Source organism: Callospermophilus lateralis, chromosome 8 (genome assembly GCF_048772815.1).
Source record: "Callospermophilus lateralis isolate mCalLat2 chromosome 8, mCalLat2.hap1, whole genome shotgun sequence".
NCBI lineage: Eukaryota > Metazoa > Chordata > Mammalia > Rodentia > Sciuridae > Callospermophilus > Callospermophilus lateralis.
In genome coordinates, this window is record NC_135312.1 from 68,697,997 (window position 1) to 68,825,690 (window position 127,694).

The 127,694-nt window shown below is 43.0% G+C and overlaps 2 protein-coding genes across 2 annotated transcripts; both read right to left on the bottom strand.

Moving 5' to 3' along the window:
* Positions 1-8,357: 8,357 nt before the first annotated feature.
* LOC143642052 (broad substrate specificity ATP-binding cassette transporter ABCG2-like) lies at positions 8,358-106,039 on the bottom strand. Its single transcript, XM_077110150.1, has 12 exons — positions 105,571-106,039; positions 103,595-103,800; positions 54,635-54,825; positions 50,147-50,206; positions 49,298-49,412; positions 48,597-48,749; positions 35,193-35,329; positions 30,901-31,052; positions 29,397-29,486; positions 28,844-29,091; positions 22,310-22,392; positions 8,358-8,451 (listed from the first exon to the last, which is right to left on the bottom strand). Exons 1-12 carry the CDS (start codon positions 106,037-106,039, stop codon positions 8,358-8,360), a joined length of 1,998 nt encoding a protein of 665 aa, XP_076966265.1.
* Positions 106,040-114,997: 8,958 nt separating this feature from the next.
* Positions 114,998-117,626, bottom strand: LOC143642053 (PRAME family member 12-like). Its single transcript, XM_077110151.1, has 3 exons — positions 117,340-117,626; positions 116,381-116,962; positions 114,998-115,478 (listed from the first exon to the last, which is right to left on the bottom strand). Exons 1-3 carry the CDS (start codon positions 117,624-117,626, stop codon positions 114,998-115,000), a joined length of 1,350 nt encoding a protein of 449 aa, XP_076966266.1.
* Between the last annotated feature and the right edge of the window lie 10,068 nt (positions 117,627-127,694).

Here is a 127,694-nt window from a genome sequence, read left to right on the forward strand (position 1 = left end):
AGAAAACTCTATTCATAGAGGTTTCACCTGTCAGTAATTCAAAATAGGAACTTGTCTGATTATTACAAATTATTCTACGTTATTTGAACATTCAAAAGGGATTCAGGACATCAGCATTCTCTTTTCTCTCATTAATAGGCACCTGGCCTATTAGCAGCAATAATAGAAAAGTAAAATATTAAAATATAAAACAAGGTCTTTAAATTTTTAAACCCCTGCATTTCTGTTTTAAGGACATGATGCAGAAATGATATTTACTTCTCAATTGGCTGAAATATGTGTTTCTTTCATTGAAAAACACAGCCACTGTGAGAGAATATTCCATTTCAGAACACATACACACACAAATACACACACACACACACACACACACACACACTCACACATGCACTACATGGCCTTGGATTTTATGTGTCTTCCAATGGCCTGAGCAAAAGGAAGGGCCAAAATCTTGGGGAACAATGTTCACTTCATGTATACTATGGCTGCCCTGAAACTTCTTACTAACATAAGCTCAGCTGACATGTAGCACAGAACCCTTACACTGAGAAATTAAAACCTTTGCTAAACTGTCAGAACAACCCATTTTCAACTTAAATGGTCTGAAAATTGAGAACTCAAAATTACTCAAAACTCAACGGTAAATTAAAAAGTCAACATGATCATTTGAAAGGGCCCAAACATTTCTCCACAATAAGTACAATTTTCACTGTAGCAGAATATAGCATGTTCATATTGATTAGTGCACAATGACTCAATTTATGAGGGAGAAAATATAGGCTCAGAATGTTTGTTGACCTTGAAAGTTTTCATACCAGCTATAAGCCCAGGGAACTTGCTGTATCTCATTAGAGTATTATGTAAACCCCTGATGACACTGGACACAAACTCACATTACATAGTCAGGACACTTATTGCTGGTTGTTGTATTGAGTTCTGGACAGAAGTTTCCTCCCAAAAACTCATTATGCTGCAAAGCCTATGTGACACAAAGAATAAGATATGATGATTTTAAATTTCAAAAACTTCCTAAAGAATTATCACAATGAAATCCTCAAGCTTAATCTTTACTAGTATTTTTTATTTCTTCTTTTTAGTTATATATGACAGTAGAATGTATTTTGATATATTATAAATACATGGAGTATGACTTATTCTAATTAGCATCCTATTCTTGTGATTGTACATGATGCAGAGTTACACTGGTCATGTACTCAAATACAAGGCTAGAGAAGTTATGTCCAATTAATTCTATTGTCCTTCCTATCCCCTCTCCCTCTCTTCTCTTAGCTTCCCTTTGTCTAATCCAACGGACTACTATTCTTCCCCTCCCCACTCTCCCTTGTGGGTTAGCATCCACATATCAGACAGAACATTCAGCTTTTGGTTTGGGGGGATTGGCTTATTGAGCTAAACATGATATTTAAAAGACAAACCAAGCTTCATATTCACAGTCTGTCATGGCAAAGTGATTAAAGTTATGAATCAAGAGGTCCAGAGTTGGGATGATGTTTTCAATTAACCAAGAAGAAAGACCTCTTGTTAGATGACCCCATAGCCTCTTCCATCTTCTCTCCCTGTGACCTCTACAGTTTTATAAGTAAAATGATACATTGTTGGTCATTGAAAACTGAAGACTTATTTTAATGACACTTCTTCTTTTCAATAAAAGCATTTACAATGAATGATAGGTGGTAGAATCTTGGTTACACTGTATTAAGACACTGTTTTCTTTGGAGTTGGTTAGCTTGCTAGAGCCAATAGGGCTGAGTGTTATATAACCTTTGTTCCTCTTATAATTTCCCTTTGAACATGATCTACTATTCTAGTCTCCCATCTTCTTATTTCCTTATTAAATGCAAACAATGTTTCACATCATTATTTCTACTTTACTATGAGATTTATTCTCCCCACCCTTCCTCACCCTCAAACAACAGGCTGATAGAAGGAAACCACAGATGATGTCCTGACCTTGTGCTAATGAAGGCTATTAGAAAATCCTCATTCACTGCTCCTGAAAGGACATTCCTGGGTGGGAGGTGTCCACAGGTCATAGCAGGGAAGGCTGGGTTTTATTTTCACTGTTCCCATCTTGGAGAAACACTCACAGGTGTAGTAAGGACAGCTTACCATAAAGCCATAATATGGAATGCTGAAGTACTGAAGCCAGGGGAACTGAGATCTTCTGGTTCCAAAATACAAAGACACACCTGAAAGAATCTGCACAGAACAAAAGTATGAATTAGAAGAGTCCAGAGATTTCAGGAGATGCCTTTTGATATCTCTACAAACTTCTCCACATTACTGCTGGGAAGAGCTCTTGAAATCCTTTGCACTTATTCTAAACATTAATCTTCCTTTACATGTGTACACCTCTGCCTGGCAAAGGATGTTCATGGTTTTAAGTTAATAAAAATATATAATCATCTATATTATATATTCCATTTATTTGAAATATCCATATTGTCAATACTTTGTCCTTAACTTCCTCTGCACCAATACACAATGGAAGATTAAGAAATACACTTTTCTCTTGGTATGTAAGAGAGATCAACTCCAGGACACATGCATACAGATACCTAAATCTGCAGATACTCAAGGCCCTTTATTTCACAATAGCATAGTATTTGTGTGTAATCCCAAGTAAATTCTTCATATTTAAATGTATATATATATATATATATATATATATATATATATATATATATATCCTTTGATTTTAAATTTGTTCCATATTTCTTATAATACCTAGTTGCATAGAAATACTATGTATGTATTTTATACCATAGATATATAACTTATACATACTAAATAGTTTAGAGAATAATGAATAAAAAACAAAAATTGTGCAGACACAGTACTTGTTTTGTATGTTTTGTTTGTAGTCAATTGCATCTTATAATCCATAAAGTATGTATTTGAAGGGCTGACTGCACTCACTATTCTAATTATATCTCTACCATGTGTTACCCCTAAAAATCTTAGAAATCTAGAAACATATACAGAACATTCCTGAGCAACACATATCCCTCTTTACTTCCATTCATCAATAAGTGTTGTTATTTACAAAGTTTGCATGTTGTATCCATGATGTTAATAATAATTTGGGCCTCATAATTGCAGGTTTCAGGTTACCCAAAGCCTAGAGCTGAGAAACAGCAGAATGCAGTGTAGTACAGCAGAATACATAGTGAATCTCTTCATTTAAAGCTATAAAAAAGCAGCATTGTAATGCTGACTCAGGAAGGAATGCTGGAGATGAACTAGAGGGACTGCTAAGGAATCCACATAATATTTGTCCTAATTTGTACAGGGTATGTTGGGCTATGCATAGCAATGATAATGTTGGTGTACCTGTGTATATCAGAATTGATTTAACAAGTGCCTGATGCATAACATGGCAATCCTGAGTGAAATGCAATTTCATGACTAGCTTTTAAAATTCTACATGGAAACCTTTAAGTAAAAAAATCAATCAAGTATCAAATAAAACAAAACATCTTATTTTATTGAAGTACATTTTTGTTACAGTAGATGATATAAAAACAAGACATCACTTTTTTAATGATATTCATATTCATATTCATCTCCAAATTCAGAAACAGAAGAACTCAACTTTGGCAATAGTATGTGTTCAGCTATGTTGGAATGGTTAAACCCAAATGAACCCCAATATTATGGATAACTATAACTCAATAATAAACGATTCTTAATAAGAATATGTGCTCCATAAATGTCATTGAAAGACATCTTTTCCTTCTGTAGGTTGAGCATGTCTGCATCACTGACATAATAGTGGAGGGAATGTGATAATTTGTTCAGTTTATCTGTTGATTCATCTAAGTGAGGGCAAGATTTAGGAGCATGATAGATTAAGCAACTTTTTTTAAAGCATAAAACAGAAATATATTAATGTAAGAGATTCTCAGTAACCCACACAACAGGTGACCTAATACTATGGACTTTAGAATTTTCCAATAAATTTTAAAGCATTTTCAAAATGCAAGAGGCATCTGGCTAGACCCCCCTAATACACTTCTCAGGGAGCTTGACTTTCACCTTGGGGAGTAGTGAATCCAACCAAACCACCTCTGCTGCTTACACAGCTGGCAGTTCTCTAATACCAGCATGAAAGGCAGGCAGAGAGCTATGTTTTTTGTGAGGGAATCAGCCAATTTTTCTGGGTTTTGAAGTCCCAACCTATGAAGGTTTTATATGTCACCAAGAAGTCCCTTTTAAAAGCTCATTATTGCAAATTAAAACCACCCTAAGATACCATCTCACTCCAGTAAGATTGGCAGCCATTATGAAGTCAAACAACAAGTGCTGGCGAGGATGTGGGGAAAAGGGTACTCTTGTACATTGCTGGTGGAACTGCAAATTGGTGCGGCCAATATGGAAAGCAGTATGGAGATTCCCGGGAAAGCTAGGAATGGAACAACCATTTGACCCAGCTATTGCCCTTCTCGGACTATTCCCTGAAGACCTTAAAAGAGCGTACTACAGGGATACTGCCACATCGATGTTGATGTTCATAGCCGCACAGTTCACAATAGCTAGACTGTGGAACCAACCCAGATGCCCCTCAATAGATGAATGGATAAAAAAAATGTGGCATTTATACACAATGGAGTACTATGCAGCACTAAGAAATGACAAAATCATGGAATTTGCAGGGAAATGGATGGCATTAGAGCAGATTATGCTAAGTGAAGCTAGCCAATCCCTAAAAAACAAATGCCAAATGTCTTCTTTGATATAATGAGAGCAACTAAGAACAGAGCAGGGAGGAAGAGCAGGAGGAAAAGATTAACATAAAACAGAGTCATGAGGTTGGAGGGAAAGGGAGAGAAAAGGGAAATTGCATGGAAATGGAAGGAGACCCTCATTGTTATACAAAATTACATATAAGAGGTTGTGAGGGGAATGGGAAAAAAATAAGGAGAGAAATGAATTACAGTAGATGGGGTAGAGAGAGAAGATGGGAGGGGAGGGGAGGGGGGATAGTAGAGAATAGGAAAAGTAGCAGAATACAACAGTTACTATTATGGCATTATGTAAAAATGTGGATGTGTAACCGATGTGATTCTGCAATCTTTGTAATGTTTTGAATAACCAATAAAAAAAAATAAATAAAAGCTCATTAGTAAGTACATGGGGCCAAAGTTAAGTAACTACATTAGAAGCTAGCAAAAAAGACTGGATAAGAGGAAGAAGAAAAGTTGCACATTCTCTAATGTAAACTGTATTTCAATATATAACCTCCTTGAATCTTCAGAGACCCACCCACAATCCTCAAAGCTGGTTTTACATGACAGAAGGTGAAGGGACAAACAAGGGGAAAAATTCTGTCCCAGAGAAGCACAGTTCACACTCACCAGCATAAAAGTAAAATAGGTGTCCACAACATTTCCTTGTATAGAGACTTTGCTATAGCCTGCTGCTAGAGCCAGGGTCATGGAAATGGATGAAAAACCAAAGACAAGGAGGGTAAAGGTCATGACAAAGAAAGTCTCCGTCCGTGGCTTTGATCCTTAAAGAAAAGAAGGGATGAGTCCAGCTGGTGTAGCTCCCTGTGTACTTGTAAATATTTATTGTGCAAATATCAGTATAATATTAAGCAACAGTAAGAGAACAAAAATAATCATCCTCTGTCCTAACACCCTGGGTCACCAATTTCATTATTTCCCTCCATATAACTGAGAGGGGGTATCACTAAGTCCTCATAGACAAATTGCCACATGGCTCTGTGATTGCGAATAGGGCTGTTAAGTTCTTAAAGTAGTTTATAATTATCATGAGCTAATGCTTTGTGTCATATGATCTGAAGATTGGGAACAACTGCAAAAACACTGATAAGAGTTCAGGGCTCCAGATTCCATGAATAATTCTTATCACATACATATATTTCGAAAATGGAAAATTTAAGCTCTATCAATGATTCAAACTCTATAGTGGGTTGTTAAAGAAACTTTTGTTGTGTGTGAATGTACGTGTTTATGTGTGTGTTTGTATGTGTGTATCAGTGAAAATTATGGAAACGATAACTCAGTGAGTCTGGGGTAAACCCAGAGTATAATTCACAAATGATATTGTCCACTTCATCAAACAAGTAATTTCATTAAATCAATAAACCCCAAAGTCATCATCTTTATCTAATTAGAAAAGTAAACAGGAAGAGAATATATGAGTATAATGATTTCTTATCTCTCTATATATGTCTCTACAGATATTAGAGGTAACACTTCCTATTGATATTTTATCTCTATATTGAAATATATACAGAGAGAGAGAGAAAAAATGTAGAAAAAGGCAATAAATATCCTGGCTCCTAACACAGTTTCAAATAATTTTATAAATTTGGACCATATTTGTGTAAAACACACAGCATATGTATAGTTTTATAAGTGGGGATAGGTAAATTACCATTTTATAAGAAGTTTTAATAGTTCAGTTGGGAAAAGTCTAGAAAAGAATGTCCACATTAACCAGCTATTTATAGAGTACCCAATAGACACATGCTTTCTCTCTTATAGATTGCTTTGCCATTTGGGGAACAAAATACATGTTTGCAAACAGAAGTTAACTTCTCCACATATCCAAAAGTAAAGACACATTCTCTTTGTCTTGTTACTTACCGGCCATGAAGTATAGTGTATAAATAAATATAAAACTTGTCAATATCATCTCGAGTAGTAAATCAAGCAAAAGACTTCCAAAGAAATAAGATGACACTCTGTAATACCCACTGATGGACTCGTGTCTATAGAATAAAAACATACACCACACAGGCCAGTTTAGTTTAAAAAGGCACAGCCCCAGATAAGATGCTGTTCAGATTCCTGCTGCCACCAGGTCTAACCCTGCAGCTGCCCACAAGCTCTGTGCTCATCCCCCAATGTCTTTCCCCATCTTAGGTGCATCCTCTCTGGGACATCAGCCCCATATTATAAACCTCTCTCATGGAAGCACCCTTTCTGCTTCCATCCCCTCTGGCCCCCCATCACGCCTCCAGAAACACAGTCTGCATTTCCTCACTCTCCTCTGAGCCTCTGCTTTTCCTCTGAGGCTAGCTGACTGGAAAGAGCTAATCTCAGTGGTAAAAGAGGCTTGGTAAAAGAGGCTTTTCTGACTTGGCTTGGCCCTCTGGTGCAAGCCTGTAATCCCAAAGGCCCTCGAGGCTGAGACAGGAGGATTGCAAGTTTAAAGCCACCCTCAGCAAAAGAGAGGTGCTAAGCAACTCAGTGAGACTCTGTCTCTAAATAAAACACAAAATAGGCATGGGGATGTGGCTCAATGGTCAAAAGCCTCTCAATGCAATCCCCAGTACCCCTCCCCTCCAAAAAAGAAGCTTTTCTTCTTCCCATCAGTGAATATGAAGGTGAACTTGTTTTACTCATGACAAAGAGAATCTCCATCCATAGCTTCGATCCTTAAAGAAAAGAAGGGATGAGTACAGCTGGTGTAGCTCCCTGTGTACTTGTGAATATTAATTGTGCCAATATCAGTATAATATTAAGCAAACAGTAAGAGAACAAAAAAATCATCCTCTATCCAACATAGATGAAGATCCCAAAACCTCTTTTCAAATCTATTCTGATGTTGAAGCAAGAAAATGATCATGCCTTTCAACAAGATACCCTTGTCAGATACCAAACCTTAATCTTTGCTATTCCTAATGCCTCTCTTTCCAAATTGCAAACTCTTTCACCACTACCTTCATTCCTTCCCTCTGTGGTGATCCCACTCCTGGGCATGTAGGCATGGGCAAATCTCCTCCATCTTTGAAAACTACAATGAACAAAACCATCCTGCTTTTTCCTGTAAGCCTGCCCTCTGGCTCTCTCCATTCTTTGATCCACTCAGGGCTGCGCTTGGCCACATACTTTGTAAACTCCATATCCCATCTCCAATTTGTTACTTAACACTTAAATATCTACCAAAGCTCCTGAATTTTTCTTGAGAGGGGCTTTATGACCTATTACTTTCTCAAAACCAAAGACAATTCTCAACCCTTTTATTCCTCACTTTCTCTGCAAAATGGGGACTTGCTGACCACACCCAAACCTTGATATTTTTTTCCCTTAGTAGAAGACCTCATGTGCTCTTGGTTACCACTCCATTGAAGACTGCTTTTCTCAAATAATGTTGGTAAACTATATATACTTTAAAAGCTTTTGTTGTACAAGATAAATAGACACAATTTAAATATGACAATTTTAAACATAAGATATGGGAAAGAAATGAGAAGAAAATAAATTTTCCAGTTATCCCCATTATGAAATCCTTGGCCCAATTCTGGATGTGAGCAGTTTGCCCACCAGGCTGCAATGCCCCTTCCCTAAACAGAGTCCAACTCACACAAACCGCTTCTTCTGGATCGTGAAGAGATCCACTGCCAATGTTCTTCTGCGACACAGGTAGACCATCAGAAAGAAGAGCATCAGTGCTCTGTCAAGAGAAAATGGGAATAAAAGCAGCTCAGTCAAATCAGAGCTCTTAGGGTGGTTTCGTCCCTCAGAACTCCTTCCAGAATTAATGTAAAATCAAAGACATTTTTTAAAAAAGTGGAACTTTTCCATTTAAACAGACAGGAAAGCATCAGCCCATCAGGGCTCTCCCTGAGTGTCCTCAGTGGTGCCCTGGTTACTCCACAGTATAGTACATATTGAAATTTCTGTGTCGACTGCTGTGCACTGACTTGTATTCACTAAAATTCATATGATAAAGAAATAACCTCCAATGCAATAGTACCGAGAGGTACATTTTTAAATTTTATTTATTTATTTATTTTGTAAGGAAATGACAGTGGAATGCATTACAATTCATATTACACATATAGACCACAATTTTCATACCTCTGGTTGTATATAAAGTATGTTCACACCAACCCGTATCTTCATACATGTACTTTGGATAATGATGTCCATCACATTCACCATCATTTCTAACCCTATGTCCCCTCCCTTCTCCTCCCACCCCTCTGCCCTATCTAGAGTTCATCTATTCCTCCCATTCTCCCATCCCTACCCCACTATGAGTCAGTTACCTTATGTCAAAGAAAACATTTGGCACTTGTTTTTTTTTTGAGATTGGTAACTTAAGTAATGAGGTTTAGGCAAGGTCATGAGAGTGGAATCCCCATGATGGGACCAGTGCTCTAGTAAGAGCAAGAAACCCCAGAAACTCTATGCCATGAGAGATCAGGATGAAGGTGCCATCTATAGGCAGAGCGGGACCCTCCCAGGAGCCTACTGCTGGAAGGGAGCTCTGAACCCAAACTCCCAGACTCTACAACTGAAACAAAACAAAGCTTTGTCCTGTAAGTTCCCAAGTCTGGTGCATTGCTATGACAGCCTGTGCTAACACTTAGGTTATAAAATACTTTCACCTTGAATTTAACTCACAAAAATCCCAAATATCATTCCTAATGTACGAAGAGAAACTTTAAATTAAATAGAGCTCCAAAGGGTTAAGGTATTCAATTCAATTTGGTTTTGAAGTGAAGTAACAAAAGAGTAAAGGCATGTGGAAAGAAAATGCCAGAACTACACAACACCACCAGAAAGCCTGGACACCATCCTTGATTTGGAACAACCACCTTCCTATGGGGTTTCCAAAGTGATAAAAAAATCAAACTGATGTTTATTCATAATAAAAATCAATTTGATCACCTGTGTGAAGACTGTTAATATGTATATCAGTAAAATAATTGAGGGTTAGCAAGGAAAGTGTTCGGCTAGTTTATATTTCAAGTGAAATAAGGATTTCATGGGAGTTTGCCAACATGCTTAAAACATGGGCTTCCCTGCCTAATCAGACACCTAAACTGATATTACTATAAACATGTAAAGAGAGGATATATGTACATCATTTAAATTACTTAAAAACAAGAGAAAGTTTTTCAAATGTAAACACAAGTGAACAATTCCAACTGCCTTAAAGAGTTTATAGGGGGATCCAACATGGCGGCCGGCGAGGAAGCTGCACTTTCAATATCTCCACATTAACGGGATCAGAAACACCAATTAAAACAGCTACATTCTACCTACTGAGGATCTTCTAGCAAAATTCAGTTGAAAGGAGACCTGCCGAGAATTAGTAAGTTTATTAGACGTGACAGTTTGCCCCAGACAAGTGAAACTTGACCGGCAGCGCGGGCTCAGAGTCCAATCCCGCGGCCACCCGCCGCTTCTGCAAGCGGCAGGCGGCCCAGAGCAGCGCGGCAGAAGGGTCCCCGCCCAGCCAGCAGACAGCTCCCGCCATCCCGGCTACCCTGGCGGCCCTGCTTTCGCTCGGCGAACAACCACCCCACCCGGCTGGTTCTTAGCCACGCGGCTGCAGTCACCCGGCTTTACAAGCGGCCCCCGGCGGCCCTGCTCGGCGAGAAGGGTCCCCGCCCGGCCGGCAGACAGCTCCCGCCATTCCACTCTTGTTCTGCAAACAGCCACCCCGCCCGCTTGGTTCTTAGCCATGCTGCTGCAGCCACCCGGCTTTACAAGCACCCCGGCGGCCCTGCTCGGCGAGAAGGGTCCCCGCCCTGCTGGCAGACAGCTCCCGCCATTCCGCTCCTGTTCTGCAAACAGCCACCCCGCCCGCCTGGTTCTTAGCCATGAGGCTGCAGCCGCCCGGCTTTACAAGCGCCCCCGGCGGCCCTGCTCGTCGAGAAGGGTCCCTGCCCGGCCGACAGACAGCTTCCGCCATCCCGGCTACCCTGGCGGTCCCGCTCTTGCCCTGCAAACAGCCACCCCGCCCGCCTGGGTCTTAGCCACGCGGCTGCAGCCACCCGGCTTTACAAGCGCCCCCGGCGTCCCTGCTCGGCGAGAAGGGTCCACGCCAGGCCGGCAGACAGCTCCAGCCATCCCGCTCTTGCTCTGCAAACAGCCACCCCGCCCGCCTGGTTCTTAGCCACGAGGCTGCAGCCGCCCGGCTTTACAAGCACCCCCGGCGGCCCTGCTCGTCGAGAAGGGTCCCTGCCTGGCCGACAGACAGTTTCCACCATCCCGGCTACCTTGGCGGCCCCGCTCTCGCCCTGCAAACAGCCACCCCGCCCGCCTGGGTCTTAGCCACGTGGCTGCAGCCACCTGGCTTTGCAAGCGCCCCCGGCGGCCCTGCTCCGCGAGAAGGGTCCCCGCCCTGCCGGCAGACAGCTCCCGCCATTCCGCTCTTGCTCTGCAAACAGCCACCCCGCCCGCCTGGTTCTTAGCCACGAGGCTGCAGCCGCCCGGCTTTACAAGTGCCCCCGGCGGCCCTGCTCAGTGAGAAGGGTCCCTGCCCGGCCAACAGACAGTTTCCGCCATCCCGGCTACCCTGGCGGTCCCGCTCTTGCCCTGCAAACTGCCACCCCACCCGCCTGGGTCTTAGCCACGCGGCTGCAGCCACCTGGCTTTACAAGCGCCCCCGGCGGCCCTGCTCTGCGAGAAGGGTCCCCGCCCTGCCGGCAGACAGCTCCAGCCATTCCACTCTTGCTCTGCAAACAGCCACCCCGCCCGCCTGGTTCTTAGCCACGAGGCTGCAGCCGCCCGGCTTTACAAGCGCCCCCAGCGGCCCTGCTCGTCGAGCAGGGTCCCTGCCCGGCCGGCAGACAGCTCCCACCATCCCGGCACTCCTGGCGGCCCGCCCGCTCTGCGAAGGGTCACCCCGCCCGGCTCTTAGCCACGCGGGCACCATCTGCCTGGCTCTGTGGGCGCCCCCGGCGGCCCAGCGCAGCCAGAAGGGTCCCCGCCTGGCCCGACAGAAGGCACGTGCCCTTCCGGCTCTGCTAACGGCCCTGCCCACCCGGGAAAGGGCTCCCCACCTTGAGAGGATGGGAAGGAAATCTAACCAAGCCTCTATGAATTAGCGAACTGGGATCTAAAACCAGAGATTGTGTCAGACCAGAGACAAGCCAGTTCCACCTCTCCCTTCGGTCACTCCTGCAAGGAGCCAGGGGCCCGCCATAGCAGAGAGGGGAAGTCACCAAAGATCGGCCAAAGAGATTCCTTCCCAGCGGATTCTAAATTAGCAGGAGCGGCGAGGGAGCCGGCCGGAGCTGGCGGGAACCGCGGCAGCGGCACGGGAACCGGCGGGAGCTGAGGCGGCGCTGACGCAGGAGCCGGCGGGAGCCGCGCGGCGCGGGTCTCCCAGCTACAGCTCCCACCAGTGCTGACAACTGAGGTCTCTTGCACCAGATAAGGGGGCGTGGCTACCAGAAGGTAAGCAAATTTGCTGGGGGTTCTCAGCCCCAAGCTCTACAAACTTAGGGCCTGAGGGAGGCAAACAAGGAGAGTGTGCCCAGGCACTAATGAAACAGCTGCTCCACGCGTATGCAAGGTAGGCGGAACCGTGACCACTGACAAAACAGGCCCAGTGGCCCGCCAGATACATCGCCCCGGTCGGGGGAGGGGCAGAGCCGCCACCAGCGCCTTTTAGGTAGACAGATCTGCAACCGACAGACAGAACAGGCCTAGTGGCCAGCGGAGGGGCAAAGCCGCTGCTCACGCCTGCAAGGTAGGCGGACCTGTGACCACCGAAAGAACAGGCCCATCGAAAGTACAGGTACAGCGGCCTCCTGGCGTGGAAGGCACATTGCCTCAATTGGAGGAGGGGCAGAGCCACCGCCAAAGCCTGTGAGGGAGACTTTGCAGCTATACAAGAGCAATATAAATATATAGGGGGGAAAATCAATAACACAACAGTTTCACCAAGCAGAAAGAAACGCGATCAGTATGAAAAGACAAGGAAAGAAAGGACCACAAGCAATGCAGGTCAACTCAACTTTAGAAGAGGTAATATCTGCAGCAGATGGAATGTCAGATAAAGAATTCAGGATATACATGCTTCAGATGATCTGGAGTCTCAAAGAAGACATTAGACAGCAAAATCAGACAATGAAAGACCACTTCGACCACTTCGACAATAAATTACATAAACAAATCCAAGAAGCAAAAGATCAATTATACAGGGAGATAGAGGTTATAAAAAACAAACAAACAGAAATCCTGGAAATGCAGGAAAAAATAAACCAACTTAAAAACTCAATTGAGAATACTACCAGCAGAGTAGAACACTTAGAAGATAGAACATCAGACAATGAAGACAAAGTATTTCAACTGGAGAAGAACATAGACAGCTCAGCAAAGCTGTTAAGAAACCATGAGCAGAACATTCAAGAAATATGGGATAACATAAAGAGACCCAACTTAAGGGTCATGGGGATACAGGAAGGTATTGAGGTCCAAACCAAAGGAATGAGCAATCTATTCAACGAAATAATACGAGGAGAAAACTTCCCAGACTTGAAGAATGAGACAGAATCCCAAATCCTAGAAGCCTACAGGATGCCGAATGTGCAAAATCATAAGAGATCCACACCTAGACACATTATAATGAAGATGCCCAACATACAGAATAAGGAGAGAATTTTAAAAGCTACAAGAGAAAGGAAGCAGATTACATTTAGGGGTAAACCAATCAGGATAACAGCTGATCTTTCAACACAGACTCTGAAAGCTAGAAGATCCTGGAATAACATATTTCAAACACTGAAAGAAAAGGGGTTCCAACCAAGAATTGTGTATCCCGCGAAATTAAGCTTCAGGATGGAAGATGAAATTAAAACCTTCCATGATAAACAAAAGTTAAAAGAATTTGCAGCTAGAAAACCAGCTCTTCAAAACATCCTCGGCAAAATATTACAGGAAGAGGAAATGGAAAATATCAATGAAAACCAACAGCGGGAGGTAGTACAGTAAAGGTGGGGGGGAATAATCAAAGAGGAAAACAAACCATGTTTAGTAACATAAATAAACAAATATGGCTGGAAGAACAACCCATATCTCAATAATAACTCTAAATGTTAATGGCTTAAACTCACCAATTAAGAGACACAGGCTAGCAGAATGGATCACTAAACAAGACCCAACAATATGCTGCCTTCAGGAGACGCATTTGATAGGAAAAGACATACATAGACTGAAGGTGAAAGGTTGGGAAAAATCATATCACTCATATGGACTTCGGAAACAAGCAGGAGTGTCCATACTCATTTCAAATAAAATAGATTTCAAGCCAAAGTTAATCAAAAGGGATGAAGAGGGACACTACATACTTCTCAAGGGAACCATACACCAACAAGACATAACAATCATAAATATATATGCCCCAAACAATGGTGCAGCTATGTTCATCAAACAAACTCTTCTCAAGTTCAAGAGTCTAATAGACCACCATACAATAATCATGGGAGACTTCAACACACCTCTCTCACCACTGGACAGATCTTCCAAACAAAAGTTGAATAAGGAAACTATAGAGCTCAATAACACAATTAATAACCTAGACTTAATTGACATATATAGAATATACCACCCAACATCAAGCAGTTACACTTTTTTCTCAGCAGCACATGGATCCTTCTCAAAAATAGATCATATATTATGTCACAGGGCAACTCTTAGACAATATAAAGGAGTAGAGATAATACCATGCATCTTATCTGACCATAATGGAATGAAAATGAAAATCAACGATAAAAGAAGTAAGGAAAAATCATGCATCACTTGGAGAATGAACAATAGATTACTGAATGATCAATGGGTTATAGAAGACATCAAGGAGGAAATTAAAAAATTCTTAGAGATAAATGAAAACACAGACACAACATATCGGAATCTATGGGACACATTGAAAGCAGTTCTAAGAGGAAAATTTATTGCTTGGAGTTCATTCCTTAAAAAAAGAAAAAACCAACAAATAAATGATCTAATACTTCAACTCAAAATCCTAGAAAAAGAAGAGCAAAACAACAGCAAAAGAAGTAGAAGACAAGAAATAATTAAAATCAGAGCTGAAATTAATGAAATCGAAACGAAAGAAACAATTGAAAAAATTGACAAAACTAAAAGTTGGTTCTTTGAAAAAATAAATAAAATCGACAGACCCTTAGCCACGCTAACAAAGAGAAGAAGAGAGAGAACTCAAATTACCAGCATACGGGATGAAAAAGGCAATATCACAACAGACACTTCAGAAATACAGAAGATTATCAGAAATTATTTTGAATCCTTATACTCCAATAAAATAGAAGATAGTGAAGGCATCGATAAATTTCTTAAGTCATATGATTTGCCCAGATTGAGTCAGGAGGATATTGACAACCTAAACAGACCAATATCAATTGAGGAAATAGAAGATACCATCAAAAGACTACCAACTAAGAAAAGCCCAGGACCGGATGGGTATACAGCAGAGTTTTTCAAAACCTTTAAAGAGGAATTAACACCAATACTTTTCAAGCTATTTCAGGAAATAGAAAAAGAGGGAGAACTTCCAAATTCATTCTATGAGGCCAACATCACCCTGATTCCTAAACCAGACAAAGACACTTCAAAGAAAGAAAACTACAGACCAATATCTCTAATGAACCTAGATGCAAAAATCCTCAATAAACTTCTGGCGAACCGGATACAAAAACATATCAAAAAAATTGTGCACCATGATCAGGTAGGATTTATCCCTGGGATGCAAGGCTGGTTCAATATATGGAAATCAATAAATGTTATTCACCACATCAACAGGCTTAAAAATAAGAACCATATGGTCATCTCGATAGATGCGGAAAAAGCATTCGACAAAGTACAGCATCCCTTTATGTTCAAAACTCTAGAAAAACTAGGGATAACAGGAACATACCTCAACATTGTAAAAGCAATCTATGCTAAGCCTCAGGCTAGCATCATTCTGAATGGAGAAAAACTGAAGGCATTCCCTCTAAAATCTGGAACAAGACAGGGATGCCCTCTCTCACCACTTCTGTTCAACATAGTTCTCGAATCACTGGCCAGAGCAATTAGACAGACGAAAGAAATTAAAGGCATAAAAATAGGAAAAGAAGAACTCAAATTATCACTATTTGCAGATGACATGATTCTATACCTAGCAGACCCAAAAGGGTCTACAAAGAAACTATTAGAGCTAATAAATGAATTCAGCAAAGTGGCAGGCTATAAAATCAACACGCATAAATCAAAGGCATTCCTGTATATCAGCACCAAATCCTCTGAAATGGAAATGAGGACAACCACCCCATTCACAATATCCTCAAAGAAAATAAAATACTTGGGAATCAACCTAACAAAAGAGGTGAAAGACTTATACAATGAAAACTACAGAACCCTAAAGAGAGAAATAGAAGAAGATCTTAGAAGATGGAAAAATATACCCTGTTCATGGATAGGTAGAAGTAACATCATCAAAATGGCGATATTACCAAAAGTTCTCTATAGGTTTAATGCAATGCCAATCAAAATCCCAACGGCATTTCTTGTAGAAATAGAGAAAGCAATCATGAAATTCATATGGAAAAATAAAAGACCCAGAATAGCAAAAACAATTCTAAGCAGGAAATGTGAATCAGGCGGTATAGCTATACCAGACTTCAAACTATACTACAGAGCAATAGTAACAAAAACAGCATGGTACTGGTACCAAAACAGGCAGGTGGACCAATGGTACAGAATAGAGGACACAGAAACCAATCCACAAAACTACAACTATCTTATATTCGATAAAGGGGCTAAAAGCATGCAATGGAAGAAGGATAGCATCTTCAACAAATGGTGTTGGGAAAACTGGAAATCCATATGCAACAAAATGAAACTGAATCCCTTTCTCTCGCCATGCACAAAAGTTAACTCAAAGTGGATCAAGGAACTTGATATCAAATCAGAGACATGGCGTCTGATAGAAGAAAAAGTTGGCTATGATCTACATACTGTGGGGTCGGGCTCCAAATTCCTCAATAGGACACCCATAGCACAACAGTTAATAACTAGAATCAACAAATGGGACTTACTCAAACTAAAAAGTTTTTTCTCAGCAAAAGAAACAATAAGAGAGGTAAATAGGGAGCCTACGTCCTGGGAACAAATCTTTACTCCTCACACTTCAGACAGAGCCCTAATATCCAGAATATACAAAGAACTAAAAAAATTAGACAATGAGATAACGAATAACCCAATCAACAAATGGGCCAAGGACCTGAACAGAAATTTCTCAGAGGAGGACATACAATCAATCAACAAGTATATGAAAAAATGCTCACCATCTCTAGCACTCAGAGAAATGCAAATCAAAACCACCCTAAGATACCATCTCACTCCAGTAAGATTGGCAGCCATTAGGAAGTCAAACAGCAACAAGTGCTGGCGAGGATGTGGGGAAAAGGGTACTCTTGTACATTGCTGGTGGGACTGCAAATTGGTGCGGCCAATTTGGAAAGCAGTATGGAGATTTCTTGGAAAGCTCGGAATGGAACCACCATTTGATCCAGCTATTCCACTACTCGGTCTATTCCCTAAAGACCTAAAAAGAGCACACTATAGGGACACTGCTACATCCATGTTCATAGCAGCACAATTCACAATAGCAAGACTGTGGAACCAACCTAGATGCCCTTCAATAGACGAATGGATAAAAAAAATGTGGCATTTATACACAATGGAGTATTACTCTGCATTAAGAAATGACAAAATCATAGAATTTGGAGGGAAATGGATGGCATTAGAGCAGATTATGCTAAGTGAAGCTAGCCAATCCCTTAAAAACAAATGCCAAATGTCTTCTTTGATATAAGGAGAGTAACTAAGAACAGAGTAGGGAAGAAGAGCATGAGAAGAAGATTAACATTAAACAGGGATGAGAGGTGGGAGGGAAAGGGAGAGAGAAGGGAAATTGCATGTAAATGGAAGGAGACCCTCAGGGGTATACAAAATTACATACAAGAGGAAGTGAGGGGAAAGGAGGGAAAATATAAGGGGGAGAAATGAATTACAGTAGAGGGGGTAGAGAGAGAAGAGGGGAGGGGAGGGGGGAGGGGGGATAGTAGAGGATAGGAAAGGCAGCAGAATACAACAGACTCCAGAATGGCAATATGTAAATCAATGGTTGTGCAACTGAAGTGATTCTGCAATCTGTATATGGGGTAAAAATGGGAGTTCATATCCCACTTGAATCAAAGTATGAAATATGATATATCAAGAACTATGTAATGTTTTGAACAACCTACAATAAAAATTAATTTAAAAAAAAAGAGTTTATAGAAAACTTTTTATTCATGCACATGAGAAGGTTTATTTGAAACCTATACATCATCACGCTTTCCCAGCCTATATCCATGTTATAAAACAGTTATCCTCCCTACAAGCAGTAAGTACACTTTACTTCATTCAGATGTGTGTGTGAATGTGTATTTTCAATTTAAATAAACACTCTACATCACCTCAAATCACCCACTTAAGTCCATCCTTTTCCACAACAGCCTCTCATCAACAGAAAATTATGGTGCAGCCTGGCTTCTCTCGACAGACATTTATCGCACCTAAGAAATGAATAACTAAGAGGGCAGGCTGTTTTAAATATGAAAGTTCATCAATAATTAAAAAGGATGGAAGAGACAAACAGCCAAATAAGTTTTAGTACCTAGTAAACCTAGTATCAAGCTAAAGGTCCATGGGGAAACAATGGAATAGAAGAAAAATTCAATTAAATTTTTTTCCTCACATTTAACAATACAGTAATATTCATAATTCTTAAAAAAGGAAACAGTAAAATCACTTCTAAGACAGAAGATGATTTACTTCATAATAAACAGGTTTTTATTATGGAAAATGTTTAATGCACTCAATGCTTTTTAAGGGGGCAATTCATATGCCATGTATAAATACAGATTAGATTTATTTTTATTTATAAATTGACAAACTATACTCAAACATTTGTGGAGCACAAAGTGAAGTTATCCTTCAAGAATTCAATGCTAGTTGGGTATGGTGGCTCATATCTGTATTCTCAGGCACTCAGGAGGCTGCATCAGAAGGATTACAAGTTCAAGGCCAACCTCAGCTATTTAGGGAGGCCCAAATCAACTTAATGAGAATGTCTGAAAAAATGAAAAGAACTGGGCTAGGGATGTGGCTCAAGCGGTAGCATGCTCGCCTGGCATGCATGTGGCCCGGGTTTGATCCTCAGCACCACATACAAACAAAGATGTTGTGTCTGCCTAAAACTAAAAAATAAATATTAAAAAATTCTCTCTCTCACTCTCTCTTTAAAAAAAAATGAAAAGGACTGAGAAAAAAAATCCCTAGAGAGTAAAATGTCAAAGAATAATAAAATTAGTCTATTATGGAGATCCATTACTTTTAAAGTTCATATACTTTAATTTTCATCATTTTTATGGTGAGAACATTTGGAGTTTATGCTCAGCAATTTTGAATTCTACACTATTATGTACTGCATTCACCACCCTGTTCAATGTATCTCAATAGAAAGAAGATCCTATTCTTCCTGCCTTCCTGAGATTTGTACCTTTGACCTTCACATACACCATTCTGGCATACACCATTCTACTCTGTCTTTAAAAGACTAAAAGTGTCAGAATTTACATATAAGCAAGAACATGTGGCTTTTGTCTTTCTCAGTCTGGATCACTTTACTTAGCATAACGTTCTCAATTTCATCTATGGTGTCACAAATGGTAAAACTCCTTTCCTGTGGCTGAACAGCATTCCCTGGGGCATTCACCCATTTTCCTTATCTGTTTGTTAGCTGACAGACACTTAGATTGATATCCAAATTGACTGTTGTGCACAGGGCTACAATGAACACGGGAGCGCAGATTCCTCTTCAACTGATTGACTTCAAATATTTTGTGTGAACACCCTGAAGTGGGATTAATAGAACCAATTTTTTTTTAAAAAAAAAACACATCATTTTCCTAATTTGTTTAGCTGTCACAACAACACATTAAGGCTATAAAGTCAAAGTAGCTCACGCTCTACACAGGATTCAAACCCAGTTCCTCAGTTACATAGGTAAGAGGAATTGCTAAGACACCATTTGATTCCAAGAAAAGTCCTAAACCACTGGCCTTCACAGCAATGTCAAATGAAGGATGGATATTCCTGCCCCAAGAAAGTTCTAACCCTGTGGCTCCAGAGAAGAAGCTGAGACTTCATTTTCTTACCCAAACAGTCATCACTAATCACCTGATCATCCAAAGCAGAGGTAGATGAACCACACACATAGAGGGCTACTCTCACATAGTCCAAATATTCTTAAAAAAAGTAGATAATGATAGTCAAAAATGCAAATTAAAATAAGGTTAGTGTCCAATTTCTCCAGAAAACATCTGAAGAAACGATTACACTCATGAATTTCTCTGAAGTTTTTGACAAAAAGCTGTGGTGGTCAGCTTTTCACTTCTTTCAAACTGCAGTTGATGACAGATTCTTCAACACAGTCTTCTTGCTGCACAGTATACATGTTTCATGGCCTCAAAACCCTGTGATTCTGCTGAGCTTTGTTAAGAAGTAGCCTGTACACAGGACACAGACACTAACAGTTGTAAAAAACAAATCCAGAGATCTCTTCCTGAAGAAGGTAAAAAAGTGACTTAACTCTGGAAAACAGCTATAATAGTCATCTTTTTGTAAGAAAACACCATCTACTTCAACAAAAAGGAAAATTCACTTTAATAAATAAATTTAAATAGAGAATTTTCTGGTTATTTTTCATTCAAAAACAATTTGCCTGTATCCAGAGTTCACTTCAGGCTTTTGGTATGCATCTTGCTGCTCAAACACAGGAGGCTTTTTAAAAAACTGACATGTCTTCCTCTTCTTTTCCTTAGTCTTTTCCGTTCCTCCTTCCCTACCTGTGGGGATCAAGATTAACACTGTTTCTCCCCCAGGACGGTTGTCATGTCCTTCAATTCTTAGGTTTAATTCCCAGTACAAAAACAAAAACAAAACAAAACAACAAACAAAACACCATCTCATTATTTGGATCAGGATCATCATCTGGGACAAAGATCAAGCTCCACTGTTCTCAACAGTAAAATGGGGATGAGACCACTCACTCCTCTGGCCCTTGGGAGTTAACATTAGCCATAGCTGTCAAACATGAAGCTCAGTGCCTAGTGAGAAGTGCTTCTGTATACATGAATTGTGATGAGAACCATGAATTCTGGAATGTTGAGAATCTATGTTAGAACATGAGCCAGCTGTTTAAAATGACACCTAGGAATAAGAGTTTTAAGGACACATTATGACTGAAACTAGAAAGGAGCAGGACAGTAATGTAAGTGCTTTCCATGCAGAGTTAGGAACAACTGACTCCCATCCAAACATCTTACACTCCCAAGTCATGCAAACACCAAAACTGAGGAAACTCACAAACCACCAAAGAAAACAGAGCAAAAGAATATATGAAAATCAAAAACATCTCAGCATAAAAGGCATTATGTGAACTGAGTGCAAAAAACCCCACAAAATGGAATAAAATATTTGTAAATCATATATCTGAAAATGAATGAATAACCCATAACTATAAAGAATTCCAATCATCATCAACAACAAAACACCCCAAAACCAAAGAATGCAACTTAAAAATTGGCAAAGGACTAAAAACAAACATCTCTCCAAAGATCATGTGGATCTCTGTTATTTGAAAACAAAGTAAGTTTTTGTGAGAATGAGAAGATATTGTAACTTTATATGTTGCTGTTAAGAATGTAAAATGCAGTAGGAGAGGCTTTGGCAGGTATTCAAAGAATTACCATATGACCCAGCAATTCCACTGCTGGGTATCTGCTTCAAATGACTGTTGAAAGAAAGATTCAGACAAGTGTGTGCCCACCCATAGAAACATGACTACAATAGTTCAAAGGTGTAAGCAACCCTGATTTTCAGCAATGGATGAGTGGATAAATAAAATATAGTTTCTACACATATATTATTTGGCTTTTAAAAAAAGAATATAACACATGCTACAACTGGAAGAAACTTAAGGACTTCATGCTGCGGAAAATAAGGCAGTCATGAAAAGACAAGTATTGTATGACTTCACATTGATAAGTTTCCTAGAATGGCCACATTCAGAGACAGAAAGTTGCAGATGGTTGCAGAGGTGGCAATGATGAGTATGGGTAGTTACTCTAAGGTGGGTTGAAGATTGCACCTGAGAAGATAAAGAAATGGTCGGCAGTTGGATGGTGTTGACAGGTGACAACATAAATGGACATTTTGGCACTAAACTGTGCACTTCAAAATGGTTAGGATATATCCGTGATGTGTAATTTACACACATACATACATATGTGAAACTGAAAATTAACTCTTCCATTCACATTTCAATACACTATCTGATCCTACCCCATAATAAAACAGCAATGTTTACCCTGTATTGTCATAAATTCAAATTCTGAATGGATTTTCATTAGTTTCATCAAAGTAAGAGCATTTTCACAAAATTGAGATTCAAATTTACTTACCTATTTCGGATTTCAGTACAATCATCTCTCAGCAAAAGGATAATGGTGCCTGTAACCAGTCCCAAAACCAATGTGACAATTATCTTTTCAAAGAGAAAAATGAAAGTTAGAAAGAAAAAATTTCAATTACAAATAAAACTTTTTATTACCTAATCAAATCTCTCACTGAAATACACACTTTAAATGGATTGGCCAGAGTCACTGGGGAATTATCAGACAGTGGTTATTATTAGAACATTTTCTAAATTAAATTCAGAATGTCAGGATTCTGTGTTTTGGGTACTGACAGGACAAGAGAGCAGATGACCTGATGAGATAAGTTTCTTCCCTGTGTCTACCAATCTCTGTCCATAGATACCATACAGGGTTGCTGTGTGAGGAAGGCATATGAGGGAGATGTTTTGGGAACAAAATAAGAATGCTGACTTAAACTGAATTTTCAACTTTCATGCCAGTGAATGTGCGCAGCTTTAAACTTCAAGAGATTCAAATTAAAACAAGATGACTTCACTCTAATTGTGAGAAATAAAGGAAATTTGAGGGCTGTGGATGTAGCTAAGCAATAGACTGTTGCCTACCATGTGCCAGACCTGGGGTTTGATCCCCATCACTGCAATGGAAAGAAATACATAAAATTTTAAATGTATCAAATTCTAAGAAAGGAATTTTGAATGATAAGGAAGAAGTGGACTGCACCTAGCTAACATGTGGGGAATCCCCACCTGCACAGGAAAAAATGCATTGTCACTGTCACCAAAGTACTTGGCCAGATGGGGTTACCCAAATCCTCCCATTACCATCTCCACTCATATTTCTTGTCTTTCATTCCCAGCCAATGAGGCTTACAGATAACTTGACACACCTGAGCTGCCAATTCTTTGCCTTTCCCACCCATATTCACCTTCTCAGTCTATACACCTCCCAAAGAAAATGGAACAATATTACCTTTCCTCTTAGAATAAAAACTCTCTTAAAGGTGCTTCAGTTAGCAAAAGATCAGGGTTACATTAGAACATATTTTTTGTAAGGAATTCTTATAATTATATGTGAGCTAAATATAATAATACAGAAGATAGGAATGTAAAGAAAACTAAATACCTACCAATTATCTTGCAATAATCAAAGTTAAAAAAATATCTCAATATTAGAACAGTATCAAGCCGTGAACTAATTGGTAATGGATACTTGGCAAAAATGCAGGCATCATGCAAAGAAAAGAACAATTAATTGTAAAGAATAATTTGTAAAGACCAGACTCTGGAAAGAAGATTAGTGAAAGGTTTCACCTATGAAATGTCCTTTGCTAATAATACAGAAATTTGGGGTGGGGGGTAGGAATCCATTCCCCTGCTATATCCACCAAGACCCTCAGAATTTGTTCTTTATTACAACGAATCAAGTTTCCAAAATCTATGCTAATGGCTGTACCAACATGCAGCATGCACATCTGTGCAAGAGTCTATGCTTTCCCATTGTATAACTGTCAAGATATTCAGCCTTCAAATTAGACACTCTGTATCCTTCATTTCTCTTGCATTCACACTTCATTTCTTTCACTGACAGAATATTATCATTTGGATATTCCTTAGTTATTTTTAGCCAATTTTCAAATATATTGACAAAATGATGAATCCATGATCATGCCATGCTTTTACGAAGTTCACATGTATTGTATCTTCTTGCATGAAGAAAAACAAAGCCATTGAGTAAACTGAACATTTCACAACAGAGTAGATGAACCTAACTATGAGCTTTTTGTATATGTACAAATAGTCTCTGTTCAAAACAGATTAAGATGAGAAATTCTCCAACTATTCTCTCTTTTTCCAGTGTTGTATTAGGCCCCAACTTTCTTAATAAGACTCCTATACCACAAGAATTAAAACCAAGAATCAACAAATGGGATAGATTCAAGCTAAAAAGCTTCTTCTCAGCAAAAGAAACAATCAGTGAGGTGAATAGAGAGCCTACACAATCAGAGCAAATCTTTACCACAAGCACATCAGATAGAACACTAACACTAGGATATATAAAGCACTCAAAAACCTTAACACCAAAAAATAAATAAATAATCCAATCAATAAATGAGCCAAATACCTGAACAGACACTTCTCAAAAGAGGATATACAATCAATCAACAAATATATGAAAAAAATATTCATCATCACTAGCAATTAGAAAAATGCAAATCAAAACTACTCTAAGATTTCCACTCACTCCAGTTGGAATGGCAGCTATTAAGAATACAAACAACAGTAAGTCTTGGTGAGGATGTGGGGAAAAAGGCACACTCATACATTGGGACCGCAAATTTATGCAGCCAATATGGAAAGCAGTATAGAGACTCCTTGGAAAACTTGGATTGGAACCATCATTTGACCCAGCTATTTCACTCTTCCGTTTATACCCTAAGGACCTAGAAACAGCATACTACAGGGACATAGCCACATCAATGTTTATAGCACCACAATTCATAATAGCTAAATTGTGGAGCCAACCCAGATGCCCTTCAGGAGATGAATGGATAGGGAAACTTTGGTATATATACACAGTGGAACATTATTCAGCACTAAAAGAGAATAAAATCATGGCCTTTGTAGGTAAATGGAAGGAGTCAGAGAATATAATGCTAAGTGAAGTAAGCCAATCCCCAAAACCCAAAAGCCAAATGTTTCCTTTGATATTAGGATGCTGACTCATAATGGCAATGGAGGTCAGAGCATGGGAGGAATGAAGGAACTTTAGATAGGGAATGGGGCAGGAGAGGAAGGGAGGGGATTTAGGGATAGGAAAGATGGTGGAATGAGTTAGACATCATTACTCTAAGTACATGTATGAAGACACGAATGGTGTGAAAATATTTGGGTACAACCAGAGACTTTAAAAATTGTGTTCTATATATGTAATATGAAATGAATTGCATTATGCTATCATATATAACAAATTGGAATAAATAAATAATTTAATAAAAAATGGAATGCATAGTCAAATATTTAGTATGCAAATATAGACAATGAATCTCAGAGAGATTAATGAGAATGTTGTCAAAGTAGACTTAAATGAACAATAAACTTTTTTTTTTCAAATAATCCATTTATTCCTTTACCTTCCCAACATATCTGGTTAAATGTCAAGTCTGAATCATGTCAACAAATAACTAGTTTACAACAAAATCCAAAAATCAGGCAATAAATTAAGGAATGTCACCAGGAAAGCATTAGTTGTGATTTGAATTTTCTAATTGCTAGCAATAATGAACATTTTTTCATATATTTGTTGATTCATTGTATATCTTCTACATTTAAATAACTCCATTTCACAAAACTTACAAAAATAAAAATCATACAAGATTAAGGACTCGATGTCAGAGCCAGGCATGGTGGCACATGCCTGTACTCCTGATGAATTGAGAGGCTAAGACAGGAGGATGGCAAATTTAAAGCCAGTCTCAGAAATTTACCAAGGCCCTAATACACATAGCATCACCCTGTCTTAAAAAAATGTGAAAAGGCGTGGGAATATGTCTCAGTGGTACAGCTTGGGAGGTAAAAGGTCAAGAATAATATTCCTTTCAATATGAATTTCAAAATTCAGTGTCCTTAAATTAAGTGTATTGGAATGCTGCAATGTTCATTTGCTCATATGTTGGCTGTGGCTGCTTTAATCATGAAATGGCAGAGTAGACTTTGTGAAACAAATGACATATATGGCCATGAAAGTCTAAAACGATTAACTTCTGAGGTTTTACCTAAAAGGGTTTGCCTGCTCCTGAGCTAACATTTCAGCATTTAAAATCCTGAACAAGAGTTGTTTCACTGAGCTCAGGGTTCTACAAGGTTCTTCCCTTCCTGTAGAGACTCTTGCTGCCCTGAAAATTACTGGAATTGCTTTTGGAGAACCGAGTTCAATGATGAGACAAGTAGGCTGAATGTGCTACCTGGAGGCTCTGAGCCTGCTGTTTGACTCTTAAGGAAGCCAAGGCTCAAAACATTCATAATCCTGATGTAAAAACACCTGTGTTCTAATAACATCTTGCCCAGGATACCATATGTTTCTTCGATAAGACACTTAAAAATCAGTTTTAGAGACATGTAAGAAAAGCCTAATGAATAAATCACTCTGAAAAATCAGCTTATTATATTGCATCTTCCTGTTGAACAATGGGCTGCCAAAGTTAATGCATCTAATTGGCCTGACATTTTTCCAAATGATGTCAAATCGATTATCTAAGAATAAAATATTGTCCTTAAACAATGGGACACAAAAGTGCTTGAGAGAAATGCCAAATCACATGGACTAAAGAAGCCTAAAACAATGAACACATCACTGAAATGGGGATGCAGGCCCTCAGGTATACCTGGAGAGCAACAATACTTACATATGAAAATGTGGTGCTTATGCTGAGAAGTCAATTAATTAAGCCAACAACATGCCATATCTTAATACACAGAAATGCAATGATTGACAATGAAAATATCAATAAAATAATAATCAGCTAAATTGATTTCCCTACAAATGTTGGACAATAAAAGCCAGCTAAACTGATTTCCCTATAAATGTTGGACAAATTAACTGAAGGAATCAGTGTTTTGTGTGACATAGGTATTAAGATTAACTAATAAATAGGCCAGAGATATAGCCCCATAGCAGAGCACTGCCCTAACATGTGTGAAGTTCTGAGTCCAATCCTCAGTATTGCAACAAACAAACAAAATAAAATAAAAACCTGGAGGACTGAAAACACCTACCACAAAGTAGATCGAAAGGAGAAAAGAACACCATCATATCTTATTTAAGGCAATTAACCCCACTATGAATATTCTTGTTGTATCTGGTTACTTCCTGTGCGTAAACCATAAAACTTTGAGTTATCTATTGCTTTGCCAATATTAAAATCTCTCAATGATGAGGGTAAATCCTAAGGAAGAGCATTCTGCCTACAGTCTCCTCCCTCAGACAGTGGACAGAACAAACTACCTTCAGGAATATAAATGACACTGGGTTCCTTCAACGCCTGATTTCATTGGCAAATCAATCCTCTTCTCCCCATTTCAAGCCTTCTCTCTTCTTCATTTCTACAATTTCTCTCTTTCCTTCTGCATAGTTCATCCTACCATCTGACATACTCTGTATTTTCTTTATTCATCTATCATTTCCCTTCCCTCATATGGAAAAAAGATCTACACAAGCAGAGATTTTTATTTTTACTCATTTCATTCACGAGTGTAGTAGAGTCTCCAAATGGAACACATGATATTTCAATGTATCTTTGGAATGAGTCAATAAATGACAATGGACAGCTCTCAGCAAATTCCATATGTGGTTGATATTATTTGTCTAAACATTTTTAACAAATAAAATTTTGACTAACATTATCCATTATAGTGTATATATATATATCATCAACATTTTTGAGTTATATAGTACAGACGCCACTTAAAGAGCTTTACATGAGTAAAAACTCAATTGCTTTTTACCTGTTGTGTTTCTCAACTTTTATCACTGTGACAAAAATAAAAATTTAAAATACCAAGAAAGAACAAGTTATGGTTGGACATTAGGTGTCCCCCAAAAGCTCCTATGATAATACAGGAAAATTCACAGGTGAATGACTGAATTGTGTAATCTAATTTGTTTGTTCTAGTTTGAATGGACTGACTGGGCAGTAACTGCAGGCAGGTGGGCTGTGGCTAAAAGAGACGAGTCACTGGGAGTAAAGCAGCAGGTGCCCTGAATGCATTGTTGTTCCTGCAGCCCTGCTCCCTCTCTCTGCTTCTTGACCCCATCATGAGCTGGACAGCATTTTATGCTGAGCCCTTCCTCCATGATGTGCTGCCTCATCATGGGCCCAGAACAATGCAATCGCTTCTCTATGAATTGAAACTTCTGAAGCCATGATCCCCAAATAAATGTTTTGTTTTTTTCCCTCTAAGTTGTTTTTGTCAGGATACTGGTCACAGCAACATGAAAACCAAGTAAGACAGAAATTTTATTTTGACTCACAGTTTTAGACATGTCAGTTCACATTCTGTGGTTTAAGAGTAAGATGGGGCAGAACTTCAAGGCATGAGGGTGTGGAAGCTGAAACTGCTCATCTCATGGCAGTCAGGAAACAGAGCAAGGAAGGTGTCAGGGATGACATAACCCTTTCAAGGCAGGCAACCTTGACCTACTTCCTCTCACTAGATCCTGATTGGTACAGTTTACATCACCTCCTATAATGTCATCAAATTATGAATCCATCAAAGGATTAGTCCGTTGATAATGTCAAATGATACAGCCATTTCCAAAGAGCCCTACCTCTGAATATTGTTCCTTTGGAGACCAGCCTTCAACCATGAGTTTTGGGGGATCATTCATATCAAAGATAATACACTAGATTGATTGGCTGTTTCTAAATTTCAAACGGAGGGGGCGTGACAAATAAATGGAAGGATGGGTAGAAGAAATAATAATCCTGCATAAATCCATATTAGAAACAAATAGCTCTCACATGGGTATTTCACAGCATAATTGGAAGAATTTGTCACTTACCTCATTTATCCAGTGCTGGGGATTACCCGCAAAGCTTTGGAATGAACGCTTGGTGAGGCTAATAAACTGATGACCAAAGGAGGTGACATAGGGAATCTCCTTCCTGACCCAGCACCTCTTATTCTCATCCCTTTTGAATTCATGCAGTTCAGTTTTTATGTCTTTGTAGAAAGTGGACTTGGCAAAATTATTAGCTAATTCTTTTATCTGTGAATCATCTGTCTTTGAAGGCATTTCAGTCTTGTTAGCTTTGGAATGGAAGAGGATAACAGGTCACAGATTACTGCATAGAGCACTAACTCATTATAAACAAATTACTCCTGATTTCACAAGTTTTCTCTTAACCTTTTATTTGTACAACTCCTGTATTTTGAAGCTTGAGTACAAAAAGGAATTAGCATGTACATTCATAAATAAAAATGCCCACAGCACTCACCAACAATGTCTATTTGTTCATCCCATTAACATGTAAATTCACAAGGTCATGTTCTCATGAATAACCTCTTTGCTAAACCTCGGGCATAAACTGTGAAAATGTGAAAGGTTCACATACCTTCATGTTCTTCTGACTCTCTCTTTATTACACCATGAAAGAAGTCCAGGAATATTTCTGCAGGATTAGTGTAGAATTCACAGGGAAAACCTACAAAATAAGATACCCCAAGAACTCAAGCTTATAGTCTTGGAAGGTAAAGAAGACTCACATGCAGAGGATGCTGGAGGTGAGGGGTAGGGAAGGCAGACTGAACAACTTTTTCCTCATCTTCTTGCTCTTTTCTGCCCTCTCTAATGTATCCTTTCCTTTTCTTTATTCAATCACATAACATTTCAACAACTGTCTCTCTCAGGCAAAATAAATAAATAAATAAAACAAAAAAAAAATGTATTCCAAACTATTCTTGGACTCTTCAGAACATCTTACATTAGTGCTTACCTCTCATAAAAATTCAAAATCCAAGCAGCTATCAATATGCTCTACTGTTTATTAGTACTTCTTCAAAAATCTAAATGTAGATCCTAGAAAGGGATATTAAGTTTCTGGTAAACTGTGCTCTCTGAGTTCACCTAGAGAATGCTGGAACAGCAGTAGGTAGGTTAGCAGATGTTGCTTTGCAACCTACTAAATTTGGATTTCCAAATGATCATCTCTCAAGCTGCCATAATTCCAAATAGACAACAAATTCCCAGAGAAGCATTATCGAGAGAACATGACCAGCACAGCACACCTGACCTCTCACCTCAATATCTAAATTTGGCCTGAGCTCTGACTCTTTAGTTCCTATTCCCTGAATTCCCAACTCACATGTGTTTGATGTTTTTTAAGTGACAGATATTTAATAAAAACAAATTAAGAAGGAATGCTTATTTACAACTTCATTTGAGGTCATGGATAAACATCTCTAATAGTATCCACAAACCTCTGAAGTGAAGCAGATAGGTAAACCATTAAAGAAATCAGAGTACTCAGTCTGAAATAGAAAGAACCAGTCAGACCAGAAATTTTGGCCCATTATATCAGTTTCAGAGCCAACCATTCAAGACTTAAATATTCAATTTAATGTTTCTAAGAAACATTTCCACAAGCCCTGAAGAAGGCAGAGCAAGATTATGTGTCAGGGGAAACACTGCAATATCACAATCTGTTACATGTTTTAAAAGGCAATGGTTTGGAACTTTTCAAAAAAGTTCAACTGACAGAATACTAAGTGTGAGTCCAACATGTTAATTACTGAACTTTCAGGGAAAGGTCAACATAACTGAAAAGGAGAAAAAAAGTCCCATGAAACACACACACACACACACACACACACACACACACACACACACCATGCATAGTCAAATAAGACAGGAAAAGGGGAGAGACCTGAAAAACAAGCAAATGCTGCAAAATGAAAAAGAATTCTGGCATTGAACTGACCAAAGATGTTTTAGAGTGGAGTCACCCCAGTTAAGTCTATGCAAGATCAAAGAGCATTCCTGTAGCACTCCTGGGGACTCCTCTGCTCTGCCAGGAGTCTATGAATGAAGGATCTAGGGTTTAAAATGTTTAATCGCACCTGCAGACTCAAAGTACTCTAAAGTCCTTTGGGCAGGACCGTGATACATTAGTTCTCCTGAGGCCAGTATGGTGAGGCTGTCAAACAGCTGGAAGATGGAATAGCGAGGCAGATGGATGGAGAAGATGATCGTGCGTCCCTGCTCAGAAATCCTAAGTGAAAAAGGAAAATAATAAATCATTAATTATCTGAATCTTGCTGGTAAAGTGGTGCATGACTATAATCCTAGTGGCTCAGGCGGCTGAGGCAGGAGGATCAAAGTTCAAAGCCAGCTACAGAAAAAGCAGGCACTATACACTCAGTGAGACCCTGTCTCTAAATAAAATACAACATAGGGCTGGTGTAGTGGCTCAGTGGTCAAGTGTCCCTGAGTTTAATCCCTAGTATCCCCCATCCAAAATATCTGAACCTTGCAATATTTTGTAAAATAGTTATGTCTGCCAGAAGAGCGTTTTCTCTCAGTTCAACTTGATTTTCTCTTACAAATTTCTCATCAACTCATTCCATACATGGTAGTTGAGAATATTTAAATTCAATGCTTTTATTAAAAGACTAAAGAATCTTAAAGTTTATTGCTTTAGCAGTCTAGAATTGACTAGAAATTGGTGAAAATGCAGTTTTCTAGAGAGTTTTTCAAATCAGTGAATTCAGGGAAATTGGTATACAATCTCTGGTGGTTGGAATAGAGAGTCCATATTATTAACAAGTATCTTAGATTACTTTGAGTATACTCACTTTTGAAACTAGTTACCAATGAAGTATTAGAAGGACGGTCATATACAAATTTTCATTGATCATTTAAGTATCCTGGCTCTTTAGTAATTGGTTTTCATCTTACCTTAGTAATACACTAATACTATTAAGCACTTTGAATGTTATTTAGCACTTAGCTGTATGTTTTAGAGATAAACTGAATTTCCACAATGTTTTCACAAGGTTATTATAATATTAGTATTTTCTTCTTTTGACATATAAAGTTTAAAGGTCAAGTAACTAACCAATGGCTCACAGTTACTAAATGGCAAGGCTGGAATCTGAGTCTGGTTTGATTTTACGGTAGAAACATTTCTCACCTACCTGTTATAGGAATTATTACTTATGGGTATAAGAACCAAAGGCAAAAAAAAAACTTTCCCAAACTGTTTTGTAAATATTTTATGAGGAGAATCACTTCAATTTAAGAATTTGATAAGCACCTAGTATATCTAATATATCCAAAGATGATCTTCCTCAAAGAGAAACAAGAGATAAGACCTATAATTTCAATATGATTGGATTTGAAGAAGTTAATGGCTCCTTGTAAACAAAAAAGGGAAAGTGATAACCCATTCTGGAGGTAATAAAAGTAGAATATCCAAATTCCCAATGATAGTGAGCTAAGAAAAGAGATACAAGGTGAACAAAGTGTGAAGGGAACAGGTCTAAAATTCAGAACTATAAGAAGAGTTTCTGTGTAACACAACAAGCAGTGTCTATGTGTGTGCTTGTGTTGCTGTTGTTTTGGGTGAAGAAGATAACTAATAGAGAGGACCAAACAGGACCATGTTGAACCCTTCCAAAAGAAACTGTAAATTAAGTCAACACAATAAGAAGCTGAAAAAGGACTGGAAGATGGACATGGGATACCTGAGAGTTCTAACACTCAAAGTGGGGCCTGAGGACTGAATCAGTGTCAGTAATTCCTTAAAACTACTGTAGAGAACTTTGATTACTTCCAGGAACCTAGAGAAACAGGATCTGCATTTCAACAAGTCCCCAGGTGATGAGTATGCTCAGCAGTGCTCGGGAAGGACTGACCAAAGCTCTGGGCATGAGGAAAGAGGACTGTGTGCTAAGCAGAGCAATCCACAAAGAAAATGTCTGTGAATAAAAATATCCTACATATGTTCTGTAATGGGGCCTGAACTCCAGACCCATATCTTTGCATCTTCACTTATATGTGTAAATGACATCTTAAACTTAAGAACTTTAAATCCATACATATCTTCAATTCTTGTTGTTTCCTCTCTTGTAGCATAGAGACTTGCTCAAAGAGTCATGGGTATCAGAGGAAGCAAGGTTGTGACAGAAGGGAGGCCATGAAAGTAGTGTGATTGGCAGCTTAAAACAATGGGGCAGAGGAGTTTCTAGAGGTGCTGGACAAAGGGAGAGACCATAGCTACTGGGAGACTGGGTTCCTTAAACAAATAAATTACTACATAAGAAAGTAAGTACATATTTTGAGATAATGGGAGTTGAATATCTCCAAGTCTGAAGTCACTTACAAATGTGAAAATAGCAAAGACTAAAAGTGAGACAGAGGTGTCAGATTGGCATCAGAAATGTTGTTATGAATTCCTGGGCTTTTCAATGTATTCAATAACAGAAATAGCAATAAATATAGATATATCTCTGCTCATGCATGTATTTTTAGGAAGCATCTATGTATACATATATGTGTACCACACTTAGATGATAAAGGCTCTGTAGGTTGCATGCCCAGGTGTGTTTCACTGAGAACTCAGCATCCTATCATGCCTGAGTCAGCTCATACAACATGCACTGGGATTAACCCTGCAGAGTGCCACACCATGAACTTTTCAAATTGAAAAAAGACAGGAATAATATATTTCTGTAGAGGATCCCAAAAAGGCAGGAAACAGAGACAGTAGGGAGAACTGGGGAAATCTGAGTAGCCCTAATTGGATACTGGCAAAGCAATATCTGTGGCGTGAACTGTGGAGTGCAGATGATGGCATGTCCTCCCTGATTGGAGGTTGCAGTAGCACATGATGGCAGAAAAGTCTATGTGGGAAACAGCAGAGAAGAAAGCAGGGGCTGCATATGGAATGACATGTAACACAGGGGAATCCAGGTGAGAAGAGTAGGATTTCATCTGTATTATTCTTAGATACTTTCTGTCAGTTTGAAATATGTTTATATTTTTAAAGATGATGTATAAATCTCAACTATCGAAAATTTTCCTATAAACATCCCTTCCCACCTTCCTTCCTTCCTTCTTTCCTTTCTTTTTTTTTTGGGGGGGAGGAGGGGGCAGGGATTGAGAATAGGGGCACTCAACCACTGAGCCACATCCCCAGCCCTATTTTGTATTTTATTTAGAGACAAGATCTCACTGAGTTCTTGGAGTCTTGCTTTTGCTGATGCTGGATTTTAATGTCTGATTCTCCTGCCTCAGCCTCCAGAGCCGCTGGAGGCACCCCACATGGCCATTTTTCTTTCTTGATAAAGGAAATCCCATTTATTTAATTTCATTCTTCCACTTCTTTAAGCCCTAAATCTCAGCAGTCATTGTCTTAATCCTCCCATCCCAGGTGCAAATCCTGACCTGATCCTATTGGTTCCCTTGAAAACAGAAACCACCTTCTGCTCACCAGGACCATTCTGGTTGAAGCTCAGCAGCTCCTTCACTGGGTCTTCTCTCATCCTTGCCTAACTGCACAGTCTTCCCTACAGCCAATGCTGTGCTCTAAAACTCTCAAAATATCACTATGTCCCCTAGTGACAGGAGAAGCCATACTTCTTTGATACTCTATGAGATCCATGAAATCTGCCATCAGCCCAACTTCACCTCACATGATAAACACATTTCGTTGGCTGAACTTTGTCTTCCCCAAACTCAGATGTTGAAGTCCTATTCCCCAGTGCCTCAGAATGTAACCACATTGGACCTAGCACCATCAAGGAGGTCTTTAAGTTTAAATGAGATCATCAGGGGGTCCTCATCTGACTACGTCCAGTTAGGAGGAGATTAGGACACAGACACACAAGGGAGAAGGTGCCATTTACAAACTAATGAAGAAATGACCAGAAGACACAGTAGTTTCAACTTTCTGTCTCCAGAGATAATAAGAAAACTTTTTGTTGTTGAGTCCCCAATCTGCAGCATTGTTGTGACAGTTCATCAGGCAACTTCCACTCCCCTTAGTCTCTGGGTCTGTCCTTCTGGCCTTGCTGATATTCCACACACATAAGACATGCTCTATCTCAGGGCCACTGGCTGCTTCTTCCATCCAGAACACTCTTCTGATTTATAGCACATCTCACTCTCTCCCAACTCAGGCGTAACATGCTTGTGGTCTTCTCTGACCTTCCTGTTTAAAACAGCTCCCTGCCCTCACCATAATCTTACTTCCCTATGTGTTTTTTTCATCATTCTTGATATACTTCTTGTTTATTGACTGTAACTTGCTAAAAAAGAAGGAACACTATTTTTTTTAGCTTCTGAATACCGGTAACTGGAAGTGATCAGATAGTAAACAGATGAAATGTACTGTTGCCATAGCATTTACCTTTTTAGGAGTCTGATGACATCATTAGCTGTTCTCCCATCTAAGCCAGTTGTGGGCCTATCCAGGAACAAGATGAGGGGATCAAGTATCAGCTCCATTCCTATACTGGTCCTTTTTCTTTCTCCTTTAGATTTTACCTAAAACACAAATTATTATCATTTTCATCATCACTATCTTTTGGTGAATTAACCACCAGCAGTCCTGCCAGAGACACTTTACCTAATTTTCCTCATTATTCTGAACAGCAAGTAAATGACACCTAGGAGAAGGGAGAGGTTTCACTCTAACCACATGTGGAAGCTGAGCCCCAGTGCAAGGTTCTCAAGTGATTACACCTGATATGAAGCTCATTCTTTCAATAGTCCTGTGAATTCCTCACCAAATAGTTAGTTTTAAGAGAGTAAGTTAAACACTAAAAAAGAAAGATAAGAAAAGCCTATAAAATGGGGAAATGACTACTAAGATAAAAGAAGAGCTGTTCTCAGTGGAGCATGCCTGCAATCACAGTACTTTGGGAGGCTGAAGCAGGAATTCATGAATACAAAGCCAGCCTGAGCAACTTAGTGAGGATTTAAGCAACTTAGAGAGGCCCTAAGCAACTTAGTGAGACCCTGTCTCTAAACAGAATATCAAAAAAGGGCTGGAGATATAGCTCAATGTTTAAGTACCCTTGGGTTCAATCCCTGGTACCAAAAATAAACAAACAAATAAAATAGGAGGAAATATAAAGGACACTACCTATAATGATCTTTTAGAGTGTTGTGACCACTTCCTACAGACATATCATCTCCACAAAGGATTCCAATTGGATTGAAAAAAAGAGAATCACCTTGGAGCAAGAAACATATACTACCCATCATTCCATATTCACATATTTTCAATTTCATATTTTTTTCACAATAATTATTTCTACAGGTTAACATACCTCAGAATTGATCATTCAACTTTTCAGAAAATCCCAGAAGAGGGGATATTTCACAGGGCAACTGGCCCAATATTTTCACCAGTATATGTGTGGAAAGGGAATAAAGAATCTCTGGGGGAGGTAGGAAGTAGCAAACACATCTAGAATTTGAGCCTCTAAACAGATCATTATCGAATGCTCCTTATGGCCCTTGATTGGTTTCCATCAACAATTGTACTATAAAAGACATTTGTGTACCTAGTTCAAAGTATTATATAAATGTCTAAATATACCACAATGAAATCTATTATTCTTTATAATTATTATAAACCAATAAATAAGACCTTTTATCACTAATATAGTGGCATTAATACTTTAATTATTAGGTAATTGTTCATATCATTAGAGTAACCAAACTATTTTTTTTTTACATTTCTGTTATGTTCAGATCATAAAGAACTAAAAAATAAATTTTTTCAATCAGTGAGACTTTATGTTTGTAAGAAGCCAACAACGTTGTACATTTCCCCTGGGAATCTAAGCAAACAACTAACAGAAGTGCCGGCTTGCAGCTAAATAAGAGAGTAAAGAAAGTGCTTTCTTAAAAGACAAAGTCAGTTAAAAAATAGCAGCCCCAAAGTAAACCTGACTCAATCACTCAGCAAACAAAAATAACTGGTGAAAGGTGGCTTCTACACCACTGTTACTCAGGAGAGATCCACAGCCAAGGAACGATGTTCATCTGCTACAGGTCCAAACCCCTCTGAAATCCAAACCAAGATTCAGCAACATTGTTCTTTACCTTGGCATGGTTTACTATAAATAACTCTAACATCAACTTTGATAATTTACAGAATTCGTTAACATGAATGAGAGCAGTGACCCCAATAGCCAACACTGTACCTTCAACCCATTTGAATGTATTTTATCTAATGGTTTAAAGTACTATTTGGTGTCAATCTTCCTATCTTTGTTTTCATTTCTCTGGTTTATACTTGTTTTTCATATCCCTGATTCATTCTCTAGCATTGTTTAATACTACCTTATATACTCATCATCCATCTATTTTGCCTTTGTATCTGGGTGTGAATTATATTTTATATCTTTTTTCTCTCCCTTTCTTTTTACATTCTATCTTTTCTCAAATTCTTTTTGGCCTATCTTTCTCCCCTGCCCTGATCCCTCTTTTAAGGTTACAGTAATTGTACTAAATTTAATAACTATTAACTATTTTTCAAGCTATTCCAGAACTCTATTACAGGTTTACATGTATATATGGGGAACTGTGGGAAAAAATAGCAAAAAGTTTTTATTTCTTATAAGGTTGAATAGTATGAAACATGGCTCTGAAAAGATTATGGTAAATAGGATTCACTGGCATTTTAAAAAGTGGTGCTGATATTAGAAGAAGCAGAAGTGACACACTGAAAAAGTAAATAAATATTTGGATATTCTATCAATCCAGGGGTCTTAAGAGAAAGAAGCTCACAAGTAGTTCCTCCATTAATGAAGAAGTGAGAACTATACCAATAGATGGGTAGTCATAGAAATGGTATGAAAAAGCAAGAGAACAAATCAACCCCAAACCAATAATGCTTCAACAACCAACTTCATGGACACTACCATGGAGGATATGTAGAAAAATAATTTAGGAATTTTATAGATAAAATGTTCTATTACCTAAAAAGATGTAAAAAGCAAAATTGGAGGTAAAATACAGGAAGTGAAAGATCACTTCAGTAAAGATAAAGAAATTCTAAAAAGGATATTCAAGAAATCTGGGATATCATTAAAACACCAAACTTAAGATTCATTGAGATAGATAAAGAATAAAGAGATTCATGATCTTTTCAACGAATAATATAAAAAATTTCCAAACCTTAAGAATGAGATAGAAATTCAAATAAAAGAGACAAAAGGACTCAAATTATACAAAAATCACAATGTATCCATACCTATAAACATTATTAAAAAATGCACAACCTATAGAATAAGGATAGAATTGTAAAAACTTCAAGGGAAAAAGGATTGGTCACATTCAAAACTAAACCAAGGAGCAAAGATGGTGGAGTAGAGGAGATACCGCTTCTGGTGGCTCTGCACATGAATCCGAGAAAACAGTCAAAAGGCTTCTCCACAGGGTCCTGCCTCAATGAAAAACTACATCTCAGAGCATGTGACAGGATACCATACAGGGAATCTTTTGCAGATTCCACTGGAGTGGTGACCATGACACAGAATGCAGAGGCTTTGCTTGCTGGTAAGACTCCAAACTCTGGCCCCAAAGCCCACAGTCTGAACACACATGCAACCACAAGCAGCACTTCTATAGAACTGTAGATCACCAGACTATGCTGGAAAGGAAACAGATTACATAGAGGGGGAAACCAACTAGGTTTATGGCTGATCTTTACACACAGATCCTGAAAGCTAGAAGATCCTGGAACAACATATTTCAAAGACTGAAAGATAATGGGTTTCAACCAAGAATCTTGTATCCAGCAAAATTAGGCTTCAGGTATGAAGATGAAATAAAAACCTTCCACGATAAACAAAAGTTAAAAGAATTTGCAAATAGAAAAACAGTGCTTCAAAACATTCTTGGCAAAACATTTCATGAAGAAGAAATGAAAAATAACAATAAAAACCAACAGTGGGTGGTAGAAGACTAAAGGAAGTAACTAATCAAGAGGAAAATCAAGTCAAGTTAAATAACAAAAATAAACAAATATGGCTGGAAATACAAACCATATCTCATAGTAATTCTAAATGTTAATGGCTTAAACTCACCATTCAAAAGACATAGGCTACTAGATTGGCTTAAAAAATATCCAACAATATGGTGCCTATAGGAGACTCATTTGATAGGAAAAGACATACACAGACTGAAGGTGAAACTTTGGGAAAAATCATGCCACTCACATGGACCTTGTAAGCAAGCAGGGGAATCCATACTCATATCAAATAAAGTAGACTTCAAGCCAAAGTTAATCAAAAGGGATAAAGAAGGACACTACATACTGCTCAAGGGAACCATACACCAACAATACATAACAATTATTAATATATATGCCTCAAACAATGGTGCAGCTATGTTCATCAAACAAACACTTCCCAAGTTCAAGAGACAGATAGACTACAACACAATAATCATGGGTGACTTTAACACACCTCTCTCACCACGAGATAGATCTTCCAAACACAAGTTGAATAAAGAAACTATAGAACTCAATAACACAATTAATAACTTAGACTTAATTGACATATATAGAAAATATCATCCAACATCAAGCAATACAATTTTTTTTTCTCAGCAGCACATGGATCCTTCTCAAAAATAGACCATATATTGTGCCACAGGGCAACTCTTAGCAAATACAAAAGAGAAGAGATACTACCATGCATTTTATCTGATCATAGTGGAATTAAATTGGAAGTCAACAATAAAATAAGGAAGAAAAATTCCTACATCACATGGAGAATGAACAATATGCTAATCAATGAAGAATGGGTTAGTGAAGACATCAAGGAGGAAATTAAAAAATTCTTTGAGGTAAATGAGAACACAGACACAACATATAGAAATTGGGGTAAAAATGGGAGTTCATAATCCACTTGAATCTAATTATGAAATATGATATGTCAAGAGATTTGTAATATTTTGAACAACCAATAAAAAAATTGTAAAAAAATCCCTAACTATAGAAAAAAAAAGAAATCTATGGGACACTATGAAAGCAGTACTAAGAGGAAAATTTATTGCATGGAGTTCATTCCTTAAAAGAAGAAAAAGCCAACAAATAAATGACCTCACAATACATCTCAAAGCCTAGAAAAAGAAGAACAAACCAGCAGCAAAAGCAGTAGAAGGCAAGAAATAATTAAAAGTAGAGCTGAGATCAATGAAATTGAAACAAAAGACACAATTGAAAAAAATTGACAAAACTAAAAGTTGGTTCTTTGAAAAAATAAATAAGATTGACACACCCTTAGCCATGCTAACAAAGAGAAGAAGAGAGAAAACCCAAATTACTAGCATATGTGATGAAAAAGGCAATATCACAACAGACACTACAGAAATACAGAAGATAATTAGAAATTATTTTTAAACCTTATACTTCAATAAAATAGAAGATAGTGAAGGCATCAATAAATTCCTAAAGTCATATGATCTGCTCACATTGAGTCAGGAGGATATACACAACCTGAACAGACCAATATCAAGTGAGGAAATAGAAAAAGCCATCAAAATATTACAAAACAAGAAAAGCCCAGAACTGAACAGATATACAGCCAAGTTTTACAAGACCTTTAAAAAAGAACTAATACCAGTTCTCTACAATCTATTTCAGGAAATAGAAAAAGAGGTAGTACTTCCAAATTCATTCTACAAGGTCAATATCACCCTGATTCCAAAACCAGACAAAGACACCTCAAAGAAAGAAAACTTCAGACCAATATCTCTAATGAATATACATGCAAAAATCCTCAAAAAAATTCTGGCAAATTGGATACAAAAACATATCAAAAAGATCATGCACCATAATCAAGTTGGATTCATCCCCAGGATGCAAGGTTGTTCCAACATACAGAAATCAATAAATGTAATTCATCACATCAATAGACTTAAAGATACGAACCATATGATCATCTCAATAGATGCGGAAAAAGCATTTGACAAAATACAGCATCCCTTTATGTTCAAAACACTAGAAAAACCAGGGATAACAGGAACTTATCTCAACATTGTAAAGGCTATCTATGCTAAGCCTCAGACCAACATCATTCTAAACCGAGAAAAACTGAAGGCATTCCCTCTAAAATCTGCAACAACACAGGGATGCCCTCTCTCACCACTTCTATTCAACATAGTTCTTGAAACACTGGCCAGAGCAATTAGACAGACAAAAGAAATTAAAGGAAAAACTGTAGGAAAGAAGAACTTAAAGTAGCACTATTTGCTGACAATATGATTCTATACTTAGAAGACCCAAAAAATTCCACCAGGAAACTTCTAGAACTAGTGAATGTAGTCAGCAAAGTGGCAGGATATAAAATCAACACCCATAAATCAAAGGCATTTCTGTATATCAGTGAAAAATCCTCTGAAAAGGAAATGAGAAAAACTACCCCATTCACAATATCCTCAAAAAATAAAAATAAAATACTTGGGAATCAACTTAACAAAAGAGGTAAAAGATCTATACAATAAAAACTACAGGGGCTGGGGATGTGGCTCAAGTGGTAGCGCGCTCGCCTGGCATGCGTGCGGCCCGGGTTCGATTCTCAGCACCACATACAAAGATGTTGTGTTCGCCGAGAACTAAAAAATAAATATTAAAAAATTCTCTCTCTCTCTCTCTCCATCTCTCACTCTCTCTTAAAAAAAACAAACTACAGAACCCTAAAGAGAGAAATAGAAGAAGACCTTAGAAGATAGAAAGATCTACCTTGCTCATGGATAGGCAGAATTAATATTATTAAAATGAACGTACTACCAAAAGCATTATAAAGGTTCAATGCAATTCCAATCAAAATCCTGATAACATTCCTCATAGAAATAGAAAAACAATCATGAAATTCATCTGGAAAATAAGAGACCCAGAATAGATAAAGCAATTCTAAGCAGAAAGAGTGAAACAGGTGGTATCGCTATACCAGACCTTAAACTATACTGCAGACAATAGTAACAAAAACAGCATGGTACTGGCACCAAAACAGGCTGGTAGACCAATGGTACAGAATAGAGGACACAGAGACTAACCCACAAAATTACAACTATCTTATATTGGACAAAGATGCCAAAAGCACGCATTGGAGAAAGGATAGCATCTTTAACAAATGGTGCTGGGAAACTAGAAATGCATATGCAACAAAACAAGATTGAATCCCTATCTCTCACCATGCACAAAACTTAACTCAAAATGGATCAAGGATCTAGGAATTAAGCCAGAGATTCTGTGTGTAATAGAAAAAAAAGTAGGCCCTAATCTTTATCACGTGGGCCTAGGCCCCAACTTCCTTAAGAAGATGCCTATAGCACAAGAATTAAAACCAAGAATCAATAAATGGGATGGATTCAAACTAAGAAGTTTTCTTCTCAGCAAAAGAAATAATCTGTGAGGTGAACAGGGAGCCTACATCCTGGGAACAAATTTTTATGCCTCACACATCAAATAGAGCTCTAATCTCTAGGGTATATAAAGAGTTCAACAAGATATGCACCAAAAAAAAATAAAATAAAATAACAATAATCCAATCAATAAATGGGCCAGGTACCTGAACAGACTCTTCTCAGAAGACAATATACAATCAATCAACAAATATAGGAAAAAAGCTCACCATCTCTAGCAATCAGAGAAATGCAAATCAAAACTACTGTAAAATACCATCTCACGTCAGTAAGAATGGCAGTCATTATGAAGACAAACAACAACAAGTGATGGCGATGATGCAGTGGAAAAGATACACTCATACATTGCTGGTGGGATTGCAAATTAGTGCAGTCAATTTGGAAAGCAGTATGTAGATTCCTTAGAAAGCTGGGAATGGAACCACCATTTGACCCAGTTATTGCTCTTTTCGAACTATACCCAAAGGACCTAAAAACAGCATACTACAGGGACAAGCCACATCAATGTTTATAGCAGCACAATTCACAATAGCTAAACTGTGGAGCCAATCTAGGTGTCTTTCAGTGGATGAATGGATTAAAAAATGTGGCATTTACACACAATGGAATATTACTCAGCACTAAAAAAGAATAAGATCATGGCATTTTCAGGGAAATGATGGCATTAGAAAAGATTATACTGAGTGAAGTTAGCCAACCCCCCAAAAAAATATGTCAAATGTTTTTTTCTGATATAAGGAGGGTGACTCAAAGTGGGGTAGGGAGGGAGAGCATGGGAGGAAGATGACTTCTATACAGGGAATAGGTGTAGGAGGGAAAGGGAGAGAGAAGGGGAATAACAAGGGTGGTGGAAGGAGACAGTGATCATTATACAAAATACATGTATAAAGATGTGAAAAAAAACTAAACCAAAACAGATTTCAATTGATTTCTCAAGCTAGACCCTAAAAGCTAGAAGTACTTGGAATAATGTATCAACTTCTGAAAGAAAATGGATGTCAACCAAGAATTTCTACATCCAGCATAATTAGGCTTCAAAATTGAAAATTAAAAAAAATTTCATAAAAAAGAAATCCAAATTAATTCATAACTAATAAGCATGCACTACAAGACATACACAATGAAAGTTTTCATGAAGAAGAAATGACGAATGAAAATGAAAAGCACCATAGGAATGAAGTGCTCAAGAAGAATAGTCAATCAAAGAGGAATCAAGTCTTCTTTAAACATTAGAAATAATTCAAATGTTTAGAAATATAAACCATCTCTAAATAACAATATTGAATGTAAATAGTCTAAAATCATCAAATAAAAGACATAGGATAGAAGACCAGAATAAAGAACAACATCCAACTGTATGTTGTCTGCAAAAGACTTACCTCACAGGCAAAGATATCCTTAGACTCAAGGTGAAAGGAGGGGAAAAGATATACCATTAAAGTAGGACTCATGAACAATCAAGTGTAACTACTGTCATATTAGATAAAGTACATTTCAAGCCAAAATTAATCAGAAGAGAGAAAGAAAGGCACTTCATACTGCTAAAGGAAATCATATAGCAACAAGATAATGATGGCAAAGATTAATGCCTCAACCAACAGATCATCTATGTACATAAAACAAAACCTTATCAATATTAAGAATAAAATGGACCACAATACATTGATACTGGGTGACTTTAAATTTTCTCCCTCAACACTGGATAGATTAACCAAATAAAAACTAAGTAAAGATTCTACATAAAAATAAGTTAAATTAATTCATAGACCTAAGAGACATTTATAGAATACTTCATTCATCAATGCCTAAATTCACTTTCCTCTCAATAGCACATGGAACATTTTCTGAAACAAACCATATTTTCAGTCACAAAACAAAAAACTGCAAATATAGGAAAACAGAGATAATATCTTGAATTTTATCATAAAATACAGGAATGAGATTGGAAATCAACAATAAGATAAAAAACAAAAAAGCACTGTACAGATTTAATGCAATTCCAATTAAAATCTCAATGGCATTCCTCATATAAATAGAAAAGGCAGTCATGAAATTCATCTGGAAAAATAAGAGACCCAGAATAGCTAAAGCAATCCTGGCAGGAACAGTGAAGCCAGTGGCATCACTATACCAGGCCTTAAACTATACTACAGAGCATAGTAACAAAAACAGCATGGTATTGGCACCAAAACAGACCGGTAGACCAATGGTACTAAATGGAGGACACAGAGACTAACCCACAAAATTACAATTATCTTATATTAGACAAAGGCACTCAAAACATGCATTGGAGAAAAGATAGCCTCTTCAACAAATGGTGCTGGGAAAACTGGAAATCCATATGCAACAAAATGAAATTAAACCCCTATCTCTCACCATGCAAAAAACTTAACTCACAGTGGATCAAGGACCTAGGAATTAAACCAGAGACTCTGCTCCTAATAGAAGAAAAAGTAGGTCCTAATCTCCATCATGTGGGATTAGGCCCCAACTTCCTTAATAAGACTCCTATAGTGCAAGAATTAAAACCAAGAATCAATAAATTAAATGGAATCAAACTAAAAAGTTTCTTCTCAGAAAAAGAAACAATCTGTGAGGTGAACAGACAACCTATATCCTGGGAGCAAATATTTATCCCTCACACATCAGATAGAGCACTAATCTCTAGGGTATATAAAGAACTCAAAAAACTAAGCACAAAAAAAACCCCAAATAACCCCATCAACAAATGGGCCAAGGACCTGAACAGACACTACTCAGAAGAGGATATACAATCAATCCAATCAACAAATATATGAAAAAACGTTCATCATCGTTGGCAATTTGAGAAGTGCAAATTCAAACTACTCTAATATTTCATCTCACTCGAGTTAATATGGCAGCTATTATGAAGACAAACAATAATAAGTGTTGGTGAGGATGTAGAGAAAAAGGTACACTCATATATTGCTGGTGGGACTGCAAATTGGTGCAGCCAATATGGAAAGCAATACGGAGATTCCTTGGATAATTGGGAATGAAACCACCAACTGACCCAGCTATCTCTATCCTCGGTCTATACCTAAAGGACTTAAAAACAGCATACTACAGGGACACAGCCACATCAATGTTTAGAGCAGCATAATTCACAATAGCTAAACTGTGGAACCAATCTAGATGCCCTTCTGTAGATGAATGGATAAAAAAAAATGTGGCATTTATACACAATGGAATATTACTCACCAATAAAAGAGAATAACATCATGGCATTTTCAGGTAAATGAATGGAGTTGGAGGATATAATTTTGCTAAGTGAAGTTAGCCAATCCCAAAAAACTAAAAGCTGAATGTTTTTTTCTGATATAATGAGGCTTATTCACTGTGGGGTAGGGAGAAGAGCATGGGAGGAATAGACGAACTCTAGATAGGGCAGAGGGGTAGGAAAGAAATGGAGGGGTGTGAGGGAAAGGGAGGGGGCTTGGGGTTAGAAATGATGGTGGAATGTGATGAACATTATTATCCAAAGTACATGTATAAAGACATGAATTGGTGTGAATACACTTTGTATACAACCAGAGATATAAAAAATTGTGCTCTATATGTATAATATGAATTGTAAGGTATTCCACTGTCATATATAAATTAAAAAAATAATAATAAAAAATTAAAAAGTAAATGAAAATTTAAATTAAATATAAAAAAACAGAAATCACTCTAACACCAGCAGATTAAATAATACTCTTCTGAAGGTGAATGGATAGCAGAAGAAATAAGGGGAGAAATAAAAAAAATTAAAAATAAATGAGAATAGTGATAGAACATATCAAAATCTCTGGGACAGTATGAAGACAGCTCTAAGAGGAAAGTTTGTAACATTGAGGTAGTGAAACAAGTAAGTAATCTAAAATTACATCTCAAGGCCCTAAGAAACAAGAACAAACCAACACCAAAATCAATGAAAGATAGGAAATAATCAACATCAGAACAGAAAACAATGAAATTGAGAATGAAAAAAAGATCCAAAGATCAATGAAAAAAAGTGAGTTTTTTGAAAGGTAAACAAAATAGATAAACTCTTAGCCAAACTAACTAAAAGAAAGAGATAAAAAAAAAACAAAATTTAAGATGAAAAATGAAATCTCACTACAAGAAATTAGAAAGACTATCTTACTCACAATAGCCTAAAAAACCCTTATAATAAATCTATCAAAGGAAGTGAAACATCACCTACAATGAAAATAATGGAACACTAAAAAATAATTGAAGGAGACTTCAGAAGACGAAAAGACATCTCTTGTTCTTGGATAGACAGAATTAATATTGTCAAAATGGCCATTCTACCAAAAGCAATGTACAGATTCACTGCTAGTGAAAAGCAGGAGGCATCACAATATTGAACCTCAAATTATACTACAGAGCTATAGAAAGAAAAACAGCATGGTACTGGTACCAATACAGATATGAAGTCTAATGGAATGGAATAGAATACACAGAGACAAAGTCCCATAAATACAATTACCTCATACTGGAAAAAGATGCCAAAATCATGTTGAAAAAAAAGACAGCTTCTCCAACAAATAGTGCTGGGATGACTGGAAATCCATATGGAGTATAATGACATTTAGGTTCTATCTCTCAGACTGAACAAAGCTCAACTTAAAATGGATCAAAGACCTAGAAATTAGAAACACTGCATCTGCTAGAAGACAATATTGGCCCAACACTCCAACATGATGGCACAGAAAACCACTTTCTTAACAAGATTCCTAAAACACAAGAAATATAAATAAAAACACCAATGAGTGGGATGGCATCAAACTCAAAAATGTTGGCACAGTAAAGAAAAGAACCAAGAGTGAAGAGAAATCTTCAGAATGGGAGAAATATTTCCTACCTGCTCCTCACAAAGGGCATGAATTTCCAAAAATACAAGTTAACTCAAAAACTATAACACCAATTTTAAAAAATGAACCAACCAGAAAATGGGCAAAAGAATTAAACAGACACTTCTCAAATGAAGAAAGACAAATAGAAAACAAGTACATGAAAAAATGTTCAATATCAGTAGCACTTAGGGAAATATATATTAAAACTACATGGAGATTTCATCTCACTCTAGTCAGAAAGGTGACTTTCAAGAATACAAATAACAATAATTGTTGGTGAGAATGTGGGGGGAAAGGTATGCTCATACATTGTTGGTGGGATGAGACTGCAAATTTGTGCAAACACTATGGAGTATGAAGATTCCTCAAAAGCCTAAAGTGAAACCACCATATAAACCAGCTATCCCACTGTTTGGTATATAACCAGGAAAATTTAAATCAGCATACTACAATGATGCACAGCAGTGTTTATAGTAGCAAAATTCACAACAGCCAAGCTAGATAAGCAAACTAAGTACTCTTCAACAGACAAAGAAAATGTGCTATATATACACAAAGGAGTATTGCTCAGCAATAAAGAAGAATTACACTGTGGCATTTGCCAGTAATGGAGGGAACTGCAGACTATCATACTAAGTGAAATAAGCCAATACCAAAAAAAGGCAAAGTTTGAATGTTTTCTCTGATATGTGGAAGCTAATTCAAGCTAAGGGGAGAGAGATTTTTAAAAAATTTAAAAAAACAGTTGAGTGGAGTAAATAAAGGGAAATGAAGGGAAGGTAATAGGAATGAAATAAGAAAAGAGGGCGGAATGAATCTGACCAAACTTTCCTATGTACGTTTATAAATATACCAAAGTGGATCTTACCATCCTATACATACACAAGGCACTAAGTTTAAAAAAAAAAAAAAAACTGTCAGTAAACAGAAGATCAGTAGAGGAGGAAAGGAAAAGGCGAAGTACAGGAATAAGCTGGAACAAATTATATTCCATGCTTTTATAATTATGTCAAAATGAATCCCAGGGTTATGTATAACTAAAAAGAACCAATTTTAAAAAAGGAATCCTTGGATTCTTTTGATTTATCACATCCACATGTAAACCTCAAAACAAAACAAGACAAAATAATGTAACAATGTTCCCTGGAGAAGGAAATGGAGAAAGGCAGCTAAAAGAGGAAAAAAGAAAAACAAGAATAAAACTCAATGCAAAGAATCAAATGATCTGTGTCTTGAACAATGGGGGTGGGAGGATCATGGAAAAGGCTGGGTGAGAGGCTCTCTCCACATAGACCTACTCCATCTCCAGGACAAGACAGAGTTAAGATTGTTTCTTCACATAATTTCCCTCTTCTTAGTATGTAAATAATCACTTTTCTCATCACTAAAGAAAACCACCAATTTTGACGACACAAACTTTGGGAAACTTCTGATTAAGGTCACATTGCCCACGTGGGAGCCCCTCCTTCCTGGTTATGATTCTATCAGGTTTCTTACATTACCTTGGAATCTGCCACTTCCTCCAGATCTAATTCTTTAATGACCTTGTTGATCCTCTCATTTTTTTCCTGTTTTGACATAGTTGTTGGAAGCCGAAGAGCCGCTGAGAACCATATATTTTCTCTCACTGACAGGGTGTCCGTCACAACATCATCCTGAAGGCAAATGCGATTTCCTTGAGAAACAGTTCGTCTTTTCTAAGACTATCAATTCAGTGTATGAAATTTAATATATGAAAATAACAAACCCAAAGGAAAGTTCTAGCTACTGTGAACATTCTACTTTAAGGATTTCAGTAACTCTACACACACAGCTTCAGAGCCCAAGGAAAGCATTTTCACTCCCTATTTGCATACCCAGGTGGAGCACACAAAATTATGCCTTCTAGACACTTACAAACCTTTCAATGAGGAATTGCTAAAGTCATCCTTTAGGAGAAGAAGAGAGGTGAATGAAGGGCAAAAAGGACAACAATAGATCCTTTTGGAAATGATAGGAGAGCTAGAATTGATACCACTGCCTAAAAGTTAATATTCCAGGTTCTTTCTATCTCTCCTTTTGACTCCTCCCTCAATTTTTATAAATGTGGTGTAAATAAAGTTGGTTCTGAGCATGTTCAATTGGAAGCACACTAAACTATAAGCCAAGGCTCTTGCCTTACAGGAACAGGGTAAACCTAAAAGGCAAAATCACTAATACTTACCTGTACCACATAACCTGTATTATGTGGGAAATTGGAATCCTCAGGTACTCCATGTACCCAGACATCTCCAGATAAACCACTTGGGTCTTTCCTTGCAGCTAAGATATCTAACAACCTATAAAAGGACACATATATTGTGAGATTTTTCCTTCCTACAAAGGCTACAACTCTCACATACTCAGTATCCAAATTTTGTTCATGTTAAAAATGACCTTGTTGATCCTCTCATTTTTTTCCTGTTTTGACATAGTTGTTGGAAGCCGTTGGAATCAAAAAATTCCAACATAGTTGTTGGAATCAAAAATTTATATGGTTTAACATAGGGTCTGTACACACACATACACACACACTCTCTCTACCTCTCTCTCTCACACACATACACACACACACACACACACACACACACAGAAATTTTTACCTTTCTTTTCATCATGTACTATACAAAATCCCAAACACATTAAAGCAAGAGATCATTGGCTTATCCAGTACAGAGTCCCAATGACCCTTACCTTGATGATCCCAACCCAGGTAGTAGGACCTTTTATCTCAGATGCATGTGCTCATTGAGAACTTCAGCTCCTTCTCTCCATTTTAATAGTATTCCCTTATCTTCCTTCCTCATTTGCTGATAACATGGTCAGCTGCTATGACTTATCACCTTATCATGTTGTGTTACTCATACTGAATTTTAATAAAACTTTCTGGTCCTATGATTAAAACCACAAGCTAGTCTAAAAGCAAGTGATACTTAGGACCAGACCAGGAATGCCCATCAAATGTCTGTGATTTTTCAAAGAACATTGAAACAGCACCAAAAGGGCTTTGAATTCTACTTTCTATTGTACTCACAAAGTTTTGCCTCCACCTGAGGGTCCCATGATAGCATTAAGGCCAGGTTTCATGATCCCACTGTAAACACAAAAATATACTGATTTAGTATTTCAGTTTTTAAAGTGTTCTATAGTTTTAGGGGCTGCATTGAATATGTTAGTTGATGAAATTCCAGACAGATAACAAGCACTGAAACTTAAAGAAAATAAGTCATTCTTAATAGAAGTCTAGCATACATAGGATATCATCCAATAGTCAGGAATTAAGAAAAATCCCTCACATTCCCAAAATATCTTGAAACCATTAATGCTGTTTGGGAAATGACATATTTCCATTTGTGTTCACAGATCACAAAATGAATAGTAAATTCTTGTCAATTATCTGTATTACTCTTACCCCTCTTAAAACAACTTCTGAATAATGTTTGATGATTAGCCTCTTCAAATCCCCTCACCTGCTTCTCAGTCAAGTCAGACACAATGAATGAACCACTGATTTGGAGACTTATAAGCAGCAGTGTTCTCACTTTTAGAATCTCATCAGAACAAAAATTAATGTGTCTTCAGTAGAAATTCAAGAGTGGAATAAAGCACTCCAAAATATAAGAAACCATTTTCTCTCAGAAAATGGATGCAACTATGATTCAATCAAATCAAGTATATGGCTGAGGGCAGTGAAAAATCAGATAGTGTAGAAGGGGTAATTATGGCACTATTGACTGTGCTATGGCCCAAGAAGTCAAATAGGCTCAATGCTGTCCTAAATATAAGAGGTGAAACTATTAAGAAGAATGAAATGGAGGAAGAGAACTAAGGGCAGGGCTACTGCAGGGGCACAGGAGTGCACACAGCAGTCTGGCTTCATACATTCAGAACTGTGGTGTCTATGCCAGTCTCTCTTTAGAATTGCTAGGCTCATCAACATGTGTTCTACTGTGGAATCAGTATCTATTCCAAGTGTAGGATCAAAGCCAACAGCTATGTGTCCTCACATACTGATACCCTATGAGTGTACAGCTGTTATAAAATATGAAAGTCCCCACATAACTGCCCCACAGCTCTTACATCCAGAATGATCTCACCTTTCTTGCCCTGTAGCACCTGATCTATCACAATGAAACTAGGGTTTCTAGTGGCTAGAGTGAAATGTACCTTTCACTTTGTTCATTGACTGAAGAAACTCTAAATCACTGGACTAGTATAATGAGAGTGTGGTAAAGCAAGAGCCAGCTGTGACTCAGAAAACTCTTAATTCATTTGATATCCTTCCTCCCCCAGTGTAAAGTCACACAAATGACTGGGTAGGTCTGGGGGTATAGGTCAGTGCTAGTATGGGTGTTTAGCATTCATGAAGTCTTGAGTTCAATCATTAGCCATCCCCCAAATGCAAAATGTCTGGGTAAATTCTCAAAGCTCATTTCTCTACAGTTCTTAATATATCTCCCTTATTAATATCTACCTAGCAAATGCTTCTAAAATGACCAGGAAAACCTTATTCCCTAAGTCTTCATTACTTGAAAAACTTCCCAAGTTTTAACATACTTTCCTCAAGGAATGACCAAGCCATTCTGAATGATTCAACCAGGAACAAAATGTGAATGTTAAGGCAAAGAATTTCACAGATCCTGCTATTTGGCTTTCTCTGACACTAAACCCCAGTGTGACAGAAAACAGCAGTACTGTAGAATTGCAAATCCAACCGTTCCTATGTGGAGCAGTGACTGTTCCACAATTCATCAGGCAATACAATTATGACGTGTCTACTATGTGTGTACAACATACTCTTCTAGGAGATGGGACACAAATGAGAACAAATAAAGTAGATAACCAAATGGGAAAACAAATTCCTAGCGCCCTGGAGTTCACATTCTAGCCCTATAGCTGGTGACTTATTTTCTATTTTTACAAACACTGTGATTTGACAGAGTCCTGCTCATTGGTTTAAGTAGAGTCTAGAGCTACTTTCATTCCATCAAGACAGTTATGTCCATCAACTATGGTCCTCTATTTCCTGGTTTCCCCACCCTCCCTCCACCATTCTCTGACCCCTCACAAGCCATTCCCCCTTAATTTTCCACTTTATAGCATGTGTCTGCAGAGGCCCTCTTTTTTCATACTGTACAATCTTCACGACCAGCCTGTGTCTTACTGTAACCACTTCTCCCTCCTTCCTTTCCCTATTACCCACCGCACACTGAATCCCGAGTAGTGAGTACAAAAGAAGAAAATCACCTGAAGGATTTCTGTTGGTTCTATTGCACTTTAGTAGATAATGGTACAACCTTTGGTCTTGTTCTCTTTATGGGCAAAGGATCTAAATGTCATTCTTGGGGCATGGTCAACCTCCCCCCTAATACACACACTTATTACAAATTCAATCTCCGCACACCTGACCCTCAATTCAGGGTGAGGAGCTTTTGTCTGTCTTTGAATACTTCTGTCAATCACCACAAGAATGAGGGAAAATGCTCTAGTTTTCTGATTCATCCATCAGACTAAAGAGGATTTATCTCTGTCACCAGCATCTTGTACAACATCAGACACCTACTAGAAACCCATATTTTTTTGAATAAGTGAATCTCCACTTTAGTGGAGATTGAATTGAATCCCTAGTCGATTAGCTGGAAAGGATAAGTGAGGTAAATGAACCCCTATGCAATTTATGCATATTATATATATATATATATATATATATATATATATATATATATATATATATATATATATTTTCAACCTGCACATATTCAAAGCATGGTACTTTCTACCTCTTTCATCACAAAATATGTAAGGACAACAATTTCTTAATTATTGTGTATTTCACAAAAGACTTGTTAGCTTTTCATAAGTCAAATCTATATAATCATGTAGCAAAAAATCAAAGCCTTCCATTCATCATTCCTTTCCTTATTCTCCTAGTCAGGATTTCTTAACCAACAGAAGAGAGAGAAGAAGTAGGCAAGGAAGCAGGTTTTGATGCATGGACAGAATTCCAATCCACACAGAAGCTCTGGCCTCAGCCCAGTAGCCCTCAGTTCTTTGCTATTTCTCTTCTGCCTGTGCCTCAACATTTCTATGCCTCTTGTCACTTTTTTGATTTCTAGTGGGAGTTGGCTAGCATTAACGGAAAAGTAGAGAGTTGCTTGAAAAATATCAAGGAAATACAACAAACAACAAATTCTTTATAGATCTTCAGCCACACTCAGTCAAAAGATTCTTTTATAACCACTCTCCAGCCTTGGAGAACCAGGAGAAGGTGCTTGTTTTTTCTAGGAATGATTATTTCCCTTATTACACAAACAGAACTCATAGGTCATAGTATCTGAGCAAAGCCAAATTACATTGTGACACCATCAAAAGGAAAAAGAGAGACTCACAAAATATCAGAAAAACACTGACACTCCTAATGCCCAGAATCTGTGAACTCATGGAGGTACCTCTTAGTGATAGGTTCTAAAGAAACACTCATCTCCCTTCCACTCTAGATCCCACTTTAACACCAAACTTTGAATTCTGATTTTGTTGCTGGATGAAAAGAATAAAAATAAAATCACAATTATTGGGTATTTTGAAAATTAGGTAACTTCAATTAAATTGTAGGGATCTTATTTTTAAATATGTTCTACCTGTTTTTATTAGAGTGAGTAATGAGTAAATTGTTATAGACTGTGAACAACTATAAATAGACCATTCATTTAAAACAGGTCTATTTGAAAAGAAAAGTACTTTCACAATATACTATCATTTCAATCTCTTTACTTCTAGAACATAAAAAGGACATATACTGCAAAGGTACCCAAAACTAAAACTTGTCTGTTTCAGAAAACATGTTCAAGTAGTGAAATTGAAAAACATTCTGTTTTAGAGTTTGGAAAGATCAATTATATACCCACAACCAAAAAGCAATAAAGTAGCCACTGGGGTGGCACATGCCTGTAATCCCATCAGTCCAGGAGGGTGTAACAGGAGGATCATGAGTTCAAGGTTAGCCTCAGCAACTTAGTAAGGCCCTAAGCAAGACAGGGAGAACTGTCTCTAAATAAATCATAATAAAGGGCTGATAGAAGATGTGGCATAGCGGTTAAGTGCCATAGGTTCAATGCTGGTATGAAAAAGAAAGAAGAAAAGAAAGAGGGGGGGGGAGAGAGGGAGGGAGGAAGGAAGGAAGAAAGAAAGAAAGAAATGAATGACACCGCCAGGCCTATTTCCGCCATGTGGCATACATAAGGGAAACTAAATTGCACATTAATTGTTCATTTTCTCAAAGACTGATGTACATGATACAATCACTTTAATGAATGGATTTTAGTTCAGTTCCATTCAAAGTTAAACATACACTTAACAAGTGATCCAATCATTTCAGTCCTAATTTAGCAAAAAAAGAAAAATGCTCAATATGTCTAATTAGAGATTTGAACACAAATATTCATAGCAGTTTATTGATAATAGCTAAAACCTGAAGTTCATTGTAAGTCAATAAAGTGATAATTTTGAAGCTTTATGCACCTACTTGATATCTGATAGTTTCTTTTTCTCAGTTGTTTTTCGATTAAATAGAAAGCCTCTCTTCTCTTTTACATGATAACAGATGTTGTGAAAACTTAGCACAGGCCCTTTCTGGTCCCTGGAGGTTGTCCCAGGGAGGACATCAGAGTTTAAAATTGGGTCATTGTTGGAAGACATTTGGAAAGTTCTGTTTTTCTGTAGAGGAAAAAGCAATAGTAAGTTGACAGTCCAGGTAAATGAAATTTTTAAACACGAGATAACAAAACATGAACACATTTAAACCAATCTTTTTTTAAACTGTGCTGCAATGAGTAGGTTCCTTTCCAAAGAACAGCCCACATTACTGTGATAAGAACAACTTGAAAACCTAGAATGAAAGGTGGATACAAATTAAAACACCTGCACTCCAATTAGATGTCATATTTCCAAATTAAGGGGTCCTAAAAAGGGACAACCAAACAGAGGATTTCTAAATGTTCTTTATGAACTTCTTCCAAAACACCCCAGAGTCCTGCCTCTCCCAACCAATGGCCAATCGGGAGAATAAAAAGAGTACAATACATAATAATGGTTGACAATATACCCCTTTGAAACTAGAGAAGAACTCATGTAAATTTAAGAGAGATTCTACTGAGAAACTCCTGTGAATTTAAATAAGAGAAGTAGGTAACAAGTCTTGGGGGAGGGGTGTCTGTGGGAGTGAGGGGGGCAACACTGCCAGATGAGAAGTCCTTACCCTTTGTCTCTGCATCAAGCTGACCCCACCCTACTGACATCCCATTTAGACCTTCTGTGAGAGGGTAGGTAAACTTGGCACCTCTCAATGGTGCTTTGTACAACTTTATAAAACTCACCTCCAGTGGCTTCAGGCAAAGATCACAGACTTGTTACCTTCTAGAAAAGTAAATATATAATGACATAAATTGATGTGAACATACTTTATACAGAGATATGAAAAATTGTGTTCTATATGTGTAATAAGGATTGTATGTATTCCACTGTTGTTGTGGATTTAAAACAATTAAATTTTTTTTTTTTTAAAGAAACTTCAATTTCACCCTCTGGATAAATTGAAGTGGATTTCCTAATGCTAGCTGGACCTAAGAACTAAATTCCAGCAAGACCATGCTCTAAATAGCAACAAGGCCTTTCCAGTCACAAACAAAAGATATTAAGGTAGCGATCAATATAGGAATATTGGTTCAGCAGGGTCTCCAGCCAAGTACAGAGTTGATTTTCTTCTTCTGAAAACAAACTTATTCATAGACACCAGGATGGGAACAGAAGGTTGGATAGCAACTTTTCTCTGTATTTATCACCCATTCCTCTCTTAAACAACTGCTACCCTACTGACTTTAAATAAGATGACACTGAATATTTTCTCTATGTAAATCAACTAAATGAATGACTTAAATGAGGTATTCACTCTTCTCAGCTTCCTAGTGAATAGGGAGAATGATTACTCATCAGTATGGATTTTGTGGGATCATGATGCATGAATAGCTTTGAATATATATTAATATTAATGTCAATATATATTGATAACCACAGAAGTGTACTTTAAGTAGCAGAGATATATGGTATGAGAATGAAATTATACAATACATTATTGAAAAGGAAAAAAGTTATGAGGACCAAATCAACTAGAATATCAACTTTTGGTTCACATTCTGATGTGAACTCAGCATTGATTATTTTAAAGAACATATGAGGTTCTCATAGGTCTATAGAACCTATAGATACAGGTAAGGAGGCCATTTGGGCTGTTTAATTTTCATTAAAACATTTCAATCCTAACTACCTACCCCACAGTATATGATTCATTCTTAACACTGTGTAAACCTTCCTCCTTGGTAATGTCTTCAACTGCTACCAAACTCATATCAAAAAGTGTCAGCACAATGTCTGAGGTGACAGATAAACAATTACCCTCCTCTGATCATTGCACATTGTAGATGTATAAGGAAATGATGCACCAAACACTTACCTATGTTAAATTAGTGTGTGTCCATTGAAAAACATATACATATATTTTTAAAACAAAGGACAATATATTTACATGTTATTTAAAGAACATGAGGGTGACCTATGCCTCTATAAAATGTAGGTTTATCCCCAATTAAGCTCCAGCCATCAACAGTAGCATATGAGACTACAGGGTCTTGGTGACCAAGTGTGTCTTGTTACAGCTAAAACAATCTTCCTTAGGAAGTACACTTAGACCATGCACTACTGCATGCATATGGGCAGCACTGAGGGTGCTCTCCATTGCCATTCCTCAATCTCTTCTGCATCCTCATGTGACACACACAAAAAACATATTCCTCAAAAATAACGGCCATGAAAATAGACACATGGACCAATGGTATGAATAGGAGACTCATAGACAAAATCATTTAGGAATACTCGTCTGATCATCTTTGACAAAGGCACCAAAAACACACATGGGAGAAAGGACAGTCTGTTGAAAAATGGTGCTTGGCAAACAGGTTATTCATTTAGAGAAGAATGAACATAGAATGAAAATACAGAAGAATGAACATAGAAGCATGAAAATGTATCAACAATTCCTGTTGTTATATACAACTAAAATACACCAAAAACATAGGAAATAAAACAAAAAGTTTAAAATTAAAAAAAAAAAAGCCAGGCAAAGCTTCTGTGAAGAACCAGCTGGAAAGGAAATTATTGATCATTTTCTTTCTACTATGGCCTCCAGGATACAATTTTTTTTTAAGTGCAAAGGGCTTTCAGTTCATCTGTGTCCATTCCAACGCGCTCTCTCTGGCAATGATCCACTCTAGTTGGAATTTTATTTCATTTTTCTTATGCTCACTTCAAATGCTTCATGGATGCCTAATGATAATAAATGCAGAAATGGCTTTGCAGGCTCCTGTGTGTATTTTAATACAACTTAAGAAAAATAATGTGTTCCATAAGAGAACTCCTGAATAATGCCCAGGGCCCTGGAACAAATAAGCCCAATAAACATTTGTTATTATGAATCAGTATTATTTTCTGAAACTGGAGTGAGCATTTACAATTCATATATATATATAATATATATACAATTTATATTATTACATATTATACATATATAATACATAATATATTATATATTAATATATAATTAATACATTATGTTAGTATATATTACATAGTATATTAATATACATCATATATTAATATGTATATTTACAATTCATATATAATACATGAATATATAATATGCTCTCTTCTTATACATGGACTTTTTAAAAGCTGATTTGTAATCTAGTTTTGGGTCTGAGTTTTGTGGACTACTTGAATGTTTTCAATATTATTTTAATAAGTGTTGTAAATAGTTGGTTAATTTTTAAATTTAACTATCAAAACCAAAATACTCACAGAAAAACTCTACAAAAGAGCTCAAAAACTCTAGAAAACTACCCAAACTTGTGAGCAAACAATGTCCTGGGAATAAGAAAAATAATTATTTGTCCAATCCTTTTAAAATATTAATGCAAACAAATATTTGCTCCACCAGCAGTAATTCTCATGTTCAGTAAGTTTCCATCCATCAATATTAACTTTCATTATCTTTACATATTTAGGTTCAGGCAAGAGTTCCATCTTAATTGGCCTGTGCAGGACACCCACTAGACCTGGAATCAGTTGCACACCAAGATAGTTTTCTGAGAAAACATTCTGAATGGACAGTTTTTATTTCCTACTCTCAAATTAAACTGCCAAGGGTACAAAGTCAGTCATCTCATTTCAGCAGTGTGCTCTTTTCTAACAAAATATGCACCCAATAACTACCCACCTTTCCTGTTACACAAACTTGCCCACTTAATAGTAGTCCAAGTGACCAAGGGCTCCAGTCTCAGGACGCATGTGCTCCGAGGCAGAGCATAAAATTTGGGATATAAAGCACAGATACGGAAGTTGAAAGGAGTCAGCATGAACTTCCAGACAGGCCCTGTAACAACAGCTTCCACAAGGCCACCAAGCTTCTGTGCTGGTGTGACAATCCTGATACACTTTCCGCAGGTCACCTGGTTCCTTTTCCCTACCTCTTTCTTCCTGCCCCTCCCTCCTCAGTGGAGGACTGAATGCCTCCCCTTCCCTTTAGCTCTCTAGGGACAAGGTCTGCAGGGAGCCAGGACACTGCCTACAGCCTCCACAGAGTCCTTCCCAGGATGGAGACAACCCCATGGCGCCAGATGCCCTGAGGTGGAGCACTCACCACAGGTAGCTGCCTGAGAAGGTGCTAGCAGCACAGCTGAGGGCTATGGGCACCAGCTGGACCACTAGGAGAGAGCCTGAATGGGACTTCTCTATGTAAGGCTCAGGCTGCAGGGCCAGAATACCAAGAGCTTCCCAGACTCTGGAGTCAGGCTAGCCCAGAACAGGGTGGGGACAAGAAGGCAAAAGGCATGGTGCAGCCTGAAAGACTTTGATAACCTCCTGTGCTCAGGGCACCCAATGTCCAGGACCACCACCTTCCTGCGGAGTCATGTCACAGAGAACACTTTCTCTGACCACAAAGGGACAAAAAAAAAAAAAAACAAAAAAACCCAGCATCTGGTGCTTTTTCTAAATGAACAGAAGCAATTTATGTCTGGTATCAGTGGGGACTTCCTGGGCTGATGGACACCTCTTGTGGCTCTGCGGCTATCCTTGGCCCTGAGCACTGGAGACTCTGATATCTAGGCTTTTCCTCTCACACTTCACCCATCCCAAGGGCAATAGGCAATTTCTGGTCAATGAGTTTGGGACAAATTAGATGGTTGCCCCAGGGCCAAGTACATCAGGAAATGAATCTAAGGGGGTGGAGGATTAGAATGAAAGTATTCTTGTAGCAGATTTCAATATCTTCACACTGATGAAATAATTACTTCTCTGCAAGAGTTTGAGACTGTGAAAACCCCAGAAGACAGTGTTGTTCAGGAGAAGGGCTGGTGGCCAGACTCTGTGAGTGAGCACTGCCATTCCAGCATTTACCCCGGCCTCTACCCTCAGAAAGTAGTACCTGTATGGAGAAATCCTTCTATCTGCAGCTTACAAAGAAAACCACACAGGTATTATGTTGTTGACTCTGAAAATTATTGTTAATATTTTGTCACATTCAGGAATACTAAGGCATGAATAGAAGAAAAGAAAATGGACAGTACATTAATTTTTAGAATATTGAAGATACTGTATTGTAAACTTAAAGAGCATCAAGTATATGTTATTATTTTAGCATTTATTCTGTCAATAATAATAAAGACACTGGGAAGGCTCATATACAAATACATTTTATGAGATGGAAGCCTCGGCCATTGCACGGCGCTCGCTCAGCGCAAATGGAAGATGGCGCAGAACAGAGTCTTTGCGTGGACCAAGCTCTGGACAAAGCACAAGGTCTCCCCAGCACCCCCCACCTCACCAAAAACCCAATGTGAGTAACAGACTGAATCCATCTTGGAAAACCTTACTCACCATCTATCGGTGGGCATGGCTACCAGCGCAGTTCTGCAGCTGATCAGGTACCCAGTTTCCAACGCCCCCACCCCCAGTTGTGATAACTCAAAATTTTTCCCATAAGCTTTTGGGGGCATAGCTATTAACGCGGAACAGCAACTGTATAGGCACCTGGTTTCCAACTCAGAGACTAAGAGTAGGGAGGCTCCAGGTAGAAGCTCAAGCCCTCTCACCCTGGCTACCTCTACCACCCTGAATGCAGAGATTCAAGCCAGGAATAGACAACTCCACCTACTGGAAGAAAAGAAAACAGAGTTCTGAGACTTTTTTTTTCTTCTTTTCTCGCTCTTCTCATCCAATCTCCTCTACCCTTCCCCCTCTGGTCCTCACATATGTGAATCCAAGAACTTTGCATGAAATTGGACTTTAAGAACTGAATCACCAGAATAATATAATATACAGGAATTGCATAGGCCCCACCTCACCCCACCCCTTTATTTTTTTCTTTTCTTTCTCCCTCTCTTTCTTTCTTTCCTTGTTATTTTTTTTCCTCTTTTCTTCTTTTTTCTTCCTCTTTCTATCCCACTTTCAACCTTGTAACTTTTACTATTTATATGTAGGGTAATTTTCTAAATACAGATAAGGAGTTTGAATTTATACATTCTTCCGTAAATTACCCCTGTCTATTCATTAGAGTTCTCCTCACCATGCGCAAAAGTTAACTCAAAATGGATCAAGGATCTAGGAATCAAACCAGAGACTCTGTGTCTAATAGAAGAAAAAGTAGGCCCTAATCTCCATCTGTGGGTTTAGGCCCCAAGTTCCTGAATAAGATGCCTATAGCACAAGAATTAAAACCAAAAATCAACAAATGGGATGAATTCAAACTAAAAAGTTTTTTCTCAGCAAGAGAAATAATATGTGAAGTGAAAAGGGAGCCTACATTCTGGGAACAGAACATACTTCTCACACATCAGATAAAGGATACACAAAGAACTCAAAAAGTTAAACAACAAAAAACAAATAGCCCAATCAAAAATGGGCCAAGGACCTGAACAGACACTTCTCAGAAGAGGATATACAATCAATCAACAAATACACGAAAAAATGCTCATCATCACTAGCAATCAGAGAAATGCAAATTAAAATTACTCTAAGATATCATCTCATTCCAATAAGAATAGCAAACAACAACAAGTACTGGGTAGGATGTGGGGAAAAAGGTACACTCATGCATTGCTGGTGGGACTGCAAATTGGTGCACCCAATTTGGAAAGCAGTATGGAGATTCCTTGGAAAACGAATGGAACCACCATTAGACCCAGCTATTCCTCTTCTCGGACTATACTCAAAAGACCTAAAAATGGCACACTACAGGGACACAGCCACATCAATGTTTATAGCAGCACAATTCACAATAGCTAGACTGTGGAGCCAACCTAGATGCCCTTCAAAGGATGAATGGATACAAAAAAAAATGTGGCATTCATAAACAATGGAATATTACTCAGCACTAAAAAAATAATAAGATTATGGCATTTGCAGGGAAAGGAATGGCATTAGAGCAGATTATGCTAAGTGAAGTTAGCCAATCCCCCCCAAAAAATGCTGAATGTCTTCTCTGATATAAGCGAGGTGACTCAAAATGGAGTAGGGAGGAAGAGCATGAGAAGAAAATTACCTCTAGATAGGGAAGAGAGGTGGGAGGGAAAGAGAGAGAGAATGGGAATTACATGGAAGAGGGAAGGAGACTCCCTTTGTCATACAGAATACAGGTATGACGATGTGAGGGGAAATAAAAAAGAAGTGGGACACATTAGATTGGTTAGAGAGAAGTGATGGCAGGGGAGGGGAGGGTAAGGGGGGAATGGAAGGACAGCAGAATAAAATAGATATTACTATTGTTGTGGGTATAAACGTGACTGCATGACCAATGTGATTCTGCAGCCTGTACACTCAGAAAAATGAGAAATTATATTCCATCTGATTCAAATGTATGATATGTCAAGATCATGTACTGTCATGTGTAACTAATTAAAACAAATTTAAAAAAAGAAATATATTTTATTCAGATTTCATTTTAAACCAAAATTATGATACATTGTGGATGATCAGATCTTAATGAATATTGTGGTATCAACATTTTCTGAAAGTAGTTCAAAGAAAGTATCTATAAAAAAGAGAAAGAAAATATGATATTGATATAAAGTATAAATAAAAAAACAGAATGATAGGTTTATATAGTATGTTGGGATTATATAAATAAAAGGAATTAGAATGCTGGGGATGAAGCTCAATGATACAGGGCTTGCAGCCTGAATGTATCCCCTAGACACATGTAAAGAGGTAAATAAATAAATCCAAACATATACCAAAATTCTCTGTGTAAAAAATAGTTGGTTGAAAATACAATTCTAGTGTAATTTTTTTACAGTTGACCTAATGCAAATATACAATTTTTATAATGAGAAAATCATTGTTTTTAAAGGTAAGATCCATTGATAAAATGAACATATAAAGAGACACAATTCTTAGAATCACACCTTCACTCAAAAAACAGGGCCAAACAAGAGTATCAAAAAGTTTTCACTTTATTTTTCATTTAATTCATAAAATGGCATTTCTTGTAGAAATAGAGAAAGCAATCATGAAATTCATATGGAAAAATAAAAGACCCAGAATAGCAAAAACAATGCTAAGCAGGAAGTGTGAATCAGGCGGTATAGCTATACCAGACTTCAAACTATACTACAGAGCAATAGTAACAAAAACAGCATGGTACTGGTACCAAAACAGGCAGGTGGACCAATGGTACAGAATAGAGGACACAGAAAACAATCCACAAAACTACAACTATCTTATATTTGATAAAGGGGCTAAAAGCATGCAATGGAGGAAGGATAGCATCTTCAACAAATGGTATTGGGAAAACTAGAAATCCATATGCAACAAAATGAAACTGAATCCCTTTCTCTCACCATGCACAAAAGTTAACTCAAAGTGGATCAAGGAACTTGATATCAAATCAGAGCGTCTGATAGAAGAAAAAGTTGGCTATGATCTACATACTGTGGGGTCGGGCTCCAAATTCCTCAATAGGACACCCATAGCACAAGTGTTAATAACTAGAATCAACAAATGGGACTTACTCAAACTAAAAAGTTTTTTTCTCAGCAAAAGAAACAATAAGAGAGGTAAATAGGGAGCCTACATCCTGAGAACAAATCTTTACTCCTCACACTTCAGACAGAGCCCTAATATCCAGAATATACAAAGAACTAAAAAAATTAGACAACAAGATAACAAATAACCCAATCAACAAATGGGCCAAGGACCTGAACAGACATATCTCAGAGGAGGACATACAATCAATCAACAAGTACATGAAAAAATGCTCACCATCTCTAGCAGCCAGAGAAATGCAAATCAAAACCACCCTACGGTACCATCTCACTCCAGTAAGATTGGCAGCCATTAGGAAGTCAAACAACAACAAGTGCTGGCGAGGATGTGGGGAAAAGGGTACTCTTGTACATTGCTGGTGGGACTGCAAATTGGTGCGGCCAATTTGGAAAGCAGTATGGAGATTTCTTGGAAAGCTCGGAATGGAACCACCATTTGATCCAGCTATTCCCCTACTCGGTCTATTCCCTAAAGACCTAAAAAGAGCACACTATAGGGACACTGCTACATCCATGTTCATAGCAGCACAATTCACAATAGCAAGACTGTGGAACCAACCTAGATGCCCTTCAATAGACGAATGGATAAAAAAAAAAAATGTGGCATTTATACACAATGGAGTATTACTCTGCATTAAAAAATGACAAAATCATAGAATTTGGAGGGAAATGAATGGATGGCATTAGAGAAGATTATGCTAAGTGAAGCTAGCCAATCCCTTAAAAACAAATGCCAAATGTCTTCTTTGATATAAGGAGAGTAACTAAGAACAGAGTAGGGACGAAGAGCATGAGAAGAAGATTAACATTAAACAGGGATGAGAGGTGGGAGGGAAAGGGAGAGAGAAGGGAAATTGCATGTAAATGGAAGGAGACCCTCAGGGGTATACAAAATTACATAAAAGAGGAAGTGAGGGGAAAGGGAAAAATAATACAAGGGGGAGAAATGAATTACAGTAGAGGGGGTAGAGAGACAAGAGGGGAGGGGAGGGGGGAGGGGGGATAGTAGAGGATAGGAAAGGAAGCAGAATACAACAGACACCAGAATGGCAATATGTAAATCAATGGTTGTGCAACTGATGTGATTCTGCAATCTGTATACGGGGTAAAAATGGGAGTTCATATCCCACTTGAATCAAAGTGTGAAATATGATATATTATGAACTATGTAATGTTTTGAACAACCAACAATAAAAATTAATTAAAAAAAAGCCAGCTTAAAATTGCTCACAACATCATTTCAAGAGATCATCTTGTGCAATCTTTTTCAGATGAGGAGACTGAATCCCAAAGGCGAGAAGTGATATTTTCAAAGTTGTACAAAGTGTTAAAATTCAACTAACTGAAATTGCTTTCCACTATCTCATCAGTAGCACTGACCACCTGCAAGTTTTGCAAGTTCCTGTACTGGGATGGCGCCCTTCATCCACACATGGCCATTTTTTGGCTGATGGTGTTAAAGGTGACTTGAGGAAGGACTTTTTCTAATTTGTCCTAGGACATTCATTTATTAAACTAGGAGCAGCATTGCCCATATTTTTCAGCTAGTGTCTAACTATTTTAAAAGATCAAAGCCCATGTCCAATTATTTTTTAAAGGAAAGAAAACTTGCCCTGGATTTATAGTGCAGTAAGTAACAACACATTTTCTTTATGTACATGGATAATACCTAGTAATTGTTTAGTAATATGCCAGGAGTAGCCTATTTAGTGGGCTTATATTTGGAAATTCTCAGGAAAAATGCAAGAAACTAAGTGTAAATCTCTCTTTTCCCATTAAACAGCAAGTACTTTAATAAATAAATAAATAAATAAATAAATAAATAAATAAACAAATAAATATTTATGGGCCAGTTATTCCACACCTCAGTGTAGTGGCCTTCTTAGAGTCACAAGCTCCTGCCTTGTGTGTTAAGGAACTAGGTGAAAGAACTTCTGCTTCCAGAAATTCTTATACCACCCTATAATCATCTCTGTGCTGTCTTTTGTGGTTTGGATCCTTAGTGTCCCAGGAAAAGCTCATGTGTTAATCCAGGAGTGTTCAGAGTGAAGTCATTAGATCATGAGAGCAGTAATATTGTTAGTAGATTAATCGTTTTGAAGGAATAATAATTTGAATAGACTGTTGGGTGACAATAGTAGGCAGGTGGGACATGGCCAGAAAAAGTAGTTCATTATGTAATTGTCCTTGGCACTTGTATCTTGTCCTTGGCTGTCCTCCTTTCCTGTTTCAGGAGTAATGAAGGATTGTGACAAGACTTATCAAAATCATATTCTTTTATCTCCTTCTCTCCTCTTCTCTCCTCTCCTCCTCTTCCACTGGGCCCTTGTATTCCAAGAGCTCGCCAACTTTCCTCCACCATGTCTTTCCTTTCTGCCTCACATAGAACTCTAAGAAAGAGAGTTAGCTAACTATGAGCTGAATATCTGAAACTGTAAGCCCAATATAAACTTTTACTCCTCTAAGTATTCTTATCAGGTATTTTGGTCATTGTTATAGCAAGCTACCAAACCTTGGTTCGAAAAACTGCACCTGTATGTGGAAATCTCAAGTTTTGGACTCTCCAAAGGCAGCTCTATTAGCTCAGGATGGCAGGAATAAACTTGTTTAATAAGTGGATATGATCATGAATGGGTTCTTTAGCAATAGTGGGAAACACAGTGGCTGGATGTGAGTCTATCCTGAATTCAGGGTGATATTAAGATTGCTTAGTAATATAGTTTGAACGTTGTCTCATTGGCCCAGGTAAGTCAATGATGTCCGTTTGTTGCTGCAAAGGGAGTAGGTACAATGAAAACCTGGCTGGTGTTCAACTTCTGATTCTTGAAGCAAATCACAGTGGGTGCTACAACACTCGGACATATGGGCATCCTTAGTGATTATATCCAGGTTTTTGAAAGACAGGCAACAGTCATCTTCTATCCCCTAAATTTCTTATTTAGAAATTACCCAGATAGTTTATCATATTCAGAATAAGAGAACTTTAGGACTTCAAGCTGCATGAGAAATACATTTATAAAAATTTATCTCATTTCTATTTACCGAGTCTATCTTTGACAGTTATACCTGCATTACTGAGACATCAGACAAGCATTTTAAGTTTTTTCTTTGTCAAAGAAAACCCTTATAAGTTAACTTGATGTTCTTGATACACATGATGCACAGGAGTGATAATGCAATATGAATTTACCAGTTTATTAAAGGACAGATCAATCCAAATTATATTTGTGACAAAATAGAAGAAGCCAAGGTAACCTTATTTCATTCACATAAATTTTAAGATATTCCTTTGCAGTCTTATGAAGTCTATGGACCAAATTTTTTAGGTACAGGAGATCTTATAGCAACCTGATTTTTTAAAAAGACTGTGACCTTTCTTCTTCTTCCTCCTCCTCCTCTTCCTCCTCCTCCTCCTCCCCCTTTTCCTCTTGACTCTTCTCTTCATTTATTTCCTCTTCCTCCATCTTCTTTTTCATTTTTCTCATTTGTAAATCAATATACAAGTTAACTCTTAGCTGTTTGCATTCATGTACGACTGTGAAATAAGCCTGCAAGTGGCCTTGATGAACAGTTATCCTTAGAAAAAGAAAAAAATCAGCAGAAGAAAAATAGAAAGCTAACATGTACAAAGTGACTCTATAATTGCAGTTTAGGATTCATTTTAAAGGTATTCTCAAAAATATTTTAAATTAGGCATGCTCAAATAAACAAAATATTAAATTAGGCATGTAGAATACAAAAGCAAATTCACCAGAAAAGGCCACAAGATGTTACTGTGAGTCAGTTGTGTTAAAAAGTGAAGGAGAAACCCCTGCAAAAGAGCAGAGTGACCCCAAGAATGCCTGCTAAAACTATTCCTTGGAATTAAGAGGACAGTTTGTCTTCACAGGTTTAAGTTAAAATCTTCCAAATGCTGTCTCCATGACCTATTTTGAGGCTAATACTATCCTTATTTGAAGGGTGAAGATAAGGCAGAATTAAGTATCAAATAATTTTTTTTCCTTTTCATAGATTCATAGCTACAAGTGACCCAATTGGAAAGTGCCAACACATGGGCAACATGTGGAGATGTAATTATTATTTCCCATTGTTTCAGAACTGTATCAAAACATGTCAAAATTATATTCTTTCATTACTTACACTGCAGTTAGAACCAGACCTGAGGACACTTACAATGAAGGCCAAACCAGGTTATCACCAGGTTTCTGCCATCAAATGTGGGCCATCTCTAACCAGAACCAGACCAAATGAGAGAGAAACCAAAGGGAACATCTGTAGACAGAGAATCTTTAATTCCCTCTGAGGGGGAACCACATTCACCCGATGAAGGTCAATCCAGAGCTTCCTTTCAAATGTCAAATCTTGTCTGTCCATATCCAACCCCCTCACAAGAAAAGCCAAATGAGAGGGAAAGAGAAATACAAATCTGATCACTTGAACCAAAGGGACTCACAGGCCAGGATATCTTCAACCAGGAGAGCAAAATGAAACTATGTATTGAAGGTCCCCAGTGCTGAACCAGGGAAAGTCCCAAGAATGGTCTATAGGACAAGTGACTTGGACACTTTTTAACTTGTCCAAAGGTCTCTTTAGCAGCAAGGGGCTGACAAGCCATAGTAAATATTCTTCTGGATGTTATTTTCGGCTGTCTCATCAAATTGCTACCAAATAAAGTCCATTTTGCACACGAAGTAGTATGCCAGTCATGGCAAGGACAAGTTTTGTAAAAGAGAAAAAGTATATTCATAAATTGACTCAGCACAAGGAGAGACCCTCTTGAGACTAAAGACTATAGTCTGGGATAAAGGTGCAGGGTGATTGAAGGCATGAGGAAAGGTGACTGGAGGTGAAGTAAGCAGTGGTCTGCACTTGTGCAATCATGGCTCTTCTCAGGATGCTTGTTCAGAAAATATTGGTGTTAGCAGGTGTAAGTATGGAATTTCTGGCCCTCTGATGTAAAAATCTCAACATTGAACACCTGTGCAGGTCCAGTTGAAGTCATTGACTTCAACAAAAATAGGCTATCTCTGGGAAACAACCTAGGCAAATGATTTCACCATGCCCCACATGTCCCTGGGTTTATCTATATCCAAGATAGTGGGAATCTAATAGTGTATTGCTCAGATCCATGATTTCTAAAATTACTGATTTTTAAATTCAGTTAATAAAGAAATGCAAGTAAAGCTGGAATATTTATTTAGATTTATACCTCTGTTTCACAGGAATTGGGACTGAATGCCAAAGTTGGAGGAGAGGCTATGTGCACAGTGTTCACTCCCTTGGTTCTTTTCACTACTACTGGGGACCTCTAAGACCTTGGGCAAAGTCTTCTATAGTGGTTCTAGCAGTGATGAGCAAGTAAATGAATGGAAACAGCTAAAACACTCATCCTCCTGCTTTCACTAATAGTAGAAAGAGATAAAATGTGCATGGTGTCTGTCTTGGAGCTCAGAGAAAATATTAATTTGGTGTGACTTAGCCCAGAATGTGCATGCCCAAAGGATAAGACATAGTGAAGTCTCTTAGAAGGCAGAATCCACATGTGAAAGGGGAAGTAGAGAACAAAGAGGGCCAAAGAGATGGATAACAGGGAAAAGACTGAACGGGGAATGGAATCAAATTCCATGCATGTATGATTGTGACAAAATGAACCCAACTACTATGTATAACTATAACGTTCTCATACAAAAAAAGAAAAAGATTAAAAAATGATAGGACTAAAAAGACTGTGTTTATTATTCCAGATCTGTTAAACAGACTGGATTGCTTTCCTATTGTTGATATTTTGTATTTTTCGGACCTACAGACAGATTTTTCCAAAACTCTCTGTCATTTAACATTGGATAAAATGAAGTCTTCTGACAGTGAATCAAAGTATCACTTTCCTTCTGAATTGGGACCATTGAGATAAAAGAATGGCACAAGGTTCCCATAGCATGAGACAAAACATGCTTGACAAAAAAATCCACAATGTCTTCAGAGAACATATTCTGAAAACCACTGTCTGTAGTTTTCAGATGCTGGTTGAAATACTACTTGCTTTTGTGCTAATTGTTTAAAAAATAAAAGTAATGCTTTGCTTTCTTGTTTATTGTTGTCTTAGCATGATCCCTGCCCTATGTATGCCTTGTCCAGTTACCTGCCATCTGCCGCTGTGGGCCACTGGACTGCTCCAATGCTGAATGCCCTTAACTGTCCATGCCCCACCTGATAGAGAACAAGGACTTTGGGTTAATTCCCCCAACTTTGCCCTCTTTCAGCCAGAAGCAGCTTGGAGATTATGTGGCCCAGAAATGGAATGTAGAATTTGACAGTGGGAAAACATAACAGTGGTCCACTTTATGCTTTGAATAAAGCCCTTGCTGCTCTGGCACTGAAACTTATTTTTAAAATCAATGTGTTTCTCTTCCTCTCTCCCTGCTCCTCCCTATACTCTCCCTCTCCCCAATCACAGGGGAAACTGTATTACTTTTCTTTCCCATCCGAGACAGAGTTATCTATCCTGAGTATACACCCACCATAGAAAGGAAGTAACCCAGACACTGAGGATGGTACCAAAAGATCTCAGATGTGACTATCTCCAAAATTAACAAGTGAATTACAACTTCAACAGAAAACTTGTGGAATGCAGCCTTTGAATCATCTCTTTAAAAGCTTCAGTGAGTTAATGGATTAAAAAAATGTGGCATTTATACACAATTGAATATTACTCATCACTAAAAAATGAATAAGATCGTGGCATTTGCAGGGAAATTGATGGCATTAGAGCAGATTATGCGAAGTGAAGTTTGCCAATCCCAATAAAACAAATGCCGAATGTCTTCTCTGATATAAGGGGGGTGACTCAAAATGGGGTAGGGAGGGAGAGCATAGGAAGATTACCTCTAGATAGGGAAGAGGGGTGGGAGGGAAAGGGAGGGAAAAGGGGAATAGCATGGATGGTGGAAGGAGACCCTCATCATTATACAAAATATATGTATGAAGATGTGAATTTGGTGTCAACATATCTTATATACAGAGGTATAATAAATTTTGGTATAAAGGTGTATTAAAAATTGCAATACAAAATAATAATAATAAGAGGGCTCATGTAAAAAAAAACCACTGTTCTTGCTGTAGGGCAGTACCAGAGCCTCTGGGACAGGAGTCCCCTGTGTTTCTCCTTTGCTAACAAAGCAATAAGCCTTCTTTTTCCTTTTTCTAAAAAAAAAAAAAGAAAGAAAGAAAAGAAAAGAAAGAAAGAAAAGAAAAAGAAAAAGAAAGAAATAAAGGAAAAGAAAGGATGAAACAACAAAAATCTTGGTTTAGTTTTTCTTCATTTGTATTTGCTTTATCACATTTATGGCATTAGAATCATAAACCCATTGCCTGGTGGAACTTGGTCACTCAAGTGCATGCTGAATGAATGAATAATGGACATATTCTTAGTTTTCCATAAAACTAACAGGAGACATTAAGGTACACCACAATCCAAAGCACCATCAATGTGAGAGGGTGACAAAGGCTTTAGCATCTGCATATTTATCAACAATAGGAAGAAGACACTTAGGAGGATTTAGTTTTAAATCAAGCCATCATGTTTGCACACAGCAAGATACTAATGAACTTGCTTGAGACTGCTGTACCTTTGGTCCTACTCAAGAGCATCATAACTCCATCATTGAATGCCATCTGCCAACCAGGAAGACCTGGGCCTGCTACCCAGGAATACCTGGGCCCACTTCCAGGATGCTACCCTCAATTACTGAAAACATCATCATTAAACCTTTTACAAATGATTTTTACAAAATTTATGGAAAATGGAAACTGTTATGGTTTGAATGTGAAGTGTCCCCCAAAAGCTCATGTGTGAGACAATGCAAGGAGGTTTAGAGGAAAAATGATTGGTGAAGGAGATCCTTAACCCAATCAGTGAATTAATCCCCTGATACTGAGTGGTGAAAGTGGGAAGGGTGTAGCTGGAGGAGGTGGTTCTCTGGGGGCATGGCTTTGGGTATATATTTGTTTCTGGTGAGTGTAGTTTCTTTCTCTGCTTCCTGATCACCATGTGAGCCATCTCCCTCTGCAACATTCTTCAACATGTTCTTCTGCCTCATCTGGAGCCATGAAGAATGAAGCCAGCTGCCTGTGAAACTGTGAGACCCCAAATAAACTTCCTCCTGTACAATTGTTCTAATGGGGTCTTTGTGTCACAGCAGTGAAAAAGCTGACCAAAACAGAAACAATTTATTTAATTTCTTAAGATGACTCTTAAGGAAAGCATGAAATGTTAGTGTTAGATGAAAAACACCAGGTACCTAAGTTAAGCTGACATAGTTTAATAGTTTTCAGTGGGCTAAATGAATGCACAAATGTTAAGACAAAACCACTATCTTAATAAACTTAGATTAAAAGTGTTAAAAGTTTCAATTTGTACCACATCAAAAGACTCAAAAAGTTTTTTTTTAAAAAAATCCTTGCTAAAGCAATTACATTAATTATTGGATTGAGTTTTATAGGTAATATACAGGTTTTACAGGTAATTATGCATATTCCTTGTAGGTAGTCTCAGGTTATCAACAAAATGTGAAATATGAATGAGTTAAAAGAAAATATCTTTACCCTGGCATGCAATAATTCACTTAAACACTTCCTGTGACATCTAGGATGTCACAGTTCCTATTTTTTTAAAGAAAGAGTGAAATGAAAAGTCATGATACCATTAACTATGAAGTGTTGATATTTGTGTTTAAAACCATGTAAGTTAACATGTTCTACTTTTAAGATAAAGCACTGTCATAGATAACTTTATTAACAAATACTTCTAAAAATATTTTTTGCATTGAGTAGAAACATATATAGAGAGAGATGAATGAAAGGCAATATAAAAGATTATTTTGTTACGACTTAAGACTCTGAATGAATGTAAAGTAAAATAAATTTTCCAAAATCCACAGTTTTTTCTACTCCTGGTCTTTATTTGAATTAATGAGGAATAAAGTATGAAGAAAAAAGAAAATAATGATTTATGAAAATTAAATCTGAATCCCCTTACTATTAAAAAAAGTGTACATATCAAAGAATGAATAACATAAAGAACACAAAGGTTGTGAAACATGGTGGTCATGTCTTAAATCACCGTTTATTTTTATTTTGGCATTCTCCAAAATTAGGTAACTTGCACCTATGAATCCATAAGAAGGAAAAATATTTTTTTTGTAATTCTGCCTGATCTTCATATTCCTTGAAATAAGTACAGTATTGCCCTCAAAATGGGCCACAGTTACAGCATTGGGAATATTTTAACTTAGAACTGTCAAGGTAAACTGTCTGCTTAATTCTGAGGAACAACTAGCAGGGGTTCCTGGGGCCACTCTACTCTTTTGAAGGGGTTTCTCCTGCACTTTTTTTTAGGTGTAGATGGACACAACACAATGCCTTTATTTTTATGTGGTGCTGAGGATAGAACACAGGTCCCACCTGTGCTAGGTAAGCACTCTACCACTGAGCCAAAATCCCAGTCCCTCTCCTGCACTTTTTAACACAATTGACTCATACAAATATCTTGTAACCTTTTCTTGTGAATTCACTTTAGGTTCTGCATGAATTCAATATTTTATTTGTTTGGGGGAATGCCTGATTTTAAAGCTTCTTGGAAGTACCTTTAAAATGAAACTTAAACTGCAATTATAGGGTCAGCATGTAAAAGTTCGAAGCTTTCTATTTTCTCTTCTGCTGAATTTCTTCTTATATTAAGAAAAACTGTTCTTAAGGTTGCTTGCAGATTTATTCATTTCACAGTTTTATGTGGAAAGCAAATATCTTAAGATTTAACTTGTAAATTCACTTGTGAATTAGAAGAAGGAAAAAGAAGAATTAGGAATAGGAAATCAATGAAGAGAAGCATCAAGTGGAGAAGAGGGGGTGAGGAGCAAAAGGAGGAAGGGGAGACATAGGAGAAGGACAAGGAGGAGGAGGAGAAATAGCCACAGCCATTTTAAGAAATCAGGCTGCTATGAAATCTGCTTTACCTAAAAAAAATTGTTTCACAAACTTCATAAGACTGCAAATGAATATCTTAAAGTTTAGTAGTATACAGAGGTTATCTTAGCTTCTTCCATTTTGTCATAAATATAATTTGGATTGAACTGTACTTTCATAAACTGGTCAATTTATATTTTATTATCACTCCTGGGTATCATGTGTATCAAGTTAACTTTTAGGGGGTCTTCTTTGACCAAGTAATAACTTGAAATGCTTGTCTGTTATCTGAGTAATGCAGGTACAACTGCCAAAGATAGACTAGATGAATAGAAAAGATAAATGTTTATAAATGTATTCCTCCTGTTGCTTAAAATCTTAAATTCTGTGATGTTGAATATTGTAATAATATGAGTCATTTCTAAGTAAGAAATTTAGGGAATAGAAGACTGTTGCCTGTTTCTGAAAGAAAAAGACAGATATTATCATAAGGGTGGTAGTACTCCCTGTGATTTGCTGCAAGAAGCAGAGAAGTTAAACTTCAGCCAGGTAATCAGTGTACATACTCCCCTTGCAGGAGCAAAAGGGGGTTGTTAACTCACCTAGATATACTAGGCAAGTATCAAACTGTATTACTAAGCAATATTAAAATCACCCTGAATTCAGGATAGACTTAAACCCAGCCACTGTGTTCCCATTAATGCTTAAGTACCATTCATGGTTACATCCAGATTATTAAACAAATTCATTTCTGCCATCCTGAGCTAAAAGAGTTGCCTTTGCAGAATCCAACACTTGCAGTGTTCACATACAGAAGCAGTTTATCAAATCAGGGTGTGTTAGCTGCTATTACCATGACCCAAATACCAGATAAGAATACTTAGAGGAGTAAAAGTTGTGGGCTCCCAGTTTTAGATGTTCAGTTCATAGTCAGCTAATTCCCTTGCTTAGGGTTCTATATGATGCAGAACATCATAGAGGAAAGTTTGTCAGCCTTTGCAAGGCAAGAAGGGAAAGAGAGAGAGAAAAAAGCAAATATAAGAGAGGAGAAGAGAGAGAAAGGAGATCCAAGGACAAGATACAATCCCCAAAGATACATACCTGATGAACTACTTTTCCAGACATGTTCCACCTGCCTGCTCTTGTCACCCAAAAAATGTATTCAAATTATTATTCCTTCAAAAGAATTAGCCTACTAAGTTATTGCTCTCATAATCTAATGATTTAACCTCTCAATATGCCTGAATTAACACACAAGCTTTTCCAGGGGCAATAAATATCCAAAGCATAAAAGACAACACGGAGATGATCATAGGGTGATAACTCAGAAAGAAACACTAGAAGCAGAAGTCCTTTCACTTAGTTCCTCCACAAAGAAGACAGGAGCCTGTGGTCCAGAAAGCCACTCCATTTAGGTAAGGAATAACTAGCACATAATTAAAAAAAAAAAACGCCACAAAGAAAACTATTTTACAAAGCAGATAAAAAATGAAGTGAAAACTTTGTTGATTCTCTTGTTTTGGCCCTATTTGAGTGGGGGTTTGACTCAAAGCATTGTGTCTCTTTAGATGTTCGTTTTATCAATGGATTTACCTTTAAAAACAATGGGTTTTTTTCATTGTAAATGTATATTTGCATTAAACCATGTGTAAAATAAATTGCACTAAAATAGTTATTTTCATCCAACTATTTTTTACATAGGGAATTTGGTTGTATGTTTTTATTTATTTATTTATTTACCTCTTTTATATATGTACAGAGCACAAATCTAGGATGTAATCTATCATTTTCAGTGTTCTGATGTCTTTCTTTTAAAGAAATATTTATTTTTTAGTTTTAGGTGGACACAATATCTTTATTTTACATTTATGTGGTCCTGAGGATGGAACCCAGGACCTTGTGCATGCTAGGTGAGCGCTCTGCCATTGAGCCACAATCCCAGCCCCTGATGTCTTTCATTTATATAATTCAAAATAATATATACAACCTGTTATCCTGTTTGATATTTTTGCTTGATCTCAGTATCACATTTTCTTTATCCTTTTTTATAAATAGATACTTTCTTTGAACTGCTTCAGTGCAGTTGAAATGAAACCAGAATAAACTGTATTTCTGTATGAGTCATCCCAGAATTCATTGACATTCATTCATTGACAGAATGAATCCTAAAAGAATAACTTCATGGAAATGTTTGGGTTCATCATGGATATATATATGGATATATCCTTGAAGTTCTTTAAGTCTACAATAGAGTATCTTCAATATTCTAAAAGTTAATGTACTGTCTATTTTCTTTTTTTCCCTTCTTGCCTGAAATTTTCCTGAATGGGACACAATGTTAACAATAATTTTCAGGGTCAAAAGATGATGCTGTGGATTTTCTTTGTAAACTGCAGATTGAAGAGTTTTTCCATGCAGGTGCTACTTTCTGAGGATAGAGGAAAGGGGGAAAACAGTACTCATTCACAGAGTCTGGTAACCAGCTCTTCTCATGTACCCATACTGTCTTTTAGGATTTCTACAGCCTAAAAATATTGCAGAGAAATAATTATTTCAGCAGTGTGTCAAGACACTGAAACCATCCACAGGAATACTTTCATTCTAACCCTCCACCACCTTAGATTCATTTCCTGATGTATTGGCCCTGGGGCACAACTATCGAATTTGTTCCAAATTCATTTACCAGAAATCACCTATTGCCCTTGGGATGGGTGCAGTGTGAGAGGAAGAGCCTAGGTGTCAGAGTTCCCAGTGCTCAGGGGCAAGGAGAGCAGCTGTGCCAAACACTTCTAGCCACAAGAGGTGTCCATCAGTCCGGGAAGTCCCCACTGATACCAGACCTAATTGTTTATGTTCATTTAGAAGAAGCACCAGAGGAGGTGTTTTTGGTTTGGCCCTGTGTGGTCAGGGAAAGTCTTGTGGATGATATGAACTTCCCAGGAAGTGGGTGGTTTCGACCTTGGGCGCCCTGAGCACAGAGGTTCATCAAGTTCTGTGAAGCTACATCCTGCCTTTTGCCTTCTTGTCCCCATCCTGGCCTTTGAAGCCCAACTCCAGGGATGGGCAGCTGCTGGCATTCTGGCCCTGCAGCCTGAGCCCTACATAGAGAAGTCACTTCCCAGCTGTCTCCTAGTGGCCCAACTTGTGGTCCACAGCCCTGAGCTGGGCTTCCAGCACCTTCCCAGGTGGCCGCCCACAGTGAGTGTCCCACCTGACAGCAGCTGGTACTGTGGGGTTGTCTTTATCCAGGGAAGGGCTCAGTGGAGACTGTGGGCATCACCCTGAGTCCCAGCAGACCAACCTCCAAGTATACAGTGAGGAAGAGGAGACACTCCATCCTCCACTGAGGAGGGAAGGGTGGGAAGGAGGAGACTAGGAAAAGCCAAGGAAAGTGCTTGAGGATTTCCACAGTAGCACAGATGCTTAATGTCCTTTTCATGGGGAATCTGCTGTTTCAAAGCATGTATGGAAGATCAAGGTGACTTCTGTTGACCTCCATATCCCTGCTTTAAATCCAAGAGTTTTATGCTCTGCCTCTGAGCACGTGTATCTTGAGACTAGAGCCCTGAGCCCTTGGTCCCTTGAACTACTATTAAGTGGGCAAGTTTGTGAGACAGGAAAGGTGGGTGGGTATTGGATGCACATTTGGTTAGAAAAGAACACACTGCTCAAATGAGATGACTGAGTTTGTACCCTTGGCAGTTTAATTTGAGAGTAGGAAATAAAAGCTGCCCATTCAGTAGGTTTTTTAGAAAATGATGTGTGGGTGCAACTGATTCCAGGTATCCTGGTGGGTCCTGCACATGTCTTACTTAAGATAAAACTCTTGACTGTGCCCAATTGTGTGAAGATGAGGACAATTAATATTGAAGAATGAAAACTTAATAAGCATGGGAGTTATTGCTGGTGGAGGAAATACTTGTTAGGACTCGTATTTTAAAAGGATTGGACACACAATTTTCTTATTCCCAGGCCATTAAGTTTGCTCACAAGTTTGGGTAGTTTGCTACAGAGTCCTTGAGCTCTCTTTCAGAATTTCTCTGTGGATTGTTCAGCTTTAATAGTTACATTTAAAAATTAACCAACTATTTAAAACACTTATTAAAAATAATAATGGAAACATTCAAATAATGTAAAAACATTTAGACCAAAAACTAGGTTCTAAATCAGTTTTAAAAAATGTGTATATAAGAAGGCAATATATACATATATGTATATAGTAGAATATATATTTTATATATGCATCTATATATCTATATTTTGTAGCATTGTAAATGCCTTCTCCATTTTCAGAAAAAAATAAAGATTCATAGTAACAAATATGTATTGGACTTATTTGATCTCAGGCCTTGGGGGCATTATTCAGGAGTTCCCTTAGGGAGCACATTATTTTCCTTAAGGTGTATTGAAATACAGGAGTCTGTGAACCCATTTCTGCATTTATTATCATTAGGGGTCCATGAAGCATTTGAAGTGAGCATGCAAAACATAAAATAAAATACCACCCAGAGTGGAACATTGCCTTGGGGTAACAAATTGGAATAAACACAGAGGAACAGAAAGGGCCTCTGTACTTCAAACTTTGCATTCTAGAAGCCATAGGAGAAAGGGAATGATCAATCATTCCCTCTGAAGCTGGTTCTTTAGAGAAGAGTTACCTGGCATTTATCTTTTTTTATTTTAAAATTTTTATTTTTTCTTACATTTTTGGTGTATTATAGTCATACACAATGAAATTATTTTTGCATTTTCATGCTTCTATATTCATTCTTCTGCTTATTTACTCTTTTCTATGGGGACAACCCGCTTTCTAAGCACCATTTTTTTTTAAAGGCTGTATTTTCTTCCATGTGTGTTTTTTTGGCACCTTTGTCAAAAATGATCAGATGAGTATTCCTGAATTGTTTTGTCTATGAGTCTCTCATTCTTTTTAAATTTTTAACTATTTATTTATTTTTATTATTAGTTGTTCAAAACATTACAAAGCTCTTGACATATCATATTTCATACATTTGATTAAAGCAGATTATGAACTCCCATTTTTACCCCGTATACATATTGCAGATTCACATTGGTTCCACATCCACTTTTTTACATACTGCCATACTAGTGTCTGTTGTATTTTGCTGCCCTTCCTATCCTCTACTATCCCCCCTCCCCTCCCCTCCCCTCTCCTCCCATCTTCTCTCCCTACCCCATCTACTGTAATTCATTTCTCTCTCTTGTTTTTCCCCCCCTTTCCCCTCACTTCCTCTTATATGTAATTTTGTATAACATTGAGGGTCTCCTTCCTTTACCATGCAATTTCCCTTCTCTCTCTCTTTCCCTCCCCCCTATTCTATACCATTGATCTATGTGTCTGTTTTCATGGCAATTATATTTGTGTGTATGTGTGTCACATGAGGATGCAGAGGGACTGAGGAATGGCAATGAAGAGCACTCTCAGTGCTGTCCATATGCATGTTCTAAGTGCACTTTCTACGAAGTATCATCATAGTTCTAAGAGGACACACTTATGATACCACTGATTGTTGGTGAGGAGTCCTGCTTCTCACATATTTAAGTATAATATTAGAGAAGCAGGCCAAGACAAGCATATAAAGTAGGGTTTATTTAAAAGGGAGTAATACAGACTTTATTTCCTAGGAGAAAGAAAGGGCCATAATAGTTGGTATCCTGGTATTTCAAGAAGTAAGAGTGTTCTGTCTTTTTTATCCATCCCAGATTTTCTTTGTTCTCCTGCCCTATTCCCCCTTATCTCTCTCCTTCCTGCATGACTAGGCCCAGGAGATGGCCCAGGTGAGATGGATAAAGGTGAGAGGCAGATGGGCTGGAGGAACCGAGGTGGAGTGATCCAAGCAGGAAGGGGGCCCAAGATACATTAATTAACAAGTTTTACAACTCCCTGTGGGGAGGGACTGTCTATGTGACAGGTTACCTTAGCAACAGGTTGGAGCAGGGGCAGGTTATCCTGATAAGGGTGGAGGAAGGGCTCTGAAGGAGTTAACATTTCAGTTCCTCATGAGTGGTCTCCAACTTCCAGGACCCAAATTGGCCTTCATTCTCTATATCTGTACTGACTGCTTGTCTTTAACTCTGGCTTCACTTGGATGCTACAACTCTGTGGTCCCTTATGCTACTGTGGATGGCTGGAGCTTATTTGAGGATAAACCTGCATTTTATAGAGGCATAGGTGGGCCTCATGTTCTTTAAATACTCTGTAAATATGTCTATCTTAATTTCAAAAAATATGTGCATATTTTTCAATGGTCCCACACTAATTTAAGATAGGTAAATTTTCGGTGTGATATTTCCTTATACATCTACAATGTGCAATGATCAGATGAGGGTAATTGGTTTATCTGCCACCTCAGACACTGTGCTGACACTTTTTGCTATGAGTTTGGTAGCAGTTAAAAATGGTATCAGGGAGGAAGTTTTACACTGTGTTAAGAGTGAACCATATAGTGTAGGATAGGAAGTTAGGATTGAAATGTTTTAATAAAAATTAAAGAGTCCAAATGGCCTCCCTACCTATATCTATAGGTTCTATAGACCTATGATAACCTCATCCATTCTTTAAATAATCAATGCTGAGCTCACATCAGAATGTGAACCAAAAGTTGATAGTCTAGTTGATTTTGTTCTCATAACTATTTTCCTTTTCTATTAATAATGTCTTTTGTAATTTTATTCACATACCACATCTCTCCTACTTAAACTATACTTCTGTGGTTATTAATATATATTGATATTAATATATATTCAAAGTCAGCTATGCATCAAAATTCCACAAAACCCATAATGATGAGTACTCATTTTTCCCCCTCACTACGAGACTGAGAATAGTGGGTACCAACATGGTTGTGAGCTACACATTTAATTTATTTACAGAAAGAAAATATTCAGTGGATAATATTTAAAGTTAGTAGTGTAGCAGTTGTTTGAGCCAGAAATGGGTGAGAAGTATGGAGAAAAATTGCTATTTTACCTTCATTTCCCATCCTGGTTGTCCTCCTGAATTTCTGTACCTTCCCCACCTGTACCCCATTTTCCACTGGAATAGGAGATGCTGCAGCAGGTGGTATGTCTGATAAACCTGGTGCTATGTCTGTTCTTGGAGTCCCTGAGTGGTGCTATACAGGGGCAGCACATACAGAGATAAAAAAAATTCTTCTAAGACCTATGATAGAGGGGGAGTTCAGAACAGTGTTCCCATGTTGGCACATGGGTTGTTACAGTAGTCTTTTATATGATCTCCTTGCTCCATCTGTTTCCCGGATAAGAGTGGTCCTTATAAACATAGTTACATCATGCCATTCCTCCACCCAGGACTTTCTGGTATCTCTCAGTCTCATTGCTTGTCCAAGTCAGATTACTTATGGTGGTCAATGTTGGGTTTCCCTGAGCTGTCTTTTCACTGACCCTATCTCCTCTCTTCTCGGCCCCTCTCACACTTTAGGCACTCTGGCCTTTTTGCTGCTTTCTTAAATTATTGCTTGAACTAGTGCTGTTCCTCCAGATGGCCTCCCTCTGTGACTGCTCAACAGCCTCATTGGAGAGCACATTCCTGACCACCTTTTCCACCTCAGTCTCCTGAGTTGCTGATTATAGTGAGTTGCACCATCATGTCTAACCTGAGTTCTATTTGTTCTTTTTCTTTTTTAAACATCTGGTTATTGGTGATAATCTATGTTTTCTAAACATACTAATCAATGGTTTTAATGTCAGTGTTTGATAACTCCATTGTGTTTTACCTGTGAGTCTTCTTTTATGTTCTGATTTGGAACTTTAGCTCCTATATTATGGCATGCCTGGTAATTTTAGATTGAAAATTTGGATTTTTTTTAACCAGATAAGGAATCCAGAGTCCTTATGCAGTGAACCACATCAAGGCACACTCTTTTATCTTTATTTTATTTCAAGACAGCATCTCCCTGTGTTCCTGACTTTAAACTTGTAACACTCATGCCTCAGCCTCCTGGGTGGCTGTAATTACAAGTGTGAACTGCCCGAACACCTGGTTGATGATATCTTTTTTGACAAATGATTTAACTTTCTTCTAGAAATTTCTGAGCAGATGGCCTTGATTGAACAGAAAATGGTGTCTTTTAGGTTCCAGTATTCCCAGGTCATAATGTTTCTGGAATCTCAAAAGATTGGGTTTCCCAACAAAACAACAAATAACCCAATCAACAAATGAGCCAAAGATCTAAACAGACACTTCACAGAGGAGGACATACAATCAATCAACAAGTACACAAAACAATGCTCACCATCTTTAGCAATCAGAGAAATGCAAATTAAAACCACTCTAAGATACCATCTCACTCCAGTAAGAATGGCAGCCATTATGAAGTCAAACAATAACAAGTGCTGGTGAGGATGTGGGGGAAAAGGTACACTTGTACATTGCTGGTGGGACTGCAAATTGGTGCAGCCAATTTGGAGGGCAGTATGGAGATTCCTTAGAAAGCTGGGAATGGAACCACCATTTGACCCAGCTATTCCCCTTCTTGGACTATACCCAAAAGACCTAAAAAGAGAATACTACACAGCTCCATCAATGTTCACAGCAGCACAATTCACAATAGCTAGACTGTGGAACCAACCCAGATGCCCTTCAACAGATGAATGGATAAAAAAAATGTGGCATTTATACACAATGGAATATTACTCAGCACTAAAAAATAACAAAATTATGACATTTGCAGGGAAATGGATGGCACTAGAGCAAATTATGCTAAGCGAAGTTAGCCAATCCCTAAAAAAAAAAAAAAAAAAACGCTGAATGTCTTCTGTGATATAAGAGGGGTGACTCAAAACAGAGTAGGAAGGAAGAGCATGAGAAGAAGATTACCATGAAACAAGGAAAAGAGGTGGGAGGGAAAGGGAAGGAGAAAGGGAATTGCATGGAAGATAGAAGGAGACCCTCATGGGTTCACAAAATACATATACGATGGTGTGAGGGGGGAGGGAGATACCAGAGTTCTGAATGGGTGAAGTCAGATGGCTGAGTTCACTCCTCTGCACTTGCAGTAGTCCTGCCCTTAGTTCTCCTCCTCCATTTCATTTTCTCAGTAGTTTCAATTCTTATATTTAGGACAATATTTAGCCTACTTGACTTCTTGGGTCTTAGTAGAGTCAATGGTGCCATAATCAACTTTACTCCATCTGATTGTTCACTAGCTTCACACATATATTTAATTTGATTGAAGCATACTTTCATCTGTTTTCTAGTTGTGCATATGGAAAAGACATCCATAATAGAGAGTTGTCTCCCAATACTAAACCAAGCATTTTCCAGTCGATTTATCAGACACTTAACAAAGCAATAAATCTTCTATCCTGGTTTTTTTTAATTGGTAAGATGTTTTTCTCGAGTTTGAAGAACAGGTGATGGCTTCTTATACTCTGGAATGCTTTGTTTCACTCTTTGATTTCTACTGATACATTAATTTTTGTTCTGATTAGATTTTAAAAGTGAGAACACTACTTCTGATTAATCTCCAAATCAGTGTGGTTTATTCACTGTGTCTGACTTGACTGAGAAGCAGGTGAAGGGGATTTGAAGAGGCTCATCATCAAACATTACTCAGAAACAATTTCAAGAGGAGTAAGAGTTATGGATATGATTCATGAGAATTTGCTACATATTTTGTGGTCTGCAAACATTAAATGTGTCATTTCCCAAAAGGGATTAGTGGTTTCAAGATATTTCAGGAATCTCAAATAGTTTTTTTATAGGTCCTGAATAGTGGATGATATCCTATATGTGCTAGACTTCTCTTAATCAATGAGTTATTTTCTTTAAGATTTGGTGGTTGTTATCTGTCTGCAATTTCATCAGCCTTAACTGAACATATTCAGCATAGCCCCTAAACCTATAGAACTCTTTAAAAAGTGAAATATTAAATCAGTATATTTTGTATTTACAATGGGATCAAGAAACCTGGCCTTAATGCCATCATGGGACTCTCAGGTGCAGGCAAACTTTGTGAATACAAAGAAAGTGTAAGTAAGCCCTTTTTTGTGCTGTTTCAGTGTGATTTTAAAAATCACATTCAGGGCTGGGATTGTGGATCAGTGGTAGAGTGCTAGCCTAGCATGTGTGAAGCACTGGGTTCAATTCTAAAGAGAGACTGTCTTAGATACCAGAGTTGTGGTGTATAAATAACCAGAGTTAGTTAATTAATTAAAAAAAGGTTTATTGGCAACTAAAAAAAATATTTTTAAAAAATCGCATTCATTTGTTGTGCATTCCCTGTGTGATCCTAGGTACTACTGAAAACACAGTAACCTCGACATTTGGCATATAGCTGAGAAACCAGCCTCTACCTCAAAGCAAAGCCTATCCAAGGAAGGGGGAGTGACCCTTGTCCTTGGAAAGACCCATAGAGCACTCCTAGGAACATACCCACCCGGCTGAGTTGTTTACTACAAATAACTGGAGAGATCTTCCAGCCAGGTGTCCCTGACTCAGGCTAGGTGAGGACCCATAGCAACCCCCTAGCAACCACCAATTAGCATGAGACAGGGAAAATACTTGGGATGCCAGAAGACCCTCCAAGTAGTTTATGGTGGTTGATAACATGTTGGGAAACCCTGTAGTTCAGCACTACTCCCCTCATGACTTAAAGCAATCAGTTCAAACTAATTCCCCCTCTTGTACTAAACAATCACCCCTACCCAACTTGTTCTTGCCAGTGAATGTGCTACTCAATGTTAAGAGTTGTTGTTTGATTTTCCCAGGGTGTGTTATGATTTGCTAAGAGATGCTCTGATGTATGTGAAGTCCCTGCCTTCCCCAAAGAGTGTATAAAACTGCTCAAACCCTGGGCTCAGGGCCTCTCAGCATCACCAGTTGCTGTGTGTGTGTGTAGGACCAAGTTAGCTCGCAATAAACACCTCTTTGCTGCTTATATTGATCTTGGTCTCTGGTGGACTTTTGGGGGTCCCTAATTCGAGCATAACAGAGCGACCAAGAGATCTTTATTGCGGGGGTATCTAATTGACAGGGAAAAGAGAGAGAAAGAGAAAGCCAGAGAGAGAGAGAGAGAGAGAGAGCGGGGAAAGAGAGAAGAAAGAGAGAGAGAGAGGGAGAGAGCAAAGTGGGGGGGGGAGAGTAGACAGAGAAACAGAGCGGTAAGAGCAAAGCAAAAGAGAGAGTAAAAGTGAGAGAGAAAGTAACAATAGGAGAAGATCTTATATCCCTTTTGCTCTGTTGCTTAAGTCAAACAGGGTCTCTGGGTCTGCAAGCTGCCTTGTTGGCATACATTGGTTGGATCACACAGTACTTGCTAAGGTGTCATCTTCTGCCTTCAGGCAGACCAGGCAGGGGCTAGATGTGGGTTTCCATTGCACCAGACGGGTGAGGGTTGAGTGTTCAGCCTTGAGTAGGGTTCATTGTTCAACCTTGAGTGGGGTTGAGTGCTCAGACTTGAGGCAAACAAGTGATAAGGAACCAGAAGGGTGAGGGTGAGGGTTGAGTGTTCAGCCCACCCTGCATTTAGATTAGTTTATGGTTTTAATACTAGGACAAGGAGGTGTTGTTAAACTCAGCTTTAATAACACATCATGATAAAGTGATTAACCAATAGCAATTGGCCATGTTATGAGCTAATGAGAAAGGAAGATAAGGGAATACTTTTAAAAGTGGAAAGAGCTGAAGGTCTCAGTGAGGACAAGCATCAGAGGTAAAAAAAAAAAAAAAAAGTTTGAGATTTCTTATAGCTTCTGATGAAAAGAAAAGTAAGAATTTCCTGTGTGTGTGTTTAACACACACATATTAAACCTTAGAATGTTTTGACTAGTTCATTTATTAACGAATAGAATTTGGATTCTAAGTAGGTGAAAGATGTGGCCTTTAAAGGAAGGAATAATATCACAACAAATCTGTCTTTTATAGGTTGTTAGATGTCTTAGCTGCAAGAAAAGACCCAGTTGGTTTATCTGGAGATGTCTCCGTACATGAAGGATGCCAGAGGTACTTGAGGATGCCAATATCTAGTGTAATTCAGGGTCTGCGGTAGAGGTAAGTATTAGTGGGTTTGCCTTTTAGGTGTCTCCTGTTTCTATATGGGCAAGAGCCTGGCCTTACAGTTTATCATGTTTCCAATTGAACATGCTAAAGAAACCTTCTTTCTCTATACTACCTTTACATAATCTCCTTTAGGGTTGAGGGAGGAGTCAAAAGGAGAGGCAGAAAGAACCTGGATATAAACTTTTAGGCATTGCTAGCTTTTGTGTCCAACAGGATCTACTGTTGTCCCTTTTGCCCTTTATTCACTTCTCTTTTTCTCCTAAAACAAAAATGACTCTTTTTTAAAGTCCTCATTCAAAGCATTCCTTAAGTGTCTAAAAGTCATCATAATCATGTGTGCTACACGTGGATGTGCAGACGGAGAGTGAAAATGATTCCCTTGGGCTCTGAAGCTGTGTGAAGTTTCTTAAATTCTTAAAGTTGAAAGCTCACAATAGCTAGAACTTTCCTTTGGGTTTGTTATTTTCATATATTAAATTACATACACTGAATTGATGGTCTTAGAAAAGATTCAGTGTTTCTCAATGAAATCACATTTGCCTTCAGGATGATGTTGTGACGGACACTCTGATGGTGAGAAAAAATGCCGCAGTCTGTCTGGGCACAAAATCACGAGCCACTCACAGCCTTGTAGATTCAAACAGCAATTCTTTATTCCCAAACTCACACCGGCACTCTACAAACACGTTCTGGGGAAATCCACGTTCTCTGCCCAAATACTCTCTGAATCCCAGGAGAACTCAAAGGGAACTACAGGAGCGGGCACACCTGAGGCAGCAGGATATGCCCTATTCCCAGCAGGGTACACCTTAAACCTGGAACCACCCTAAACCCAAGGAGAGCCCTAAACCCTGATCCACCCTAAACCAGGATCCGCCCTGGTTCTTGAGCAAGGTCACCTTACATGCAGTGTCACTGCAAAATGTCCAAGGCAAGTCCATTTTACCACGAGTCCTTCCTCTAAGCAACATGGGGTACGCTGGCAAGGAAATTGTCATACCTACTTGGCTAATGGCTCTCAGCAAAAAAACATGGTTTTCAGTGGCTCTTTGGCTTACAACAACTATGACAAACCAGGAAAAAAATAAAAAGATAAACAAGGCCATTAAAGAGTTAGATCTGGAGGAAGGGCAGATTCTAAGGGAATGTAAGAAGACTGATAGAGTCATACATAACCAGGAAAGAAGAGCTCCCTGTGTGGGCAATATGAACTTAATCAGAAGTTTCCAAGGTGTTTGTTGCTGCTTTCTGTGTATGAAGATTCCTTGGAAAACTCTGAATGGAACCACCATTTCACCCAGGTATCCCTATCCTTGGTCTATACTCAAAGGACTTAAAAACAGCATACTACAGGGACACAGCCACATCAATGTTTATAATAGCACAATTCACAATAGCTAAACTGTGAAACGAACTAGATGCCCTTCAGTAGATGAATGGATAAAAAATATGGCATATATGCACAGTGGAATATTATTCAACAATAAAAGAGAATAAAATCATGGCATTTGCAGGTAAATGGATGGCGTTGGAGAAGATAATGCTAAGTGAAGTTAGCCAATCCCAAAAAAACAAATGCTGAAGGTTTTCTCTGATATAAAGAGGCTGATTCCTAGTGGGGTAGGGAGGGGGAGCATGAGAGAAATAGACAAACTCTAGATAGGGTAGAGAGATGGGAGGGGAAGGAAGATGGTAGGGGATTAGCAAGAGTGGTACAATGTGATGGATATCATTATCCAAAGTACAAGTATGAAGACATGAATTGGTGTGAACATACTTCATGAAAGTAGATATGGAAAATTGTGCTATTGTGTGTAATAAGAATTGTAATGCATTCTGCTGTCATTTATTTTTAAAAAGTCAATTAAAAATTTATTTAAAAAAAAGCAAAAAAATATCTGGCTGCTTTTTGTAGTGATGAGAAAAGTGACTATTTATATACTATGAAGAGGGAAATTATGCAGAGAAACAATCTTAACTGTGGTCTAGTCTTGGAGATGGAGTAGGCCTCATATGGCCTTTTCTGTGGTCCTCCCATCCTCATTTTTCAAGACTCAGATTGTTTAATTCTTTGCACTTTCATCTTCAAAAGTGCATTGTTTAATATGCTGGGGTCAGAGTGGTCTTTGTTTTATATCTTATTGTTGATTTCCAATTTTATTCCTGTATGTTATGATAAAATTTAAGATATTAAGATATTATCCATCATAGGCCGACTGGGACATGAGGTGGAATTGGGTAGATGGCAGATCACATAGACCTCATGGGTCATGTAAGAAGTATAGCTTTTCCTGTCACTAGGGGAAATGGGGAGGTTTTTGAGAGTTTTGGAGCACAGCAATGGCAGTTAGGCAAGGGTAAGGGAAGACCCAGTGAAGGAGTTGCTGAAGGATGATGGAGCTTCAACCAGCAGAGGATGGATTCTGGGTCTGTTTTCAAAGGAACCAACAAGATCAGCTCAGGATTTCCACCTGCGATGGGAGGATTGAGACAATGACTGCTGGTATTACTAGCTTGAAGAAGTGGAAGAATGAAATTAAAGAAATGGCATTTTCTTTATAAAAAATGTGAAGGGATATTTGTAGGAAATTTTTCAATAGTTGAGATTTAGACATCATCTTTAAAAATAAAGGAACATATTTCAAACTGGAGAGAAAGGATCCAAGAACGATACAGATGAAATCCTACTCTTCTCACCTGGATTTCCCTCTGTGACATTTCACTCCATATGCAGCCCCTCCTTCCCTCACTGTTGGTCCTTAGTTTTTTCTGCCATCCTCCCTTTTCACACCAAATACTTCCTGCTGTAAACTCCAATCAGGGAGGACATGCCATCATCTTCAATCCCCAATCAATAAGCATGGCTTTGCCAACATCCAATCAGAACTACTCAGATTTCCGGGGAGTGCTCCTTACTGTCTCTGTTCCCTGTCTGCTCAGGATCCTCTGCAGAAACACATTTTCCCTGTCTTCTTCCAATCTGGAACAGTTAATGGGTAACCCCCTGCAAGGTCCATCCCAGTGAGTGTTGCATGAGTGACTCAGGCATGAAAGAATGCTGAGTTCTCAGTGCAACACACCTGGGAATGCAACCTGCAGAGGTGGTGTCAGCCTTTATCATCTAATTGTGGTACATATATATGTATACATAGATATCTCCTATAAAAATACATGAATGAACATAGATCTATAACTATTGCTATTTCTGTTATTGTGTATACTTTGAAAAACTCATGAACTCATAATAATGTTTCTGACTCCAATCTAACAGCTCTGTCTTATTTTCAGTCTTTGACATTTTCACGTTTTTAAGTGACATCAGATAGGGAGAGGTTTGACTTTCATTATATCAAAGTATATATGTCACTTACTTGCTCAGTGACATAATTTAACTGCTTAATGGAACCAGTCTCTTAGTAGCTCTGGTTTCCCTTTGTCTACCACCTCTAGAAACTCCTCTGCCCCATTGTTTTAAGTTGCCGGTCATATTACCTTCATGGCTTCCCCTCTCTGTCACAACCATGCTTCATCTGATGCCCATGATCTTATGAGCAGGTCTCTATGCTACAAGAGGAAACAGCAAGAAGGGGATATATCCATGGTTTATACCTCTTAAGTTTACGATGTCATTTGCACACATAAGTGAAGTTGTCAAATTGTGGGTCTGGAGTTCAGGCCCCATTACACAACATATGTAGGGTATTTTGATTCATAGACATTTTCTTTGAGGTTTCCTCTGCTTAGCACATAGGCATCCTTCCTCATGCAGAGAGCTCTCTCTGCTCAGTCCTTCTCAAGCACCTCTGTGCACATTCATCACCTGGGGACTGGTTGAAATACACATCCTGTTTCTTAGGTCTCAGGAAGACATCAAAGTTCTCCACAGGAGATTTGAAGAAGAATTACTGATACTAATGCTATTAGTCCTCAGAGCACACTTTGGGTGCAGAGCTCTTAGGATTCCCACATCCATCTTCCAGTCCTTTCCCAACTCCCTATTGCCAATTGACTTAATTTCCATTTTCTTAATGAAGGATTCACTATGGTCCTGTTTGGCCCTCACTTGTAGTTATCTTCTTCATCCAAAACAAGGCCAACACAGCACATTCATAAACACTGTTTGTTGTGTTACATGGAACTACTTCTTATAGTTTTGAGATTTTGCCTGTTCATTTCACACTTTCCTCACATTGTTCTTTCACTGTGAGTATCTCTTTTCTTAGCTTACTGTTGTTGGTAATTTGGATTTTCTACATATATCACCTTCAGAATGGGTTATTACTCTTCTTTTTTGTTTACAAAGAGCCATCAACTACTTCTAATCCACCTCATATTGAAATAATAGATCTTATCTCCTGTTTGGATATACTAGATATACTAGGTGCTTATCAATTTATTAAGTTGAAGTGATTCTTCTCATAAGATATTTAAAAAAATAGTTTGGGAAAGTGATTTTTGCCTTTGCTTCTTATATTCATAAGTAATAAATTCTATAAAACATAGGTTAGAACTGTTTCTACCATAAAATCAGACTAGAGCTCAGATTTCAGCCTTGCTCCTTAGTAACTGTGAGCCCTTGATCAGTTACTGACCTTTAAGCCTTATCTGTAAAAATAAGGAAATACTAATATCTTAATAGTCTTGTGAAAACTCTATCTCTAAAACATTTAGATAAGTGCAAAATGACATTCTAAGGGCTTAATAATATTAATGTATTACTAAGGTAGGATGAAAATCAATTACTAAAGAGTATGATTACTTAAATGACCAATGAAAATTCGTTATTTGATCATTCTTTTAATACTTAGTTGATACCTAGGTCTCAGAGGGAGTTTCTAGAGATTTTATGAGATACTTATTAATAATATGGACTCCCTATACCAACCCAAAAGATTGTATACCAATTTCCCCAAATTCACTGTCTGAGAAGACTCTCTAGGCATCTGCATTTTGATTCAAATTCTAGCCAATTCTAGACTGCTGATACATCAAATTTTAAGAATCTCTAGACTTTTAATAAAATCATTGAATTTTATTTTCCTCAGCTGTCAAATATGTAATGAGTTGAAATGAGAAGTTTGTAAGAGAAAATCAACTTGAACTGAGAGAGGTCCTGGCAGGAATAAGTATTTCACCAAGAATTACAAGGTTCAGATGTTTAATGATTCATTATTTTCCTTTTAAACTTAAGATTTCAGAGGAGAGACACATGATTGTCTTCTCCATCCATGTGAATTTTTTTAACTCAAGCTTTAGAATATAGTAATTATACAAATAATAAGTTTTTCATAGAAAAACTTGTGAAATCAGTAGTAATCTGTTAATAATGAGTTAGTAATCTGTGCAGTAATCTGTGGCCTGTTAGCTTCTATCATTCCAAAGCTAACAAGACTGAAAAGACACTCAGGGTGGAGGAGTCTTGCCCCTGGAGCAGGGAGTACCCACGAAGCTGGCTGCAGTGGAGCTCCCTCTGCACCCAGGTTGGAGGTGTCTCGCCCCTGGGGAAGGGAGTGTCCTTTACCCTGGCTGCAGCAGCTTGCAGAGCTCCCCAGCACCTAGGGTGGAGGGGTCTCACCCCTGGAGGGGGGAATCCACCTGAGCCTGGCTTCAGGGGCTTGCTGAGCTAGCTCCTGCACCCAGGGTGGAGGTGTCTTGCCCCTGGAGCAGGGAGTGCCCTCACCCCTGGATGGGTCAGAGTAAGGAGCTCCTCCAGACACCAAGGCTGCAGCTGTGTGAGGAGTTACCCCCGAACCCAGGATGGAGGGGTCTCGCACCTAGAGGGGGGAGTCCCCTCAAGCCTTGCTGCGGTGGTATTTGGAGCTCCCCCCAACACCTAGGTTGGATGGGTCTCGCCCATGGAGGGGGGAGTGCCCTCGACCCTGGCTGCAGTGGTGTGCAGAGTTCCTCAGCGCACCCAGGTTGGAGGGGTTCCCCCCTCCCCGTAAGGGGAAGTAATCTCAACCCTGGCTGGGGCAGAGTAAGGAGCTCCTCCCAGCATCCAGGGTGGAGGGGTATAGCATCTAGAGGGGGAGTACTCTAGACCCTGGCTACTGCGGAGTGTGGAGCTCCCTCCAGCACCAAGGTTGGAGGGGTCTCCCCCGTGGAGGGGGGAGTGCCCTCGACCCTGGCTGCAACAGCATACGAAACTCCCCCATGTACCCAGGTTGGAGGGGTCCTGCCCCTGGAAAGAGAGTTTCCTCCAGTGGCGTGAGGAGCTGCACCCAGCACCCAGGATGGAGGGGTCTAACACTGGGGTGGGGAGTCCCCTCCACCCTGGCTGCAGTGGCGTGCAGAGCTCCTCCTGTCACACAGGATGGAGGGGTCTCGCCCCTTGGGGGGGACTCTCCTTCACGCTGGGTGCCATGGCCTGTGGAGCTCCCTCTGACACCCAGGGTGGAGGGGTCTCACCCCTGGAAGGGGGAGTCCCCTTGAACCTGAGCTTAGCCACTTGTGGAGCTCTTCCTGGCATCCAGGTGGAGGAGTGTCCCCCCTGAAGGGGGAAGTACCCTTGACCCTGGCTGCAGCTGCTTGCTGAGCTGCCCCAGGCACCCAGGTTGGAAGAGTCTTGCCACTGGAGAAGGAAGTGACCTCTACCCTGGCTGAGGAGGCATGCAGAGCTCCCCTGGCACCTAGGGTGGAGGGGTCTCACCCCTGGAGGGGGTGAGTCCCTCGACCCTTGCTGCGGCAGCTTGCAGGGCTCCCCCGAAACCCAGGGTGGAGGGGTCTCGCCTCTGTAGGGGGCCGTCGCCTGAAGCCCAGCTGTGGTGGCATGGGAAGCTCACCTGGCACTAGGTTAAAGGGGTCTGTCCACTGGAGGGGGAGTCCCTTCGCCCTGTCTTCAGCGGCTTGCAGAGTTACCCCTGGCAACTAGGTTCAGGGGTCTCGTCCCTGGAAGGGAGAATCCCCTGACCCTGGCTGCTGTGGCATGCAGAGATATCCCCAGCACCCAGGGTGGAGGGGTTTCGACCCTGGAGAAGGGATTCCCCTAGACCGTGGCTGCAGCAGCGTGCGGAGCTGCCCCTGACACCCAGGGTGAAGGGGTCTCGCCCCTGAAGGGGGGAATGCTCTCGACCCTGGCTGCGGTGCTGTGCAGAGCTCCCACCAGCACCCAGGTCGGAGGGGTCTCCCTCCTGGATGGGAGAGTGCAGTGGCTTATGGAGCTCCCTCAGGCACCAACGTTGGAGTGGTCTCCCCCTTCCGGTGGGAATTGCCCTCCACACTGGCTGCAGTGGTGTGTGGAGTTCCCCCTGGCACCCAGGGTTGACTGGTCTCCTCCCTGGAGGAAGGAGTTTCCTAGAGCTTGAGTGCAGTGATGTGCAGAGCCCCCCCCCCAGCACGGGGGGGGGGGAGTGCCCTCAACCCTGGCTGGGGAGGCATGCGGAGCTCCCCCCTGGCACCCAGATTAAAGGGATCTGGCCCATGGAGTGGGGAATACCCTCCACCCTGGCTGAGGCTGCTTGCAAAGCTGCCTCAGGCACCCAGGTTGGAGGGGTCTTGACCCAGAAGAAGGGAGTGCAGATTGACCCTGGCTGAAGAGGTGTGCTGAGCCCCTGGAGAATGGAGTGCGGATCCACCCTGGCTGCAGTGGTGTGCTGAGCTCTCCTCCTGCATCCAGGGTAGAGGAGTCCCGCCCCTGGAGGGGGGATTCCTGTGGACCCTGGCTGCAGCAGCATTGGAGCTCTCCCAATAACCCAAGTTGGAGGGGTTTCATCCCTGGAGGAGGGAGTCCCCTGGAGCCTAAATGCATCTTCTTCTGGAGCTCCCCCACCAGCACCCAGGGTGGAGGGGCCCGCCCATAGAGAAAGGAGCCCCCTTGACCCTGGTTGCAGGGGGGGGGTGCAGAGCTGCCCCTGGCACCCAGGTTTTAGGGGTCTCCCTCCTGGAGAAGGGAGCGTCCTGGACCAGGCTGCGGTGGTGTGTGTAGCTCTCCCTGGCTCCCAGGGTGGAGGGGTCTCTCCCCTTGAGGGGGAATGTCCTCAACCCTGGCTGGGGTGGCATAAGGAACTCCTCCTGGCACCCAAACTCTAGGGGTCTCAACCCTGGAGCGGGGAGTCTCCTCCACCCTGGCTGTGGAGGCGTAGGGAGATCCCATGGGCACCCAGGTTGGAGGAGTCTCCCCCCTGGAGGGGGCAGTACCCTCGACTTTGGCTGTGGTGGTGTGCAGAGCTCCCACCTGCACCCAGGTTGCAGGGGTCACCGCCCTGGATGGGAGAGTGCCCTTCACCCTGGCTGTGGTGGCTTGTGGAGCTCACTCAGGCACCCAGGTTGGAGAGGCCTCCGCCCCCTGGCGTGGGAATTGCCCTCCACACTGGCTGCAGTGGCATGTGGAGTTCCCCCTGGCACCCAGGGTTGATGGGTCTCCTCCTTGGAGGAAGGAGTTTCCTGGAGCCTGAGTAAAGTCATGTGTGGAGCTCCCCTGCACCCAGGTTGGAGGAGTCTCCCCACTGGAAGGGGGAGTGTCCTAGATCCTGGCTGCAGTGGCTTGGGGAGCTCCCCCCTGGCACCCAGGTTAAAGGGATCTCGCCCATTGAGTGAGGAGTGCCCTGGACCCTGGCTGAGGTAGCTTGCAAAGCTGCCTCAGGCACCCAGGTTAGAGGGGTATGGCCCCTGGAGAAGGGAGTGCAGATCAACGCTGGCTGAAGAGGTGTGTTGAGCTCCCCCTGGCACCCAGGTTGGAGGGGTTCCGCCCCTGGAGCAGGGAATCCCCTGGAACGTGGTTGCAGCAGTGTTCGGGTGTGCGGAGCTCCCACTGGCACCCAGGCTCGCGCCTGTAGTCCCCTCCATCCTAGTGAGGAGGTGTGCAGAGCTCCCTCAGACACACAGGTTGGAGGGATCTCTCCCCTGGAGAGGGAGTATCCTCGACCCTGCCTGGGGCGGCATATGGACCTCTCCCTGGCAACCAGGATGGAGGCTTCCTGCCCTGGAGGGGGGAGTCCTCTCAACCCTGGCTGCAGCAGCGTGAGCACCCAGGGTGGAGGGGTCGCCCCTGGAGGAGGGAGTCCCCTCGACCCTGGCTGCAGTGTGTGCGGAGCTCCCCAGGTACCCAGGGTGGAGGGGTCTGGCCCCTGGAGGGGGGGTCCCCTCGAGCCTGGGTGCGGTGGAGGTGGCGTGCGGAGCACACTCTGACACCCAGGTTGGAGGGTCTCCATTTTGGAGGGAGTAGAGCACTGAGCCTGGCTGCAGCTGCATGGGGAGCTCCCGCTGGAACCCGGGTTGAGGTGTCACTCTCCTAGAGGGTGGAGTATACTTGGCCCTGGCTTTAGCTACATGTGGAGCTCCCCTGGTCACCCAGGTAGGGGGAGTCTCACCACTGAGAAGGGAGTGCCCTGGAGCCTGGCTGTGGCAGCGTGGTGTGCTACCCCTGGCACCCAGCGTGGAGGGGTCCTACCTCTGGAGAAGGCAGTCCCCTGGAGTCTGGCTGCAGCAGCGTGCTGAGCTTCCCCTGGCACCCAGGTTCTGGGGAGGGGGGGTTCCTGCCATTGAAGGGGGAGTCCCCTAGACCCTGGCTGCTGCAGCGAGTGGAGCTCCCTCACTCCCGCACCTAGGGTAGAGGGGTCCCACCCTGGAGGGAGCTACCCCTGAAACCCAGGGTGGAGCGGCCTCCCACCTGGAGAGGGCAGTCCCCTCAAAACAGGCTGCAGCAGCACGCTGACCTCGCCCTGGCATCCCCTCACCCCTGGAGGGGAAAGTCCCCTGGAGCCTGTCTGAAGCAGCAAGCAGAGCTTGCCCTGGCACCCAGGATGGAGGGGTCTCGCCCCTGGAGAAGAGAGTCTCCTCCAGTCCGGCTACCACAGCATGCACAGATTCTCTGGGCATGTAAGGGTCTCACCCATGGAGAGTGGATTGCCCTCGACCCTGGGTGCAGCAGCCTGCAGACCTCACCTGGAATTCAGGGTGAAGGGGTCTCGCCACTGGAGGAGGAAGTGTCATGGACCCTGAAGCACTCAGGGTGGAGAGGACCCGACCCTGGAGAGAGGAGTACTCTCGACCCTGGATTCTCTGGGTGTGGAACTCCCCCTGTAACCCAGGTTGGAGGGGTCTCGCCCCTGGAGAAGGGAGTGCCCTCGACCCTGGCTTCAGCAGTGTGCTGAGCTCCCCCTGACACTCAGGGTGGAGGAGTCCTGCCCCTGGAGAAAGGCGTCCCATGGAGTCTGGATGCAGCAGCATGAGGAGCTGGCCCTGGCACCCAGGGTATAGGGGCCTCGTGCCTGGAGTGGGGAAGTCTCCTGGAGGCTGGGTGCAGTGGCCTGTGGAGCTCCCTCAGTCACCCAGGGTGAGGGCTGTCATCCGTGGAGGGGGGAGTCCACTGAGCCAGGGTGCAGAATCATGCAGAACTCTCCCCTGGCACCCAGGGTGGAAGGGTCCTGTCCCTGGAGGACAGTCTCCTTCAGTCTGGTTAGGGCAGCATGGAGAGATTCCCTAGGCATTTATGTTGGAGGGATCCCACACCTAGAGGATGATGTCCCCTTGACCTGGCTGCAGCAGTGTGCGGAGCTCCCTCTGGCACCCAGGTTGGAGGGGTCTCACTCCTAGAGGTAGGAGTCTCCTCAACCTTGGCTGCAGTGGCATTTGGAGCTTCCCCTGGCACACAGGGTGAAGGGATCTCACCCCTTGAGGGAGGAGTCTCCTGGAGCCTGTGTGCCACAGCCTGAGGAACTCCCCCTGCCACCCAGGGTAGAGGGGTCCCACCCCTGTAGAAGGTAGTCTCCTGGAGTCTGGCTGCTGCAGCATGCAGAGTTCCCCAGGGCACCTAGGGTGAAGGGGTCCCGCCCCTGGAGGGGAAGTCCCTTCCACCCTGGCTGAGGCAGCATGCTGAGCTCCCCCTGGCACCCACAGTGGAGGGACCTTGCCCCTGGAGGGGGGAGTGCCCTGGACACTGGGTGAATCAGCCTGCAGACCTCACCTGGCATTCAGGGTGGAGGAGTCTAGCCCCTGGAGAGGGGAGTGCATTCCACCCTGGCTGGGGCGGCTCCCTCAGGCACCCAGGGTGGAGGTGTCTCACCCCTGGAAGAGGGAATCCCCTCCTGCCTGGATGCAGTGGCATGTGGAGCTCTCCCTGGCACCCAGATTGGAGGGGTATCTCACCTGGAAGGGGGACTCCCTTCACCCTGGCTGCTGCAGCCAGTGGAGCTCCTTCCTGCACCTCGGGTGGAGGGGACCCACCCCGGGAGAGAGGAGTACCCTTGACCCTGGCTTCTGTGGCTTGTGGACCTCCTCCTGGGACCCAGGTTGAGGGGGTCTCCCCCCTGGAGAAGGGAGTGCCCTCGACCTGACCCTGGCTTCAACAGTGTCCTGAACTCTCCCTGTCACCCAGGTAGAGGAGCCCTGCCCCTGGAGAAGGGCGTCCCCTGGAGTCTGGCTGCAGCAGCATGTAGAGCTTCCCCCAGCACCCAAGATCAAGAGGTTTCGCCCATGGAGGGGGGAGTCCAGTCGAACCTGGGTGCAGCAGCGTGCAGAGATCCCCCTGGCACCCAGGGTGAAGGGTTCTCACTCTGGAGTGGGAAGTGCCCTCAAGCCTGGCTGCTGTGTCGTGCAGGGCTCCCCCACCACCCAGGGTGGAGGGGTCTCACCCCTGGAGGGGGGAGTCCTCTCCATCCTGGCTGCTCTGAGTGCGGAGCACCTCCTACACCCAGGGTGGGGGTATCTCCCCCTGGAGGGGAAAGTGCATTCAACCATGCCTGCAGTGGTGTGTGGAGCTCCCCCTGTCACCTAGGCTTTAGGAGTCTCCCCCCCCCCCATGGGGGAATGCCCTAGATCCTGGCTGCAGCAGAGCTTCTTCTGGCAGGGTGGCAGAAGGGAGTCCCCTGGAGTCTGGCTGCTGCAGCAGCATACAGAGCTCCTCCCTGCACCTAGGGTGGAGGGGTCCCGCCCCTTGATGGAGGAGTTCCCTAGACCAGGACTGCAGCAGTGTGTAGAGCTCTGCCTGGCACCCAGGGTGGAGGGGTCTGCCCCTGGAGGAAAAAGTCCCCTGGAGCCTGTCTGCAGCAGCATGCGGAGCTCGCCCTGGCATCCAGGGTATAGGGGCCTCGCCCCTGAAGTAGGGAAGTCTCTTGGAGGCTGGGTGCAGTGTCCTACGAAGCTCCCCCACTCACCCAGGGTGGAAGGATCCCGCCCCTGGAGAAAGGAGTCTCCTCCAGTCTGGCTAGGGCAGCATGCACAGATTCCCTGGACATGTAGGTTGAAGGGGTACCACGCTTGGAGGGTGAAGTCCCCTCCCCCTTGGCTGCAGCGGCATGTGGAGCTCCCCCTGGCACTCAGGTTGGAGGGGTCTCGCCCCTGGAGACAGGAGTCCACTCAACCCTGGCTGCACAGGAGTTTGGAGCTTCCCCTGACACCCAGGGTGAAGGGATCTTGCCCCTTGAGGGAGGTATCTCCTCGAGCCTGTGTGCCAGGGCCTGAGGAGCGACCCCTGGCACCCAGGGTGGAGAGGTCCCGCCCCTGTAGAAGGGAATCTCCTGGAGTCTGGCTACAGCAGCATGCAGAGCTCCCCCTGGCACCTAGGATGAAGGGGTCCCGCCCCTCGAGGGGGAAGTCCCTTTGGCCCTGGCTGCAGCAGAGTGCTGAGCTACCCCTGGCACCCAGAGTCAAGGGGTCTGCCCCTGGAGGGGGGGAGTGCCCTGGACCCTGGGTGCAGCAGCCTGCAGTCCTCACCTGGTATTCAGGGTGGAGGGGTTTCACCCCTTGTCTGGGGAAGTGCCATGAACCCTGGTTGCAATATGCAGAGCTCCCAGGGTGAAGAGGTCTCACCCCTGGAGGGGAGAGTGCACTCCACCCTGGCAGGGCGGCTTAAGAAGCTCCCTCAGGCACACAGGGTGGAGGGGTCTAGCCCCTGGAAGAGGGAGTCCCCTTGAGCCTCGGGGCAGCGGCATGCGGAGCTCTCCCAGACACCCAGGTTGGAGGAGTATCTCACCTGGAGTGGGGAGTCCCCTTGACCCTGGATGCTGCAGCCTGTGGAACTCCTTGCTGCACCCAGGCTGGAGGGGACGCCTCTGGAGAGAGGACCCTGGCTTCTGTGGCTTGTGGATCTCCCCCTGGGACCCAGGTTGGAGGGGTCTCGCCTCTGGAGAAGGGAGTGCCCTCGGCCCTGGCTTCAGCAGCGTGCTGAGCTTCCCCTGGCACCCAGGTGGAGGAGTCCCTCCCCTGAAGAAGGGCATACCCTGGAGTCTGGCTGCAGCAGCATGCAGAGCTCCCCCCAGCACCCAGGATGGAGAGGTTTCGCCCATGGAGGGGGGAGTTCCATGGAGCCTGGGTGCAGCGGAGTGCAGAGCTCCCCCTGGCACCCAGGGTGAAGGGGTCTTGCCCTTGGAGAAGGGAGTCTTGTGGAGTCTGGCTGAAGCAGCATATAGTGCTCCCTCCTGCACCTAGGGTGGAGGGGTCCCTCCCTTGGATGGAAGAGTTCCCTAGACTCTGGCTGCAGCAGAGTTCAGAGCTCCGCCTGGCACTCAGGGTGAAGGGGTCTCACCCCTGGAGTGAGGAGTGCCCTAGACACTGGTGCATGGGTTTAGGAGCTCCCCCAGGCACCCAGGTTAGAGGGGTCTCTTCCCTGGAGGGAAAAGTGCGCTCAACCCTGACTGCAGCAGAGTGTGCAGCTCCTTCTGGCACCCAGGGTGGATGGGTCCCGCCCCTGGAAAAGGGAGTCTTCTGGGGACTGGCTGCAGCAGCATGCTGAGCTCCCCCCCTGACCCTAGGGTGTAGGGGTTCTGCCCCTGGCAGGGGTGGAGTGCCCTTGACCCTGGCTGCAGTATGCAGAGCTCCCCTGGCTACCATGGCAGAGGGGTCTCGCCCTTGGAGAGGTAAGTACCCTCTACCCTGGCTGCAGTAGTATGCTGAGCTACCCCAGGCACCTAGGGTGGAAAGGTCTCCCCCCTGGAGCAGGGCGTGCCCTTGACCTTGGCTGCAGCAGTGTGTTGAGCTCCTGCTGCTCCCAGACTGGAATTGTTTGGCCCCTAAAGTGGGGAGTGCCCTTGACCCTGGCTGCAGCAGCATGCAGAGCTCCCCCAGGCTCCCAGGGTGAAGGGTCTCATCCCTAGAGGGGTAGTGCCCTGGATCCTGGCTGGGGCAGCATATGGAGCTCCCCCTGGCACCCAGGGTGGTGGGTTCTCGCCCCTGGAGGAAGGAGTCAGCTGGACTCTGGCTGCAGTGGCTTGAGGGGCTCTCCTGGGACCCAGGGTGGAGAAGTGTCACCTCTGGAGGGGTAGTCCTCTGAAGCCTGGTGCATTGTCCTGCAGAGCACCCCTACCCCCTGTATCCAGGTTGGAGGGGTCTCCTACTTGGAGTGGGGAGTGCCCTCAAGCCTGGCTGCTGCAGCGTGTGGAGCTCCCTCTGGCACCCAGGTTGAAGGGGTCTTGCTTCTGGAGGGGGATGTGCCCTAGACCCTGGCTTGGGAGCTTGAGGAGCTAGCTGCTTCTGTCACCTAGATTGGAGGGGTCTTGCCCATGGAGAAGGGAGTGCACTGGACCCTGGCTGCCTTAGTATGCATAGCTCCCTCATGCACAAAATGTGGAGGAGTCTCGCCCCTGGAGGGGGCAGTCCCCTCCAGCCTGGCTGCAGCAGCTTGGAGATCTCCCCCCACTCCTGGCTCCCAGGTTAGACAGGTCTCCCCTCTGGAAAGGGGACTGCTCTGGACCCTGGCTGCAGTGGCTTGTAGAGCTTTCTCAGCACCCATGGTGGAGGGGTCTCCAGCCTGGAGGTGAAAGTCTCCTCAACCCTGGCTGTGGCTGCTTGCTAAGCTCCCTCCACAACAAAGGTAGAGGGGTCTCGTTCCTTGAGGGGGGAGTCTGGTATACCCTAGTTGCAATGGCTTGTGGAGCTCCCCTGGCACCTAGGTTGGAAGGGTCTCCTGCCCGGAGGGGAAAGTGCCTTCAACCCTGGTTGCAGTGACTTGTGGAGCTCCCACAGGAAATCAGGTTGGAGCTGTCTCTCCTCTGGAGGAGGGGAGTGCCCTCAACCCTGGCTGCAGCAGTGGGGCTGAGCTCCTCCAGGCTCCCAGGACGGAAGGGTCTCCCCCTGGAGGGGGGAGTGCCCTGGAACCTGGCTGGGTGGGCATATGGAACTCCCTCTGGAACCCAGGGTTGAGGTGTTATGCTCCTAGAGAGTGGAGTATCCTTGGCCCTGGCTGTAATGGCGTGTGGAGCTCCCCCTGGCACCCAGGGTGGAGGGGTCCCGCCCCTGAAGAAGGGAATTCCCTGGAGTCTGGCTGCAGCAGCCTGCAGAGCTTCCCCCTGCACCTAGGGTGGAGGGGTCCTGTCATTGGAGGAGGAATCCCCACGACCCTGGCTGCAGCACTGTGAGGAGCTCCCTCTGGCACGCAGGATGGAGGGGTCTTGCCCCTGGAGAGGGGAGTGCCCTCGACCCTGGCTAGGGCAGAATAAGGAGCTCCTCCTGGCACCCAGGGTGGAGGGGTATCACCCCTGGAGGCTGGAGTCCCCTTGACCCTGGCTACAGCATTGTGCGGAGTTACTCAAAGGACCCAGGGTGGAGGGATCTCGCCTGTGGAGGGAGGAGTCCCATCGACCCTGGCTGTGAAAGCTTGCGGAGTTCCCCTCCCTCCAGCACCCAGGGTGAAGTGGTCCTGCCCCTGGAGTCCCCTCAAGTCCGGCTGAGACTTCGTGCAGAGCCCCCCCCCCCAGCTCCTAGGGTGGAGGGGTCTCGCACCTGGATGGGGGAGTCCCCTCGAAACTGGCTGCAGCAGGGATGCAGCTCTCCCGGACCTAGAGTGGATGGGTCTTGTCCCTGGAGGGGGGAGTCTCTTCAAGCCTGCCTGCAGCAGCATGCGGAGCTCGCCCTAGCACCCAAGATATAGGGGCCTCATCCTGGAGTGGGGAAGTCTCCTGGAGCATGGGTATTGCATCCTGCAGAGCTTCCCCAGTCACCCAGTGTGGAGGGGTCACGTCCCTGGAGGGTGGAGTCCACTTGAGCCTGGGTGCAGCATCTTGAGTAGCTCCCCCCGGCAGCCAGGGTGGAGGGGTCCCGCCCCTGGAGAAAGAATCCTCCTCCAGTCTGGCTGTAGGAGCATGCAGAGCTCCCTTGGGCACCTAGGGTGGAAGGGTCTCGCCCCTGGAGGTGGAGTACCCTCCACCTGGACTGCAGCAGCGTGCTGACCTCCCCCTGGCACCCAGGTTGGAGGGATCCTGCCATTGAAGGATCGAGACCCCTCAACCCTGGCTGCATCTGCTTGTGGAGCTCCCCCTCCCCCCCACCCAGGGTGGAGGGATTTCGCACCTTGAGGGGGAGTCTCATAGAGCCTCATCCTGGAGTGGGGAAGTCTCCTGGAGCATGGGTATTGCATTCTGCAGAGCTTCCCCAGTCACCCAGTGTGGAGGGGTCTCGGCCCTGGAGGGAGGAGTCCACTGGAGTCTAGCTGCAGCGGCATGCTGAGCTTCCCCTCCCCCCCCCCGCCCAGGGTGGAGGGGTCTCACACCTGGAGGGGGGAGTTTCCTTGAGCCTGGGTGCTGCATCATGCGGAGCTCCCCCTGACACCCAGGGTGACAGGGTTCCCTTACCGGAGAAAGGAGTCACCTGCAGTCAGGCTGCAGCGCCATTCAGAGCTCCCCCTGGCATCAAGGGTGGAGGGTTCATACCCCTGGAGAGGGGAGTCCTCTGTAATTTGGGTGAAGCATCCTGAGGGGCTCCCTCTGGTACCCAGGGTGGCAGGGTTCCTTTCTTGGAGAAGGGAGTCCCCTGGAGCCTGGGTATACCATCCTGAGACCCCTCCACCCTGGTAGCTCTCCCTAGCACACAGGGTGATGGGGTCTCGCCCATATAAGGGGGATTGCCCTCGACCCTGGCTTGGTCAGAGTAAGGAGCTCCTCCCTGCACCCAGTGTGGAGGGTCTTGCCCCTGGAGGGGGGACTGCCCTCGACACTGGCTGGGGCAGAGTAAGAAGCTCCTCTGGGCACCCAGGGAGGAGGGGTCTCTCCCCTGGAGAAGGGAGTGCCCTCGACTCTGGCTGGAGTGGAGTAAGGACCTCCTTCAGGCACCCAGGGTGTAGGGGTCCTGCCCCTGGAGATGGGAGTCCCCTGGAGTCGGGTTTCGGAGGTATGTAGAGCTCCCCCTGGCACCCAGGGAAGAGGGATCTCGCCCCTGGAGTAGGGAGTCTCCTGGAGCCTGGATGCTGAGGCCTGCAGAGCTCCCCCCCAGCACCTAGGGTGGTGGGGTCTCACACCTCTAGAAGGGAGTCCCCTCGAGTTTGGCTGCAGCAGCATTCAGAGCTCCCCAGGGCACCTAGGGTGGAGGGGTACCGCCCCAAGAATGGGGGAGTCCACTGGAACGTGGTTGAGCAGCTGGGAAGCAACCCTGGGCACCCAGGGTGGAGGGGTCTCCCCCCTCGAGGGTAGAGTCCAGTCAAGCCCAGGTGCAGTGGCATGCAGAGCTCCCCACCTCCCCGTGCACCCTAGGTGGAGTGGTCTCATGCCTGGAAGGGGGAATTCCTTGGAACCTAGGTGAGACAGCATGAGATGCTCCCCCAGGTATCTAGGGTGGAGAGGTCCTGCCACTGGAGCTGCAATTCCCCTTGACCCTGGCTTGACCCTGGCTGCAGTGGCCTGCAGAGTGACCTCAGGCACCCAGGGTAGAAGGGTCTCACGCCTGAGTGGGGAGTTCCCTCGAGCCTGGGTGGTGCAGTGGGTGGGGAGCTCCTCCAGGAACCTAGTCGAGGGATATCACCCCTGATTGGGGGGATTCTCCTCAACCCTGGCTGTAGTGTCCTGTGGAGCGACCCCAGGCACCCAGGATGGAGGGGTCTCACCCCTGGAGGGGTGAGTTCCCTTGGCCCTGGCTGCAGCTGTGTGCTGAGCTCCCTGGACACCCAGGGTGGAGGGTTCTCGCACGTGGAGGGGGAAGACCACTGGACCCTTGCTGAAGTGGCTTATGAGGCTCCCAGGCACCTAGGTTGGAGGGGTCTCGCTTCTGGAGAAGGGAGTGCCCTGGACCCTGACTGCAGCAGCTTGCAGAGCTCCCTCCAGCACCACCGAGGTTGGAGAGGTCTCCACCCTGGATGCAAGAGTGCTATCCACCATGGCTGCAGGCATGCTGAGCTCCCCCGCAACCCAGGTTAGAGGGGTCTTGCCTCTGGAGGGGAAAGTCTCCTCAACCCTGGCTGCAGCAGCGTGAGGAGCTCCCCTGGCACCCAGGGTGGAGGGTTCTAGCCCCTTAAGGGGGGAATCTCCTCGCTCGAGCCTGGGTGCAGCACCCTGTGGATCTCACCCTGGCACCCAGGTTGGAGGGGTCTCGCTTCTGGAGGGAGGAGTCCCATCAAGCTTGGCTGGGGCGGCATGCGGACCTCCCCAGGGCACCCAAAGTGGAGGAGTGTCACCTCTGGAGCGGGTAGTACCCTTGAACTTAGCTTGGGAAGAGTAAGGGGTTCCTCTCCGGCACCCAGGGTGGAGGTATCTCCCCTCTTTAGGCGGGAGTCTCCTCGCGCCTGGGTGCCGCTGCCTGTGGAGCTCCCCCTGGCACCCAGGGTGGTGGGGTCCCGCACCTCTAGAAGGAAGTCCCCTGGAGTCTGGCTGCGGCAACATGCAGAACTTCCCAGGGCACCTAGGGTGGAGGGGTACCATCTCAAGAAGGGGGAGTCCACTGGACCCTGGTTGAGCAGCTGTGGAGCGACCCCAGACACCCAGGGTGGAGGAGTCTGGCCCCTGGAGAGGGGAGTCTCCTCAAGCCTCAGTGCAGCAGAGTGTGGAGCTCCACCCAGTACCCTAGGTGGACGTGTCTCCCTCCGGGAGGGGGGAGTCCCCTCCAGCATGGGTGCAGTGGTGTGGGAAGCTTCCCCAGGCACCTAGGGTGGAGGGTTTCTGCCCCTGGAGGGAGGAGTCCCCTTGACCCTGACTGCTGCAGTATGCTGAGCTCACCTGGGCACCCAGGGTGGAGGGGTCTCGCCCCTTGATGAGGGAGTGCCCTCATCCCTGGGTGCAGCATGCAGAGCTCTCCTGGCTCCCAGCATGGAAGAGTCTCGCCCCTGGAAGTGGGAGTCCCCTTTGAGCCTAGATGCAGCGGCATGTGGAGCTTTCCCTGGCACACAGGTTGAAAGGGTCTCTCCCCTGGTGGGGGTAGTTCCCTTGACCCTGGCTGCAGCAGCATGTGGAGCTCCTTCCTGCACCCAGGGTGGAGGGGTGCCGCTCCTGGAGAAGGGAGTGCCCTTGACGTTGGGTGCAGCAGTGTGCTGAGCTCCCCCTGGCACCCAGGGTGGAGGAGTCCAGCCCCTGGAGAAGAAAATCCCCTGGAGTCTGACTGCAGCAGCATGCAGAGCTCTTGCCAGCACCCAGGGTGGGGAGGTTTTGCCCCTGGAGGGGGGGGGGTCCCCTGGAGCCTGGGTGCAGTGGCCTGTGGAGCTCCCCCCACCCACGCCTGGCACCCAGGGTGCAGGGATCTAGCCCCTGGATTGGGGAGTGCCCTGACCCTGGCTGCAGCAGCATGCTGAGCTCCCTCCAGCAAGCAGGTTGAAGGGGTCTCGCTTCAGTAGGGGGTTTGCGGAGCTACCCCTGGCACCCAGGTTCCAGAGGTCTCACTTCTGGAGAAGAAAGTGCACTTGACCCTGGCTACTGCAGCACTTTGTAGCTCCCTCAGGCACCCAGGGTGGAGGAGTATCACCCCTGGAGAGGGGAGTTCCCTGGAGCCTGGCTGCAACAGTCTGAGGAGCTCCCACTGGCACACAGGTTGGAGGGGTCTCGCCCGTGGAGAAGGGAGTCTCCTTTAGTCTGTCTGCAGCAGCTTGCAGAGCTACCCTGGGCACCTAGGTTGCAGGGGTCCCTTCCCTGGATGGTGGAGTCCCCTCGACCCTGGCTGTAGCAGTATGCAGAGCTACACCCAGGACACCCAGGGTGGAGGCGTCTTGCTCCTGGAGGAGGCATTCCCCTCTTTCCTGGCTGCGGAGGCATGTGGGGCTCCCCCTGGCACCCAGGGTGGAGGGGTCTTGCTGCTGGGGGTGGGAATCCCCTTGACACTGGCTGCAGCAGCAGGTGGAGCTCCTTCCTGCACCCAGGGTGGAGGGGTCCCGCCCCTGCAGAAGGAAGACTCCTGGAGTCTGGCTGCAGCAGCATGCAGAGCTCCCACCAGCACCCAGGGTGGAGAGGTTTCGCCCCTGGAGGGAGGGTCCCCTCGAGCTTAGGTGCATAGGCATGGGGAGCTCCCCCAGGCACCTATGGTGGAGGGATTTTGCCCCTGCTGGGGGGATTTCCCTCGACACTGGCTGCAGTGGGATGTGGAGCGACCCCAGGCACCAAGGGTGGAGGAGTCTCGCCCCTGGAGGGGAGAGTCCCCTTGACCTTGGCTGAAGCTGCCTATGGAGCTCCTCCCCCACACACACACCCAGGGTGTAGGGGTCTTGGACGTGGAGGGGGAAGCCCCTGGACCCTTGCTTCAGTGGCTTGAGGGCCTCCCCTGGCACCCAGGGTGAAGGGGTCCCATCCCTGGAGGGGGGAGTTGAGCCTGGATGTGGTGGCGTGCAGTGTCCCCCTGGCACCAAGGATGAAGGGGTCTCCACCTTGGAGAGGGGAGTGCCCTCCACTCTGGCTGCAGGGGAGCTGAGCTCCTCCAGGTACCCAGGTTGGAGGGGCCTCGCCCCTCGAGAACGGAGTGTCCTGGACCCTGGCTGCAGCAGTATGCGGAGCTTCCCCTGGCACCCAGAGTGAAGGGTCTCCTCCCTAGAGTGTGGAGTGCCCTCGAAACTGGCTGCAGCAGCCTGCAGAGCTCCCCCAGCACCAAGGTTGGAGGGGTCTCCACCCTGGAGGGGGGAGGGCCCTCCACCCTGGCTGCAGGCTTGCTGAGCTCCCCCCATAACCCAGGTTGGAGGGGTTTCACCCCTGGAGGGGAAAGTCCCCTCAAACCTGGCTGCAGTTTCATGAGGAGCTCCCCTGGCACCAGGGTGGAGGGGTCTCACCCCTTGAAGGGGGGAGTCTCCTCGGTGGAAATGGGAGTTCCCTCTACCCTGGCTGCAATGGTGTTTGGAGCTCCCCTAGGCACCCAGGGTGGATTGGTCCTGCATCTGGAGAAGGGGGTGCCCTCGACCCTGGCTGGGGCAGAGTAAGGAGCTCCTCCAGGCACCCAGGGTGGAGGGGGGAGTTCCCTTGACCCTGGATGCAGCTGTATATGAAGCTCCCCCAGGACCCTAGGATGGAGGGGTCACTCTCCTGGAGGGGAGGAGTCCTCTCAACCCTGGCTACAGCGGCTTTCTGAGCGACCCCCAGCAGCCAGGGTGGAGGGATCTCCCACTTGGAGGGGGGGAGTGCCCTCAACCCTGGCTGGAGCAGAGTAAGGAGCTCCTGCAGGCACCCATTGTGGAGGGGTATTGCCCCTGGAGGGGGGAGTCCCCTCGACCCTGGCTGCAGGGAGTGTGGAGCTCTCTCCAGCACCAAGGGTGGAGGGGTCTCAACCCTGGAGGGGGGAGTTTCCTTGACCATGAGTGCAGCGGCCCAGGAGCTTCCCCAGCACCCAGGTCTAGGGGTCCCCCCTCGAGGGGAAAGTACCCTCAACCCTGGCTGCTGTGGTGTGCAGAGCTCCTCCAAGTTGAAAGGGCCTCTCCCTTTGAGGGGGGAGTGCCCTAGACCAGGCTGCAGTAGCATGCAGAGCTCCTTCCTGCACCCAGGGTCGAAGGGTCTCCCCCCTGAAGGGGGGAGTCTCCTGGACCCTGGCTGCAGTGGCGTGCGATGTTCCCTCAGGCTTCTAGGGTGGAGGGGTCTCGCCCCTGTAGGGGAAAGTTCCCTTGACCCTGGCTTCAGTGGCATGCAGAGCGACCCCCAGCACCTTTGGTGGAAATGTCTCACCCCTGTGGGGGGGGAGTCCCATAGACCCTGGCTGAGGCTAAGTGTGGAGAGCTCCCCCTGTCACTTAGGGTGGAGTGGTTTCCCCTCTGGAGGGGGGAAGTGCACTGGACCCTGACTGTGGAGGCATGTGGAGCTCCCCCTGGCACCAAGGGTGGAGGGGTCTCGCCAATGGAGGAGGGAGTGCCCTCCACCCTGGCTGAAGTGGAGTAAGGAGCTCCTCCAGGCACCCAGGGTGGATGGGTCTCCCCCCTGGAGGGAAGAGTCCCCTGGACCCTGGCTGCAGCGGTGTGTGGAGCTCCCCCAGGCACCTAGGTTGGAGAGGTCTTGCCCCTGTAGAGGGGTGTGCCCTTGACCCTGGCTGCAACAGTGAGGGGTGCTCCCCCTGGCTCTCCACTGGAGTGGGGGGAGTGCCCTGGACCCTGGGTTTGATGGCTGCAGAGCTTTCTTGGGCACACAGGGTAGAGGGGTCTCGCCCCTCTAAGGCGGAGTGCCCTCCAACCTGGCTGCAGCAGCATGCAGAGCTCCCTAGGCTTCCAGGGTGAAGGGATCTCACGCTTGGAGGGGGGAGTCCCATGGAGCCTGGGATCAGCGGCTCATGGAGCTCCCCAGGCAGCTAGGGAGAAGGGGTCCCGCCAATGGAAGGGGGATTCCTTTTGATCCTAGCTGAAGCAGCATGCAGAGCCAACCCCAGTACCCAGTTTGGAGGAGTCTCCCCCCTGGAGGGGAAAATGCCCTCAACCCTGGCTGCAATGGCATGCTGAGTTCCCCTTGGCACTCAGGTTGGAGGGTCTGGCCCCTGGAGAGGGTGTCCCCTTGACCCTGGCTGCCCTGATGTGTGGAGCTCCCCCAGGCACCTAGGGTGGAGGGGTCTTGCCCCTTTAGGGGGTGTTAAGGTCTGTAAACAAGTCAGGATGGCACCTGGTATTTTGCCAGAGAAATGTTAGAGTCAGTAAACAAGTCTGCATGGTGCCTGGCAAAATGCCAGAGGGAGTGGTTTGTGAAGTAACAAAAGCAAGCCATTAAGTGTGGAGATTCCTATTGGTTGACTGCTGTATCTATTTTATGCTAATTAGATAAGCTGTGTAAAATGTATAAATACCACTTCTGTCCTACAATAAAAGGCTCCTACTCCTGCTGTATCAAGGTACACAAGTCATTCGTCACCCCCCGGATATTTTGCTGCAGCCGGACTGTGGCAAGGGGGGAGTGCCCTGGACCTTGGATGCAGCAGTGTGGGGTGCTTCCCCTAGCTCCCAGGGTGGAGGGGTCCCGCTCCTGGAGGAGGGAGTTCCCTGGACCCTGGCTCCAGTGGCATGCTGAGCTCCCCCTGGCACCCAGGTTGGAGGGTCTCACCCCTGGAGTGGGAAGTCTCCTGGAGCCTGGGTGTGGTGGCGTTCAGAGATTACCCCCGGCACCCAGCTTGGAGGGGTCTCACTCCTGAAAGGGGGAGTCTGGGTGCAGAGGCATGCGGAGCTCCCCTAGCACCCACAGTGGAGGGGTCTCGCCCTGAAAGGGGAGTGCCCTCGACCCTGACTGCAGCGTGTAGAGCTCCCCTGGCTCCCATGGTAGAGAGGTCTTGCCTCTGGAGGGGGAGTGCCCTCCACCCTGGCTGGGGAGGTGTTTGGAGTTCCCTCCTGCACCCAGGGTGGAAAGGTCTCACCCTGGAGGGGGGAGTGCCCTCTACCCAGGCTGGGGCAGCATAGGGAACTTCCCCTGGCACCCAGGTTGGAGGGATCTCACCCCTGGAGCGGGGATTCCACTCAACTCTTACTGAAGAGGCTGCAGAGATTCCCCCAGCACCCAGCGTGGAGGGGTCTCACTCCTGAAAGGGGGAGTCTTTTTGAGTCTGGGTGCAGAGGCATGCAGAGCTCCCCCAGCACCCATGGTGGAGGGGTCTTGCCCTGAAAGGGGAGTGCCCTCGACCCTGGCTGCAGCCGGTAGAGCTCCCCTGGCTCTAATGGTAGAGGGGTCTCGCCTCTGGAGGAGGGAGTACCCTCCACCCTGGCTGGGGAGGTGTATGGAGTTCCCTCCTGCACCCAGGGTGTAGGGGTCTTGCCCCGGGAGTGGGGAGTGCCCTCGACTTTGGCTGTGGTGGCCTGTGGAGCTCCCACCTGCACCCAGGGTGGAGGGATTTCGTTCTTGGAGGAGAAAGTGCCCTTCATCCTGGCAGGCCAGTGTATGAAGCTCCCCCTGGCACCCAGGGTGAAGGGGCCTTGTCCAGGAGAGGGAATGCCCTCAACCCTGGCTGGGGCGGCATGTGGAGCTCCCCTTGACACCCAGGCTGGAGGGGTCTCGCCCCTTGAGGGGGAATCTCCTGGAGCCTGGGTGCCACGGCCAATGGAGTTCCCACCCTGCACCCAGGGTGGAGGGGTCCTGCACTTGTAGAGGGAGTCCCCTTGAGTCTGGCTGTGGCAGCATGCAGAGCTCTCCAAGGCGCCTAGGGTGAAGGGGTTTCGCCCCTAGATGGGGGAGTCCACTGGATCCTGGATGAAGTGGCTGTGGAGCGACCCCAGGCGCCCAGGGTGGAAGGGTCTAGCCCTAGGAGGAGGGAGTCAGCTGCGTGTGGAGCTGCCCCCTTCACCCAGGGTGGAGGGGTCTCGAGTCTGGAGCGGGGGAGTCCCCTGGAGCCCTGTCACAGCTGGTCTGAGAGCCTCACACCCAATCAGGGAGGTATCTAGTCACGTGTGAGAACGGCTTCCCACAGAGGCTGGAGCCTGGAGGGGGAGTCCCCTGGAGCCTGGTTGTGGCAGCGTGCAGAGCTTGCACTGGCACCTAGGTTGGTAGGGTCCCGCCCCTGAAGGGGAGAGTCCCCTCGACCCTGGCTGCAGTAGAGTGTGGGGCTCCCCCTGGCACTCAGGTTGGAGGAGTCTCCCCCCTGGAGATGGGAGTCCCTTCAACCCTGGCTGCAGTGATGTTTGGAGCTCCCCCAGGCACCCAGGGTGGAAGGATCTCGCACCTGGAGAAGGGAGTATCATGGACCCTGGGTGCAGCAACCTGCAGACCTCACTAGGCATTCAGAGTGGAGGGGTCTCGACCCTGGAGGGGGAAGTGCCATTGATTCTGGCTGCAGCATGAAGAGCTCCCCTGGCTCCCAGGATGAAGGGGTCTTGCTCCTGGACTGGGCTGTAAACACCACCATTGCTGGGATAACATAATAAGCTCCCTCAGGCAACCAGGGTGGAGGGGTCTCGCCCATGGAACAGGGAGTCCCCTCAAGCCTGGGTGCAGTGGCATGCGGAAGCTCTCCCTGGCACCCAGGTTAGAAGGGTTTCTTACCTGGGGGAGGGAGTCCCCTTGACCCTGGCTACTGCAGCATGTGGAGATCCTTCCTGCACCCAGGGTGGAGGAGTCCTGCCCCTGGAGAGGATCCTCCCCTGGAGTCTGCTGGAGCAGCATGCAGAGCTCCTGCCCCAGCACCCAGGGCAGAGAGGTTTAGTCTGTGGAGTTGGGAGTCCCCTTGAGCCTGGGAGCAGTGGCGTGCAAAGTTCCCCCGGGCACCCAGGGGTCTTACCCGTGGAGCGGGGCATGCAGGGCTCCCCCACCACCCAGGGTGGAGGTGTCTTTTTCCTGGAGGGGGGAGTCCCCTCCACCCTGGCACCCAGGCACCCTGGGTGGAGAGGAGTCTCCCTTCTGGAATGGAGAGTCCACTCGAACCTGGCTGCAGCTGGGTGCGGAGCTCCCCCCAACACCCAGGGTGGGGATGTTTCCCCCTAGAGGGGAAAGTGCCTTCAACCCTGCCTACAGTGGTGTGGGTAGCTCCCCCTGGCACCCAGGATTGAGGGGTCTCTACCCTGGAAGGGAGAATGCCCTAGATCCTGGCTGCAGCAGCGTGATGTGGAGCTCCTTCTGACACCCAGTTTGGAGAGGTCCTGCCCCTGGGGAAGGGAGTCCCCTGGTGTCTGGCTACAGCATCATAGAGAGTTTCGCCCTGAACCTAGGGTGGAGTGGTCCCTCCTGGACAGAGGAGTCCCTAGACCCTGGCTGCAATAGCATGCAGAGCTCTGCCTGGAACCCAAGGTGGAGAGGTCTTGCCCCTGGAGGGGGGAGTCTACTTGACCCGGGTGCAGCATCCTGCGGAGCTCAGGCCTAGCACCCAGGGTGGAGGGGTCCTACCCCTGGAGAAGGGAGTCTCCTCCAGTCTGGCTGTGGCCTCATGCAGAGCTCCCCAGGCACCTAAGCTGGAGGGGTCTCGCCCTTGGAAGGGGGAGTACTCTGGACCCTGGATGTAGTGGCATGTGGAGCTCAATCTGGCACCCAGGTTGGAGGGGTCTCACCCCTGGAGAAGAAAGTGCCTTCGACACTGGCTGCAGCAGCATACTGAACTCCCCTTGGCACCCAGGGTGAAGGAGTCCCACCCCTGGAAAAGGGAGTCCCCTGGAGTCTGGCTGCAGCAGCATGCAGAGCTCCCCCATTGCACCTAGGGTGGAGGGATCCAGTGATTGGAGGAGGGAGTCCCCTCTGACCCTAGATACATCTGCGTGTGGAGCTCCCCCCTCCCCCCACCCAGGGTGGAGGGGTCTCACCCTTGGATGGGGGATTCCCCTGGAGCCTGGGTGCAGCCACATGAGGAGCTTTCCCCTGCACCCAAGGTGGAGGGGTATGTCCCCTAGAGTAGGGAGGGCCCTCGGTCCTGGCTGCAGCAGCATGCAGACCAACCCCCAGCACCCAGGGTTCAGGGGTCTCGCCCCTGGAGGGGGTGAGTCCACTGAGCCTGGGTGCAGAATCATATGGAACTCCCCTCTGGCACACAGGGTGGAGGGTTCCTGACCCTGGAGAAGAGAGCCTTCTCCAGTCTGGCTAGGCAGCATGCACAGATGTCCTGGGCACATAGGTTGGAGGGGTCCCGTGCCTGGAGGGGGAAGTCCCTTTGACCCTGGTTGCAGCAGCGTGCTGAGTTCCCCCTGGCACCCAGGGTGAAGGGGTCTTGCCCTTGGAGGGGGAAGTGCCATGGACCCTGGCTGCAGCATGCAGAGCTACCCTGGCTCCCAGGGTGAAGGGGTCTTGTTCCTGGACTGGGGTGTTCACTCCATCATGGCTTGGATGATGTAAGAAACTCCCTCAGGCAACCATGGTGGAGGGGTCTCACTCCTGGAACAGGGAGTCCCCTGGAGCCTGGGAGCAGGGGCATGCGGAAGCTCTTCCTAGCAGCCAGGTTAGAGGGGTTTCTCAACTGGAGGAAGGAATCCCCTTGACACTGGCTACTGCAGCAAGTGGAGCTCCTTCCTGCACCCAGGGGGAGGGGACCCGCCCCTGGAGGGAGGAGTACCCTGCATCCTGGCTTCTGTGGTGTGTGGACCTCCCCCTGGGACCCAGGTTAGAGGGGTCTGGCCCCTAGAGAAGAGAGGGCCCTTGACCCTGGCTTCAGCAGCGTGCTGAGCTTACCCTGGCACCCAGAGTGGAGGAGTCCTGCCCCTAGAGAAGGGTGTCCCCTGGAGTCTGGCTGCAGCAGCATGCAGAGCTCCCCCTAGCCCCCAGAGTGGAGAGGTTTCGCCCATGGAAGGGGGGAGTCCCCTGGAGCCTGGTTGCAGCGTGTGCGGAGCTCCCTAGGGCACCGGGTGAAGGGATCTTGCCCCTGGTGCCCGGAATGCCCTGGACCCTGGCTGCAATGGCGTGCAGGGCTCTCCCATCACTCAGGGTTGAGGGGTCTCGCCCCTGGACGAGGGAGTCCACTGGACCCTGGCTGCAGTGACATGCTGAGCGATCCCCAGGCACCGAAGTTGGAGGGGTCTTGCCACTGGAGGGGGAGTCCCCATAACCCTGGCAGCAGCAGCATGCGGAGCTCCCCTGGAACTCAGAGTGGAGGGGTCTCACCCCTTGATGGGGGAGTCTTCTAGAGCCTGGGTGCAGCGGCCTGTGGAGCGCACCCTGCTACCCAGGGTGGAGGGGTCTCGCCGCTGGAGGAGAAAATCCCCTCCGCCTGGCTGCGCTGCCTGCGGAGCTCCACCAGGCAACCAGATTGAAGGGGTCTCACCCTTGGAGGGGGAGTACCCTGGAATCAGACTTGGGAAGAATAAGGAGCTCCTGCAGGCACCCAGGGTGGAGGCGTCTAGCCCCTGGAGGGGGGAGTCCCCTCCACCCTGGCTACAGCATTGTGCTGAGCTACCTCAAGCACCCAGGGTGGAGAGGTCTCCCCCTGGAGCAGGGAGTGCCCCAGACCCTGGCTGTGGTGGAGTAAGGAACTCATTCCAGCACCCAGGGAGGAGGGGTCATGCCATGGAGGGGGGAGTCCCCTCAACCCTGGATGAAGCTGTGTGTGGAGCTACCTCTGGCACCCAAGGTGGAGGAGACTCACCCCTTGAGAGGAGAGTTTCTTGGAGACTGGGAGTAGCAGCCTGTGGAGCTCTCCCTGGGGCACCCAGGGTGAAGGGGTCTCGCTCTTGGAGGGGGAAGTCCCCTCGAGCCTGGGTGAAGCATCATGTGGAGCTCCCCGCCCCAGCACTCAGGGTGGCGGGGTCCCATTTTTGGAGAAGTCAGGCCCCTCCAGCCAGGGTGCAGCAGCTGTGTGGAGATCTCCCCTGTCCCCTGGGTTGAGGGGTTTCACCCCTAGAGGGGGGAGTCTCCTCGACCCTGGCTGCAGCAGTGTGTGGAGCTCTACCAGGCACCCAGGGTAGAAGGTTCTCCCCTGGAGAGGGGACTGCCCTCAACCGTGGGTGCAGCAGCATGCAGAGCTACCCCTGGCACTCAGGGTGGAGTGGTCCTGCCCCTAGAGATGGGAGTCCCATTGAGTCTGTCTGCAGAGGCTTGAGGAGCTTCCCCTGGCACACAGGTTGGAGTCTTCTTGCCCCTGGAGAGGGAGTGCCCTCTACCCTGGCTGAGGTGAAGTAAGGAGCTCCTCCAGGCACCCAGTGTGGAGGGGTATAGCCCCTGGAGGGGCGAGTCCCCTCCACCCTGGCTGCAGGGGCTTGTGGAGCTTCCTTCCGCAGCAAGGGTGGAGGGGTCTCGCCCCTGGAGGGGGGAGTCTCCTCGACCCTGGCTGTAGCGGCTTGCTTAGCTTCCTTGGCACCCAGGTCTAGAGGTCTCATTCCTGGAGGGGAAAGTACCCTCAACCCTGGCTGCTGTGGCATGCGGAGCTCCCCATGGCACCCAGGTTGGAGAGGCCTCTCCCTTTGAGGGCAGAGTGCCCTGGACCCTGGCTGCAGCAGCATGCAGAGCTCCTTCCTGCACCCAGGGTGGAGGGGTCCTGTCCCTAGAGAAGGGTATCTCCTTGAGTCTGGCTGCAGCAGCATGCAGAGCTCCCCTCTGCACCTAGGGTGGAGGTGTCCGGCCCCTGGAGGGAGGAGTCCCTTCAACCAAGCCTGCAGCTGCATGAGGAGCTCCCCAGACACTCAGGGTGGAGAGGTCTACCTGGAGGGAAAAGTGCCCTCAACCCTGGCTGCAGTGGTGTGCGGAGCTCCTTCGGGCACCCAGGATGGAGGGGTCCCGCCCCTGGAGAAGGGAGTCCCCTGGAATCTTGCTGCAGCAGCTTGCAGAGCTCCCCCTGCCCCTAGAGTGGAGGGGTACCCCCCCTGGAGGAGAAAGTGCCCTCCACCCTGGCTGGGGCTGCGAACAGAGCTCCCCCTGGCACCCACGGTGGTGGAGGGGTTTCGCCCCTTGAGGGGGGAGTATCCTATAGCCTGGATGATGAGGTCTGCGGAGCTCCCCCCTCCCCCCACACACTCAGGGTGGAGGGGTCTGAAGCCTGGAGGGGGGAGTGCCCTGGAGACTGGTTGTAGCAGCTTGCAGAGCTTGCCCTGGCACCTAGGTTGGAGGGGTCCCACCCATGGAGGGGGTGTCCCCTCGACCCTGGCTGCAGGGTCCTAAAGGTCCTGTCCTTGGCAGGCTTCCCTCCAATGGAGCCCCCTGCTGTACTTTCCTTTCCCCATCCACACTCCAGGCAATGTCTGAAATGGAGGGCTCTGTGTTCCCTATAAGGTGACCTTACATCCTGGTTATAACTCCAATTGCCTAGAAGTACGCTTTTGAAACACACCCAACTAGGCAGGTGTTGGACAGGAGCAGTGAATGAGGCCCTGGTTATACATGAACTTGGAGCCACAACGACGACAGGGGACAGTACAGAACACAAGGATGTTTGGCTGCCTAAAGTCCCTCACTATTGCTGTCAGCTCAGCACAGAGTTGGGAACATCTCCCTGGGTGGATGGTACCCCAGGCATCATAGCTCTCCACAGGGGCAGGGTACAGCTCTATGCTCAACTGGCTCAGCCTGGCAGTGTGAAGCAGCAGGTCCCTCAGGGTTGACATAGAGAGGCAGTTCCCATGGAAGCTCAAGACCACAAGCTGGGAGCAGCGGCTCAGGGCAGGCAGGAGAGTCTGGAGCTGGGAGTCAGTGATCCCGCAAGCTTCCAAGTCCAGAATGTTCAGGGTGGTTGCAGTGCTGTCCAGCAGGATTTGGAGGGGCTCCAGACTGAAATTGGTCAGTTTGATGCCCCTCAGTTCCAGGTGTCTGAGCTGCCTGGTGTTTGGATATCGGGAAAGATAATTTCAGTCAGAATCTGACAGTGGGCAGTTGGTTACTGAGAGGGTCTTCAGGGGGGTCTTCAGGTGCCTAAGGAAAAACCAGAAAGTTAGTACTGAGGAGCAATGTCAAGGAGGGAGAAGACAAATTGGCCCAAACCCAAAGTCACCCTGGTGATCTGACAATCAGAATGCTGCCTTTTGCAGAATCTGGTCATTCACATCACCCCACGTCAGGGTGAGCCTTTCACCACATCTCCTGTGAACAGATGAGTCCACATCTCTGTGTCCCCTCCTCACTGCCAAGCAGAAAGTCACAGGTCTGGCCACAGGTGGTCATGGGGAGTCATGTATAAAGAACAAATTTGGGCAGGATGTAACAAAATCCCCTGGGGTTAACCATCTGAGAGGCTCACACCCTATATCCTCAGCAAGATTTCCACCCCTGCTCCTGACCCTTATACCCAGGATCACTACCTGGAGTTCAGAACAGCCTTCCCCAAGTGGGTATAGAGGCAGGTCCTCTGCTCCAAGCTGGGGATCACAGAGCTTCCCTGTTGACAGGTGTCAGTGTGGGGGCTTCCCTCCTTCCAAGCCCTCTTTTCTACCCACTTTCCACCACCTTATTTGGACAGGCCTCCCATGGAGGAAACATCAATACCATCCCTAGCTCCTGTCTTTCCCAACTGGATTCCCAGCATGGTGGCACTTCCCCTACTATGGACTCACTTAGGAGTCTGTTCCAGTGCACATTATGGGATCTAGCTTCAGGATTGAATAGGAACAAAAGGATAGGTTATTTACCTTCCAGTGACTTATTAACCATGAGAGTGTCAGTGGCTGGTAGGTGCAAATTTCCTGTAACTGGTCTGCAGAGGGTGCTCACCCCCCCTTACTCACCTCAGCACCTGTTCTAGGTGGCCCTTGAGGAGGAAGACAGCATTGGCACAGAACTTCTGCAGGCAGTCCATCCTGAGGAACTGTGAGGTAAGCTGAGCGAACAGCTGCTCCTGCTCCTCTTGGGAGGTGTAGGCAGGCACATAGACCTGAGAGACAAGCAGCTTCCTCAGGTTCCTCATCTGGCCCAAGAAAGGAGCAAAAGCAGCCAAGGTGGAGGCTGCCCAGGTGCAGTGCACTTCCACCTTCTGGACAGAGTCCAGCTGCAACAGTCTCAGGACCTTCCTGGTGTGGCTGGTGGGTTTCCCAAAGATCTTCAGCCTATTGCAACACAGGTGCAGCCTGTCCCTTCTCTGTTTGACCCACAGGAACAAGTGGGTCAGGAATTCATTTAGGGGTCTTTTTCTGAGGCTCAAGTCTATGAAAACCTTGAAGGGTTGCTTAGCTACCATTGCTGGACCAAGTTTCAATGTTCGATTCTTCTTAATGTCTTCTGGGGAGCAGGCATCAACCACGGCTCCAGACCACATCCTCCAGAAGTTCTGGGGAACATTCCGCAAATCCAGCACCTGCAGTTTCCACCTCCTACAGGGACGACAGCAGAGTCTCAGCCCTGAGGCCCCTTCCTTCACCTCTCAGCTGCTGCCCCCTGCTCCACCTCTTCCTTCTGTCTCACTTTTCTCCATCCACTTCCATCCAATGCAGCCTGGTGTCCCCACTTGTACAGACTGAGGCAGGGGCAGGTACAGCCTCCTTCATGGGTCACCACAGCTGCCACAAGCACCTCCACATCTGGAAGCCTTTCCCACATGGGGCTCAGCATGGCCAAGGCCTCTCCACCCCTCCTTTCTGGCAGCACTGGAAGCCTGTGGTGCACAATTCAGCACCCATTCTCCCTCCTATACCCATCCCTTCCCTGGCCCCGAGGGTGCTCCCTTCCAGGCCACCTAGGTCCCCCTTACCTGGGGTGATCCTGCTGGGCAATCAGCATGTCCAGCCCTTCCAGAGCCACTCGAATCATCTCAAGCTGTGACTTCCTCATCAGGGCCCCCAGGGGCAGGCGGGTGAAGGGCCAGGCCTGCACCATTTTCTTCAGGACCTCAGTGTGTCCCCTGCTGAAGGCCTCCACAAAGAGTGGTGGGAAGAGCTCTATGGGCAGTTCCTCCAGATCCAGGACAGCCCTGGACTTGTTGCTCAGCAGGCTGCGCCCTGCCAGCTCCAGCAGCGTGGGTGGGGACTGGATGCTCATCCTGGGGAGTCTGAAAGAAGAAAGATTCTGGAAAATGGTCCAGAGAAAAGGCCACTATCCCATCCATTGCCAGCCTCTGGGAAGGGGGTACTGGGAAGTCTATAAGCACACCTCACTCTTATGGTTGAAAGCTTTGGATTATTATTTAGTCCTTTTAAAAGGGGAATTGGAGTGTCATGTGACCTAAAAAGTAGGCTCCTAGATTCAACAACTATATGGCTGGAAATGGACTGGCCCTTATATGGGTGACATTCATTTTATTTTTTTTTTTTAAAATGAGCATTTATAAAGCTTGTGGCCATATTATAAAACACTTGGAAATTACAACAGAGTCTCATGAATATCTGTTACACATGTGAGATGCTGGCATCTTAGGGGGATGTTGAAGAGAACAAACAGATCAGAGCAGAGTCTATGAACTATTCCATGAGATCATTTTAAGCTTTTGGTTTAATTTGTTTAAACAAATTATAAATTACAAAACCACATAGGCCATACATTATAGTCTTTTAGGGGCTGATATTGGCGACTGAATTTCGGACACTCAACCACTGAGCCACTTCCCTAAGCCTATTTTGTATTTCAGATGGAGACAGGGTCATACTGATTTGTGTAGAATTTCGTGTTCTGAGACTGGCTTTGAATTCTAGTCCTCCAGCCTCCTCAACCTCTTGTGTTGGGATTATTGGTGTGTGCCACCACACCCAGCAATAGAGTATAATTTATAGGCACAATAAAATATAGGCAATATAAATATTTCCATCACCAGAAAATAGAATTGCAATCAATTAGAATAAAATAGAAATCCAATCTCCTTGGTGAAAAAAGTGGCTGGGGCTTGAACTGGGCTTGATCCTCAGCAGCACATAAAAATTAATAAATGGTGACCTGGGGATATACCTCTGTTATTAGAGTGCTTGCCTCCAATATACAAGGCCCTGGGTTCAATCACCATACAACCAAATAAATAAATAGATAAATAAATAAATTATATTGTCCATATAAACCTTAAAAAACAAAAATTAAACAAATGAATAAAAGTTGGGCGTGTGAGCCTACACTTATAATTCCAGGGGCTCTGGAGACTGACACAGGAGGATCAAGGGATCAAAGCCAGCCTCAGCAAGAGCAGGTGCTAAGCAACTCAGTGAGACTCTGTCTCTAAATAAAATACAAAACAGGGCTGGGGATGTGGCTCAGTGGTGGAGTGCTCCTGAGTTCAATACCGGGTACCAAAAAAAAAAAAAAATGAAAAAGGAAATTTGAAAGTTACATAAACCAAAATGAAAATCCTAATATTTAGCATAAAGGCAAAACCACACCAAGAGGCAAAATCGAAGGCCTAAGTTGGTTCATGAGAAAATACCGTAACAAAATTGTTCCTGAATCCACACAGGTGAGGAGGGAAGGCACTGGTCCTTAGGCCAGTGAGGTACATACGGGATCTGGCCAGGTGTGCAGGTGCTCTGAGCTTCAGCAGGTCAGGATGTGTCTCCTTAGGCTGCAAGACTCTTGTGCTTCTCTTCTGGCTCTGCAGAAACTTTTAGGACCTCTCTGGCCACGCCCCCACCTCCACCTGATTGATCAGCATCCAATCAGAAAGCAGTATGTGATCACCTTCCAAAATCTCCACCCACTTAATAATGCTGGGATTTTCTTCCTTGCATTAGTTCATTGAATCTGATGGTCATGCAAGAGCACAGAATCAGGGAGATTTGAGAGTCAGTGATGCTTTTTGTCCATGCACTCCCCATCATGGACTCAATTTTGTCCATATGTGACCCTCCTGTTTCTACTGTGAGATATAAAAGTACTTAATCCCTAACGTAAGAAAAACATTACTGGAAAATACCTTTCTACAGGGATCTTTGCCATATCAAAATTATTTGAAAAAATAATTTTCAAAAATAGTTGAAAATTCCAGAGAGAAAACAGCTTTTTGAAGACAGTAGTTTCATCCACAAAGATTACAGAATGGAAACCATGTTTCCAACAGTCACACAAGTGTCAAGTTAACTTGCTCCCTAACTGAGCACACTAAGGGAGGTAGAGCACAAAGGAAGGTAGAATCAGTCTTCTAGACTTAGGGCAAGATTTCTTCTATTTGTACTAGGGATGAAACACATTGGATCTCTACCACTGAGCCACATGCCCAGCCCTTTTTTTATTTTTTGCTTTTATTTGGAGACAGAGTCTCACAAAATTGCTTAAGTCCTCCCTAAGTTGCTGAGGCTGGCCTCAAACTTGCCATCCCCATTTCTCAAGTCTTCTGAGTTGCTGTGATTACAGGAATGGGCCACCATGCCCCATCAGACTTGGCAAAGTCTGAAAGCCACTGAGGGTGGAAGGTGGGCAACTTGGGATATTGGAGTGAAAGACACAGGGTTGGACAGCAGGTGTCCTTGACTTCAGGGAGGCCACCAATTAGAGAGCCTTCCTTCAGAATCAGGGACTTATCCAGGGCACTTCTCCCACAAAACCTTGGCCCCAGGCACTTTCCAAGGCCTTTAGCCTGGGAGAAGAACACAAGCAAAGGAAAACTTCAAGAGTCTGAGTAAAATGAAATTCTAAAATTGACGAAGGAGAGACAGAAAGAGATGGAATGCTTGGATGAGCCATGTGAGGTGAGCACTTCCAGGGAACATGTAAAAGGAATGGTTTCATGGGTGGCGGTTATACAATTGCATTTCTGTTTTTTTTGTCTCTTTGTTTTAGTCAGCTTTATGGTGCTGTAACTAAAAGACCCAAGGACAACAACTACAGAGGAGGAAATATTTATTTGGCTGGCTTGGGTTCAGTGGCCTCAATCCAGAGACAGCACCTCCAAGTTGAGACTGAACATCATGTCAGAAGCTTGTGCCAGAGGGAAGAGGCTCACATTACCAGAAAGCAGAGAGAGAGAGAGATGACCACTTGCAGATACAAACCCTACACCCATATTCACACCCCAAAGATCAGCTTCCTCCAGCCACAGCCCACCTGCCCCCATTATCTCCCAGTTAATTCCACCAGAGATTAATTCACTGGCTAGGTTATGGCTATAAACCATCATTTATCCTCCAAAACATTGTCACATGTGAGCTGTTAAGAGATACAGCATCTAAACCGTGATGGTCTTTTGGGGGTATCTTGTTGGAAAATGTCCCAGCTCACATCACATAATCATATGTAAGTTGGATAATTACAATCGGCTAAGGTTATATTTGGTTTCTGTTTCAGATAATAACTTACCACAAATGAAACACATTTAATTTCATGTGTGTGTGCAGATATATAGGATTAAGGCTACATCCAACACCATCTCTGGTTTTTATGCTCTAAAATATTTGAAATCTACACTCTGATTTAATTTTAAGTTTCTCTGGAATTTATCTGTGTGTCACCAGCTGAAAGGGTGATTTCATGCCACAGTCCTGGCTTCTCTTATTACCCCTGACTTAGTGCACAAGGCAGGTCAAAATTACAGTCAACCTATATCACAACAAACAGTGTCTCTCCAAAGAAAAGTGTAGTCAGTCATAATAGGGCAGGAATGCAGGACACTTCAAGAAAGATGAGTCAGTGCCCCATCCAGAAGGCAAAGGGAGACAGGGTGTCAAAGGCAGCTTTGAATCAATTATCACTGGTTCCACAGATTCAGTACCAAGGGTGGCCTCAGTTCAAGGACAATAGGTGGTGACTGGCCAGGTATCCTCTTAGAAAATATGAGGGCTGAGGGTTTGGGATTATTTTATGCACAGCTGAGGATAGGGCTGACTGGCTTGTGATAGTTCCTGCCATCATGCAGGGCTGCCCAGGGACCTTCCCTTTGCAGCACCCTGCTTCCCCTTCATCAGGATTTGACACAGTTACATCCTGTTGATTTGAGCACCATTTATGTTTCCCCCTTGGGATGAAGATTTTTTTCCTCTGGATGCATCACATAATGGTTAGGGTTTGATTCTATCTCAGTGCCAGGATGGACTTTTCCTGGTTGGTCCAGTCCCCCATTGGAGGGAATTAAGAGATGAGTAGGAATCAATGTTTAAACTCATTAAGCCACATTTGAACAACAACATGGGTTTGCAGAGAGTGACTTTCAGTGTCCCTCCACCAGGAAATCACTGTTAAATTCAATTTTGCCTATTCATTAGGCCTTGGGTTTCTCATCTCCAAGCTTTGGCCTTTACTATTCTATGAAGTGTTAGACTTTTGCAGAAATTTTATGATTACAGGTGATGATTTAAAAAAAATATTTAGGCCCTGAATTTATGAATTTTTATTTTTTGGAACTGGGGATTAAACCCAGGAGAGCTTCCTCACCTTTTTTGATTTTTATTAATTAATTATTTAGTTAACTAAATTATGCATATATTCAGTTTGGGTAACAAGGTTTGAACCTAGGAGAACTACACCACTGAGCTAAATTCCCAGGACATTTTTTTAAGTTTTTTTTTTTTTTTTTTTTTGAGACAGTTTCTCACTAAATTACTGAGACAGGCCTTGAATTTGAGATCCTTCTGCCTTAGCCTGCTAAATAGATGGTGTTATGGGGAGTCCCTCCAGAAAGCACTGTAAGTCTGAATTTCAAATCAAAAGAGAGCTCTACTTTTACCTGACTAGGGACTGTCACCCACCACAGAGTCTCAAGATCTGTGAGAGGATGGCAGCTTTCTGATCCATCCAAAGACAATATAAGCACAAAATCCACAACTCAGTGACTTGCTTATCTTCATGTAAGCTAGCCAATCATAGAATTTCAAACATTAATAAGTGGGGCCTGTGGGCTCTAGGCAGGATCAGAATTTTTCCATCAGCAAGCCAGCACATTAGCTTTCAAGTTCATTTGATCACGGTCTTGGATTCAATCAGGTGCTAGTCAGTCACATCCTGAATTTGGGTGGGAGTCATCAGGATAACAATCTACTTCAAAGTCATGTAGACCCACAATAGCATTCAAACCCAGGATATAGCTCTTCATGTCCACCAGTGCATCCTGAGTAGGGTACAATTTGTGGGGTACAAAGTACAGAAATGCAATTTTTTTTTAAAATAAGAATACAGCTGCCATTTCAGTTTCTCAGAAACAGCTCTTATAACAGTTTTTCATAGGAGGCAGCAAAATGGAGTCTCAGGCCTGCCTATAAGAGTTCTTGCTTTATAATTGTCTTATCTCACTTTTCAAAATTTTATATCCATCATTTGTATTTTTTTACTATTACATAACCTATCGGTGACACACTTATTGATTGTATTTATCACTTCACACCACAGCAGATGGGATTAAAAGTGTTCACCACCACACCCTGTTTTGAATTAGAATTTTGAAAAGAGAGCATTTGCCTAGCATGCATGAGGCCCTGAGTTTGACCCCTAGAAACAATAAATAAATGAATAAACAAATACATGGATAGATAGATAGATAGACAGACAGACAGATAGATAGATGAGAGACCTGTGTTAAAGTAAACTTGTTAGTGGTTTTTTTCTTCTTAATCAATTAATCTGATTTTAGTTATCTTCAGGGAAAACATCCAAATGATAACTCTTTTTTTTTAAAGAGAGAGAGGGAGAGAGAGAGAGAGAGAGAGAGAGAGAGAGAGAGAGAGAGAGAGAAAGAGAGAATTTTTTAATATTTATTTTTTATTTTTCGGCAGACACAACATCTTTATTTGTACATGATGCTGAGAATCGAACCCAGGGCTGTGCGCATGCCAGGTGAGCACGCAAGGGCTTGAGCCACATCCCCAGCCCAAATGATAACTATCGATGATAAACATTTTGAATCTTCATGGCTTATAATCTGTTGGCAATTTACAATAACCAGTTATTAACAAGGTGATTTGATTGGAATACATTTTTATATAGTGTCCAGAATAATGTCTGAAAACATATGAGATTTTTTATGAATTTCTGCCATTTTAAAGCAAATATTAATAAAGTATCCAAATAAATATAACTTGAAAAAGTTATGTCATATTTGACAGGACTTCGCATCATATCAAATTAGGCTAATTGCCTTAATGTCTCTTTTCTTGAAATCCCTTGAGCAACTATGAAGTTCTCAGGAACATCCCAATGTTAGCTCAAGGTCAAATGACTACGTAGACTTTCATAACAGAGAAGTTAGTCAATAATCTCAAAAGGTTTAAAGCACTTAATGAAACCTGGGGTCCCAGATCATTACAAAAGATAAGTCATTTAACCAGATTGATGAAAGATATTTAAAGTGAATACAGAAAGTTATGTTCTATGAAATAATATGTCAACTTTTAACAGAGATGATTCAGTTTTACTTTTCCCATGTAATCAGAGAACTTGATAAAACCAACTTGAATCCTAAAAACTTACTCTCCCCTCCTTCTGTACTGAGCATTGAACCAGGGGCACTCTACCACTAAGTTACCTGCCCAGTTCTCTTTGTTTTATTTTGAAACAGGCTTGCCAATTGGCCAAGTCTGGCCTGAATCTTGCCATCCTCTTTCCTCAGGCTCCTGAGAATCTAGAATTACAGGCATGGCCCACCTCACCTGGCTTAAAAGAGCATCTGTTTGAGAAATGTTCAACTTAACATTCCACGTGGAAGCCATTACTCTTTTTAATTGTCTTTGGAATCATTTGCCCACCGGTTTCAAAATGTGCTTGAGAATGAACCATAGTAGACTCCACTGCAGTACAGAAGAAAGTCTCTAGTGGAGTTTCTTGGAATTTACAGGTCATATTCTGTGTTTTATTAATCTCTTGAGAGCCAATGATAAAAATCCTATGATCTTCTTTGGAAAGTTCGGAGTTTAGAAGCAATTTTTTTGGTGTAAAGTTGTGGTTTTGGCAGAGTCCTCCTGAAAGTCTATTATCAAACTCTCAAGCTCAAGGACCTTCTCCTGCATGGTCCCCTGCCCTCCACTTTTGTGAGGTTTTGGTACATAAATTTCATTTTGATTCTGCATTCGTTCACAGTAGCATCATCAGCTGGGACACTGTGACCACGGAATATTCTAAGCCATTACATGGTCAGTATTGGCTCCCTTGAGTTTTCTGAATCTGATGGCAATCACTTGGCATGCAGGAGGCTGCTGGACTCTGTGTGTGTGTGTGTGTGTGTGTGTGTGTGTGTGTGTGTTTCAATATGTGTGTGTAGTACTGGGGATTATGTGCCTGGGGCAGTTTACTATTGAGCTACACCCCCAACACTTTTTATATTTTTATTTGAGACAGGGTCTGACTATGTTTCCCAGGCTGGCTTGGAATATCTGATCCTCTTGCTTCAGCCTCCCAAGTTACTAGAATTCTAAGTGTGCACCTCAGTACCTGGCAACAGAGCATTTAAAACCCTCAAGAGTTTACATTGCACTGGGGAGCAAGTGCCATAATTAAAAGAGAATAATAGCCTCAGACTGCAAAATTCCTCTGGATAAACTTTATACCAATACCAAGACCTCCAATTACTCTCAGACCACATATTGCCATTCCAATTAAGCCTTTATTGTGGCCAGCAGCAGACACTCACCTCTCTAAAAGCGAAGATAGTGGATGGGGATGTGGCTCAAGCGATAGCATGCTCGCCTGGCATGGGTGTGGCCTGGGTTTAATCCTCAGCACCACATAAAAAGATGTTGTGTCTGCTGAAAACTAAAAAATAAATATTAAAAAAGTAAAATAAAATAAAAGCAAAGATAACTCCTTTAGTTATGCCTCATATTTAAGCCAAAAAACCACAAAAGGGAGATTTGCGGGTGTAGCCAATGTAAGCAAGCAAATTGAATATGTAGAGAAGTGTAGTGTACTACAATTTTATTTATATTTTTATATTAACCAAGTTTTAGACTCTGTAATGTGCAAGAATACTCTAAAATAACAGTTGCTGTTACACCAGAGATGTACAAACCTTCATTTGTCCAATTAGTTGCTTTAGAGAATAAAATTTAACAGACACAATGTATTTAATATTTTAAGAAGTGTTTGTCATTTTAACATGTGAATCAAACTTTGGTTTATATCAGCACATTAATATTTTCTCTTAGGAAATAACCTTGAATACTTTTAACTATTTGTGTTACATATATCAACAATTTAGTTATAAAAATCATTTTAATATTTATCCTTTATTTAAGATGTTTATATTACTTACATAGACCCTATTGTTTACTTAGATATATTATAATTATATTTTACCACAAAAAGACCTTCTTACATTGAAACATGTTTTTACTAAACATATTTTTATATTTAGAACCTTTTAATATTTTTTAATCCATGGATCCCTCTTTTTGTTTATACCTTAAAATAACCCTTATCAATTTCTGAATTTAGATAAATTAATCCATTTTAATAAGATGAAATATATTTACATTTCAATTGGTATTCACATCATTAGTTTATTATAGTCATGCTTCAGAATTTTGTGTGATTAGCTTATAAAAACAATTGCTGATGTCAGAGAAAATATAAATTCACTAGCATTTCAGCAAAAGTCTTTATACAGTTGGTGAATGTGATTAAAGATTAATATCATGGGGACAGGGTTTTGACTTCTCAGTGCCACATAAATAAATAAAATAATGGTATTGTGTCCATCTACAATTGAGAAAAAAGATTAATATATGGTTTAATGAACACAGCACTAAGATTGTCTTTTATTTGCATTTGGATACCATTGTACAATATTTTTTCCACCTTTGAGGCCATTAAAACCACTTATCAAAATATAGAACTTTGAACTTTGAATCACTTTATCACAGAATATTAAAGACCTTTAAAAATAATGAAATTTATTTAATCACATTGTTTTCACTGACAGTATCAATATTAATTTTTGCTGAGAGTTGAAAGACTTCCACTTATTAATAAATAAAATTAGTTATTAAAAAGTGTTTATTTCATTTATATCTTATTCCTTTAATTTTTCTCTGGTGTTTCACAATTTACATAGTTTATTGAATTACGTGTACATTATATAAATACTCATTTTGGGAATGCTTGTCTTTTTTTCTGAAGTTAGACTATTTATTCAAATACTGTTTTAAAGATGTTAGATGAGTTTTAACCTTTGTACTGCAAGTTCTCTGAGTCTTTGTGTAATTAGAAAAACAATATTTGTATAAATGTAATGGGTGGCAGTTTGTTTAAATATGTCCAATTGGCTAGTCTCTGATATTTGCACATGCTTAAAATGTCACCATTTTCCCTGATGATAAATGTAATCATTCTTGTAAAGGTTTATAGATGATTCTCATAGACACTAAGTATTTTATTTCATGTTTTAATTCTACATGCAACTATTTCTTAATCTATTCTTTTATGTTGTAGCTGTAATGACTTTCACCAATTATAAGAATGTATAAAAAAGACGTTTTTTTTTCCTGTGCTTGTTGTTTAAAAATATTGAGATCAAAATTGTTTAAACAATTTTGTAACTGCTTTCCCCCCTACTGCTTTTAATGTTATTCAGTGTATATTACCTTCCTTACTACCTTGTTTCAGCCATAATTTTTTCCAGAAAGGATTTCAGATACATAAAATTTAACAAAGTATTAAATGCTGTTTAAATACCTTTTGATAGCATGATTTAAAATGGCTTTGTGATATTCCATCTTATAGATATATCATAAATTATTTCATTATTTCCAATTATTAGATATTTAAGTTTTTGTCAGTTTACTTAATCATAGTAAATGAGATTATGATAAATATCCTAATACATGACCTATGTTTCCATCACTATTTCCTCAAAAAGATATATACCTACATTAAATTATTAGGTCAAAACAATAAAAATTCTTAGGGCTGGGGTTGTGGCCTAGCATGGGTGAGGCACTGGGTTCCATCCTCAGCATCACATAAAAATAAAGGCATTGTGTCCATTCACAACTAATATATATATATATATATATATATATATATATATATATATATATATATATATATATACACACACACACACACACACATATATTTGTACACACACACACATATATAATATATATAAATTCTTAATATATCAATGCTATATTAATTTGTAGAAAAAATTGTGTATGTAGTTCCGTAGTTCCTTGGGGAAAAAATTCTTGGTTTTATTGTACAATGTGAAAA

Excerpts from the sequence above, each read along its gene's own strand:
- LOC143642053 (XM_077110151.1), bottom strand. The coding sequence starts at position 117,626 with ATGAGCATCCAGTCCCCACCCACGCTGCTGGAGCTGGCAGGGCGCAGC. Across the intron at positions 116,963-117,339 it reads GCCCAGCAGGATCACCCCAG|GAGGTGGAAACTGCAGGTGC; the intron begins GTAAGGGGGACC and ends TCGTCCCTGTAG. Across the intron at positions 115,479-116,380 it reads CACCTAGAACAGGTGCTGAG|GCAGCTCAGACACCTGGAAC; the intron begins GTGAGTAAGGGG and ends TCCAAACACCAG.
- LOC143642052 (XM_077110150.1), bottom strand. The coding sequence starts at position 106,039 with ATGGGGGGAGCTCAGCAAGCCTGCAGCCAGGGTGGAGGGCCCTCCCCC. Across the intron at positions 54,826-103,594 it reads TTCCCAAGCTAAGTTCAAGG|AAAAACAGAACTTTCCAAAT; the intron begins GTACTACCCGCT and ends TTTCCTCTACAG. Across the intron at positions 49,413-50,146 it reads TCAGGTGGAGGCAAAACTTT|GTTGTTAGATATCTTAGCTG; the intron begins GTGAGTACAATA and ends GTCCTTTTATAG.